The sequence below is a fragment of the Eschrichtius robustus genome, chromosome 5 (assembly GCF_028021215.1).
Source record: "Eschrichtius robustus isolate mEscRob2 chromosome 5, mEscRob2.pri, whole genome shotgun sequence".
Lineage (NCBI taxonomy): Eukaryota > Metazoa > Chordata > Mammalia > Artiodactyla > Eschrichtiidae > Eschrichtius > Eschrichtius robustus.
This window is the reverse complement of record NC_090828.1, coordinates 138867361-139011539: the sequence shown is the minus strand read 5'-3', so window position 1 is coordinate 139011539 and position 144179 is coordinate 138867361.

The window sequence follows — 144179 nt, the reverse complement described above, 5'->3', positions numbered from 1 at the left end:
AGCAGAAGGAAAGAAATCATAAAGATCAGATCAGAAATAAATGAAAAAGAAATGAAGGAAATGATAACAAAGATCAATAAAATCAAAAGCGGATTCTTTGAGCAGATAAACAAAATTGATAAATCATTAGCCAGATTTATCTAGAAAAAAAGGGAGAAGACTCAAATCAATAGAATTAGAAATGGAAAAGGAGAAGTAATGACTGACACTGCAGAAATACAAAGGATCATGAGAGATTACTACAAGCAACTATTTGTCAATAAAATGGACAACCTGGAAGAAATGGACAAATTCTTAGAAATGCACAAGCTTCCGAGACCAGGAAGATATAGAAAATATGAACGGACCAATCACAAGCACTGAAATTGAAACTGTGATTAAAAATCTTCCAACAAACAAAAGCCCAGGACCAGATGGCTTCACAGGCAAATTCTATCAATCATTTAGAGAACAGCTAACACCTATCCTTCTCAAACTCTTCCGAAATATAGCAGAGGGAGCAGCACTCCCAAACTCATTCTATGAGGCCACCATCACCCTGATACCAAAACCAGACAAAGATGTCACAAAGAAAGAAAACTACAGGCCAATATCACTGATGAACATAGATGCAAAAATCCTCAACAAAATACTAGCAAACAGAATCCAACAGCACATTAAAAGGATCATACACTATGAGCAAGTGCGGTTTATCCCAGGAATGCAAGGATTCTTCAATATATGCAAATCAATCTACGTGACACATCATATTAACAAATTGAAGGAGAAAAACCATATGATCAGCTCAATAGATGCAGAGAAAGCTTTCGACAAAATTCACACCATTTTATGATAAAAACCCTCCAGAAAGTAGGCATAGAGGGAACTTTCCTCAACATAATAAAGGCCATATATGACAAACCCACAGCCAACATCGTCCTCAATGGTGAAAAACTGAAACCATTTCCACTAAGATCAGGAACAAGACAAGGTTACCCACTCTCACCACTATTATTCAACATAGTTTTGGAAGTGTTAGCCACAGCAATCAGAGAAGAAAAAGAAATAAAAGGAATCCAAATTGGAAAAGAAGAAGTAAAGATGTCACTGTTTGCAGATGATGTGATACTATTAATAGAGAATCCTAAAGATGCTACCAGAAAACTACTAGAGCTAATCAATGAATTTGTTAAAGTAGCAGGATACAAAATTAATGCCCAGAAATCTCTTGATTCCTGTACACTAACAATGGAAAATCAGAAAGATAAATTAAGGAAACACTCCCATTTACCATTGCAACAAAAAGATTATAATATCTAGGAATATACCTACCTAAGGAGACAAAAGACCTGTATGCAGAAAAGTATAAGAGACTGATGAAAGAAATCAAAGGTGATGTAAAGAGATGGAGAGATATACCATGTTCTTGGATTGGAAGAATCAACATTGTGAAAATGACTATACTGCCCAAAGCAATCTATAGGTTAAATGCAATCTGTATCAAATTACCAATAACATTTCTCACAGAACTAGAACAAAAAAAGTTACAATTTGTATGGAAACGCAAGAGACCCTGAATAGCCAAAGCAATCTTGACAAAGAAAAACGGAGCTGGAGGAGTCAGGCTTCCTGACATTAGACTATACTACAAAGCTACAGTAACCAAGACAGTATGGTACTGGCACAGAAACAGAAACATAGATCAATGGAGCAGGATAGAAAGCCCAGAGATAAACCCACGCACATATGGTCACCTTATCTTTGACAAAGGAGGCAAGAATATACAATGGAGAAAAGACAATTTCTTCATTAAGTGGTTCTGGGAAAACTGGACAGCTATCTGTAAAAGAATGAAATTAGAACACTTCCTAATACCACACACAAAAGTAAACTCAAAATGGATTAAAGACCTGAATGTAAGGGCAGCCACTATAAAACTCTTAGAGGAAAATATAGGCTGAACACTCCTTGACATAAATCACAGCAAGATCTTTTTTGACCCACCTCCTACAGTAATAGAAATAAAAACAAAAATAAACAAATGGGACCTAATGAAACTTAAAAGCTTTCACACAACAAAGGAAATCATAAAAAAAGATGAAAAAACAACCCTCAGAATGGGAGAAAATATTTGCAAATAAAGCAGCTGACAAAGGATTAATCTCCAAAATATAGAAGCAGCTCATGCAGCTCAATAACAAAAAAACAAACAACCCATTCCAAAAATGGGCAGCAGACCTAAATAGACATTTCTCCAAAGAAGACATACAGATGGCTAACAAACACATGAAAAGATGCTCAACTATACTAATCATTAGTGAAATGCAAATCAATACCACAATGTGGTATCACCTCACACCGGTCAGAATGGCTATTATCAAAAAATCTACAAACAATAAATGCTGGAGAGGGTGTGGAAAAAGGGAACCCTCTTGCACTGTTGGTGGGAAGGTAAATTGATATAGCCACTATGGAGAACAGTATGGAGGTTCCTTAAAAAACTAAAAATAGAACTACCATATGACCCAGCAATCCCGCTACTGGGAATATACCCTGAGAAAACCATAATTCAAAAAGAGACATGTACTGCAATGTTCATTGTATCACTATTTACAATAGCCAGGTCATGGAATCAACCTAAGTGTCCATCAACAGATGCATGTATAAAGAAGATGTGGCACATATATACAATGGAATATTACTCAGCCATAATAAGGAACAAAACTGAGTTATTTGTAATGAGGTGGATGGATCTAGAGTCTGTCATACAGAGTAAAGTAAGTCAGAAAGAGAAAAACAAATACCGTATGCTAATGCACGTATATGGAATCTAAAGAAACAGTACAGATAAACCTAGTGGCAGGGCTGGAATAAAGATGCAGTTGTAGAGATTGGACTTGAGGACACGGTGGGAGAAGGAGAAGATGGGACAAAGTGAGAGAGTGGCATGGACATATATACACTACCAGATGTAAAATGTATGGCTAGTGGGAAGTTGCTGCATAGCACAGGGAGTTCAGCTTAATGCTTTGTGATGACTTAGAGGGGTGGGACAGGGAGGGTGGGAGGGAGGCTCAAGAGGGAGGGGATATGGGGATATATGTATACACACACATATTCACTTTGTTGTACAGCAGAAACTATCACAACATTGCAACGCAATTATACTCCAATAAAGGTATATATTTATATAAAAAAAGAAATGTTGAATATGAAGACAGTTTCTTATTATTTCAACTTATTGAAAAGAGAATCAACGTTTATAACAAATATAATAACAATGCATTTTGGGGTTTATGACATATATAGTGACAGTAAATGTGTGACAACAATAACACAAAAGCTAAGAGGGAAAATGGATGTATATTGTTATAATGTTCATTTATTATAGCTGCAATGATATAATATCACTTCAATGCAGACCATGGGAATTTAAAGTATATATAAGTCCTCAAATAACCACTAAAATAGTACAACAAAAGTTGTAGCTGATCAGCCAATAAAGGAGATAAAATAAAAATATAAAAACCCCTCAATTACAAAAAAAAAAACCCTCCTCCTCAGAAAAAAGGAAACAGAAAATAAGTAACAGACTGGGCAAGGAGAAAACAAATGAGTTTTAAACCCAACCCAATCAATAATCACATTAAATGAAACTGGTCTAAAGTACATCTGAATTAAATGTTAAATATTGTCCCAGTTGGATTAAAAAGCAAGAGCCAACTATCCAAGCATGCATGTGTGCACACATGCACACACACGCAAATTAGAAGTACAAGAATGGAAAAAAATATATTGTGCTGACACTAATCAGGAGTCATTATCTTCATATCAGGTAAAATGGATTGCAGAGCAAAATATTTTTACCATGGATAAGAAAGTCATTTCACAGTGATGAAGGGATTGATTAATCACCACATAACAATCCTAAGTGTTCATTCATCTAAAAATAGCTTCAAAGTACATGAAGCAAAAATGGATAGACCTTCAAAGAGAAATAGATACTTCTACAAATATAGTTGGATGTTTCCACACTTGTCTGTAAAGAATTGGTGGACAGAAAATCAGTAAGAATATGGCACAAAACGACAAGCCAAATGTGACCTAACTGACATTTACAGACCCCTCTTGTGTAGCAGAATACACATGCTTTTCAAGTGCACATCGAACATTTACCAAGATGAAGTATACTCTGACCACAAAATGAGTTTTGATAATTTTGAAAGGATTCATATCACATAGAGGATGTTCTCTGGCAACAACCGAATTAAATTAGGAATCAGCAATAGAAGGATATCTGGAAAATCCCCAAGTATTTGGAAACTAAGTAACACAGTCTAAATAACCTATGGATCAAAGAATAAATTAAAAGGAAAATTAGAAGAAATTTAAAACTGAATGAAAATAAAAACATATCAAAATTTGTTGGGTAGAGCTAAAGCAGTATTACTAATCATGGTATATTTATAGCAGTAAATGCCTATGTTAGAGAAGAAGGAACATCTCAAATTAATGTTCTAAACTTTCACCTTAAGAAACTAGAGAAATAATAGTAAATGTAATCCAAGATAAGGAAGGAGAGAGTTGACATCACAAGATTCTACAGATGTTGAAAGGATAATTAGGGGAGTGGTTCAAGGTGGAGACATAGGAAGATCCTGAACTCACCTCCTCCCATGGACACACTGAATTTACAGCTACATTTGGAAAAATTCCCTCTGAAATAGAACTGAAAACAGCTTCTTCATGACAATTGATAAAAGGGTCACACTGAAATGGGTAAGTGGGGCAGAGACACAGTCTCACCAACAACCTCCCTCTACCGCCAGCATGGAGACTCACAATTAGGAGGGATCTCACAAATCTGGAGCTTTTCCCTGAGAAGGGAAGTGTTCATACCCCACATCAGGCACTGCAACCCTAAGACCTGCTAGGTGATGTTTCCACAACATCTGAAAACTAATTGGGCTCATGTCCAGGAGACCCAAAGGGCCATAAGGAACTGAGATATTGCTTTTAATGGGCTCTCACACAGCCTTACCTTCCCCAGGGCCTTGTAAAAAAAGCAGAAGTTTAAAAAGTGCTTAGAGTATATGTGAAGGAGATTCATTTGCTAATCTCAAAATGTTTACTGGAGGGGCAGGAGCCTGTCGGGAATCTCTAGGGATGGAGGGGCTGGCGACTGCTGTTTTTGCACTCTCCCTCTACCTTGTTAGTGCCGGTGGGCACATGCAGTCTCTGCATTCTGCCACTGCTTTGCTAAATCTGGAGGGTGTGCACCACCCCTGCATTCTTACTCTGCCTCACTAAAGCCAGTGGGCTTGCCTTGGCCCTATGGTTTCCTGCTTAAAGTTGGCAGGCATGCCCAAGACCCGAACTTTCCCTCTGACTCACTGAGGCCATTGGGTATATGCAGTCCACACAAAGGATGCTCCTTGCTTACCATGCTCTGCTGGCCAGGGGGCTGTCATCCCTGGGTCCCAGGGGACTGTAACAGCCAGACAGTTCTTGGCAGGCAACATCCCCAAGGCACTGCAGAGACAGCATACTGAAACACACAGCCAGTCTTTCTCTGGTGTGTGTTTCTATTTACTTGCCCTGGAGCTTCAACCTGAGGGGCAGGCTTCAGGTTTGCCACACATCTAGAGGCTATAGAGGTGCTCCCAGGGAACAGAGGCCAGGGGAAGCCATCTTTACACTCTCTTTTGGCCTCACTACAGTTTACTCTTACCTCCCAGAAAAGAGCTTAAACACTCATTGGGAACCCTTAGTTTTGAAACTGTTGCCCAAGGAACACCTCCAGATTGCCTGGTCTGGAGGCCAGCAGGGCTTAAAATTGTGGTCCCACAGGGCTGAATATATTTGCATGCTTTAAAAGTTGCTGCCTGAGAATTTGGCTTCCAATCAGCCTGAAATTAAGTGCTCATTGAGATTCCTCCCTTTGGAATGCTGATAGGTGTTGGCACACCCTCAACAACTGGGACCTATCAAGAATTAATGAGGCTGCTTAGACAATCACAAAGGTTTGAGAGACATCCAAGAGCTAGGGCAAGGTTGAATGACAAGGTTCATCTCCTTGACAAGGTTACTCTTTCAAGATGGAGAGAGGTAGCTCTTTTGCTTAGTGCACAGAAACAAATACAGAGAATCAAGCAAAATGAAGAAAAGAGGAATATGTTTTAAATGAAAGAACAAGATAGAATCTCAGAAAAAGTCCTTAATGAAATGGAGATAAGTAATTTACCTGATAAAGAGTTCAAAGTAATGGTCATAAAAATGCTCATGGACCTTGGGAGAGAATGTATGAACATAGAACTTCAACAAAGAGATAGAAAATATAAGAAAATACCAAACAGAAGTCACAGAGCTGAAGAATACAATAATTGAACTGAAAAATACAGTAGAAGGGCTCAACAGCAGACTAGATGAAGCAAAGAAAGAATTTAGTAAGCTAGAAGACAGGGCAGTGGAACTCAACTAAACAAAGCTGCAGAAAGAACAAAGAATTTTAAAAAGTGATGATAGCTTAAGGGACTCATGGGACATTGGTCAGAATAATATTCACATCATAGGGGTCTCAGAAGAAGAGAGAGAGAAAATGTATTTGAAGAAATAATGGCTGAAAGCTTTTCTAACCTGAGGAAACAGATATCCATACCCAGCAAGCCCAGAGAGTACAAAATAATATGAACCCCAAAAAGATCTTTACCAAGACACATTATAATTAAAATGTTAGTGGTTAAAGATAAAGACATCTTAAAAGGAGCAAGAGAAAAGCAACTTGTTACATGCAAGGGGACACTCATAAGACTATTAGTAGATTTTTAAGAGAAACCTTGCAGGCCAGAAGGTAGTGGCACATTATGTACAAAGTGCTGAAAGAAAAAAACGTGGCAAAGTTATCATTCAGAATCGAAGTTTAAATAGTTTTCCAGACAAGCAAAAGGTAAAGTAGCTCATCACCACTAAACAGGACTTACAAAAAATATTAAAGGAATTTTTTTAAGCTGAAAAGAAAGGCTATTAATTAGTAAAAAGGAAACATATGAAAGTATAGATTTCACTGATAAAGGTAAATATATAATAAAGGTAGTGGATTAATCACTTATAAAGTTTAGTTCTAAGGTTAAAAGACAAAGGTAGTAAAAATATAACAACAATAATTAGTTAAGGGATAAACAAAATAAAATATATTAATTTGACATCAAAAACATAAAATGTGAGGGGGGAAGTAAAACTGTAGGGTTTTAGAATGCATTCACACTTAAATTGCTATCAACTTAAAATAGACTGTTATATATATAGGCTGTTATATGTGAGACTCATGGTAACAATAAAGCAAAAACCTATAATAGATACACAAAAGATAATGAGAAAGGAATCTAAGCATAACACTATCGAAAGTCATCAAAGCACAAGGGAAGAGGGGAAGAGAAGAAAGGAACAGAGAGGAACTACAAAACAGCCAGAAAATAATTAACAAAATGGCGATAAGTACATAGCTATCAATAATCCCTTTAAATGTAATTGGACTAAGTTCTCCAATCAAAAGACATAAAGTGGCTGATGTACGAAACAAAACAAAAACAAACAAGACCCATCTATATGCTACCTACAAGAGACTCACTTCAGATGTAAGGACACCTGAAGACTGAAAGTGAAAGATTGAAAAACGCTGTTCCATGCAAATACAAACCAAAAGAAATCTGGGATAGCTATACTTATATCAGACAAAATAGACTTTAAAACAAAGACTGTAGTAAGAAACAGGAAGGACATTACATAATGATAAAGGGGTCAATCCAACTAGAAGATATAGCACTTGTAAATATTTATGTACCCAACATAGGAGCATTTAAATATACAAAGCAAATATTAACAGAACTAAAGGGAAAAATTGACAGCAATAAAATGAGACTTTACTTTCCCTCTTACATCAATGGATAGATTATCCAGACAGAAAATCAATAAGGCAACATTGGCCTTAAAAAACACATTGGATCAGATGAACTTAATAGATATATACAGAACATACCATCCCAAAATAGCAGACTACTTATTTTTCTCAAGTGCCCATGGAATATTCTCCAGGATAGAGCACATGGTAGGCCACAGAACAAGTCTCAATAAATTTTAAAAAATGTAAATCACATCAAACATCATTTCCAACCACAAAAGTATGAACCTAGAAATTCATTACAAGGAGAAAACTGGAAAATCCACAAATCTGTGGAGATTAAACAACATGCTATTAAACAATCAAAGGGGCAATAAAGATATCAAAGGAGAAATCAAGAAATGCCTTGATACAAATGAAAATGGAGGTACAATATACCAAAATCTATGGGATGAAGCAAAAGCAGTTGTAAGAGGAAAGTTCATAATGATACAGTCCTACTCAAGAAACAAGAGAAATACGAAAGGAACAGTCTAACTTTACACCTAAAAGAACAAGAAAAAGAACAAATGAAGCCCAAAATTAGTAGAAGGAAGGTAATAAAGATTAGAGTGGAAATAAATGAAATAGAGACTAAAAAGACAACAGAAGAGATAAATGAAACTAAGAGCTGTTTATTTGAAAAGATAAACAAAATGGACAAACCTCTAGCTACACTCACCAAGACAAAAAGAGAGGTCTCAAATAAATAAAATAAAAAATGAAAAGGAGTCATTACAACTGATACCACAGAAAGACAAAGGATCATAAGAGACTACTATGAACAATAAATAGCCAAAAAATTGCACAACATAGGAGAAATGGACCAATTTCTAGAAACATACAATCTTCCAAGACTGAATCATGAAGAAATAAAAATTTGAATAGACTGATTATTAGTAAGGGTACTGAATCAGTAATCAAAACCTTCAACAAATAAAAGTTTAGGACCAGGTGGCTTCACTGATAATTTCTACCAAACATTCAAAGATTTAATACCTATCCTTCTCAAACTCTTCCAACAACTTGAAGAGAAAATAATACTTCCAAACTCATTTTATGAGGCGAACATTACCCTAATACCAAAACCAGAAAAGGACATTACAAGAAAAGAAAATTACAGACCAACATCACTGATGAACATAGATGCAAAAATCCTCAACAAAATATTAGCAAACTGAATTAAATAATACATTGAAAGGATCATGCATCATGATCAAATGGGATTGATTCCAGGAATGCAAGTATGGCTCAATATCCACAAATAAATCATTGTGATACACCACATTGACAAACTGAAGAATAAAAAACATATGGTCATTTCAATAGATGAAGAAAAGCTTTTGACAAAATTCAACATCCATTTATGATAAAAACTCTCAATAAAGCTGGTATATAGGGAATGTACTTTAATATAATAAAGGCCACATATGACAAGCCCACAGCTAACATCATGCTCAATGGTGAAAAGCTGAAAGCTTTTCTTCTAAGTTCAGGAACAAGATGAGGATGTCCACTCTTGTCACGTTTATTCAATATAATATTGGAACTTGTAGCCAGAGCAGCTAGGCAAGAAAAAGGAATACAAGGCATCCAAATAGGAAAGGAAGAAGTAACTGTCACTATTCATGGGTGACACGATTTTATATGTAGAAAACCCTTAAGGACTCCACCAAAAATCTGTTCAAACTAATAAATGAATTCAGTAAAATTTCAGGGTACAAAATCAACACACAAAAATTTGTTGCATTTCTATATACTAACAACAAACTATCAGAAAGAGAAATTAAGAAAACAATCCCATTTGCAATTTCACTGAAAAAAATAAAATCCCTAGGAGTAAACTTAACCAAGATGTTGAAAGACCTGTACACTGAAAACTACAAGATATTAATGAAAGAAATTGAAGAAGACACAAAGGAATGGAAAGATATTTTGTTCTCAGGGATTGAAAGAATTAATATTGTTAAAATATCTATATTACTCAAAGCAACCTACAGATTCAATGCAATCCCTGTTAAAATTCCAATGACATTTTCCACAGAAATAGAACAAGCAATCCTAAAATTTGAATGGAATCACAAAACACCTCTAATAGACAAAGCAATCTTGAGAAAGAGGATCAAGTTGGAGGCATAATGCTCCCTGATTTCAAACAATATTACAGAGCTATACTGATCAAAACAGTATGGTATTGGCATAAAAACAGACACACAGATCAGTGGAACAGAATACTCAATAAACAAACACACTATTTATGGTCAATTTATGACAAAGGAGGCAAGAATATACAGTGGAGAAAAGACAGCCTGTTCAATAAATGTAGTGAGAAAACTGGTAAATTACATGCAAAAGAATGAAATTAGACTACTATCTTATACCATACACAAAAATTAACTCAAAATGGATTAAAGACTTGAATGTAAGACCTAAAATCATAAAATTCCTAGAAGAAAACAAAAGCAGTAAGCTCCTTGACATTGGTTTATGTGATGACTTTTTGGTCTGATTCCAAAAGCAAAGGCAACAAGAGCAAGAAAAAACAAATGGGACTATATCAAGCTGAAAAGCTTCTGCACAGCAAAGGAAATTTTCAACAAAATGAAAAGGCAATCTACTAAATGGGATAAATATTTGCAAATCATATATCAAATAAGGAATTAATATTTAAAATATGGAGAGAATTCATACAACTCAATAGCAAAAAACACACAACTTGATTTTTAAAATGGGCAGAGGATCTGAGTAGATAGTTTTCCAAAGAAGACATACAGATGGCCAACAGGCACATAAAATGATGTTCTACATTGCTAATCATCAGGGAAATGCAAATCAAAACCACAGTGAGATATCACTTCGCACCTGTCAGAATGGCTTATCAAAAAGACAACAAATAACAAGGACTGGTAAGGATGCATAGAAAAAAGAATACTTGTACCCTGTTGATGGGAATGTAAATTAGTGCAGTCACTGTAGTAAACAGTATGGAGAGTCCTCAGAAAATAAAAAAATAGAACCACCATATGTTCCAGCTATTCCACTGCTGGATATTTACCCAAAGGAAATGAGAACACTAATTCAAAATGATATATGTACCCCTGTGTTCATTGCAGCATTGTTTACAATAACCAAGATATGGAAACAACCTAAGTGTCCACTGATGAATGGATGGATAATACATATATATATATGTATTATATATAATTATATATATAAAGCATTTGATAACATTCAATATCCATTTTTGACAAAAATAAAAGTGCAACTTCCTCATCTGATAAAGGGCATTTACTCAAAAGTGACAGCACAGTTAATGTTGAAATTCTGAATGCTTTCCTTCAAAGATGAGGTAAAAGCCAAGGATGTCTGATCTCATATCTTCTTTTCTAGTTGTACTAAAAATTCTAGCTCATACAGTAAGTCATGAGAAGAATAAAAGGCATCCAGATTGGAAAAAAATAAGTAAAACTGTTTTTACAAAAGGCATGCACCTGAATAGGCAGAAAATCCAATGGAATATAAAAAAAAGTTAGTAGAACTAATAAATGAGTTTAACGAGTTTGCAAGATAAAAGATCAACATACGAAAATCAATGGTACTTTTATATACTAGAAATAACCAATCAGAAATTGAAATTTAAAAAATATTATTGACAATAATATAAAACTTATGAAATACTTAGACATAAATCAAATAAAAGATAATGCAAGACCTATGTGCATTCATAACTACCAGACATTGCTGAAAGAAATAAAAGGACTTAAATAAATGTAGGGATATACCATGTATATACTTAAACACTCAAATATTACACCAAAAATATGATATATAAAAGAAGAAATTGATTGACTGGATTTCATAAAGAATAAGAATTTCTGCTCCTTGAAAGACATTGTCAAGAGAATGAAAAGTTAAGCCACAGGCTGGGAGAAAATGTTTGCATATCATACAGGACTTTTACCTGTTAAATGCAAAGAACTCAAAATTCAATAATAAACAAAGAAACCAATAAAAAATGGCCCCAAAGTTTCTGCAGACACTTCATCAAAAGAATATATGGATACCAAGAAACACGTGAAAATATGCTCAATGTCATTAGTCATCAGAGAAACGCAAATTAAAACCACAATGACAAACCCATTAGAATACTCAAAATTAGAAGGAACCAGGAGTGGGCAGGGGAGAAGCCCAGTGCCAGGGAGGCTGCTGACAGCCTCTGCTGACTCACAGGCAGTACTGGGGCTTGAGTGGCCTTCAGAGGCGTCCCAAGTTCGACTGAGGTAGCTGGGCCTTCACATTCTCTGATTATTACTGATATCACTTACTGCATTCAAACATATTCACCCAGTGTTTCTTGTTCTGCATCAGATCATAGAGTGCTTTCATAAGGGTAGGGACCATGACTTAGAAGTGATCAGGTGAATATCATGTTTCCTAGAAAATGGAACACCCCACAAGAAAGCCACAGTAAATGATAACAACCAACATATGTCAGCCTTATTTTTGGAATAATGTACCGTATTATACAACATGATTAGTGTATTTTTTTAATCTTTTGACATTTTTAGTAGAAAAAATCTCCATTTAGAATCTTTAAAGGACTGAAATGATCGAGGCAATAAAGTTCTAAACCTGTCAGTCCAAATAATAACAGATGTACACAGATGTTTTGAAAGAGGATTTAAAGATGAGTTTGGGTGAGGAGGACCCAAGGAGCCCAAGGAAAATCCCTTGAAAGCTATTAATTTCCCTTTCTGGGGAGTTGAAGAGTTTTTGGAACGCAGCATAATAGAGTAGAAAGAACCTGAGGTTTGGAATCAGCTCTGAATTCCAGATCCACCACTTACAAGCTGGGGACTTTGGGCAGATCACTTCACCTCTCTGTATGATCCTCACCCGTTGAATGGTATCCTCATGGGTGTGTTATCAAGGTGTGCAAGAAGGCATGTCAGTGATGATTGTGCTGATGCTATTTCTGTGAATGGGCTAAACTTCAACAAAGACAGGGGCTGAGGTGTTCTCTTTGGGGGCTGACTCAAGAGCTGGCACATTGCTAGACACATGGGGGCTGTTCAGCGGTTCAAAGACTATGCTGTGTCTGCTGGTTATTTCTGTGGCAGGGTCCTTATGGGTGTCTGCTCCTACCCCTTCACTCACTCACTCACTCACTCACTGACAAACAGTAACGGAGTGCTTCCTATGTTCCAGGCCCTCTGCCAGGAGCTCTAAATCTGGTTGCCCCACAGCCAGTTTTGTGGAATGGTAGGGCACAGAGAGATGTTGGAGCTCACAGAGGGACATCTGACGCAGTCTGACAGGTCAGGGGAGGCTTCTCAGAGTGCTTCTGTAGTTCTTCCAAGGCCAAGAGGGAGATGCAATGGAGGGAGTGGGCATATTCAGAAGACAAAGCCCAGAGGTGGAGCTGAAGGAGGTTTAGGGCTGGGAATGGAAGAAAAGATGTGCTGGGGAGAAGTTGAAGACAGAGTAGAATCAAGATCATGAAAGGACTTTGATGCCATTTTGTAAAAGTGATTTCACTACGAAGGCCACAAGGAACACTGAATGATTTTATTTATTTAATTTCATTACTCTTTTGAATATGCACATGATACAAATTTGAAAGATGCAAAAGGTGTACTGAAAAGTGAGTATCTCTCCTCATTCCAGTCTGCATGCCATCAAGCTCCCCTTCCAGACATGTGTGCTGCCAGTGTCTTTCTTGTACATCCATGTGGAGATACTCTATACAAACAAATGCAAGCACATCCTCATATTTGAACACAACGGTAACGTGCTGTAGACTTGGCCACACCTCAGTTTATGATTTAACAGTTGTGGCAGAAACTGTCAGAGCTCAACCCTAACAGGTTCTGCTCTATGTGTATACTCATGGAAATATCTCAAGGCTTTCTTCATGAGAGCTTTATTGAGGTATAATTCACATATCATAAATTTCACCCATTTACTGTACAATTCAATGGTTTTTAGTACGTTCATAGATGTACAAACCATCACCCCGGTCAATTTTAGAACATTTTTATCACCTCAGAAAGAAACCCTGTACCATGCTCCTATCTTCCCATCCCCCTCTCCCAGCCCTAAACAACTACTATTCTACTTTCTGTCTCTTCAGATTTCCCTATTCTGGGCCATTCATATAAATGAAATCATGTAATATGTGGTCTTTTGTGACTTTCTTTCACTTAGCATGTTTTCAAGGTTCATCCATGATGTAGCATGTATTGATACTACATTCCTATTTATGGCCAAAAAATATTCCACTGTGTGGATAGACCACATTAAAATTCTTGTAAAAAATTCTTTTTTTATTCCAGTTTTACTGAGATATAATTGACATACAGCACTTTATAAGTTTAAGGAGTATAGCATAATGATTTGACTTACATATATCATGAAATGATTACCACAGTAAGTTTAGTGAACATCCATCACTCATTTAGATACAAAATAAAAGAAAAAGAAAGAATGTTTTTTCCTTGTGAGGAGAACTCTTAGGGTTTACTCTCTTAACAGCTTTCATATATAGTGCACAGCTGTGTTAATTATATTTATCATGTTGCATATCACATCCATCTTATGTATTTATCTTACAACTGTTTGTACCTTTTGACTGCCTTCATCAATGTCTCTTCCCTCTGCTTCTGAAAACCACAAATCTGATCTCTTTTTCTATGAGTTAGTTTGTTTGTTTTTGAAGTATAATTGGTCTACAACACAATGTTAGTTTCTGGTGCATGACATAGTGATTCAATATTTTTATATATTACAAAATGATCACCATAAATTTAGTTACCATCTGTCATCATACAAAGATATTATATTATTATTGACTATTCCTCATGCTGTATATTTCATCTCCATGACTCATTTAATTTGTAACTGGAAGTTTATACCTCTTAATCCCCCACACCTATCTCTCATCCCTCCCCTCCCCTCCCCTTCCCTCCCCTCCCCTCCCTTCTGGCAATCACCTGTTTGTTCTCTGTGTTTATGAGTCTTTCTATTTTGTTATATTTATTCATTTGTTTTGTTTTTTAGATTCTATATACAAGTGAAATCATATGGTATTTTTCTTTCTTTGTCTGACTTGTTTCACTTAGCATAATATCCTCTAGGTCCATCCATGTTGTCACAAATGACAAGATTTCATTCTTTATGTCTTAGTAATATTCCATTCTTCTTTATCTATTCATCCTTGTCTTGACTATTGTAAATAATGCTGTAAGGAGCATAAGGATGCATATTCTTTTCAAATTAGTGTTTTCATTTCCTTTGGGTAAATATCCAGAAGTGGAATGGCTGGCTCCTATGGCAGTTCTATTTTTAATTTTTCAAGGAATGTCCATACTGTTTACCATAGTGACTGCTTCAATTTGTATTCCCACCAATAGTGTACGAGTGCTCCCTTTTTCTCCCCATCCTTGTTGACACTTGTTATTTGTTGTCTTTTTGAAAATAGCCATTCTGACAGATGTGAGGTGATATCTTACTGTGGTTTTGATTTAATAATTAGTGACGTTGAACATCTTTTCATGTGCTTGTTGGCCATCTGTATGTCTTCTTTGGAAAAATGTCTATTCAGATTCTCTGCTCATTTTTAAAATCAAGTTGTATGTTTTTTTGATATTGAGTTGTATGTGTTTTTAAAAATACATTTTGGATACTCACCCTTATTGGATATATCATTTGCAAATATGTTCTCATATTCACTAAGCTGCCTTTTCATTTTGTTGATAGTTTCCTTTGCTGTGCAAAAGCTCTCTAGTTGATATAGTCCCATTTGTTTATTTTTGCTTTTGTTTCCCTTGCTTAAGGAGACATATCCAAAAAAATATTGCTAAGACTGATATCAAAGAGCCTACTTTCCATGTTTTCTTCTAAAATTTTATGGTTTCAGATTAGACCACATTTTGTTATCCATCATCAGGTAATGTATATTTGGATTATTTACACTTTTTTGCTATTATGAGTAATGCTGCTATAAACATTTGTGTACAAATTTTTTTGTGGACATATATTTTCTTTTCTTTTGAGTATATGCCTAGTAGTGGAATTTCTGGGTCATATGGTAGCTCCAGGTTTAATTGTTTGAGGAACTTTCACACTGTTTTCCACGGGAGCTGGATCATTTTATACTCCCACCACCAGTGTATGAGTATTCAAATTTCTTCACATCTTTACCAACACTTATTATCTGACTAGCCACTCTAGGGGGTGTGAAGTGGTATCTTATTGTGATCTTTATTTGCATTTTCCTGATGATTAATGATGCTAAGCATCTTTTCATCTGTTTATTGGTCATTTGTATATCTTCATTTCAACAATGTCCTGGGACATAAATTATTCTTCAAACTAATCCAATCAAATTGTGACTCCTTTTAAGAAATAGTTTCTGTTGATTTCTGTTCTGCACCAGGAGGACTTCTCTCAGCTGACTGATTCCTTGGTTCTCTCCTGCAAACTAGCCAGCCTATAGTCTAGGCTGTATCTTCATTAAATTCATGCATTTCTTCCCAAATTGCCTTTCACCATAACTTCCATCATTCTTGTGAGCACCTTTAAGCCTGAACTTCTCCATGCTCTATTGCAAATAAAGTCAGTTCCTTTGAGAAGAAATTAAGAGTTGTATGTTTATGTTTAGTGTCTGCTAATTTCCTCCCAGGAAAAATCTCTTAATTAGGGTTCTGGAGCTGGAGGTAGGGACAATGTCAAGCTTCTCTCTGAGTGACACACATGCTCTAGGATCTGAATACTTGATGGAGGGGAGGCAGTGATCTGGGTTCCTCTTGGTTTGCCTCTCCTGATGTGGAAACACCACTGTATGAGCCAGGGGAAGAACCATGAACCTGGTATTCTCAGTGCACTGTCCTGGCAATAGAGCCTCAGTTCCATGAGTGGGGGCTGGTTGGAAAAATGGAGTCCCCACCCCTCAGCTGCAGTCACTCAACAACAGGTAGCTGGGGGCAGGGTAAGAAACACTGATGTTCAGCTCCTCCAAGGAATAACGCCTTCCAGCTGGGAGCTGGGGAGAGGGAGCCCTGTGTTCTTGGCTGCAGTGGTCTGGAGAGGAGTCTTTGTTTTGCTAAGCTTGGAGGAGAGAGGAAGGGATCTGCCCAGGTTGAAACACCACAGTCTCCCTGACTGAATTTTTGTAGACTTTCTTCAATAGATATTTCTTCATTTGCTCTTTACCCTTAGGAACATTTTTAGAGGATTTAAATGACCATATTCTTTTTTTGATTGTCCTGTTCATTTATTTTCTTTTAATATAACAGATTAAAATCACATGGGATTTAAATATTTCTAAAGAATATGATACCAATAAAATAGAAACTGGGAAATTGACATGATACACAATCAAATGTATAAGAAATATCTAGATATATAGAGTATCAGTAAGGATAAGATGAAAAGTCATGAAATTTTACACATAATTGGTGCTTAATGATTATAGATGCAGCAGTGACAAAGTTCTTCAAAAGCAAAGTGTCCTATTGAGCAAAGCAAAAAATACGTCTTTTTTTTTTTAGTAGAGCTAAAAATTTTCCCAGAAATTTCCCTAGCTCTAAGAATCTTTTCCAATTATTCCCATCACACTTAAGAGTTCCCCAGTAATTCCAAAAGAATTTTGAAAACCAAAAGAGCCTATTCCACTTAAATTTGCTACTTTAAAATTGAACGTCATGGGGAGTTGATTTCTTCTAATTTTAACCTTTAACTGTTTTTTTTTTTTTTACAAGAAAAGAAATGTTTGTGTGTCTAAATTGATAGCTTTTCCAGTGGTCATTACCTGCATTTTTATTTGTGTATTCTCTATTTAAAGAATACTCTCTGGTATTTTTTTTTCTCATTACTAAGATTTAAAACTTTCATTTCTTTACTTAAGATGATGGGATCATTTTACTCCAGGTATATACTTTTAGAGCTAACTTCAAGCTCACCGTGTTGGAAGATTTCTTTACCTATATGTTATATACTAAATTCCCACATCAGCAATATCTCAAAATATTTCTTTCCACTGGCATTTCAGAGCACACCTTATAATCCTAAACTTTTGCATCCTAAGCACTTAAGTGTTCCGGTTAAAATACTAACAGTTGAGTTGATGCTGTAAATGATTGTATTTAAAAAAAATAATTTTCACCATTTTTACTGTGGAGCAGTTCAGTGGAGTGCCTCACACTGTCATACTGGAATTGACCTTGAGAATCATTTGATCTTCACTGGCCTGACCCGTCTGCCACATCTATGCCCCTTTTTGACTTCAGGCAGTTTCTAACTAATAGGGAAAAGATTGGGGAGGCGGGAGGGTCCTGCCTGGTTAGGGGAACTTGTGTATGGGGTTATACTCCTTGAAACAGATAAGGAGACAATTCTTTTTCCTTCTATAAAACTTTAGACATGTGGCAATCCAACTGTAATGCATGAGACCTCACAGGTGACTCCCAAAGAATTTACTGAAGGCAAAGCTGTACCCATGGAATGTTATCATTGAATTAGGGGAGCTAATCACAGATTCTAAAGGGATTCCAACAAGAGATTCTCACTGCATTGCATTGGAATCACTGGGACATGGCACATTATCCCGGATTTCCACATTACCCAGGCATAACTGTAACATTTCTATTTCAAGACCAAGCCAAATCAAAACAAATGAACTAACAAAAAAAAAAAAACTAAAATGAAAGCAAACAAAACCGTGTCACGACAATGCTGTTCCCAAGTTAGAAATCTGCATCTACTCCTCACAGAGGCTTCCTGCACTAAAGAAAAACATTCAAACCTCTTAAGAAAACCAGGAAATCCTTCCTATTTCCTGAGGTTCACTGGTATTTTAGCTTCTAAAATTTGGTTTTGATTTTGTATATCTGTCTGAAGAAGATGGCTTCATTATATTTCTTTAGAGCCTTTCCTTGGGAAACACTTCATTTGTTAAAAATAATAGCTTTCAGGGGCTTCCCTGGTGGTGCAGTGGTTAAGAATCTGCATGTTAATGCAGGGGACAAGGGTTCAAGCCGTGGTCCGGGAAGATCCCACATGCCAGGGAGCAACTAAGCCCGTGTGCCACAACTACTGACTCTGCGCTCTAGAGCCTGCGAGCCACAACTACTGAGCCCGCGTGCCACAACTACTGAAGCCTGTGAGCCTAGAACCCGTGCTCTGCAACAAGAGAAGCCACTGCAGTGAGAAGCCCGTGCACCGCAATGAAGAGTAGCCCCCGCTCGCCGCAACTAGAGAAAGCCCGTGTGCAGCAACAAAGACCCAACACAGCCAAAAAAAAAAAAAAATAATAATAATAGTTTTCATTTATCAAGTACTTACAATGTGCCAGGTGCTGGCCTCATTCATTCCCCAAATATTTATTCATGAACTAGTGTAACAAGTACTGTTGTAGACATTGGGGGCACAAGACTGCCTTGGCTCCTACACTTGGAGTCGGCTGGAGGCCCGCAGGGGTGAAGCAAATAGCTGCTTGAACAAAGTTGCCAAATAATAACCATAAAGCAAATGAATGTTTTTATTACCTCTAAATTAGGGATTTCTGTTCAGTGAGGGCTATATTAGTGAAAGACAGTAGGAATAGGTAAACCCAATAGGAGTTCCTTCAAAATACAAGGGAAAGAAGGGACACTCCAATAGAAAAATGTATGAATGAAATGAGTAGGCAATTCATAGACATGGAAGCACCAATGACTAACAAACGCATGAAGAGATGTTCACAGTGCAAGTTAGAGTCAATACCAGAAACTGCTTCATACCCAGCAGCGTAGCTAAAATTAGACAAGGGACAAAATCAAGTATTGATCAGGATGTGGGCAGACAGGAACTCTGAAGTGTGGACTGTGTGGGCATTTCAGAGAACTTAGTGAAATTTAGAGCATGTGCCCTATGACTAGCAACCCACCTCCAGCTAAGTGCCTCAGAGAAATCCTTGATGGCCCTATCGGGAGACATGCACAAGGAGGTCATCTGTCTTTTTATTTATGATGGAATGAAATGAGGGCAACTTGGTGTCCACTATATGGTGTTGGAAATAAAATAAGGAGGAAGGTAGCTGTGGAATAACAGTAAATAGCATTGAGAAGCAATAACCTAGATGTATATAGAGCAAAATGATGCAAAAAAAAAAAACCTATGGTCAAGAGAAAATATAAGAAGAAACAGAATGAGGTTTAAAGGCTAATATAACTCATGTAATATACATGGATATACATATATAAAAACAGTACTATATCGTTTACAAAGAGATGGGCATATTTAAGGAAATATATCAATACATTTAGTGCATATGGGGAATGAGAATGGTAATACGAGATAAATGGGAGCTATCTGTATATCATCTCGAGACATAGATATAAATAAATACTAATATAGATATAGACAGGGCATATTCTGTGGCCTGTGGAATGCTAACTCAGCTCTGTCCCTGCTGTGCACCCACCACCAAAATAGAATCTTTGAAAACTTACAAAAATCCAACACCAAGAATTATTTAACTACAGTTGTGATAAGGGGCCAGAAGGCTGTAAATTAATGTTCCCATCTTAATGGGCTCCTTTGGGGAAACATATTTCCATGTCAATATATCTGTTCTCCAGCTCCAAACGTAAGGTGTCCCACTGGTGGGCTATGCACTGGGACAGGGGCTTTCCCTTTTCATGTCTTCACAGCAAACTTGTTGATTGATCCCTGCAATCCTCTGGAACCAGCAGAGTTTACTAGGTAGAGAGGGAGTGAGATAAGGGCAGGGGATGAAATGGACAAATGATTTTACAGGGTACTATCATGGGAGAATCTGAAACTCTTTTTAAATTAAAAAAAAAAAAGAAGATGCTAAAATGCTAAAAGCCATGAAGAAGGGGCAGAACAAATGTCTTTGAGGGCCAGCAGGGTGAGAGGTCCCTTCCAACTGGATGATCAGGGAAGACTTTGCACAGAAGCAGCTCCATTTGAGCTTGGTCTTGAGGGGAAGGTGGGGCTTTTGATTTGCAGTGATGGAAGATGCCAGTTCAAGGAGATGGGCTAACACAGACAGGAAGGTGGGCAGGGAAGATTGAAGTGAGGATAGGACAGGAAGACATCACAGGGAAAACTACTGTTCCATCCTAGAGATGTGGAGCAGAGGTTCCAGGCTGAGTCTTCTGCTGCCCCAATAGCACTGGAGCTGGGGTTCATCCCAGGTCTGCTCCATTTTGAAGTTCATGTGTTGTTCCCCAGCAGAAGGGACCCTTCCACACCTCGAGGCTGCTGGCTGTGAGACCAAGTCTGGACCAAGGTGGTGCTCAAACTGCTGTCCCTCCCAAACATCTACTGACCCATCCCAGGTCTTCCCAGGTGTTGGCTCACTGGGGCATCCTGCAGGGTCTCTGTGCAGAGAGAAGGCATGGGGAGTGGGGTTTCCTGAAGCTCATGTGGAGAATATCAGTCATCTTACCTCTCCACTGCCACAGAGAGCCTTTGTGGCACCGGCTGGAAGCTGGCCCCTCCTCCCCTCACTTCATGGCAGGCAGCACGTGCTGGTCACCTCTCTGTTTGGCCGGCAGTCCTCTCTCAACAAGACCGTAGTGTTTCTTCATGTGCTCTTATCTCCATTTCACTGTTTTACTCTCATTTTCCCATTGTCTTTTCCCCCATCTACATTTAGTTTCTTTTCTTGCACTGAGCACAGAAAGACTTCCCTGAACAAACAAAGCAATAATTAAACCGATGACTTCTCTGAGGCTCCCATTCTTACTACCTGGGTTATTGTGGAGCTTGGGAGATGGACCACTGGCATATTTTCTGCTGTTCAGAAAGTGGTGGTTCTCACAGTTTAGAGGAATCCCAAAGGACTCCATAGGCCAGTGAGGGAACATCTGGGTGCAGGGCCTTTGGCCTGGAGCCCCTGTCTGTCCTGCCCCACCCCCTGAAGAGCCTGACAATTCGTGGGTCTGCCCCAGCGCACAAGGAAGGAAATCCACTGCCCATTTGTTCATCTTTCCATCTGTGATAATGCCATTGGTAATTTGATAGGGATTGCATTGAATCTGTAGATTGCTTTGGGTAGTATAGTCATTTTCACAATATTGATTCTTCCAATCCAAGAACATGGTATAACTCTCCATCTGTTTGTATCATCTTTGATTTCTTTCATCAGTGTTTTATAGTTTTCTGAGTACAGGTCTTTTGCCTCCTTAGGTAGGTTCATTCCTAGGTATTTTATTCTTTTTGTTGTAATGGTAAATGGGAGTGTTTCCTTAATTTCTCTTTCTGCCTTTTCATTGTTGCAAGAATCTCTTGCATAGGAATGCAAGAGATTTCTGTGTATTAATTTTGTATCCTGCAACTTTAACAAATTCATTGATTAGCTCTAGTAGTTTTCTGTTGGCATCTTTAGGATTTACTATGTATAGTATGTCATCTGCAAACAGTGACAGTTTTACTTCTTCTTTTCCAATTTGGATTCCTTTTATTTCTTTCTCTTCTCTGATTGCTGTGGCTAGGACTTCCAAATCTATGTCGAATAATAGTAGTGAGAGTGGACACTCTTGCCTTGTTCCTGATCTTAGAGGAAATGCTTTCAGTTTTTCACCATTGAGAATTATGTTTGCTGTGGGTTTGTCATATATGGCCTTTGTTATGTTGAGGTAAGTTCCCTCTATGCCCATTTTCTGGAGAGTGTTTTTTTATCATAAATGGGTGTTGAATTTTATTGAAAGATTTTTCTGCATCTATTAAGATGATCATATGGTTTTTATTCTTTAATTTACTAATATGGTGTGTCACATTGATTGATTTGCATATATTGAAGAATCCTTGCATCCCTGGAATAAATCCCACTTGATCATGGTATATGATCCTTTTAACACTTTGCTGGATTCTGTTTGCTAGTGTTTTGTTGAGGATTTTTGTGTCTATGTTCATCAGTGATATTGGCCTGTAGTTTTCTTTTTTTGTAAGGTCTTTGTCTGGTTTTGGTGTCAGGCTGATAGTAGTCTCGTAGAATGAGTTTGGGAATGTTCTACCCTCTGCAAATATTTTGAAGAGTTTGAGAAGGATAGGTGTTAGCTCGTCTCTAAATGTTTGATAGAATTCACCTGTGAAGCCATCTGGTCCTGGACTTTTGTTGGTTGGAATATTTTTTATCACAGTTTCAATTTCATTACTTGTGATTGGTCTGTTCATATTTTCTATTTCTTTTTGGTTCAGTCTTGGAAGGTTGTACTTTTCTAAGAGTTTGTCCATTTCATCCAGGTTGTCCATTTTATTGGCATATAGTTGCTTCTAGTACTCTCTTATGATCCTTTGTATTTCTATGGTGTCATTTGTAACTTCTTTTTCATTTCTAATTTTATTGATTTGAGTCCTCTCCCTTTTTTTCTTGATGAATCTGGCTAAAGGTTTATCAATTTTGTTTATCTTCTCAAAGAACTAGCTTTTAGTTTTATTGATCTTTGCTACTGTTTTCTTCATTTCTACTTTATTTATTTCTGCTCTAATTTTTATGATTTCTTTCCTTCTGGTAACTTTGGGTTTTGTTTGTTCTTCTTTCTCTAGTTCCTTTAGGTGTAACGTTTGATTGTTTATTTGAGATTTTTCTTGTTTCTTGAGGTAGGATTGTATTGCTATAAACTTCCCTCTTGGAACTGCTTTTGCTGCATCCCATAGGTTTGGGTTCATTGTGTTTTCATTATCATTTGTTTCTAAGTATTTTTTGATTTCCTCTTTAATTTCTTCAGTGATCTCTTGGTTGTTTAGTAGCACATTGTTTAGCTTCCATGTGTTTGTATTTTTTACAGTTTTTTTCCTGTAATTGGTTTCTAATCTCATAGTGTTGTTGTTGGATAAGATGCTTGATACAATTTCAATTTTCTTAAATTTACCAAAGCTTGATTTGTGACCCAAGACGTGATCTATCCTGGAGAACGTTCCATGAGCACTTGAGAAGAAAGTGTATTCTGCCACTTTCAGGTGGAATGTCCTATAAGTATCAATTAAGTCTATTTGGCCTCTTATGTCACTTAAAGCTTGTGTTTCCTTATTTATTTTCTGTTTGGATTATCTGTCCATTGGTTTAATTGGGGTGTTAAAGTCTGCCACTATTATTTTGTCACTGTTGATTTCTTCTTTTATGGCTATTAACATTTGCCTTATTTGCTGAGGTGCTCCTGTGTTGCGTGCATAGGTATTTATAATTGTTATATCTTCTTCTTGGATTGATCCTTTGATCATTATGTAGTGCCCTTCCTTGTCTCTTGTAATAGTGTTTATTTTAAAATCTATCTTGTCTGATATGAGTATTGCTACTCCAGCTTTCTTTTGATTTCCATTTGCATCTTTTTCCATCCTTTCACTTTCAGTTTGTATGTGTCTCTGGATCTGAAGTGGGTCTCTTGTAGACAGCATATATATGAGTCTTGTTTTGGTATCCATTCAGCCTGTGTCTTCTGGTTGGAGCATTTAATCCATTTACATTTAAGGTAATTATCAATATGTATGTTCCTATTACCATTTTCTTAATTGTTTTGGGTTCATTCTTGTAGGTCTTTTTCTTTTCTTATGTTTCCCACCTAGAAAAATTCCTTTAGCATTTGTTGTAATGCTGGTTTAGTGGTGTTGCATTCTCTTAGCTTTTGCTTGTCTGTAAATCTTTTGATTTCTCTGTCGATTCTGAATGAGATCCTCGCTGGGTAGAGTAATCTTGGTTGTAGGTTTTTCCCTTTCATCAGTTTAAATATGTCCTGCCATTCACTGCTGGCCTGCAAAGTTTCTGCTGAAAAATCAGCTGATAACCTCATGGGGATTCCCTTGTAGGTTATTTTTTGCGTTTCCCTTGCTGCTTTTAATATTTTTGCTTTGAATTTAATATTTGTTAGTTTGATTAATATGTGTCTCAGAGTGTTTCTCCTTGAGTTTATCCTGTATGGGACTCTCTGCTCTTCCTGGACTTGTTTGACTATTTCTTTTCCCATGATGGGGAAGTTTTCAACTATAATCTCTTCAAATATTTTCTCAGGCCCTTTCCCTTTCTCTTCTTCTTCTCGGATTCCTATAATTCGAATGTTGGTGCATTTGATGTTGTCCCAGAGGTCTCTGAGACTGTCCTCAATTTTTTTCATTCTTTTTTCTTTATTCTGTTCCTTGGCAAGTATTTCCATCATTCTATCTTCCAGCTCACTTATTCGTTTTTCTGTTCCCTTTATTCTGCTGTTGATTCCTTCTTGTGTATGTTTTATTTCAGTTATTGTGTTGTTCATCTCTGATTGTTTGTTCTTTAGTTCTTCTAGGTCCTTGTTAAACGTTTCTTGTATTTTCTCCATTCTATTTCCTAGATCTTGGATCATCTTTATTATCATTATTCTGAATTCCTTTTCAGGTAGCTTGCCTATTTCCTCTTCATTTATTTGGTCTTGTGGGATTTTACCTTGTTCCTTTGTCTGTGGTGTATTTCTCTGTCATTTCATTTTGTCTAAACAACTGTGTTTATGGTCTTCTTTCCACAGGCTGCAGAGTCGTAGTTCCTCTTGTTTCTGTCGGCTTCCCCCTGGTGGGTGATGTTGGCCCAGGGGCTTGTGCATGCTTCCTGGTGGGAGGGCCTGGTGCCCATGCTCTGTTGGGTGGAGTTGAGTCTTTTCCCTCTGATGACCAGGGTGCATCAGGTGGTATGTTTTAGGGTGTCTGTGAACTTAGTATGACTTTAGGCAGCCTGTCTATTGATGGGTGGGGCTGTGTTCCTGTCTTGCTGGCTGTTCGGTGTGAGGTGTTTAGCACTGGACCCTCCAGGCAGTTGTGTGGGGCTGGTTCTTGGTGTTGATATGGATACCTTCAAGAGGGTTTGTTTTATTTATTGTTTATTCTTAGTCTCCTCTCACTCAGCATAAGGTCCATGTGGGAATAATGTTTGTCTGTTGATTGAATAGTCCCAAGTATACAGCAAGTGCTTGATAAATATCAGTTAAGTAGATTAAATCCACAGACAAATGACAGGAAGGAAGCTCTCTGTCTCAGGCCATCTCCCCAGACTGGGCGTGAAGGCTGGGTGGCACTTCTGGTACCTCCCTGTGCTGGTGCAGTGCTGGCAACCCGGATGGTTTTGGTAATCAATGAGCTGAATGTAATCCAAAAGACTGAAAGACAGGGTGCTGGCTGAGGATCCTGTTCTGCAGGAGGTTGAGACCTGATTTCTGAGCTTTGGTTCCTTTTGATGTAGCTGACAGGTCTGCCCTGGGGCAGGTTAATAATTGCCCTGTTTTCTTTTTTCTCAAGAGTGTGTGTGACTCATTGCATTTCTTTGCTTCTTTTCCCAGCCAGTTTCAAGTGGATTCACCTCCACTTCACTCTCTGGGGAGGACCTGGTGTTGCTGTGCCTTGTAGGTAAGTCAGTTCTGTCTCATGCCTCTTGGTGAGTTCCCAGGCCCTGCTGACACCATCTATCTTCCTCCCATGGAGAGTTTTCATCACAGAAGCAACAGAGGCTGAAGTCACTCCATGGAAGCTGACAGCGGACTTCAGAGGCCAGAGAAAACGTACCTCACCACGAGGTGACAAGCATCCTCTACATACATGCCTCCTGGTGGCCTGGAAGACTTCCAATAAATAATTCATGAAACCAGGCCGGAAAATGGCAAAAATGTATTCTTAAGTGGGAATCTTCAAAGCACAAAGCAAGGCAGAAGAAAACAGTGACTGCAGGTTGGATTTTAGGGTGAGGGCCTTGTCTTTCTCTGTGTCTGGGTAGCATGAGACTTCCTCCAGCACAGGGCAGCCACGTTGTCCTACTGTGGACTTCTAGATCAGAAATCCAGAGTGTACTTCTCCCCCACAAAGTAGAGGGTGTCTGTTCTTGGCTGACGTGCTGAATGTGACTCCAAAGAGCCTGAAGGTACACAGCGTCCTCACGCCTCACTCCACTTGGGCTGAACCATCTCAGGGTCATAGTCGGTGTCAGCTGCAATGGCTGACCCAGAATGCAGGCTCCTGGACTGTTGTCTGTTAGAGGGTGAGGAACTAGAAAGCGAAGCTGTAGAGCCTCCTCTCTACTCTGACCTCTTCTCCGCTATTTGCGTCTTTCCCATTTCAGCACCACGACTGCTGGCCAGCACCTGGCTGACCCTCCTCTCCAGGCAGGGCTTTTTGAGAGAGCTGAGGTCCCCATTTGGTGCAGTGGCGTTGTCAAGGAATCGATGGCCAGAGGTGGAACAGAAATGAGCATGGAGCTCCTTTCCTGACTAGCACTGCCCCCGGGCCTCAGTTTCCTCCTCTGTAACGTGAGAGTGAAAATGTGTAGATGGCTTGAGGCTTAATGGAAATTGTGTAAATTTTTTCAGAGAAGTGCTTAGCAATGCTCTCAGGTGGAATGTAACCCCTTGAGCTCTGACTCTCCAGGGACCCAGTGAGTACAACCTGGCCCCAGTTCCATCTTGAAATGTGAGCAAGGGGCAGAGAAACCAGCCAGGAGCAGGAAGGAGTGAGACCCTGTAAACATATACACAGAAACACAGACACATGCACACACAGACAGTCTCACACGTACATTCACAGAGACTCACAGACACGCACACACTGACACATAGTGAAAGACACACACACTCTCACATACTCACACTCACACACACAGCATGCCCTTCTGCGTGGGTCTCACCCGGCCTGCTGCCCCAGGCTCACTGTGTGCTCCAACCACCGTTATCTGGGAAGTTTCTGAACAATTGCTCTCTCAGTATTCTGTGGCTTTACACAAGGTGCCTCTCCTACCAGAAAGCTCTTCCTGCTCTTCTTTACCAGAATCTCTCTTTCTCGTGTCTTTTTCCCAGGTTTTTTGAGGTATAATTGACACATAACATCTGTCTCCCCATGGTGGCCTCTCTGTGAAGAATTGTTTGCTTTGGAACTCTGTATTAAATTTGGGAGGCTGTCTGTTGATGCCGAGTCATCCTTTCACTGAAACTCCTAACAAGCACCTGATTAATATTTTTAAAATATCCTAAGCTGAATTCATAGCTTATTCTTCTGATAATCAGGTAGCAGGGAGGAAGATCTGCGACATGCCTTTCCTTCTGTGCCTGTTCTCACTCTGGGCACTCAAGGAAACAATCCTATTTGTCACAGTACAATGATCTGGGGCTCTGGGAGCCGTAATGTATGATTTCATAGCTGTGGTGGATAAATAGCTATAATTTTCATTAGTTCTCCTTGAGTAAGCTTCCTGCTGATACAGAAGAGACAAGGCCTTGAGCAAGATGCTCATCCCTGGGGGAAGGATTATAATTGCCAGCCAGAAAGCAGGATGGATAAGAAGACAAGAGCAAAGCAGGCCTGGGGAGCCAGGCGAGACTGAGCTCTGTGGGCTCAGGTGGCCTTCCATGCAGCAATGGGTGAGATTTGGGGTGTTTTTCTAATACAGCAACTCCATTCCTAAGTACTTACCGAAGAAAAATGAAAATATACGATCACACAAAAAGTTATATAAGACCACTCATAGCAGCTTCATGTATAGTAGCTCAAAATGGGAAACAACCCAAATGTCCATCAACAGATGATTGGGTGAACAAAACTGCGGTATCTTTGTACATTGGAATACTGCTCAGCAATAAAAAAGAATGGATTGTTGACACACAGCAAAAAGGATGACTCTCTAAGCATTATACTGAGTGAAAGACACCAGACTCAGATGGCAATATACTCTATCATTCCATGTATATGAAGCTCAAGAACAGGCAAATACGGTCTCTGCTGATAGAAATCAGAGCAGTGTCTGTCTTGTGGAGCCAGAGGGAGACTGGGCAGGGTCATGAAGGGGCTTTCAGGGTACAAGGCATGCTCTATATCTTGATTCAGATCACAGCTACATGAATGTGTACATCTGTCAAAGTAAAATGTACACTTAAGATCTATGCATTTGCTGTATGTAAAATGAAAAATTATGCCCCAAAATGCATGTTTAAATGAACTCAGAAAGCTGGCTGTCAGAAGGAAATTTATAAAGCAAACACCCTCCCTGTGTCATCAGACACATAAGGCTGGAGCATGCATACTTATTAAAGTTGGGTTCATCTGCAGAGGATGGGGCATTTACATAATCTCCTCCAGATCTTTCCTTCCTTGGTGAATTTTCAAAAGGGCACATGTTGGCAGAGTGAGCTATAGCACCTGGGATGGAGGAAACTTAATCTTCATTTCTACTTAGTGTAGAAAGAGGTGAGGGTCTGGCTCCCAGATTCTTAGGCCAACCCTCCCTGGTGCTGAGACTGCCCGAGGCTTGGCCCACTTGGGCCTCTAGGACCAATCCTAGCTGAGAACCCGGGGCAGGCAGTCCCACTCAACATCCAGCCCTTCCTGCGACTTGCTGGGCCCCACAGCTGATAATGGGAGTCTCATCTCATTTCCTGTGTGCGTCCTTGGGATAATAATAGTAATAGTAATAATAATAGGAATAGTAGTAACAATAGTAACAAAAACAACATTAGTTTTAGTCAAAGTTCACCTGATCGTGAGTGATACAATTTCATCGCAGCTTCAGCTTCAGCCGTAAAGAGATACTTATTGTTCAGCACCCAAGGGCAATTTTTGCTACCCAGGGCAGGGCCCCGGGCTTCCTGGACTGAAACCCTCTCTGAGCTGGGCCCCCCTCTTTTTCTTTCCTTTCTTCTTTTTTCTTTCCTTCATTCCTTCTTTCTTCCTTCGTTCCTTCCTTCCTTCCCTCCCTCCTTCCTTTCTTTTCTTTCTTCCTTCCTTCCCTCCCTCCCTCTTTTCTTTTCTTTCTTTTCTTTCTTTCTTTCTTTCTTTCTTTCTTTCTTTCTTTCTTTCTTTCTTTCTTTCTTTCTTTCTTTCTTTCTTTCTTTCTTTCTTTCTTTCTCTTTCTTTCTTTCTTTCTTTCTTTCTTTCTTTCTTTCTTTCTTTCTTTCTTTCTTTCTTTCTTTCTTTCTTCCTTCCTTCCTTCCTTCCTCTCTCTCTCTTCCTTCCTTCCTTTCTTTCTTCTAATTTGCCTCAGTATTTGCTGCTTTCATTTCTCTGCATTTAATCTCTTTAAAAAACAACTTCTTTTACTTCTTCAGGCATGTGGCTGAAGGCGACTACCCCACAGAAGTAGCCTCGGCTCCAACGTGACATATCTTTAGTTCAAATAATGAACAAAGGCAGACAAAACTTTGAATCCCTATTCTAAATTCCAGAGAGAGAAAGAGAGAGAGAATTTTATTGGCCCTGGTGTCTCCACCTTTGGTCTAGTCAATTATAGGCAAGGGCAAGGTGACCCTATGGGCAGATATTCCAAGAGTCATCTGTAATATAATCAATATTTACAATAGTAATAGATGCCATTTGTTGGATTCCACAATATGTTAAATGTCTGCATGTATTATTTCATTTAATTTTCATAACAAATTAACAAGGTAAATATTATCCTCATTTTGCAGGTGTGGAAGCTGGAGATTTAAGAGTGAAGTAACTTCTGTCCCATCACATGGGTAGAAAGGCTGCAATTTGAGCCCACATTTGCCTGGCCACAAAGCCCTTGTTTGCTACAGGGAGATACCTTATTTTTTTCACATTTAGCCTGCTAAGGTATAATTTTCCTAAGGTTAAAAATTGTGACTCTGGGCTTCCCTCGTGGTGTAGTGGTTGAGAATCTGCCTGCCAATGCAGGAGACACGGGTTCGAGCCCTGGTCTGGGAAGATCCCACATGCCGCGGAGCAACTAGGCCTGTGAGCCACAGGGGCTGAGCCTGTGTGTCTGGAGCCTGTGCTCTGCAATAGGAGAGGCCGCGATAGTGAGAGGCCTGTGCACCGCGATGAAGAGTGGACCCCACATGCCACAACTGGAGAAAGCCCTTGCACAGAAACAAAGACCCAACACAGCCAAAAATAAATAAATAAATTAATTAATTAAAAAAAATCAGTTATACTTCAATTTAAAAAAAAAAAGAAACGAAGACCCAACACAGCCAAAAATAATAAATAAATAAAAATTATTAAAAATTTGTGACTCTGATGCAAATATAAAACAAACATACATCAAAGAGCTTATTCAGCTCATCACTTAATGAGGGAACAAGTAAAACATTAAAACCAGGCTGAAAAACACTTGAGGAGGTAGGTATTTATAGGTAGTTTAATAAAGAAACTAGTTTCTGGGTCAGATACAAAACTTGTTAAAGTCCTACAGGGAAATAAACTGTAACCTTTGGGTAATTGACTGTCTTTAGTCAGATAATCTCATCTTGTTGAGGGAAACATCTGCATCTGTAGGGTGGCATTTTGTTTCTCCGTGTTAGTCTATACTGTACATTATACAATTGATCTCTAGGAGGGGTCCTTGATCCCCTGGTGTCAGGGTTTGGGGGAACCATAACATTCTGGTCCCTCCATGTTGATAACTAGAACAGTCTTCCAGGAATGTTGAGGGCATGGTGGTGAGAAACAAGATTTGTAAAAACTCCAGCACATGGTGGGTACCCACCCCCTGATATCCTTCCTGGAAAAAAACGCATGTAAATAAATGAGTGAATGGAAGATCACACACACTCCTTCAATAAATAGTGCTTGCTCTTATCAGGATGATGCCTGACTCACTGGCCGGGAAGGTCAGCTGCTCTGTGTCCAAAGTGGGAATTCTGTTTCACTTTTCCTCAAAAATAAATCTATAAATACATTAAATTATACAATGAAAACCACTGCTTTCTGATATGTTGACCTGTTCTCCATACACAGGGACACTTGCTTTGGGAAGTCAAAGTAAGATGGTTAGGAAATAAAATGAAAATGCATACATTTTGTTACCAGAGCACAATAAAAATAACCCTACCTATTCCTGCCCAAATGCTGCCTGTCCTCACAGGGGCTGCTCCCCCTCCCCCTGCCTCCCTTCCCTCTGACCCTCTAGGCCACTGACCACCCCCCCTCTTAGAAACTCTCCTGCTCTTATGATCTGACAGACACACCTGTAACTGAATGCAATGACTCTTCTTGCGTGTCTCACATATGGAGGGTTGCACTCTCTAAGAACAAGGACTTAATTTTGTTTTCATTTGCACAATGTTTAGGGTGCTGGGCACAGGGGAAGTAGGGACAGTGGGGTAGAAAGAGCATGTGCTTTGGACACAGGTTATCCTGGGGTTAGACCCAGCTCCGACACCTACTGGCTTGTGACCTTAGGAAGATTGCTTAATCATTCTGAATCTAGGGATCTTCACTGGCAAAATGGGGATAATAAAAGAGATGTTGCCAGGCACAGTAGACACTCCATAGAATCTGGCTGTTATTATTTCTAGCGGTAGAAGACAGGGACTCAAATTCCTGTTTACAGAAAGATGTGAAGTCAGCTTAGAGGAAAATGGCTCTGGTGTTACCTGGACTAATGGCGTCCACCTCCCAATCCAGGTGTGAGGAAATGTCTATTGAGAACATTTGCTTCAAACTGGACGAAACATGTCTGGGCAGAGCTGTTGAGCTAGCAGAGTTTACTTTTTATTCTACCTTTGGAGCTGTGAGGGTGTTCCATCTAGATTTAATCAAAATGGAACTAGTCAAGTCTAGGGGTAAAGTATTTCTTTACTTGGAACAGACATCGTAAACTCACAGGTCAGCTTCCCTGCTCAACCATGATAATGTGCTAATGCCTCAATCAAGTCGCTGGAGAAGTTGTCATCTCAGTGATCAGAACTAGCAGATCTGGAAAATTTCTGCAGAAATCATGTTTGTCCTCTGATGTCTCAGTGATTAAAATTCAAAGCTGTGTATTTAAATAACATAAGACAAGAGCCTGCCTCTAAGAAGGGAAGGGCAGCATGAGAACAGCACTGAGCTTTGTGGCTGAGGACATGATACGGACTCATACTCCAGCTTACCTGTTGGCAGAGGGTCAAATATTTATTCAAAGGGTGGGTCACGACCCATTTATTCAGGTGGGTCATGACCACATGTGGGTTCCGTTTGCTAAAAAGTGACGGACTTCCCCCAGACTACCAGATCCCACCATGCCCAGGCCACAGTTTTCTATTATCTTGTTACAAGAATCTGCAAAGATTTAGTGATGAATCTACAGTTAACCTAGAAATTCAATTGCTTGAGTCTTTAGAAAATAGTTTCTTTCCTTTGTGAGCTGTCCCTGAAAAAGTTGTCACTTAAAAAGAACCTTTTACTTTGAAATAATTGTGGATTCAAAGGAAGTTACAAAAAGGTTTACAGAGAGGTCCCCTGCATCTTCACCCAGACTCCCCCAGTGTTAACATCTTAGAGAACTAGAGTAATGTCAAACCAGGAAATTGGCTGGTACAATCCACAGAGCTTGTTTATATTTCACCAGTTTTACAAGCATTTGTGTGTGTGTGTGTGTGTGTGTGTGTGTGTATGTCTGTGTATGTGTATTTCTATGTAGTTTTATCACATGTGTAACTTCATGTAACAGTGACCACATAACAAGGATTTTTCATCCTATCTGTCTAGAGTCACACCCACCTCTTCTCCATCAATCCCCAACTCCTGGCAACCATTAATCTGTTCTGCATTTCTATAATTTTGTTATTTCAAGAAATTTATGCAAACAGAATCATGCAGTATGGAAACTTCTGAGATTATCCTTTTCACTCAGCATATTTTCCTAATATTAATCCAAGTTACTGCAGGTATCATTAGTTTGTTCCATTTTATTGGTGAGTCCTATTCTGCACTGTGGATGGACCATTCTTGCCATTCACTCATTGAAGGAAATATGCATTGTTCCCAGTTTTTGGCTATAATGACTAGAGCTGCTAAGAATAGTCCTTGAATGTAAGTTATCATTTCTCTGGGATAGATGTCCAAAAGTGCAATTGGTAAGTACGTGTTTAGTTTTAAAAGAAACTGCTAAACTATTTTCTAGTGTGGCTGTACTATTTTACATCCCTAATAGCAATGTATGAGTGGTCCAGTTTCTCAGCATACTCACCAGATTTTATTACTTTTTAAAATTTTAGCCATTCTGATCAGCATGTGGTGATATCTTATTGTGATTTTAATTTGAATTTCCTAATGGTTAATGATGTTCAACATCTTATCATGTGTATTTTGTTGACATCTGGGTATCCTCTTCAATGAAACATCTGTTTATGACTTTTGTCATTTTCTAATTGGATTGTTTGTTTTTTTTACCATTGACTTTTGAGAGTTCTCTATATATTCTAAATATAAACCCTTTGTTGGATATGTGGCTTGCAAATATTTTCTCCCAGTTTGTAGGTTGTGTTTTCATCCTTTTAACAGGATCTTTTACAGAGTAAAATTTTTTTATTATTTGTTTCAAAACAAAGAACTTTTTAAAAATTGAAGTATAGTTGATTTACAACTATACTATAATTGAACTATAATTGAAGTATAGTTGATATACTATAATTGAACTATAATTGAAGTATAGTTGATATACTATAATTGAACTATAATTGAAGTATAGTTGATTTATGTTGTGTTAGTTTCAGGTGTACAGCAAAGTGATTCAGTTATACATATAAAGTTTTTATTTTTGATGAGCTCTGATTTCTGGTTTTTCCTTTTGTGGATTATGTTTTTGGTTTCAAGTCTAAGAACGCTTTGCCTAGGCCTAGGTCTTGCAGATTTTCTCCTACATCTTTTCCCTAAAATTTTTAAAGTTTCTCATTTTACATTTAAGTCCTTTTTGAGTTAATTTTTTATACAACGTGAGACTTAGGTTGAGATTCATTTTTTGGCCTAGCATGTCCACATGCTCCAGCATTTGGAAAGACTCTTCTTCCTCCTTTGAATTGCTTTTGTACCTTTGTAAAAAATCCATGCGGGTCTCTTTCTGGATTCTCTGTTCTTTTGTGTTGCCCAATGTGTTGCCCTCTGCTGATACCACACTGTCTAGATTTCTGTGACTATATAGTGAGAATTAGTGCCACGAAGAGAGAGTCCTCCTACCTTCTTTTCTTTTCTTTTTTTAAAAATTGAAGTTTAGTTGATTTACAATATTGTGTTAGTTTCCAGTGTACAGTAAAGTGAAAAGTGATACAGAAATATATATGTATATATATATATATACACATACACACACACACACATTCTATTATGGTTTATTACAGGATATTGAATATAGTTCCCTGTGCTATACAGTAGGTCCTTGTTTTTTATATATTTTATATATAGTAGTGTATATCTGCTAATCTCAAACTCCTAATTTATGCCTCCTCCACCCCCTCTCCCCTTTGGTTAACCATAAGCTTGTATTCTATGTCTGTGAATCTATTTCTGTTTTGTAAATAAGTTCATTTGCATCATATTTTAGATTCTACACATAAGTGACATCATATGGTATTTTGCCTTTCTCTTTCTGACTTACTTCACTTAGTATGTAATCTCTAGGTCCATCCATGTTGGGGCAAATGGCATTATTTCATTCTTTTTTATGGCTGAGTAGTATTCCATTGTATTTGTGTACCACATCTTCTTTATCCATTCATCTGTCAATGGACATTTAGGTTGTTTCCATCTCTTGGCTATAGTAAATAACTCTGCTATGAACATTGGGGTGTATATATATTTCAAGTTAGAGTTTTCTCTGGATATATGTCCAGAAGTGGGATTTCTGGATCATATGGCAACTTTATTTTTAGTTTTTAAAGGAACTTTCATACTGTTTTCCATAGTGGCTGCACCAATTTACATTCCCACCAATGGTGCACGAGTGTTCTTTTTCACAACATCCTAGCCAACATTTGTTATTTGTTGTCTTTTGGACAATAACCATTCTGACAGGTGTTAGGTGAAACCTCATTGTGGTTTTGACTTGCATTTCCCTGATGATGAGTGATACTGAGCATATTTTCACGTGCCTGTTGACCATCTGTTTGTTGTCTTTGGAGAAATGTCTATTCAGTTCCTCTGTCCATTTTTTAATATATTTTTTTTAATGTTGAGTTGTATGAGTTCTTTGTATATTTTGGATATTAAACCCTTATCAGCTATATTGTTTGCAAGTATCTTTTCCCATTCAGTAGACTGGCTTTTCACTTTGTTGATAGTTTCCTTCACTGTACAAAAGCTTTTTAGTTTGATTTAGTTCCATTTGTTTATTTTTGCTTTTGTTTTGCTTGCTTGAGGGCCAACAAAATATTGCTAAGAATGTCAAAGAGCATACTACCTACGTTTTCTTCTAGAAAACGTTCTTCTAGAAGTTTTAAGGTTTCAGGTCTTACATTAAAGTCTTTAAGCCATCTCAAGATCATTTTTGTATATGGTGTGAGAAAATAGTCCAGTCTGATTCTTTTGCATGTAGATGCCAGTTTCCCCAACACCATTTATTGAAGAGGCTGTCTTTTCCCCTTTGTATATTCTTGCCTCTTTTGTGATACATTAACAGACCATATAAACTGTGGGTTTATTTATGGGCTCTCTGTTCTGTTCCATTTGTCTATTTTTGTGCCAGAGCATAGTGTGTGTGTGTGTGTGTGTGTGTGTGTATATACATACATACAGTTTAGGGGAATTTTCAGCTATTATTTTCTTCAAAAAATTTCTCTGCCCCTTTCTCTCTCTATCCTTCTTGGACTCTTATAATGGAAATGTTAGTGTGCTTGATGTTTTCTCAGAGTTCTCAAAGTATTCTCCTTAGAAAAAAATTTTTTTTCGTTCAGCTTGGGTGATTTCCACTCTTCTGTCTTCTAGTCTGCTGATCCATTCCTCTGTGTCATCTAATCTACTGTTGATTCTTTCTAATGTGTATTTTATTTTAGTTATTGCGATCTTCAGTTCTGTTTTGTTCTTCTTTCTATTTCCTACCTTTTTGTTAAACTTCTCACTCTTCTGAGTTCACTGAGCATCTTTTTTAAAAAATTTATTTATTTTTGGCTGCATTGGGTCTTTGTTGCTGTGCGTGGGCTTTCTCTAGTTGCAGTGAGCAGGGGCTACTCTTCGTTTGGGGTGCACAGGCTTCTCATTGTAGTGGCTTCTCTTGTTGTGGGGCACAGGCTCTAGGTGCATGAGCTTCAGTAGTTGCAGCATGCGGGCTCGTAGTTGCAGCACATGGGCACTGGGGTGCACGGACTTCAGTAGTTGTGGCACGTGGGCTCAGTGGTTGTGGCTCATGGGCTCTAAGCACAGGCTCAGGTGTTGTGGCGTACGGGCTTAGTTACTCCTCAGCATGTGGGATCTTCCTGGACCAGGGCACGAACCCGTGTCCCCTGCATTGGCAGGCGTATTCTTAACCACTGTGCCACCAGGGAAGTCCCAAATGATCATCTTTGTGATTATTACCTTGAACTCTTTATTGGGAAGATTGTTTATCTCCACTTTGCTTAGTTCCTCTTCTGGGTTTTTGTCTTATTCCTTTGCTTAGAACAAAGGAATTTATTATTCCTTATTCCTTTGTCTCCTCATTTTGCCTAATTCTCTTTGTATTTCTATGTATTAGGTAGATCAGTTACATTTTCCAGTCTTGGAGAAGTGCCTTGTGTAGGAGACCTCTATGCCTCCCAGCAGCACACTCACCTCTGATCAGCAGAGCTATATGCTCTAGGGGTGACCCCTGTGTGGGCTGCATGGGTCCTTCTGATATGGTGGGGACAATCACTGTGGGTGTGCTGGTGGACAGAGCTGGCTCCCGGCCCAACTGGCTGTCAGGTCTTTCCTCATGTGAAGGCTGCTAGTTACTGGTGGGCAAGGTCAGGTCCCAGGGGGTCTGGCTGGGGGGCTGGGGAGTCCTGGGACTGGTGTCAGCCCACTTGTGGTTGGGGCTGGTTCCCCTCACAGCTGGCTGCTTGACCCAGAGGGTCTCAGGACTGGTTCTGACTGGCTGGTGGGCAGATGAGCCCCTGGTAAGAACAGGCTAGAGGGAGGACTCCAGTCTGATGTTTGTCAGCACCAGTGTTTTTGTGGTAGAACAAGATCTCCAAAACAGCTCCACCGGAGTCTATGTCCCCAGGGTGAGCTCCAGTTTCCTCCAGGAGACTCTCTAAGATCAGCAGGTGGGTCTGACCCAGGCTCCTTCCAAATTACTGCCTCTGCACTGGGTCTCAGAGTGTGTGAGATTTTGCCCTTTAAGAGTGGAGTCTCTGTTTCCCACAGCCCTCTGACTTTCCCAAAGTAAGCTCCTGGCCTTCAAAGCCAGAACTTCTGGGGACTTTTCTTCTCAGTGCAGGGTCTTTGGGCTGGGGAGCTTCGACCCCTCACTCCTTGGGGTGAACCTCTGCAATTGTGATTATCCTCCCTTACGTGAGTCTCCCACCTGGGAGTTTGGGTCTTGACTGTACCTCAAATCCACCCCTCCTACCTGCCTCGCTGCAATTTCTTCTTTATGTCTTTAGTTGCAGGAGATTTTTTCTGCTAGTCTTCAGGTTGTTCTCATAAACAGTTGCTCTCTAAATGTTGTAATTTTCTTGTGCCCATAGGAAGAGGTGAGCTCAGGGTCTTCCTACACTGCCATCTTGGCCACTCCCCACCCAGAATCTTCCAAAATTTTATTTTTAAAGTAAGAAAAAACTGTGTGAGTAAGCTAATTTTAATTTCATAACACCCTTGATTTACTGTGAAAAGTTCTTTAGGTGAACTGAGTGTTTTCTACCTGATTTTTCACCTGGACTTTGAGTGTGAATGTGTGTGTGTGTGGGGGGGGGTCTGAAAATAATGCAGTTGTGACCCTATGGTTTGATTTTCCTTTTAGTGACAAAGTATAATGAACTCCAGTATATTAAGACCTGTGTTTTTTCTGTTCATTGATGGAGGAAAGTAAAGGCAGATCAGAGCCCGCACAGTAGCTTTTCTATCTTGTGTGTGTGACATAAGTTGAGCCCAGTTCTCCAAGTGAGGTCCTCCTTGTTATAAACTCCTTTCTCATTCATAAGTCATGGGGCGAGCTCCTCCAGGACTTGATGTGCACACACCCAACCCCTGCATCCAGGTTTAGGAAGGATGAAATGTCTGGACTCTGCAGTGGTGACCAGGCTGGTGATCCACAGGTCCTCTCGTGAAGGGAGTGGGAGGAGGCTTCTCCCTTCACAAGGGAGCTAAATGCCCTCCCAGCACCTGGCTGCAGCAGAAGGCTGAGGGGAGAGATCCCAGGGTGACATCAATGAGGCCAGAAGGAGGAGAGTGAGGGTCCAGTGCCACCAGGGCTCCGGTCGAGTGCTAAGAGCTTAGCCCCTTTCATTTCATTGGTCTTAGGAGGTAGTCCTTCTTATAACCCCTGTCTTGCAGGTGAGAAAATGGAAATATAGTGGGTGGTTTACCTTGCCCCAAATCTTGCAAGAAGAAAGTGGGGAGCCACTTTGTGTGGGTAACCACAGAGAGGAACTCTGCAGACCTTCATTACAGGTGAGGCTGGGGGCTGGGGCACAGCCCTCTTCTAGCCACTTTTCTGTCAGCTTCCTTAAGGCTCTCACGGAGCAGGATGAAGGGACTTGTCTCCAGATGGAATCAGGCCAGGTGGAAACCACACCCCACCGTACTACCGCTGTGGTCTGCCCGTGGTTTCCAGTGAGTGCAGAGGTTGAAAACAGGACAGCCCTGTTCCAGGATGGAGGTTTGTATGTTATCTGCCCAGTCTCTCTCCAGGCAGGTATGAGTGTGTGAATGAGATCGCTAAGGACAGAGAGCATATAAAGTGCACAAGATGGTACATGGGGCCAACCTCAGTCTTCTGAAAAAATGAGCCAGAACAAAGAGTACCGAGTTATACATGACTGGGGCTCGGGCAGGTCAGGATGGGAACTGAACTGGGCCGCAGATGGATGTCTACGGAGAGCTCTGGTAAGACTTAGCAGTCAGGACACAAACCCCTCATGAAAGAGGGTGGGCAGAGCTGAGTGTCCTGGTGCCTAGAAAGTACCTGGAGCTTAGCGGTGCTTTCAAAGATGATAAGTGGACCAATGAATGAGCGAAAGAAAAAATGGCTCGTATGATCGAGGCCAAGAGGGCCTTCCTACAGATTTCGTTTTTGAGTTTGGATGACTGGGAGCTTTAAAAATCAAGAAGTGATGATGTCCTTGGGGTCAGATATTCTTTGCATAACCTTGGTAAGTGCAAACTGAGAGCGTGTATCAGTGCCCCAGGATGCTGAGATGAGAGAGATTCAGGAAGCAGTGACTGCCGGACAGTGGGCAGGGTGCGAGGTCGCTCATGTCATTGGTTGAAGGTGCATTTCCCCGGCTGGGTGGCAGGGCAAGTCTTAGGTGAGCAGGCAGAGCATTTTGGTATTTGAAGTTGCTGTGAAGGGCCGCTCCTCCACATCACTCCCCAGACTCCTGTCCTGGCACCTGAATCCCTCTGCCGTTCTGGTGAGCCTCCTGGGAGTTCTTCCCCTCAAGTGCTGAGAGCAGTATGGGGGGCCTCTGAGAGATGGGGGTTGGCGACAGGTGGGAGAAGCAGTTCCCCATCTCAGAGGCCAGAGGGGCACTGACCTGGGCAACCTGGTGCAGTGGAAAGACCAGAGGATTTGGAGTTAGATGTGGGTCATATCCTAGCCTCATTGCTAATTATGTGTCTAATCATGTGATGATTATGGGTCAATCACTTCATCTCACTGAGCCTAAGTTTCCAGGTCTGTAAGGTGGGTTGGTACTAATACAGCTGCTGGTTCCTGAGTCCCCAGCAGCCCTGCAGGTATGTGTTTCTATTTCCAGGCTAAAGACTCCCTAAGGGCTTGAGTTGAGGCCAAGGGGACCTCAGGGGCTCTTCCAATTGGGCATGGCTGGGTGTGCTGAGGGCTTCCTGTTCACAGGTTCAGGGCTAGGCCCACAACCAGGGGGTCATTCATTTGGGTCACAAAATCTTCAATACTCACACTAGAATCAAATTTCCTGGAGAAGAGGGCACCCTGGGGTGAGACGGGGGACAGGTAGGGGCGGAGGGCAGCAGTGGGGTGGGCAGGAGAACTGGAGGGTGAGGTAGTGTCTCCTCAGTGCCCACTGTGCTCCAAAGGAGCCTGGGTGAACCTGCGGGCCCCTCCACAAGCCCCACTGGTGGGCCTCGCAGACCTGGGGAGCCTGGCTGGGGAAGGGCACGATTCCAGAGGCACCTCATCTGAACAGGAAGGTCCTAGAGTGGTGGTGGCAGAACTGAACCTTTGTCCAAATGCAACCCAAGGTCGACTCCCACCTGGGAACCAGACAGGAGGGCGGCAGCGTGTGGGAAGTGGCGAAGCCGGGCCGGGGGGCTGAGCCTTGCTGGTCTCAGCGTTTCTGTGAGGCCCCAGGGCCCCATGAACGTGGCGTGCAGAGCGCTCATTCGGGCCAGGCTCCGTTTCAGACATGGAGATGTCCCAGGACACGGAGGGGGCTGGATGCAGACGGGCAGAGCCAGGGCCCCGTCCCTCTGCATTCTGTCCCCGCCGCCTCAAGGCTGAGTCCCCATCTGTCTGTTGTGTGCCAGGCAGTGACACGGACCTGCCTTTGAGTTTTGGCTGCACGACTTGCTAACTCGTGTCTCTACCGAGCTCAGGGTTTTCACACTGTGACAGGGACAGGAACCACCGCCCCACTGCAGCTGTCTGGTAAGCATAATGCTGCTCTGTGTTCTCCTGGGGCAGCTGCTCTCTGCCTGCCCTTCAGCTCAGGGACGCCTCCTCTGGAGGCTGCCTGGTTGAGCTTGGGCCCCTTCCACAGACGCAAGGCCCTGGCTTTCCGCAGCCCTTGATCCTGTTTCCTTCTGTGTGTCTCTGTTTCTGCAGGCGACAGTTCCAGGGCTGGCTGGATCTCCACCCTCCCTCAGGGGCGGAGGGAAGGGTAGAATGAGCCCAGGCTCTGGAGTCAGACAGGATGCACCCATCCACCCCCCCACCTGATGCTGGAAACCCACCAGCTTTGTGACCCAAGGTTCAATTTCCTGCTCTCTCAATGTGGGCACTGACCCGGGCACGCTGGTGTAGTGGGAAGACCAGAGGATTTGGAGTTAGATGTGGGCCATATCCTAGCCTCATTGCTAATTATGTGCCTAATCATGTGATGATTATGGGTCAATCAATCACTTCATCTCACTGAGCCTCAGTTTCCAGGTCTGTAAGGTGGGTTGGTGCTAATACAGCTGTGGAGAGATTACTAAGGTAAGGTTACTAGGGTTGGTGCTGGGTGGGTCTTCTCTCTGACTCCCAAACCTGATGGAAAGTGATCTGTCCCTTCCCTCCAACCCCCTTCTGAGCCTGAATTTCCTCATCCATAAAATGCTGATGATGTCAACCATAGGTATCCATTCATTTATTCCCTCCCACCTTCCCTGCTGTCATCTGGCTGACATTTGTTGGGTGCTCCATCTAGGCACTGTGCCTCACCCATGGGATTGCTATGAGGCCACAGGAAGCAGCCCACATCGCCCAGCTGGCACACACAATTGCACACTCTCCCTGAGTGTGATGGAACAAGACAAACATAAGACCCTGCTCCCCAGCCCTGCATGAACAGACATTAAAAACAAGGGCACTAGGCAGCCACAGAATGACCCGGCTAACCCCACTGGCTGCTGATTCTCCTCCCATGACAACTCCAGCCTTGATCTGTTCTCCTTGCCTCCTAGATAAGAGTTACTAAGACACCTGCTCCTTGAATTGTCTCCATGTCCTGACAGCACCCGACCTACAATACACTCTTGCTGCCTTGAACGTTCTCCAAGGTCACCTGACATAAGCTCCAATCCTATAATCAGCCCCTCTGGATTCCCTTGCATGTAGCTGCTCCATGCTCTCTCTGCATGCAGCCTCCCTTGCTCCAGCAAGTAAAACACCTAATTCTGTTCGAGTGTGTTCCCGGTGGTCTTTGGCTGGTGGGCATCAACAGTGAAGACTGGGACCAAATAAAAGATTGGAAATCAAAGTGCTTTGCAATTTTCAAAGCCCTCCACGAGTTGGTGGGGAGGTGGGCTTATTCCTCTTCCAATGTAAAGGACCGAGTCCCACAGAGGAAAGCTCCAGCTGCGCGCTGTGGGGGATGGGACGTTCCACTTGTGTATCAGGCTAACCTGACGAAGCCCAGTGTATTCCAAGTTAGTGGAGTTCTAAATCAAAGCGACTGTGGTTTGATGCTTTCTTGGACTAGTTTAGCAAACTTGTAATGACCTCCACCTGGTCCAGAAGGTGATTGGCAAACAAGTAAATCCAAAGTAGCAATTTTAATCATGTTTTATCAATAATTCAGTTCCCACTTAGCAGCAGTAAAAAGTTCAAACTGGGAACTCACCGTACCTTGTGGACACATTCCCACCAGCCAGCATCTGGTCTTTAATCACCCTTTAGTGTTTATTTCATCCAGAAAACATTTTGACTCCTTGGCCAGACCATCCCAGAGCAGGAGACAATATTTAGCAAATAAACAGAGAAGCACACACATTTGTCAAAAGATGAATTACAAGGAACACTATTCTAGGCAAAATGCTTTTGCTTTTAAAAAGCATCAATACAGGATGAATCTAGAGACTGTCATACAGAGTGAAGTAAGTCAGAAAGAGAAAACCAAATATCGTATATTAATGCATATATGTGGAACCTAGTAAAATGGTACAGATGAACCGGTTTGCAGGGCAGAAATTGAGACACAGATGCACAGAACAAACGTATGGACACCAAGGGGGGAAAGCGGCAGGGGGATGGGGGTGGTGGTGTGATGAATTGGGCGATTGGGATTGACATGTATACACTGATGTGTATAAAACTGATGACTAATATAACCTGCTGTATAAAAAATAAATAAAATAAAATTCAAAAAAATAAGCATCAATACATAAATTTGCCTGTCAGAAAACGTATGCAGCTAGTTGCACAGAAAAATATGTGGTCCTATAGTAACATCCTCTACGTATAGTCACTTCTTGCAAAGCAAGAGTGATTAGACATACTAATAATGGAATGGAAGTCAAACTGTATTCAGTAAATTGCTTTTTTGAGCAAAGAATCTTGTTAGAATTCATTTTATAACATATTTAATCCTTTTTACAACTTAATGAGTATTTAACTCTTGTTTGCAGACCAACTAAAGAAGTGATTTTGCCACTTTTGGAGTAATATTAAAACAAACAATAAATTGTAATAAGCGTAGATTTTCAGACCAGGCAGTGGGGAGACATCCTGGGACTCAGTGTTTCTGTGTCTGGCTGGGGACGCTGAGCTGGCAGGGGCAGCTGCCCGGTGGCCACAGGGAATTACAGGCTGCCAGGCCCCCATGTGACCACGGAGAAGGGAAATGACTCAGTTAGAATGATCAGGTTTGATGTGTGCAGATCAGTGAGTCAAGCTCCTCACCCGATCTGTGGGTGGGCACCTGAACCGTGTGTGGATAAGCACCACCAATTCCACCGCGTCACCATCGCTTGCTGCAAATCTGACTGGTCTTTACGATGAGGACTCCTTGATGCCTGGGCTGAATCTTTTCATTGCTGGACCTGGCACGTAGCAGGACTATTTAATGTGTGTTCAATGCATGTTTGCTGACAGAAGCAGTCCTCTGCAGTGTCCTTCGGGTTGCATTTATAGGGGGCAGTGTGGTGCAGTGGTTAGGCACTCATACACTGGAGCTCCATCCTTGCTCTGTGCTTCTCAGTTGCACGAACTTCCCGGGCAGATCATTTTAACTCTCTGCATGTCAGTTTCTTTCCTGTAAACTGGGGAAACTATAGCCCTCTTTTGTAGGATTGTTGTGAGAATTAAAAGAGCCCATAAGAGCAGGGTCTGGTGTGAGGTGCTGGGCATGTGCTTTGTGTGAGCCTGTGGTCTGGGGCTGCCGGATGTCTGTTAGGGGCATGGGCACCTGGGATGGTTTTGTGAAAAGCAAAACTGTGGCCGATAAGGAATACACTTGTTTAGTGCTTATATTTTCTAAGAACTTTACATCTTTGCACTTTGACGTTCTGGGAACAAAAGTAACTATTTTCTTGAGGACATTTCCCTCAAAGAGAGTCTGGTGTTCAGTCGCTCACAAGCCCTCCCCGACCTTGGGAGTGATGGAGGAAAGTCTGGTCTGCTGGCCTGGGTGCTGCTCGGTGGTGGGAGGAGGGCACCTTCCGTTCATCTCTGTATCCCCAGGGCCCAAGTCGGGGCAACTGAGGGTGGAGACAGCATGCCAGGGAGAAAGTGTCACCTGAACACTGGTGGGAACAGCAGAGTCAGAAACAAGCAGGCCCAGGGTCTGGAGTATAGGTTTTGGGGGCTGAGGATGGGACGACTGGCAAGAAAGAAGCTTAGAGGGGTCCCAACCTGGAGCATTTTAAGGATCAGTGAGCTAAACATGCTGGACTCATGCTGCTGTCCAGGTAGACAGACCACAGAGGGCCCATGACAGTGGACAAGGCATGCAGAGGCTGCAGGATCTGGCTGGCCGCACGGGAGGCCGAGCCTCCGAGGCTGGGAGCGGTTTGAGGGGTCCATCTAGGCAGAGGCAAGCCTGCTGGGCCAGGCCTGGGCTAGATCCTGTGTCTGCAGGGGCCAGCAACTTATTCACCAAGGCTTTGCCCTGGGCAAGGCCTTCCTTTGTGAACTGGGAAGTGTGTCGACAAATTCTCTCTCAGCAGTGGCGGAACGTTTATAAAAATTAGTTTATAAAATGAATCAAATGACTTGTCAGGTTTTAGGCCAGGGTGTTACTGTTCACCAAGAATGGCAACCACCCTTTGTATTTTTATTATATCTTAGCAGTAAAGCACACCCTGGAAAGTCTTCGAGGAGACTTGCTGAGCTGGCAAAGCAGCCTCTCCTTGGATCAGCTATTATTAAAATGAACCTATTAAACAAGATACTTTATAAACTCCAGATGATCTCTTTTCTATTATCCTCTAAGAAGATTAACATTTCTAGTGTTTCTTTTATGAAGTTTTGGGGAAAGACAAATAACCCAAGGTTAAATGAAGCATCATTTCCTGTCTTGCCAATTTTTTTTCTTAAGAGCCTGGAGTCAGAAATCTGGGTCATATTTTCCTGTGTCTTTACCTGTCTGGTAATTTTTGATTGGATGTCAGACATCATATATTCACCTTGTTGGGTACTGGACAGTTTGAACTCCCACCAGTGTTCTTGAACTTTGTTGTGTGATTCAGTTAAATTATTTAGGAAGAGTTTGATCTTTTGGATTTTAAGATTTTTTAGTCAGGACTAGATTTTGTACTCAGTCTAAGTTTAATTATTCCACATTCTTGAGGCAAGGCCCTTCTGTATACTCCACCCAACAACCTTGAACCATGAGATTTTCCAGTCTGACTGGTGGGGACAGGCAATATTTCTGGCCCCGTGTGAGTTCTAGGAACTGCTACCTTCCATTCTTTTAGGTAGTTCTTTCCTGGCTGAGCACAGTTTCCTTGTACAGTAAATCCTTTACATACAGATCTCCAAGTTGTAAACTTTCAAAGATGCGGATGTGTGTTTGCATGTCCAATCACATAAGACCTGAGTGAAATTGCAGCTTGCCCTTTGTCTCCTATTGTTGATGATCCTTCAGCTCTACCATCTCCCACCTCTCTCCCTCCTCCAGTCAGTAACTCTTCTTGCCTGTTCACTCGATGCCAGCCCCTGGATGCCAGCGGTTGTACTGTACTGCTGTACTTTTCAAGGTACTGTACTGTAAGATTAAAAATGTTTTCTTTATTTTTTGTGTTTGTTTGTTTTTCATGTATTATTTGTGTGAAAAATATTATAAACCTATTGCAGTACAGTACTATATAGCCGATTGTGTTTGTTGGGTACCTAAGCTAACTTTGTTGGACTTATAAACAAATTAGACTTATGAATGTGCTCTCAGAACAGAGCTCTTTCCTATGTAGGGGACTAACTGTACGCACATGCTGATCAGGACCCTGAATACTCAAGAAGGGCTCTCTGCAAGTCTGCGTATTCTCTCTCTCCCCTGATGCTCTGTTCTGCAAACTAGCCAGTCTCCCTAGACCCTCAACTCAAGGAGACTGTGAGCTCTAGGGAACCCTCTCCTTTGGCTGTGGCCTGAAACCTCTTTCTGGGGAATAAGCTGGGACCAACATAAGGCTCTTCTCACCTGTTGACCACCTCTCAGGGGCTCCTGTCCTTTGTTGCTTGATGTACAGTGTCTCAATAAACTGTTGTTTCATATATTTTGCCTGTTTTTTCAACTGTTTCAGACAGGAGGGTACTTGTCAATCCATCTTGGCTGGAGGCAGGAATCTCTTGTTATCTCATTTTACAGGTTGGGGAGTTGAGACTCAAAGATTTTAAGTAGTTTGCCCAAGCTGGTAGATGTTGGAACCAAGATTCAAGCCTAATGCTTTTTCCAGGACACCATGCCATGCAGTCTTGGACGAACTAGGTAAATTCTTTAAACATCAGTTGTTTTTTTTTCCCTTGGAAAAATGGGGCAATGATGAGATTTGCATGTACAACACCCAGCTTGACTCACAGGCACTGCTCACTTTATGTTATTCCCTTCCTGCCTTTTAGCTAAATGCTCAATTCACAAGTGAGGTTCTCATAGCCAGGATGGTGCACAATTCTGTGTGGCACCTGGGTGAACAGTGCTTGAGGGAACTCTGCTTCCTCTCTAACTGGGTACCCAGAACCTTGGGAGTGAGTTGTCTGAAAGGGTCACTTTTTACAGCTTCTCTGGGTCCTACTCTCAACACATGCTCATCACTAGTGAAAATCAATCTTGACACCAAACTAGGGTGAGTACTGACCTGCTGGTCTTCATAAGACCAAGTAGAGAAGTGACTCCTGAATCTGTGGTGTCATGAAAACTTTGTTCATAGGATGCACCTCTTTCCCTCCCGTTCATGCTTTCATGGACTAGTCATACTTATTAGGATGAAGGGAATCCTCAGTGCTCAGTAGAAGGAGGGCCTGGAAATATTCCCAGATGTTGGCCCCAGGAGGCTCCATGATTTAGGGTTAGAAACCCATGGTGAACTCAGTTCCAGCAGTGATCCTGGGCAGGTCATCTCCCTTCTCTGAGTGTCATTTTCTTCATCTGTAAAATGGGGATATTAATCCCTAGTTTTGTAAGGTTGTTATGAGGTTTGGAGATAAGGCATGTAAAATGAGTATCACATAGTAGATGCTCAATAAATGATAATTAAACTAGAAAACTTAAATTGCACCTAACCAAGCATGTTTCCAAAGGAAGTTTTGGGGTCAGGAATAAGGATGGATTCCAGAGCAATTGCAACATCATATGAAGTCATTAGGCTCTCAGGATCTCACATAAAATCAGTCTTAATTAGGTAGGACCTGCTATCAATTTGTAATATCAGAGCTCCATTTTCCTTTATGGTGGCCGGAGTAGACTAGGATGTTTAGAATACCTGTGCAATGAGGAAGCCTGCAAAGACAAGCACAGAAGGGCTGAGTTTATTTCAGGAAGGACAGAAAAAACCCCACTAAATTTGGCTTTAGATTCAGCACCATAGAAGGAAGACATGAGCTCTCCCACAGCAAAGCGTGTTTTCCTGCCATCTCCCACCTGTCTTCGTTGGGACACTTACTGTGTGTCAGCCACTCACCTCGCCAGGTACTCTCAGCATTATATTGTACTTAATCCTCATATCAGCCCTGAAATGTCAGGGTTGTGTGTGTGGACACGGAAGCTCAGGGGGGGACACGGCTTAAGCAGGCTGTGTCGCTGATGGCTGACCCTGGGACAAGAACCCGGGTTGGCCTAACTACAGGCTGCCTGCTTCAGAGGAAGGTGGGCATGCCCAGTAGGGTGGGGCAGGTGTCTGCAGTCAGGAGAGCATCCTCAGAGCATGACAGGGAAGCAGATGATGTGAGGAGCCAATCCAGAATTGCACAGGACACTGCCCTGAAGACGATGCCAGGCAAGTCTGCTAACTGGAGGTGACACTTGAGGACTCATAAACTGGCCTTGACTGGGGACACAAGTGGTTCCAAAGCCTCCGGTCAGGCTGAGGCTCTGCAGGGAGGCAGGTGGAGCTCCCAGGCTTGGAGCCGGCAGCCCTGGTGGGCCTGTGCCCAGCTCAGGGCCAGGAATGACCAGGGTGGGGCAGGGTAGCAGACTGGGAGCTTGATTGGATGGCTCTGAGCTTGTCGATTAATCTGGGGAGAACTGACATGTGTACACTATAGAGACTTCCAGTCTGTGAACTTATGTCTCTTTAAGTTTTCCCTCTATAATGTTTCATGTTCCTGTGTAGAGGACTTGGCCCCCCCTTTGTTAGATTTAATCTTAGGTATTTAATGTTTATTGGCTGTTATTATAAGTGGGTACCTTTCTCAAATTTCATTTTCTATTTTTTTTGTTGCTGGAATATAGAAATATAAATTATAGTTTTATTTCTTCTTTACCAAATCTTAAATCTTTTATTACTTTTTGCCTGCCTTAGACATTGGCCAGTATCTCCAATAAAATGTTAAGTGAAAGTGGTAATCAGTGGGCATCCCTTCTTGGTCCTGAATCCAGAGGGTAGGATTTCAGTATTTTACTGTTTAGGGGAGATACTTGTTGCAGGGATTGTTTTTAGTAGATACTATTTATTAGATTAAGGAAGTTACCTTCTGTTCCTCATTTGCTAAAATCTTTTTTTCCTGAATGGATGTTGAATTTTATCAAATGCTTTTTCTACATCTATTAAGACGCTCAAAAGATCTTACTCCCTTATTCTGATACTGTGTTGAATTACATTGGTTGAATTTTAGTTGTAAACCAATTTTGCTTTCCTAAAATAAATTTAACTTGTTTCTTTGTTGTATATCACTGGATTCAATTTGCTCATATTTTGTTTATGACTTTTGTAACTACATTCATGACCGATATTGGTGTGTGATTTTCCTTTCTTGTAATGCCCTTAATTTTTGGTAGCAATATTAAAATAAGCTGGGAAATGTTCCTTTCTTTTCCACTATCTGGAAGAGTTTGTGTCATTTCTTTTTAATATTCAATAGAATTTATTGGTAAAGCCAGTTAGACCTGGAGTTGTCTTTATTGGAAGAATTTTAGTTAATGATTCAATTTTTAAAAAAGATATCTACCTATTTAGATTTTCTTTTTACATCAGTTTTGGTAAGTTGTGTTTTTCAAGGAATTTATCCATTTTATTTAAATGTTCATATGTATTACCATAAAGTTTTTATAAAATTCTTTTTCTATCTTTTTAATCTCTGTATAATCTATACCAATGATCCCCTTTTTGTTTCTGATATTAGTTGATTGTGCCTTTTCTCCTTATTTCTTGACTAGATAGCTTAGAATTTAAAAAAAAATTGGTGATGTTGATTTTTTGTATTATATGTTTTCCGTTTCTTTAATTTCTGTTCTTAATATTATTGTTCCTATGACTGTTTTTACTTTCTTTACTTTTTCTTATTTTTAAGAAGGTACTTTATTTTTTAGCCTCTCTTCTAATATTTACATTTATGGCTATATAATTCTCACTAATTTTGAATCTAGCTGTATCCCACAAACTTTGATATGTCATATTTTCATTATCATTTAAAAGTATTTTAAAATTTCAACTGTGACTTTTTTCTTTGACTCATGGATTTATTATTTTGCTTAATTTCTAAACACGTAGGGATTTTATATTTAACTTTTGTTATTGACTTCTGATTTAGAATGCTCAAGGAACATACTCTGAGTGATTCTAAGACTTGAAGCTTGCTTAAGGCCCAATATATGGCCAATTTGATAAATATTTCATGTGCCCTTGGAAGGAGCACACATTCTGCAGTGGGGCACAGTCTTCTGTACCTGTTGGTTAGGTGGATTTGTTGGTTTCCATGCTTTTGCTCAAAGAACTTACTGTAGTATTTTTTTAGAGTGGGTTTCCTGATGATGAATTCTGTACTTTTGTTTGCTTGAAATGTTTTGTTTTGCCTTTGTTTTCAAGGATACATTTTTCTGGGTATAGAATAGTAGGTTGGCAATTGTTTTGTTTCTTCTGCACTTTAAAGATGCTGTTCCATTTTCTTCTGACTTCCATTGCTTCTGAGAGGGATTTTCTGTCAGTCTTATTGTTGTTGCTCTGTTGGAGGTGATCTTTTTCTTCTGGCTGTATAAACAATCTCTCTCTTTCTCTCTCTTTTAGCACTTTTACTCTGATGTACTTAGGGGTTGTTTTCTTACAGGTGGTAACACCTTTGAATATGTGGTTTGATATCTGTCATCATTTTGGGGAAAATTCTCTGCATTATCTTTTGGTTGTTTCTCCATCCCCCTTCTTCTCCTTTGGGACCACAGTCACCATATGAAAGACCTTTCCACCATGTCTCTGTGTCTCTTGCTTCTTTCTGTATTTCTCATCTTCTGTGCCTCAGTCTAGATGTGTTCTTCTGAATCATCTTTTATTTCATGAATTATCTCTTCATTATCTTTAAACTGCTGCTTACTGAGTTCTTATTTCTGTTATTCTATTTTTAATATAGAAGTTTCATTTGGTTTTTTTCTTTTTTGGCTAAAACCGCCTATCATTTAATTTATGGAACATATTAATCACAGCTATTTAATACACATTTCTGATAACTCAGATCTCCAGCAGTCTGTTTCTCATGTCTCTTTTTCCTTTTCATTTCAGTCAGTTCTTGACTTTTTGCACAGCTTGTTTTTTTCATATTGAAGGCCAGAATTGTTTGTAATAAAATCATAGATACAATTCGAGGCTCTAGACGAGGTTATGCTCCTCCAGAGAGGATTTGTGTGCAGGCTCTTAGCATGGAGAAATCTCCTTAACCTGCACTGAGTTGAAGCTGGGTCTTAGTGTTTGTGAGGTGAGCCTTTTCTGGCCCAGTCTACCCCTATGGGAGGCATGACTGTGTGCTCACCAGACCACTTCCTCCTCAGTGGGCAAGACTCCACTCCCCCTGCACAGTCCTGAGAGACTGCTCAAAGCTTTGTTTACCTCTCAGCTCTCAGCAGCTGCCTGGCTGCTTGACTTGGGAGTGAGAAGGTGCCCTCAGTCCTTGAAGACAGAGGGAAATGGAGAAAGTGTGCCCAGTCCATTGCCAGAACAGACAGGGCTGCAGGAATCCAGGCACTGATCAGTATGGTGGTGGTTCTGCATCTGCCCTGTAGCTTCTCTCAGACTGTGCCTTCCTGTAGAAAAGAGGACCAGAGCCATAAGACACTGCTTCTCATTGTTCTTTTAACTAGCTGCTGCCATGCAAATCAATCCTGTTTGCAGCATTCTGTGACTGTCAGAGGCAGGAGTGATGGCCCAGTATGGGGAGGGTGATGGACGGATGGGCACAGATAGGGCTCTGGCAAGTCCCCTGGAGTGTCCCACGGGGGACCTGGCTTTGCACTGAGAAGGGCTACAGTGCCCACCCCACCCATATCCCTGAGTAAAGGAGACTTTCTTTAGTAGTGTTTTTTATTGTTTTTACTTATTTTTTCCTTAGGTTGAAATTAAGTTGAGATTTAAATCACTTAGGGAAGCTAAAAGCTGCACTGTTGTTTTTCTTCTGTAAAGAGCATAAATTATTCTGTTTTCAGAGTGAAGTTTAATATTTTACTCCAGAAGCTAATTTTATGGCTCCAGAAAAACAGTTTCAGGAACACAGGCTGCTTGGTCAGATCCCCTGGCATGTGCTGAGCCTCCAACGCTGTGCACAGGCAGAAAGGTGGCAAGGAGGGGACCCTGTGCAGGCAGGCAGGCTGTGTGCTCCCTCACCCTCCCACTGAAGATGTCATTTAGGACTACTGCATTCACAGTGTGGACCACCTGTGCATAAGGAGATAAAGGCAGAATAGATTCACATGGCTAGAAAATGCTGTAGCAATTCTTCAGAGTAATTTTATGTCTGTTAGATCTAATCACAAGGATGTGGGGCCTTGTATTCCTTGTGTCATTGTTTTTTCATTTCATTTTTTTAGTATTTTATTTTTATTGTATTTTGCAAAATAATCAGTCTGCCACATATTGGAGTTTAATGAAATGGGTCCTTCCCCACAGAGAGTTCGAGAAGCCGTGATCTAGACTTGCTGTGGGAAGTGAGTGAGGCCGGGCTCACTCGGCTGTTGAGTGTGTGTTATTGAGCCTCAGGCTGTGGTGGGCTGGGCTCCAGGGAGACCAGTGACACATGAGCCCCTCCTGAGGAGGAGATAATTTGGGTTGTGTGTGAGGCAGCCATGCCCATAGGAAACTTGCCCCAGGACAGAGAGCAGAGGGATGGTGAGGTCTGAGGGTGTGGACAATGTATCACTGTGGATACTGGGCTGGAGCTAATACTGCCACAGACACATGAGGCCTGGAGAAATTGGGGGGGATTTATCTGTTGGCTAAGTTTTGGGGGTTCGAGGGAGCCCAATGTATCTCCCTTTTCCTCATCTCAAGCTCTGAGTCAGTTAAGGGAAAGGCAAGCAGTGAGCTATTTTCCTGATAGAAACTGAGTTTTCTAATACCAGACTCCAGCTTTAGACCCACTCATAGTGCATGTGAGGCTCCTTGGCGGGTCAGACCCTTCCCACCCACTGTGGGTGAGCCCAGCAAGAGGAGAGCCCCAGGAGGGAGGGAGGGAGAGGCAGCCAGGAGCCCCCCCTACTCCTAACCACTTGGTAGGATAAGCCCCTCTCTGCCTTGGGACAAGTGCCTAGTGGGGCTCCCTCCACAGGGAGTGGGGAGTAGGCTTTCCCTGTAACACAAACTAACTGAGGTGTTCCAGCCTCATAAAAATAATATTTTCCCACAAGCATTTTTCTCAGCATCCCATTTTGTGCACGTCCCTGCTGCCATTTTAGCTGCCTCTTTTCTGAGATGTCCATTCACAATGCAGGTGCTCTGAGATGTGCGGTTAATTAAATGTAAAACCTAGCAGAAGCTAAAGAAGCGTTTAAGTTTCCTTCCCACCCCCCCCACCCCAAAGACATCAACTAAAGGAAATCAGCTGTGCAGAAGTGATTGTGAAGCAAGAAATTCCAGAGCTCAAGATTTCATGGCATTGTTAAATTCCCAGTTACATCCTGCAGGCTGCTAAATAAACCTTTCCTACAGCACTGCCATCCACATACTGGTGGCTGCAGCCACAGCACATCGTTAGACCATCAGCTTCACAGGTCAGGAGCACCACTGTGTTCCCAGCCCAGGGCTGGCCCTCGCAACGAGAGCTTGATGAATGGGTGAGTGAATGAATGGATGTGTGGGGCTGGCCTCTTTGTCAGTGGACCTTTTTCCTGAGGTCCACCCTTTGGCTCAGTCCAACCCTGTGCAGGCAGGCCCTCCTGGCCCCGGCTGTAGGTGACCAGCACTCACAACAGCCTCTTTACTAATGCCAGTCCACTTGTCTACTTTCCTTAGGTTTCTGAGCGTGGGGCCCTGGGAGGACAGCTAGTCTTTCTGGGGGACGGGATGGCTGTGACGTAGAGCTCAGGAGGGGGCCTTGCTTGTTTCCCTATGCAAGGAGAAAACTGGGCCGTGTTAAGAGAGCACCCCTGGCCCAGCACCACCTGTCTTCTCTCTTTCTGCTACATCAGGCCTTCAATTCTTCTTATATTTATCTTGACTTCTTAGAGATTTCCTTAACTTTATTTTCTAATTTTTAAACAAAATTTCACCTATCGTTTTTTGTCTTTTCTTAAAAATTGAAGTATAGTTGATTCACAATATTGTGTTAGTTTCAGGTGTACAGCATAATGATTCAGTACTTTTGCAGATTATACTCCATTATAGGTTATTACAATCTAACAGTTATAATTCCCCATGTTATATGGTAAATCCTTGTTGCTTATCTATTTTATGTATAATAGTTTGTGTCTGTTAATTCCATAGTCCTAATTTATCCCTCCCCCTTCCCTTTCCCTTTAAAAAAAAATTTTTTTATACATCTTTTTTTTAGAGTATAACTGCTTTACAATGTTGTGTCAGTTTCTGCTGTACAACAGAGTGAATCAGCTATACGTATACATATATCCCCATATCTCCTCCTTCTTCAGACTCCCTCCCACCCTCTCTATCCCACCTCTGTAGGTCATCACAAAGCACCAAGCTTATCTTCCTGTGCCATGCAGCAGCTTCTCACTAGCTAACTATTCTACATTCGGTAGTGTATATATGTTGATGCTACTCTCTCACTACATCCCAGCCTCCCCTTCCCCCTCTGTGTCCTCAAGTCCCTTTCCCTTTCATTAACTACAAGTTTGTTTTCTATGTTTGTGGGTCTATTTCTTTTTTGTATATAGATTCATTTGTATTATTTTTTAGATTCCACATACAAGTGATATCATATAGCATTTGTCTTTCTCTGTCTCAGTTAATTCACTAAGCATAATATTCTCTAGGTCCATCCATGTTGCAGCAAATGGCAGTATTTCATTCATTTTATGGCTGAGTAATATTCCATTTACACATGTTCCACATCTTCTTAATCCAATTGTTTGTTGATGGGCACTTGGGTTGCTTCCATGTCTTGACTATTGTAAATAATGCTGTTATGAAGATTGGTGATGCATGTATCTTTACAATTAGTGTTTTGATTTTTTTCAGGTATACACCCAGGAGTGGAATTGCTGGATCAGATGGTATTTCTATTTTTAGTTTTTTAAGGAACCACCATAATCTTTTCCACAGTGATTGTAGCAATTTATATTCAGTGTAGGAGAGTTCCTTTTTCTCCACACCCTCTTCAGCATTTATGTTTGTAGACTTTTTAATGATGGCCATTTGACTGGTGTGAGGTGCTGCTTCATTGTATTTTAGATTTGCACTTCTCTAATAATTAGTGATGTTGAGCATCTTTTCATGTGCCTTTGGCCATCTGGATGTCTTCTTTGGAAAAATATCTATTAAAGTCTTCTGCCCATCCATAACTGCTGGGTGGGTGTCTCACAGACTGGCGAACACTTATACCACGGAAGTCCACCCACTGGAGTGAAGGTTCTGAGCCCCACGTCAGGCTTCCCAACCTGGGGGTCGGGCTACGGGAGGAGGAATTCCTAGAGAATCAGACTTTGAAGCCTAGTGGGAATTGATTGCAGGACTTTGACAGGACTGGGGGAAACAGAGACCCCACTCTTGGAGGGCTCACACAAAGTAATGTGTGCATCGGGACCCAGGGGAAGGAGCAGTGATCCTGGGGGAGACTGAACCAGACCTACCTGCTGGTGTTGGGGGGTCTCCTGCAGAGGCGAGTGGTGGCTCTGTTTCACCGTGGGGATAAGGACACTGGCAGCAGAGGTTCTGGGAAGTTCTCCTTGGCGTGAGCCCTCCCAGAGTCTGCCAATAACCCCACCAAAGAGCACGGGTAGGCTCCAGTGTTGGGTTGCCTCAGGCAAAACAAACAACAGGGAGGGAACCCAGCCCCACCCATCAACAGTCAAGTGGATTAAGGTTTTACTGAGCTCTGACTGCCACAGCAACAGTCAGCTCTACCCACCACCAGAGCCTCCCATCAAACCTCTTAGATAGCCTCAACCACCAGAGGGCAGACGACAGAAGCAAGAAAAACTACAATCCTGCAGCCTGTGGACCAAAACCCACAGTTACAGAAAGATAGAGAAGATGAAAAGGCAGAGGGCTATGTACCAGATGAAGGAACAAGAAAAAACCCCAGAAAAACAACTAAATGAAGTGGAGATAGGCAACCTTCCAGAAAAAGAATTCAGAATAATGATAGTGAAGATGATCCAGGACCTCGGAATAAGAATGGAGGCAAAGATTGAGAAGATGCAAGAAATGATTAACAAAGACCTACAAGAATTAAAGAACAAACAAACAGAGATGACCAATACAATAACTGAAATGAAAACTACACTAGAAGGAATCAATAGCAGAATAACTGAGGCAGAAGAACGGATAAGTGACCTGGAAGACAGAATGGTGGAATTCACTGCTGTGGAACAGACTAAAGAAAAAAGAATGAAAAGAAATGAAGACAGCCTAAGAGACCTCTGGGACAACATTAAACGCAACAACATTCGCATTATAGGGGTCCCAGAAGGAGAAGAGAGAGAGAAAGGACCAGAGAAAATATTTGAAGAGATTATTGTCGAAAACTTCCCTAACATGGGAAAGGAAACAGCCACCCAAGTCCAGGAAGCGCAGAGAGTCCCATACAGAATAAACCCAAGGAGAAACACGCCGAGACACATAGTAATCAAAGTGGCAAAAATAAAAGACGAAGAAAAATTATTGAAAGCAGCAAGGGAAAAACGACAAATAACATATAAGGGAACTCCCATAAGGTTGACAGCTGATTTCTCAGCAGAAACTCTGCAAGCCAGAAGGGAGTGGCATGATATACTTAAAGTGATGAAAGGGAAGAACCTACAACCAAGATTACTCTACCCGGCAAGGATCTCATTTAGATTTGATGGAGAAATCAAAAGCTTTACAGACAAGCAAAAGCTAAGAGAATTCAGCACCACCAAACCAGCTCTACAACAAATGCTAAAGGAACTTCTCTAAGTGGGAAACACAAGAGAAGAAAAGGACCTACAAAAACAAACCCACAACAATTAAGAAAATGGTCATAGGAACATACATATCGATAATTACCTTAAACGTGAATGGATTAAATGCCCCAACCAAAAGACATAGACTGGCTGAATGGATACAAAAACAAGACCCATATATATGCTGTCTACAAGAGACCCACTTTAGACCTAGGGACACATACAGACTGAAAGTCAGGGGATGGAAAAAGATATTCCATGCAAATGGAAGTCAAAAGAAAGCTGGAGTAGCTATACTCATATCAGATAAAATAGACTTTAAAATAAAGAATGTTACAAGAGACAAGGAAGGACACTACATAATGATCCAGGGATCAATCCAAGAAGAAGATATAACAATTATAAATATATATGCACCCAACATAGGAGCACCTCAATACATAAGGCAACTGCTAACAGCTATAGAAGAGGAAATCAACAGTAACACAATCATAGTGGGGGACTTTAACACTTCACTTACACCAATGGACAGATCATCCAAAATGAAAATAAATAAGGAAACGGAAGCTTTAAATGACACAATAGACCAGATAGATTTAATTGATATATATAGGACATTCCATCCAAAAACAGCAGATTACACGTTCTTCTCAAGTGCGCACGGAACATTCTCCAGGATAGATCACATCTTGGGTCACAAATCAAGTCTCAGTAAATTTAAGAAAATTGAAATCATATCAAGCATCTTCTCTGACCACAACGCTATGAGATTAGAAATGAATTACAGGGAAAAAAACGTAAAAAAGACAAACACATGGAGGCTAAACAATACGTTACTAAATAACCAAGAGATCACTGAAGAAATCAAAGAGGAAATAAAAAAATACCTAGAGACAAATGACAATGAAAACACGACGACCCAAAACCTATGGGATGCAGCAAAAGCGGTTCTAAGAGGGAAGTTTAAAGCTATACAAGCCTACCTAAAGAAACAAGAAAAATCTCAAGTAAACAATCTAACCTTACACCTAAAGAAACTAGAGAAAGAAGAACAAACAAAACCCAAAGTTAGCAGAAGGAAAGAAATCATAAAGATCAGAGCAGAAATAAATGCAATAGAAACAAAGAAAACAATAGCAAAGATCAATAAAACTAAAAGCTGGTCTTTGAGAAGATAAACAAAATTGATAAGCCATTAGCCAGACTCATCAAGAAAAAGAGGGAGAGGACTCAAATCAATAAAATCAGAAATGAAAAGGGAGAAGTTACAACAGACACCGCAGAAATACAAAGCATCCTAAGAGACTACTAGAAGCAACTTTATGCCAATAAAATGGACAAGCTGGAAGAAATGGACAAATTCTTAGAAAGGTATAACCTTCCAAGACTGAATCAGGAAGAAATAGAAAATATGAACAGACCAATCACAAGTAATGAAATTGAAACTGTGATTAAAAATCTTCCAACAAACAAAAGTCCAGGACCATATGGCTTCACAGGTGAATTCTATCAAACATTTAGAGAAGAGCTAACACCCATCCTTCTCAAACTCTTCCAAAAAATTGCAGAGGAAGGAACACTCCCAAACTCATTCTATGAGGCCACCATCACCCTGATACCAAAACCAGACAAAGACACTACAAAAAAAGAAAATTACAGACCAATATCACTGATGAATATAGATGCAAAAATCCTCAACAAAATACTAGCAAACAGAATCCAACAACACATTAAAAGGATCATACACCACGATCAAGTGGGATTTATCCCAGGGATGCAAGGATTCTTCAATATACGCAAATCAATCAATGTGATACACCATATTAACAAATTGAAGAATAAAAACCATATGATCATCTCAATAGATGCAGAAAAAGCTTTTGACAAAATTCAACACCCATTTCTGATAAAAACTCTCCAGAAAGTGGTCATAGAGGGAACCTACCTCAACATAATAAAGGCCATATATGACAAACCCACAGCAAACATCATTCTCAAGGGTGAAAAACTGAAAGCATTTCCTCTAAGATCAGGAACGAGACAAGGATGTCCACTCTCACCACTATTATTCAACATAGTTCTGGAAGTCCTAGCCACGGCAATCAGAGAAGAAAAAGAAATAAAAGGAATACAAATTGGAAAAGAAGAAGTAAAACTGTCACTGTTTGCAGATGACATGATACTATACATAGAGAATCCTAAAACTGCCACCAGAAAACCGCTAGAGCTAATTAATGAATACGGTATAGTTTCAGGATACAAAATTAATGCACAGAAATCTCTTGCATTCCTATACACTAATGATGAAAAATCTGAAAGAGAAATTATGGAAACACTCCCATTTACCATTGCAACAAAAAGAATAAAATACTTAGGAATAAACCTACCTAGGGAGACAAAAGACCTGTATGCAGAAAACTATAAGACACTGATGAAAGAAATTAAAGAGGATACCAACAGATGGAGAGATATACCATGTTCTTGGATTGGAAGAATCAACATTGTGAAAATGAGTATACTACCCAAAGCAATCTACAGGTTCAATGCAATCCCTATCAAATTACCAATGGCATTTTTTACGGAGCTAGAACAAATCATCTTAAAATTTGTATGGAGACACAAAAGACCCCGAATAGCCAAAGCAGTCTTAAGGCAAAAAAATGGAGCTGGAGGAATCAGACTCCCTGACTTCAGACTCTACTACAAAGCTACAGTAATCAAGACAATATGGTACTGGCACAAAAACAGAAACATAGATCAATGGAACAAGATAGAAAGCCCAGAGATTAACCCACGCACCTATGGTCAACTAATCTATGACAAAGGAGGCAAAGATATACAATGGAGAAAAGACAGTCTCTTCAATAAGTGGTGCTGGGAAAACTGGACAGCTACATGTAAAAGAATGAAATTAGAATACTCCCTAACACCATACACAAAAATAAACTCAAAATGGATTAGAGACCTAAATATAAGACTGGACACTATAAAACTCTTAGAGGAAAACATAGGAAGAACACTCTTTGACATCAATCACAGCAAGATCTTTTTTGATCCACCTCCTAGAGTAATGGAAATAAAAACAAAAATAAACAAGTGGGACCTAATGAAACTTCAAAGCTTTTGCACAGCAAAGGAAACCATAAACAAGAAGAAAAGACAACCCTCAGAATGGGAGAAAATATTTGCAAATGAATCAATGGACAAAGGATTAATCTCCAAAATATATAAACAGCTCATTCAGCTCAATATCAAAGAAACAAACACCACAATCCAAAAATGGGCAGAAGACCTAAATAGACATTTCTCCAAAGAAGACATACAGACGGCCACGAAGCACATGAAAAGATGCTCAACATCACTAATTATTAGAGGAATGCAAATCAAAACTACAATGAGGTATCACCTCACTCCTGTTAGAATGGGCATCATCAGAAAATCTACAAACAACAAATGCTGGAGAGGGTGTGGAGAAAAGGGAACCCTCTTGCACTGTTGGTGGGAATGTAAATTGATACAGCCACTATGGAGAACAATATGGAGGTTCCTTAAAAAACTAAAAATAGAATTACCATATGACCCAGCAATCCCACTACTGGGCATATACCCAGAGAAAACCGTAATTCAAAAAGACACATGCACCCGAATGTTCATTGCAGCACTATTTACAATAGCCAGGTCATGGAAGCAACCTAAATGCCCATCAACAGACGAATGGATAAAGAAGCTGTGGTACATATATACAATGGAATATTACTCAGCCATAAAAAGGAACGAAACTGAGTCATTTGTTGCAACGTGGATGGATCTAGAGACAGTCATACAGAGTGAAGTAAGTCAGAAAGAGAAAAACAAATATCGTATATTAATGCATGTATGTGGAACCTAGAAAAATGGTACAGATGAGCCAGTTTGCAGGGCAGAAGTTGAGACACAGATGTAGAGAATGGACATATGGACACCAAGGGGGGAAAACTGCGGTGAGGTGGGGATGGTGGTGTGCTGAATTGGGCGATTGGAATTGACATGTATACACTGATGTGTATAAAATTGATGCCTAATAAGAACCTGCAGTATAAAAAAACAAACAAAACAACTATTACTAAACTTTTATTGGGTTATTTGTATGGAAATATGTTAATATAAATGTTTCAGACATTACATGAAATTTCTAAAAATCTTATATTTGTATTTGTATGGAAATATGTATGGAAATATGTTAATATAAATGTTTCAGACATTACATGAAATTTCTAAAAATCTTATATGTTCTGGTATAATGTTATATGTAATAATCCTAGTTATTACTTTAAAATGTATATCTCAGAAATAACTAATTTTCTTGTCAACTGCATTATTATGAACTTTCATCAAATCTTTAACCGTGGTCATTTTTAAGTCTTTTGTCATTTACAGACAGTTCTGGGTGTACTCTGATGATTTTGCAAATATGTTCCTATAAAAGGGTTTCATCTTCAAAAAATTCATGGAAAAGACTCTGACAAGTACAGGTTTCTGGTAACTGACTGTACTGCTGAACTGAATGAATAAGCATTTTCAGAACTCTAATGAAAAACTGATGAACTCATAAAAGTGTTAACAAAAGATCAAGATGAAAAAAAAAATTAATTACATGGGACTGAGTGAACTGATGAGGATGAGTATAATTTTCGTGACTTTCTGTCTGAATTTAAAAAAAAAAAATCCCACAAGGACTCAGAGGCAAAGAATATACAAATCAATTTTCACTGCAAAGTAAAGGAGCTGTTACAGTGGAGGATTACTGGACTGAATGTCAATATTATGACACAGTATGAGTGTGTTTCATGTTTGGTAATTGCAATCATTGTTGCTTTTGTTGTGGTCATCCATGTACAATGCTTGGTGTCAGTCTATCTCTTGTAAAAATAAAATACGGTGTGTGTGTGTGAAAAAAAAAAGTCTTCTGCCCATTTTATGATTGGATTCTTTGTTTTTTGTATTGAGTTGTATGTGCTGTTCGTATATTTTGAATATTAACCCTTGTTGGTAGCATCATTTGCAAATATTTTCTCCCAGAGGACCTTCAAGATGGCAGAGGAATAAGACATGAGATCACCTTCCTCCCCACAAATACATCAAAAATACATCTACATGTGGAACAACTCCTACAGAACACCTACTGAACGCTGGCAGAAGACCTCAGACTTCCCAAAAGGCAAGAAACTCCCCACATACCTGGGTAGGGCAAAAGAAAAAGGAAAAAAAAGAGACAAAAGAATAGGGATGGGACCTTCCACACACTAGGAAGCCCCTTCACTGGTGGAGACAGGGGGTGGGGTGGGGGAAGCTTCAGAGCCACAGAGGAGAACACAGCAACAGAGGTGCAGAGGGCAAAACAGAGAGGTTCCCACACAGAGGATCAGTGCCAACCAGCACTCACCAGCCTGAAAGACTTGTCTGCTCACCCACTGGGTCGGGTGGGGGCTGGGATTTGAGGCTTGGGCTTCGGAGGTCAGACCCCAGGGAGAGGACTGGGGTTGGCTGCGTGAACACAGCCTGAAGGGGGCTAGTGCACCACAGCTAGCCGGGAGGGAGTCCAGGAAAAACTCTGGACCTGCCTAAGAGGCAAGAGACTATTGTTTCACGGTGCACGAGGAGAAGAGATTCAGAGAACAGCATAAACGAGCTTCAGAGATGGGTGTGAGCCACGGCTATCAGTGCAGATACCAGAGACGGGCATGAAATGGTAAAGTTGCTGCAGCCACCAAGAATCTTTTGTGCAAACACAGGTCACTATCCACACCTCCACTTCTGGGAGGCTGTGCAGCCTGCCACTGCCAGGGTCCTGTGATCCAGGGACAACTTCCCCGGGAGAACACACGGCACACCTCAGGCTGTTGCAACATCATGCTGGCCTCTGCCACCGCAGGCTCACCCCCCATTCCGTACCCCTCCCTCCCCTGGGCCTGAGTGAGCCAGAGCCCCTTAATCAGCCGCTCCTTTAACCGTCTTCTCTCTGGGTGAAGAACAGACACCAGAGGGTGACCTACATGCAGAGGCAGGGCCAAATCCAAAGCTGAACCCTAGGAGCTGTGTGAAAAAAGAAAAGGGAAATTTCCCTATGCAACCTCAGGAGCAGTAGATTAAATCTCCACAATCAACTTGATGTACCCTGTACCTGTGGAATACCTGAAGAGACAAGGAATTATCCCAACATTGAGGCTGTGGACTTAGGGAGCAACTGTAGACTTGGGGTTTGCTGTATGCGACTGACTAGTTTCTGATTTACAGGTTTATCTTAGTTTAGTTTTTAGCGCTTGTTAAAATTAGTGGATTTGTTTATTGGTTTGGTTGCTCTCTTCTTTTTTTATTACTTTTTTATTTTAATAATATATTTTTAAAATATTTAATTTTAATAACTTCATTTATTTTATTTTTTTTCTTTCTTTTTTTTTTTCTCTCCCTTTTCTTCTGAGCTGTGTGGTTGACAAGGTCTTGGTGCTCCAGCCTGGTTTCAGGCCTGAGCCTTGGAGGTGGGAGAGCCAAGTTCAGGACATTGGACCACCAGAGACCTCCCAGCCCCATGTAATATCATTCGGCAAGAGCTCTCCCAGAGATCTCTGTCTTAATGCTAACACCCAGCTCCACTCAACAACCAGCAAGATCCAGTGCTGGACAACCCATACCAAACAACTAGCAAGACAGGAAAACAACCCCACCCATTATCAGAGAGGATGTCTAAAATAATAAGAAGGTCACAGACACCCCAAAACACACCACTAAACGTGGTCCTGCCCACCAGAAAGACAGGATCCAGCCTCATCCACCAGAACACATGCACTAGTCCCCTCCACCAGGAAGCCTACACAACCCACTGAACGAACTTTAGCCACTGGAGGCAGACACCAAAAACAATGGGAACTCTGAACCTGCAGCCTGCGAAAAGTAAACCCCAAACACAGTAAGTTAAGCAAAATGAGAAGACAGAGAAACACAAAGCAGATGAGGGAGCAAGGTAAAAGCCCACCAGACCAAACAAATGAAGAGGAAATAGGCAGTCTACCTGAAAAAGAATTCAGAGTAATGATAGTAAAGATGATCCAAAATCTTGGAAATAGAATGGAGAAAATAAAAGAAACATTTAACAAGGACCTAGAAGAACTAAAGAGCAAACAAACAATGATGAACAACACAAAAAATGAAATTAAAAATTCTCTAGAAGGAATCAATAACAGAATAACTGAGGCAGAAAAACGAATAAGTGACCTGGAAGATAAAATAGTGGAAATAACTAACGCAGAGCAGAATAAAGAAAAAAGAATGAAAAGAATTGAAGACAGTCTCAGAGACCTCTGGGACAACATTAAATGCACTAACATTCGAATTATAGGGGGTCCCCAAAGAAGAAGAGTAAAAGAAAGGGACTGAGAAAATATTTGAAGAGATTAAACTTGATAACTTCCCTAATATGGGAAAGGAAAAAGTCAAGTCCAGAAAGTGCACACAGTCCCATACAGGATAAATCCAAGGAGAAACGCGCCAAGACACATATTAAGCAAACTATCAAAAATTAAATACAAAGAACAAATATTAAAAGCAGCAAGGGAAAAACAACAAATAACATACAAGGGAATCCCCATAAGGTTAACAGCTGATCTTTCAGCAGAAACTCTGCAAGCCAGAAGGGAGTGGCAAGACATATTGAAAGTGTTGAAAGGGAAAAACCTACAACCAATATTACTCTACCCAGCAAGGATCTCATTCAGATTTGATGGAGAAATTACAACCTTTACAGACAAGCAAAAGCTAAGAGAATTCTGCACCACCAAACCAGCTTTACAACAAATGCTAAAGGAACTTATCTAGGCAGGAAACACAAGAGAAGGAAGAGACCTACAATAACAAACCTAAAACAATTAAGAATATGGTAATAGGAACATACATATCAATAATTACCTTAAATGTAAATGGATTAAATGCTCCCACCCAAAGACATAGACTGGCTGAATGGATACAAAAACAAGACCCATATATATGCTGTCTACAAGAGACCCACTTCAGACCTAGGAAACATACAGACTGAAAGTGAGGGGATGGAAAAAGATATTCCATGCAAATGGAAATCAAAAGAAAGCTGGAGTAGCTATTCTCATACCAGATAAAATAGACTTTAAAATAAAGACTATTACAACAGACAAAGAAGGACACTGCATAATGATCAAGGGATCAATCCAAGAAGAAGATATAACAATTGTAAATATTTATGCACCCAACATATGAACACCTGAATAAAGAAGGCAAATGCTAACAGCCAAAAAAGGGGAAATCGACAGTAACACAATCATAGTAGGGGGCTTTAACACCCCACTTTCACCAATGGACAGGTTATCCAAAATGAAAGTAAATAAGGAAACACAAGCTTTAAATGATACATTAAACAAGATGGACTTAACTGATAATTATAGGATATTCTATCCATAAACAACAGAATACACTTTCTTCTCAAGTGCTCATGGAACATTCTCCAGGATAGATCATATCTTGGGTCACAAATCAAGCCTTGGTAAATTTAAGACATTTGAAATCATATCAAGTATCTTTTGCAACGACAATGCTATGAGACTAGATATCAATTACAGGAAAAATATATCTAAAAATACAAACATATGGAGGCTAAACAATACACTACTAGTAACAAAGAGATCACTGAAGAAATCAAAGAGGAAATAAAAAAATACCTAGAAACAAATGACAATGAAAACACGATGACCCAAAACCTATGGGATGCAGCAAAGGCAGTTCTAAGACGGAAGTTTATAGCAATACAATCCTACCTCAAGAAACAAGAAACATCTCAAATAAGCAATGTAAACTTACACTTAAGCAATTAGAGAAAGAAGAACAAAAAAACCCCAAAGTTAGCTGAAGGAAAGAAATCGTAAGGATCAGATCAGAAATAAATGAGAAAGAAATGAAGGAAACAATAGCAAAGATCAATAAAACTAAAAGCTGTTTTTCTTGAGAAGATAAACGAAATTGATAAACCATTATCCAGACTCATCAAGAAAAAAAGGGAGAAGACTCAAATCAATAGAATTAGAAATGGAAAAGAAGTTACAACTGACACTACCAAAATACAAAGGATCATGAGAGATTACTACAAAAAAATATATGCCAATAAAAGGGACAACCTGGAAGAAATGGACAAATTCTTAGAAAAGCACAACCTTCTGAGACTGAACCAGGAATAAATAGAAAATATAAACAGACAAATCACAAGCACTGAAATTGAGACTGTGATTAAAAATCTTCCAGCAAACGAAAGCCCCAGACCAGATGGCTTCACAGGCAAATTCTATCAAACATTTAGAGAAGAGCTAACTGCTATCCTTCTCAAACTCTTCCAAAATATAGCAGAGGGAGGAACACTCCCAAACTCATTCTACGAGGCTACCATCACCCTGATACCAAAACCAGACAAAGATGTCACAAAGAAAGAAAACTACAGGCCAATATCACTGATGAACACAGATGCAAAAATTCTCAACAAAACACTAGCAAGCAGAATCCAACAGCACATTAAAAGGATCATACACCATGATCAAGTGGGGTTTATCCCAAGAATGCAAGAATTCTTCAATACATGCAAATCAGTCAATGTTATAAACCATATTAACAAACTGAAGGAGAAAAACCATATGATGATCTCAATAGGTTCAGAAAAATCTTTCAACAAAATTCAACACCAATTTATGATAAAAACCCTCCAGAAAATAGGCATAGAAGGAACTTGCCTCAACATAATAAAGGCCATATATGACAAACCCACAGTCAACATCATTCTCAATGGTGAAAAATTGAAACCATTTCCTCTAAGATCAGGAACAAGACAAGTTTGTCCACTCTCACCACTTTTATTCAACATAGTTTGGAAGTTTTAGCCACAGCAATCAGAGAAGAAAAAGAAATAAAAAGAATCCAAATCAGAAAAGAAGAAGTAAAGCTGTCACTGTTTGCAGATGACATGATACTATACATAGAGAATCCTACAGATGCTACCAGAAAACTACTAGAGCTAATCAATGAATCTGGTAAAGTAGCAGGATACAAAATTAATGCACTGAAATATCTTGCATTCCTATACAATAATGATGAAAAATCTGAAAGAGAAATTAAGGAAACCCTCCCATTTACCATTGCAACAAAAGAATAAAATACCTGGGAATAAACCTACCTAAGGAGACAAAAGACCTGTATGCAGAAAACTGTAAGACACTGATGAAAGAAATTAAAGATGATACAAATAGATGGAGAGATATACCATGTTCTTGGATTGGAAGAATCAACATTGTGAAAATGACTATACTACCCCAAACAATCTACATATTCAATGCAATCCCTATAAAACACCAATGGCATTTTTCACAGAACTAGAACAAAAAAATTCACAATGTGTATGGAAACACAAAAGACCCTGAATAGCCAAAGCATTCTTGAGAAAGAAAAACGGAGCTGGAGGAATCAGGCTCTCGGACTTCAGACTATACTAGAAAGCTACAGTAATCAAGACAATATGGTACCGGCACAAAAACAGAAATATAGATCAATGGAACAGTGTAGAAAGCCCAGAGATGAACCTACGCACATATCGTCACCTTATGTTTGTTAAAGGAGGCAGAATATACAATGGAGAAAAGATAGCCTCTTCAGTAAGTGGTGCTGGGAAAACTGGACAGCTTCATGTAAAAGAATGAAATTAGAACACTCCTGAATACCATACACAAAAATAAACTCAAAATGGATTAAAGACCTAAATGTAAGGCCAGACACTGTAAAACTCTTAGAGGAAAACACAGGCAGAACACTCTATGACATAAATCACAGCAAGATCCTTTTTGACCCACCTCCTAGAGAAATGGAAATAAAAACAAAAGTAAACAAATTGGACATAATGAAACTTAAAAGCTTTTGCACAACAAAGAAAACCATAAACAAGGCGAAAGGACAACCTTCAGAATGGGAGAATATATTTGCAAATGAAGCAACTGACAAAGGATTGATCTCCAAAATATACAAGCAGCCCATGCAGCTTAATATCAAATAAACAAACAACCCAATCCAAAAATGGGCAGAAAACCTAAATAGACATTTCTCCAAAGAAGATATACAGATTGCCAACAAACACATGAAAGGATGTTCAAGATCAGTACTCATTAGAGAAATGCAAATCAAAACTACAATGAGGTATCACTTCACACCAGTCAGAATGGTCATCATCAAAAAATCTACAAAAAATAAATGCTGGAGAGGGTGTGGAGGAAAGGCAACCCTCTTGCACTGCTGGTGGGAATGTAAATTGATACAGCCACTATGGAGAACAGCATGGAGTTTCCTTCAATCTAAAAATAGAACTACCATACAACCCAGCAATCCCACTACTGGGCATATACCCTTAGAAAACCAAAATTCAAAGAGTCTTGTACCACAATGTTCATTGAAGCTCTATTTACAATAGCCAGGACATGGAAGCAACCTAAGTGTCCATCAACAGATGAATGGATAAAGATGTGCAACATATATACAATGGAATATTACTCAGCCATAAAAAGAAACAAAATGGGGCTTCCCTGGTGGCGCAGTGGTTGGGAATCCGCCTGCCAATGCAGGGGACATGGGTTCGAACCCTGGTCTGGGAAGGTCTCACGTGCCATGGAGCAGCTGGGCCCGTGAGCTACAGCTACTGAGCCTGCACGTCCGGAGCCTGTGCTCCGCAACAAGAGAGGCTGCGATAGTGAGAGGCTTGCGCACTGCGATGAAGAGTGGCTCCCGCCTGCCACAACTAGAGAAAGCCCTCACACAGAAACGAAGACCCAGCACACCCATTAAAAAAAAAAAAAAAAAAAGAAACGAAATGGAGTTATTTGTAGTGAGGTGGATGAATCTAGACTGTCATACAGAGTGAAGTAAGTCAGAAAGAGAAAAACAAATACTGTATGCTAACACATATATATGGAATAAAAAAAAATGGTTCTGAAGAACCCAGGGACAGGACAGGAATAAAGGTGCAGAAGTAGAGAATGGACTTGAGGACATGGGGAGGGGGAAGGGTAAGCTGGGACGAAGTGAGAGAGTGGCTTTGACATATAAACACTACAAAATGTAAAATAGCTAGTGGGAAGCAGCCGCATAGCACAGGGAGATCAGTTCGGTGCTTTGTGACCACCTAGTGGGGTGGGATAGGGAGTGTGGAGGGAGACGTAAGAGGGAGGGGTATGGGGTTATATGTATATGTATAGCTGTTTCACTTTGTTATACACCAGAAAATAACACAACAATGTAAAGCAATTATACTTCAATAAAGATGTTAAAAAAAGAATATTTTCCCCCAGTGTGTAGGTTTTTTGTTTTGTTGATGGTTTTGTTTGCTGTGCAAAAGCTTTTAAATTAAATTTGGTCCCATTCATTTATGTTTGTTATTTCTTTTGCCTTGGGAGACTTACCTAAGAAAATATTGCTACAATTTATGTCATAGAATGTTTTGCCTATGTTGTCTTCTAGGAATTTTGTGGTGTCATGTCTTATATTTAGGTCTTTAAACCATTTTGAGTTTATTTTTGTGTCTGGTGTGAGGGAGTTTTCTAACTTCATTGGTTTACATATAGCTGTCTCATTTTCCCAGCACCACTTATTGAAGAGACTATTTTTTCTCCATTGTATATTCTTGCCTCCTTTGTTGATTAATTGACCGTAGTTGTGTGGGTTTATTTCTGGGCTCTCTATCCTGTTCTGTTTATCCATATGTCTGTTTTGTGCCAACATCACACTGTTTTGATTACTGTAGCTTTGCAGTATGTCTGAAGTCTGGGAGGGTTGTACCTCAAGCTTTGCTCTTTTTTTTTTTCTCAGGATTGCTTTGGCAGTTCTGAGTCTTTTGTGATTCCATATAAATTTTAGGATTATTTGTTCTAGTACTGTGGAAAATGTTCTGGGTATTTTGATAGGGATTCTATTACATCTGTAGATTGCTTTTCACCTATCATGTTTTTAATTTCCAAGACTGTTTTGTATTCTCAAGCCTCTCCTCATCACTACTCCCTTTTTCCCTCAAAGGTAACGATTATCCCTATTGTATTAATAGTATATCCTCTTCTGTGTCTGGTTTCTTTTATTCAGCACTTTGTGAGATTCATCTGTGTTGTTTTGTGTCATTGTAGTTTACTCATTTTTGTTGCTTTGCACTATTCCATGGTCTACCATCATTTATGTATCCATTCCAGTATTTGTGGACTTTGAGTTGTTTGCACTTCTTAGTTATTACAAGTGAACCTGTGATGAAACTTCTGTGTGAATCTTTAAGGACACCAGTTTGGATGGGGTGACAGTTCCAAGTATGAGGAGTGCTGACCCTGGCATCCTGTCTGTGTGGGCACACCTTGCAGCTGCCCTCCAGGGATGGGCATCACTCCACTGTGACCATGCGTGGTGACCCTCCTGTGTTGAATGCATTTTTACGGCGTCCCATTTCTGTTCAGATGTCGTTGGTGTACGACCCCTAGTGGGCTTGCCTCTGCCCTGCTCTCAACCTCTCGTCCAGCTGCACTGAATGACTTGCTGTTGCTTAAAGTCACAGGATTCTGTGAAGCTCACATGAGTCAGACGTGTGTTGGGGGCTGGCAGTGAGGCTGTTGAGGCGGTGCCTCCGAAGTTAGGTAGATGTGGCTTGAGTCCAGCACCGCCCCGTTCCTCTCCTTGTCTCTATGACCTCACCTGGGTGGCTCCCAGGTTCAGTGCAGCACTTGGCACTGTCCAAAGGCAAGAGCTGGGCTCGGGCTACATCCTCAGGACACCACGCAGGACAAGGGATGGGTGTTCCAGCCGATGCTGGGCAAGTGACTCCAGAGTGAAGAGAAGGACTGGGCTGCCCCAGAATGTAGGATGGGACTTCCGAGGACTGCGGTGGTGGACGTGTCATCACCGTCCTTGGCACCGGCTTTTGTCAGCTCACAGTGTCTCCCCTTCAGCGCCCTCACTTTCCCCACCTCCTGCTTGGAGAGCCTGCACTCGGGTATGGGTGGGGAGTCCTGAGCAGACCCCAGCGCTGGGCCCTGGACTCAGCTGTGGCTGGACTTCCCCGAGGTATGAGCTGGGGACAGAATGGGTGGGCTGCCCTGTTGTCCCGCTCTTGAGTCAGAGTCTCACTCCTGTAGGGTCCTTAGGTGTGGTGAGGAGGGGCTGGGCTCATCTTTGCTAGGACTGGAAAAGTGATTGAAGGCAGAACAACTACTCAGCAGCCTGGGACCCGGGATGCAGTTGTTGAAGAGAACATACAAGGAAGAAGGTTCCCTTTCCCCTCCCAGCCTGCGTCACAAAGAACTCCCACCCAGCTCCTGGTCTCCACGGCCCTCCCGGTCCTCCTACAAGTGTCCTGAGCCCACAGCCTAGTGGGTTGTGCTTGTGGCTTTGGGGAGAGGAGTGTGGCAGGCCCGCAGGCACTCAGCGGCCTGCAGCGTGGCCAAGCTGTTTGCAACGCCAGCCCTGTACGGAAAAGGAAAGGGGGTGCGCCTCGGGGAGGCTTCCCAGAGGGGACATTCTAGGGGTTGGGGTGGGTGGGAAGGGAGCACGCCAAGCGGTGCCCCTTGAGGCTTTGTTCAATGCTGGGCACCCCACCCATCCCCCACGAGGAAGTATCCCGAGCACCCCCCGCCTCCTTTGAGAGTCACCACTGTGTTAGTTTCCCAGGGCCGCTGTAATGAACTGCCACAAACCAGGTGGCTTAAGACAACAGAAATTTATTCTCTCACAGCTCTGGGTGTCAGAAGTCTGAAATCAGGGTGTCAGCGGGGCCCTGCTCCCTCCAGAGGCTCCAGGGGAGAGTCTATCTCTTGCTGCTTCCAGATTCCAGTGGCTGCAGGCCTTCCTTGGCCTGTGACTGCATCCCTCCCCTCTCTGCCTTCCTTTATAAAATTACTTGTGATCGCGCCGGGCCCACCTGGAAAAATCCAGAATGATCCCCTCCATCTTAACATCCTTAACTTAATCACATCTGCAAAATCCTTTTTTGCCAGGTAGTGTGTGTTGTCAGGGTTCTCCAGACAAACAGAACGTATATGTGCAGACGTATGCGTAGACGTGCTGATCTCCATGGCTCACCCAGTCCTCCTGCAATATTATCTCTCTTTTCTGTTTGTCTATCTATCTGCTTGGATTCATTTTAAGGAATTAACCCATGAGATTGTGAAGGTTCAAGTCTGAAATCTGCAGGGTGGGCCCAGGGAGAAGTTGGTGTTACAGCCCAAGTCTGAAAACCGTCTGCTGGTAGAATTCCCTCTTCCCTGGACGACCTCAGTCTTTGCTCTCGAGGCCGTCAAATGATTGGCTAACGCCCACTCACATCACGGAGGGTCATCTGTTTTACTATAAGTCTACTGATTTGAGTCTTCATCTCTTCTAAAAACACCTTCACAGAAACATCTAAAATAGTGTTTGACCAAATAGCTAGGTACTGTGACCCAGCCAAGTTGACACATTGAAGTTAACAGTCACACAGGGTAGCACTCACGGTTCCAGGGATCGGGACATGGGTATTTTGGGGGGGGGGATCATTGTCCAGCGGCTCCTGTCCTGAGTTGGGTGTCCCTGTTTGGGTCTGGTGCTTGGCACGTTCCACCCACATCCCCTCACTTAGATGATCAGGGCCCTGCAAGGACAGAGCACAAGGGCGGCTGAAGATTACTGTGGGACAGCATAGACATTGAGCCAGATGGCTGGTCCAGTCCCAGCCCTGCCACCTCCTGGCACTGTAGCCTTGGACAAGTTGCTTGGTCTCCCTGAGCTCATCTGGAAAGCAGGGTTAATCATCATTGTAGTCATATGAGGAATAAATGTGGTAAGGCAGGGACCCCTTGTCCCTCTCCTCTGCCCCTCCCAGCAAGTACAGCAGTGCATTCAGCAGACCCTGACAGATACCTGCTAACTGATTGTCTCCCACCTGGCCTGCCGGCTATTTCATTCTGGTGCGGCTGAGCTGACCTGAGGGTTTTTATTATTTCCATTTTACTTAAGCCAGAGAAGCAGTAAATTCATTTTAAGACTATGATCTTGTTCATTTCCTCTCATTCCCATAAATTATGACCCAACAGGTTGTGCACAAATAGTTTGGTTTGATATCTCTCATTAATCTTTGCTATATTTTATAAGCGAACTTCAGTGCAGTGAACTGTGTTTTAATTAAATCTTGAAATTTCCCGTATTTCACAACTTGCTCTTGCATTGGACTGTAAAAGGAGGAGTCCATATAATTTCATAGGGAGAAATTACCTTTACTACAAATATGCAAAGTAGGACTTTCTTCCTTTGAATTCTTGTTCTAGAGTGTTTTATTTTCCTTGCAGTGCCTGCTGGAAATTTTCCTGTGCTTTCTGAAATGAGCAGGGCACATCTCTAGGACTCTGTGAATAGGAGACAAATCCCAACCCTTCGCCAAGGAGGCTGGTGTGTGCACGGGGCTCCCCACCCCACGCCGTGGGCTGACCACACTTTGTGCCCCTGCAGAGGCTCGAGCATGGGGGAAGCCTGAGAGTGCCGTGTACGCATCACCACCTGCCCACCTACCCATCTCTCCATCATCCCTCCACCCAGATGGTGCCTGGGGCCAGGCCTTGTGGTGCCAGGCCTTGCGGTGCACACTGAAGGCACTGAGGTCAAACCCATAGGGTCATCTTCAGTGTCCCGAGGGGCACACTGGGCAGTCATAGGGAGAAACCCCTGACCCCCTGAGTTCCCTGGGTAACAGTTGGCATCAGGAAGGTGGCTCTGTCAGTCAGAGTGAAGGGCCATCAGGACATGGCACAGCATGTGAATGGCTCATACAAGTCACGATTCTACTGTTGGGTGGCAGTGCCGATGTCATAGACTGTCCGCCTCCTGGGAGGCCCTACCCCCTGAGCCATGTGGCTCTGGTGAGCACAGCCCGTCCTGCCACGGCTGCTACTGGGCTGGCGGAGCTGCACCTCGTGACCTCTGAGTTGTGAGGGGCTCAGGGAGCCTCCAGGAGGAGCCCCTGGGGACGCTCAGCCACCTGCAAAGCGCACGTTCCAAGGTGTGGTGCCTCTCCTCTCCTGGATGTGTCCCTCTTCCTCAACCTCCACCAGCCACCCCAGCCCCAGGCCTGGCCTGACCATGCCCTAGCCCCAAGCTCCCACTGCTGGCCCTGCCAGGTCCCTAGTAAGTGTCTCCTCCTCTCTCCTCATCCCTCTTCTCCCTATGGGAGGCCCTTAGGTGGCGTCAGGAAAATAGCAACTTAGGGCCAAAATCATTCTCATCAACGTGTGGACAGTGAAAGAGGAAGCGTAGTGTACTGGTTACAAGCAGGGACTTTGGGGCCTGACGGCCCGATTCTGACAATTACTTTCTGTGTGCTCTCGGACCCGGCACTTGACTTCTTTGGCCTCCTGTCTTTTCTCTGTGGCACATGGCAGAGGCGGCGCTGCTCCCCCGCACGTCCCAGACCCCTTGCAGTCAGTCTGGGACAGATGGCTGTCTAACGGCGGCTAACGGGCAGTGGAATGAGTGCTATGTGTCACTTCTGAGCAAAAACATCAGAATCAGTGCACACGCTCCGGCTGAGACAATCAAGGACAGACTGTGTGTTCCAGATGGTACAGCTACTAAAAGGTGCAGCCGCCCTCACCCTAGGTCCCTGAGGGAGTGCCTGGAGCAGAGCCCCTGCTGCACCAAACAGATCCTGGCAGACATGCACTGTGGATGGAAAGTGAACTTGCTGGTGTTAGCCTTGCCTGTCCTGACCATGTTGTCATACTGTAGAGCTCGTAATAAGTGCTCTTTGAGGGTTTGTTAAATGAATACATGAACCCTTACCCTATAGAGCTATTGGCAGACCGTGAGGATCTCCAGGTGCCCCTTATCATCCCTCCAACATATTCTAGAACATTCTACATGTTACAAGCCATAGATCCAGGGGAGTTAACATTCCCAGGGTCACACAACTGGGAGAAGTGCTTTGTGTGTTGCAATGTCATTTCTCTCTCATCATTTAGTTATTTAACAAAACATACTAAGAACCTGCTATGCACCACAAGTGGTGCTGGGACATGGCTCCTGTCTGAGGGAGCTGGCGGGAGACCTGGAAGCGGGCATGGAGTTGCACTAAGTGCTGGGTGATGTGTACCCAGTGCCTGCGGCCAAGTCTGGGCCCTGATGCCCAGCTCCAAGCTGCCTGAGACGGCTTTCCTGATACAGGGGTGTTTTCCACCATGTATTTATTGAGCACCTACTGTGTGTTAACACTGCATTAAGTACCAGGGACCCAAAGACGCATGAACTTAGTCCTGCCTTGTAGAAGTGTGCAGTCAGGAAATAGGACTGGATAAAACTGAGAGTTTCTGACTGCTCACTGGGCAGCTTCAGCAGGCCTCTGAGACCTCCCTTTCCCGAGCTGCACTCAGCCTTATTCCTGCCTCTACCATCCCTGTGCCTGGACCCTCACACAGTGATGGAAGCCAGAGCTGTCACTTCCAACCACCCTTCTCTTGCATGCGTCAGTTGTGGGCATGGAGTCGACCACTGACCCCTTCAAGGAAGGAGTGTGGGCAGTGGGCAGTGTTGAGCTGTCAACCCCTTCGGGTTCTCATCTGTAGCCTGGGCAAGGTGGGCATGCAAAGACCCTGCCACCACAGCCTGGTGAAGGACCATCTTGACGGGCAACACGGGCCCCAGAGGGGCCTGCTGTCTGGCCAAGCCCTCCCTGGCCTGCACTGTGTTGTCTGCTCCCACCTCCTCCCCATCTGTTCACGGGTTCTTGATGCCTGTCTTATACCCAGAACAAACATCTTACACCCAGACGTCATGGCATCTTCTTCCCCTTAATCCAGGCTGCAGCAGCCTCCTACTGATGATCAAGGCCCTGGTCCTGGTCTTTAAGCTCTCTCTCCCTCACACCCCTCCTCTCCTTTGCCACCCTCTGTCTTCCTGGACCCAGGCTTCTGCTGTGGCCTCCCCACTAACGGGTCTCCCTGCCCACTGGGTCTCCTGCATCCAACATCTATACTGGAGCAAGATTCAAGCAGACCAGTCACTCCCCAGATTAAAGCTGCCTTGATGAAGATTAGGCTCCTCACCCCAGGATGCGGGGCCCACTCAGTCTTGGTTCCTGCCCATCTCACCAGCCCTGTCTTCCTCTAAGCCACATGGGCGCTGGGCTCCGGCCTTTGGGAGTACAGGGGCTTGTGTCACCGTGGGCTTGCTGGTGCTGGGAGGTTCTCTTGACCTTTGACTGCCCTGCTCCTGACTGGACTGTGAGATTCTTGGTTTGCTCACCTTGTAGCCCAGTGGAAGCTCCAGAATATCTGCAGTGGAGGGACTCAGGGTGGGTTAGGGCGTTAGATGACTCTTCAAAAGCTGCATTTGGAAAGCAACTGCTTTTGCTTAGATTGAACGGTAATTTAGGGTGGCTTAGGGGATGGTGGAAATCTGGGGTTCTAAACGTGCTGTTTCCTGCTGTTGCCTGACACCGAGAAGTACACAGAACCCACAGTGCGTGTCTGTGTGGCTGGATACACAGTGTGGTTCATGGGTGAGAAAACGAAATAATGGATATGACAGAGGAGACACTCATTCTCACATGGCTGGAGTGAGGACAGAACTTCACTCAGGGACATTTTAAAGGACAGGCATGGGTCCTGGGAGCAGCAGTTGTAGGTGTGCATGGAGTGCTGAAGGCACGTTGGTGCCCAGGGCTCACAGGCACGCAGCCAGGTCCATCCTGGAGCTCTGAGGTGTAGCCCACGCCCTGAGGACTTGCCCACTGCCACCACGGAGCCTCAGTGGACGTCCTGGGCTTGTAGCACCCGGGGTGCCTTTCCTGTGTTCGTAGGGTATAGAGGTGTGTGTTCTAAGTAGGTAACAAAGTCTTCAAGAGCGGAAACCCACACTCTGCTATTTCACGTTTCCCGGGATGTTTGGATGAAGGGAGGGGGGAACTGGCCCTTGCACACTGACTTAATGCTGGGTGTGTTTTCACAGCTCTCCAGGAAGGTGAGATGCTCCCTATCTTGCCGAGGGGAACGCTAGGCCATGTTCTCAGGGCCACATGGCCACGATTAAGAAAGCCAGAACCTGGTCCGCACTGTGCTGCTGTGGGATCTGTGTGGCCACCCCAGAGGGTGGCTGGGGAGCCGGGGAAGGTTCTGTCGGCCTGGGCACCTGGGCACTGGCCTGGGGCATCACACTGACCTTCACAGCATCCTACCCGGAAGGTGTTCTCAGCCCGCTGAGCGAGCAGGTTCAGATACGTTACATGATGCCTGACTGTCACCCAGCTTGTTAGGGGAGCGTAGGGATTCGAACCCAGGCTGTCAGCTTCGAAGGCAGAGATGGAAATCACGTTGCCTCTAGGTAGCTAAGTGACCACATTTCCACCAGGACTGTTTTAGCGGAATATAATACACAGGGATGAGGGATGTTAGCTTTTCCACTATCTTACAAACAGCAGAAGCTTTATCAGCAGCATGGTTTATTATTCAGAGCAGGTTTCTCTTTTCATTTTTGGCCAGAATCACATGTTTTCCTTTCTGCTTGATTATCTTCAGTGTCTCCAGGACCCCTGTCAGCAGCGCTGGGAGCTCCACTTTTAACAAAATTACACTTAATCATACTATCTGTGGCCTTGAAGGAGAACCTGAGAGGCATGTGGATGCTGTCTCCGAGTTTCAGGTAATTAGAAATCCAATATTCTCCAAGACGGAGAAGAGACCCAGAATCATGACGGTCTAAAAGTAAACATGATTAAAAAGTCTTCTGTCATAAAGAATTAATATTTAGTCCTCAGTCTCCTAACCCGAGCTTCGGTGTGGAAACTATTTCTTTTCTAGTCTTGGACTGAATGTCAAGATTTACATTTAAATGGGCCTGTTTTGCACAGAACCTGTAGCTCCAGGGCCCTAATGAGAGAGTTAATTTATATAGTTTTAGATGTGCAGGTTTCATTAGAGTTCAGCCTTGAACTAAGTTGTGGAAGCCAGACTTCAAAGCTCTCTATTGGGGATACTCTTCCTAAGAGATCAGCCTCACATTTTGAACGCCACTTCCTTTGGAATTTAACCATTACTGGCATCTTTCTTCCTTTGGTTGTCTGCAAGCAGGATGATGCCCCTTTCTTTCCTCCAGCAAACCCAGGGACAACGACAGTGGGGAGGGAGAAGGGGCCCCTGCAGCACCTGCATAAACATCGGCAGGTGCCTCAGGAAGGGGCTGCTTTGTCCACACTGGGCATCACTGGGCACCCGGGCAGGACAGATGCATTTAAGCTTCTTTAGGGAAGACCAGCTTAGCTGACTCCAGAGCCTTAGAAAATCCAGAGATTTCTTTTTAAAGGGAATGGCTAGGACTTCCCTGGTGGCGCAGTGGTTAAGAATGTGCCTGCCAATGCAGGGGACATGGGTTCGAGCCCTGCTCCGGGAAGATCCCACATGCTGTGGAGCAACTAAGCCCGTGCACCACAACTACTGAGTCTGCTCTCTAGACCCCGCGAGCCACAACTACTGAAGCCAGCGCACCTAGAGCCCAGGCTCCGCAACAAGAGAAGCACTTTCCACCGCAATGAGAAGCCCGCGCACCACAACAAGGGGTAGCCCCCGCTCGCTGCAACTAAAGAAAGCCCGCGCAGCAACAAAGACCCAATGCAGCCAAAAATAAATAAATAAATAAATAAAAGTTCCTTTTAAAAAAATATAAATAAATGGAATGGCTACTTAAGGCCCAGGGTGACCAGCATTGTTGCTGTTCACAGTTAAGGTACTTTGGATTAGGGTAAGAAAAAGTGATTAAGCTGAGGTCCTCTCCTAGTGTGTGGTTCTCTGAACACAACTGTGGGCGGTTGTGTGATTGCATGGGGGTCTGACTCAGGCAGCCCATGAGACAGCTTTATCTCTTGCCACCACTGACTGTACCACGGTTGTGGACAGGAGAGGCACTGCGTGCCGGGCGCACCGGGGACGATTCCAGTGGCCTCAGTGTAAGCCATGTGATTATCCCTCTTCTGCAAGGAAGAAGATGAGGCTTTGTGAGGCCACCTAGGCTGCTCCAGAGGTCACCACTAAATCCTGGTTGGAGCCAAGGTTTGAACCAAGGCTGTCTGATGCCTGGACCCACACAGGGCAGAGTGATTTTCGTAAAAGTTTTGCCCACCTTCCAATCTTTCCCCACAGCTTGGAGACCCGTGTCTATTCTGGTTCTGTCAGGCAGAGGAATCAGAGGGCTGGCTGTCACGGAGGATGTGCACCTGTGTTGCCCGACCTCCGCAGCCCTCCCTGTGCCCAGCAGTGTTGGTAGATCTGCCCGGCTAGCTTGAGCATCCAGTACCTGCAACAACATTCAGGACATCTGGACTGTCCTCCCACATCCAGTTCCTCCCTCTCCTTTAGCAAGGCGTCCCTACCTACTTGCAGGGACGACGGAAGCCATCCAGGGATGTCCCCAGCTTCCGTCGCCGAGCCCGTCGGTCATCTTGCATGTGTAGCCATTCCTTCTCTCTCTCTCTTTATAGCAGAGGAGCTGTGAGCTTCTCTTTCTGAGGCCAACAGCCCCCCCATGCTTTGGATTCCACCCCTTCTTTCTGCCTAGGGACCTTGCCCCATCCATGAGCCCCACGTCCTACATCTGCAACCCCACCCCTCCTATTCTTACATCTCTCCCACTGTACGGAGACAAAACCAACAGAGCACACAGGACAACCAGCTGAGAAGTCATGTCCTCTGAGATGAACTTTTTTATTGTGGTCAAAAGGATTTATTTATTTTTTTAAAATTTTTATTGGATTATAGTTGATTTAAAATGTTGTGTTAGTTTCTGCTGTACAGCAAAGTGATTCAGCTATACATATGTATATATATATAGATAGATATCTCCATTCTTTTTCAGGTTCTTTACCCAAATAAGTTATTATTACGGAATATTGAGGAGAGTTTCCTGTGCTCTACAGTAGGTCCTTGTTGGTTACCTATTTTATATACAGTCGTGTGTGTATGTTAATCCCAATCTCCTAAGTGGAGACGAACTTCTCACCTTTGCCAGTACCATCCTCTCCCTCACCCCTCCACCCCTCCCCAGTGGGTGTGTTGCCTGCATCCCCTTCTCAGGTGGTCTCAGGAGCCACAGATCCCAAGGATGAAGACTGTCATCTGCTCATCTTTAGTCTGGCTCTCACCAGAGAGCCATATATCCACTTGCTATCTCGACATCTCTATTTAGACCTCCAAGATGCTTGCGACCAAAAGGACCCGGGATATGCCGAGTTGCAGCCTGCACATTCGGATGCGCCTCCCTCCCTCCCACTCCCGCCCATCCTCCCTGGTCAGCACTGCTCTCATTCCCACAGCTGGCTGTTTGGACCCTGCAGACTAGTCAACTCCACCTGCCATGTCACCACCCGCTCTGCCCTGGGTGCCTCCATAGCACTTAGCCCAGCCTTTGTCTGTGAGTGTTTCTCTGGAGATCTGGCTCCCTTTTCAGCTGCAGCATCCACGAGGCTGGACGTGTGGTGACACGTTCACCATTGTGTCCTGGGGCAGCTGCCCAGCACTTCCAGGCCATGAGAGTGCTTGCTGACTGCATCGGCAGATTTTAAACCCTTCTTTTGCATTTCTGTCTCCTCTCACTTAGACTGTGAACTCTTGAATATGGGGTTGTAACCTGTGTTCCTATCCCAGTGCCATGCACAGAGCCAGCAATCGGTTAGTGTTTGACAAATTAATGAGAGAATAAAAGAATACACGAATGAGTCACCTTGTACAAATCATTTGCATTTGGCTTTGAGTTTCTTCACCTTCAATAAAGAATTACTGTCTCAATCCTAACTTCTTCCTGGGGTCTCCAGAACGGTGACTTTCAAACTTTAGTGAGCATTAGAATCACCTAGAAGGCTCATAAAACACAAATTGGTGGGGCCCCAACCCCCAGGTGTCAGAGTCAGCAGATCTGGACTGAATCCTGTAAATGTGGAGTTCTAACAGATTCCCAGGTAATGCCAATGGTGCTGGCCGGGTACCACACTTTGAGAACCACTGTTGCAGAGATGCAGATCAAAGACTTGTAGAAAGAACTTCTCAGCTCAGACTCAAGCCTCCTGAAGACCCTAAGCAGCTCTGGTCACAAAGTGCCCAACCTCAGCAAGCCTGGGCCTACAATTAGGCATCTGTCAGCTTAACAGGAAGGGTGAGAAAATGCTGGAATAGATCATCAAATGATCAATTTACAACTGCCAGGGAGAGTAGAAGCTAGCATGTAGCAATCTATAGGCTGCCACGGACAGTGAATGGGGGCAAATGACTGACTTTCTGTCCCGAGCGGGGGCCCAGCTGCCCAGCAGCACAGAGTTCAACCACAAGCCCTGCCTCGCATCCTGCACCTGCTGGCTGAGGCCCTCCGTGAGCATGGCTGTGCTGGTTGCCGGGATCCGACGTGGGGCAGCCTGGTCCATCCACCGCGCCTGAGGAGAGACCAGTAAACACAACCCATGCGGCGGGTGCTGGAAGGATCGAGGCTTCTAGTGAGTGCCTGCTGTGTGCAAGGTGAGGAACTGAGTCCCAGCAGGTGGGGGGCTGCCCACCTTCTGGTTTTCAAAGTAGCTGTCTCTCCATGAGACCCTGTGCCGGCTCTGCCCACCTGAGCCCTCATTTCACAAATGGCCTCACTCAGGCACGAGCACATTTCTTCCTCCCAAGAGCACCCCCGCTTCTTGTCAGCACAGGGATGAAAGAAGGAACCACTGCCTACAAAGAACTTGGGGTTTATTTTATTTATTTTTTAAATTGAAGTATAGTTGATTTACAATGTCGTGTTAGTTTCAGATGTATAGCACAGTGATTCAGTTACATCTATATATCTGTATCTATCTATCTAAATTGTGGCTTATTTAAAGGTACAAAACCATGACACAAGAGTCAAATAATTGTTACCCTTAAATTCAGCTGGACTGGACAGGCCAGCCTCTGCGTTCTCCCCGACCTGCATGGGCGAGGAGAGTTGTAATGAGGTGAGAAGTCGGGGCAGACGCCAGTACATCACATCTGGAAGGTAAGTTCTCACTCAAAGCTGCTGGATCAATTGATGCACCTGTGAAGAGACGTGTACAGCTGGCATCTAAATTGAAATTCAGCTAGGATATAGGCAGAAACAGCTGTACCAGATCCATTTCTCATGAGAAAATGAACAGTGTTTCCCACCAGAGACCGTGAATGCATCAGACACCCAATCCTGTGCACTGACAAGTCACTGGGGGATGGTCATGAGCTCAGACACAGGCACGGCACCGGTGAGTGTCAGACACTGTCCCCAAACTTCACACCTGTTAGCTCACTCATTCTTACAACAACCCTGTGAACTGGGAGTTTTCCACTTTACAGATAAGGAAACAAGGCACGGCGTGGCTCCAGAACTTCTCTGAGGTCATAGGGCTACTGAGTGCGCCTGGAGGCTTGGGAGGAACATTTGGAGGGTGGGTTTCAGAGTGTGGTTTCTGCACCTGCATCACCATCATCGCCACCTGAGGGTCCCAGCACCCTGTGCTTTAGTGACCCTCCCAGTGTTTCTGATGCTGGCTGAAGTGTGAGAGCTGCTGGCTTGGAGTGTGCAGGGGCTGGTAAAGAAGATTTGTGGGAAAATAGACTGCAGGAGAGGGTGCTTTATCATCTTCAACACATGCTGATGGACTGTTCCGTGTTTGGTTTGAAAAATGACCTTTTCCTATCAAATCTGGAAGCAGAGGGGCTGAAGGTAGTCCCACGGTAGGCTCGCACGTTGATGGAGCAGCTCACAAACCATCTTCAAGGGCAGAGAATGGCCTCCTTCATTGTTTGGTCTCAGGAGGGCAGTGGCTGAGGTGCTAATGGGTGGGAAGGGGAAAGGGAAACCTGCAGAGAAACAGCATATGTTCCCCTCACACAGGTGCCTCCTACCTCTGCCATTCTCCTGAGCTCTCTGAACCCCGCCTTTGCTGCCCAGGTCCTGCAAACCCGAGCCTTGCTCCCTGACTGGCTTGCCTTGGTGTCCCACTTGCCTTCCTTTGTGGCTATGGTTTGCATGACCCCTTGGTGACAGCTTTCCTTGAGAATTGTTGAATTACACCATTTCCACTTGACTCTCTCTGCTCCTCCCTCTCCTCTATACTCTCAGGACAGTGCCTGCCTGGACTGTCCCAGCCTTCTGAGACTGACCAAACTGGTCATGATGGATGCAAGGGCACTCCTGAGACAACCAGATCATCCTCATTGCAAGCTGTTTTTTTGCTAACATGCATCTAAAAGGAGAGCAGATGCTGCAAAGAGATTGACATCTTTATCTGCCCTAAACATAATTGTGCCACGTGTCCTTGAGGTATATGCGTGTAAGGGTTCCTGTGTGTGTGATTATCAGATAGTCATGGGGAAATGAAAGATTTGGACTGATAGCTTTCAGACCAATTAAGTTATAAAGTGCATTTCAAAATGGAAAATACTGTGCAAAAGTTATTTCTGTTATCTCAGGAGTGTTTCAGTTAATTAGATCATAATCTGGGGTCATAATCCTTCATGAATTGCTCCATGGATTTTCTGCAATGAAGGTGTGATTCCTGCTCCATGGTCATGGTTATGTCTTCCCAGGCAAGGCTAGTATGGAATGTGTAAATTATCTGAAACACCTCACACACGGACAATTTTGCTTCATCAGGTGAAAGAAAATTTACATTCCATACATTTCACCAATTAAAATTGTGCAATTCAATGTTTTGTTTTTTTTGGTATAATCACAGAGTTATGCAATCACCATAATCTAATTTTAGAATATTTCATCACGCCCAAAAGACACTCCATACTCACTAGCAATCTTTCCCCAGTACCCTTTCCCCCAGCCTCTGGCAACCACTAATCTATTTTCTGCCTCTATAGATTTGCCTATTCTGGACATTTTATATAAATGGAATCATACAATACGTGGCCTTTTGCATCTGGCTTCTTTCATTTTGTAAAATGTTTTTGAGGTTCATCCACATAGCATTTATCAGTACTTCATTCTTTTATGACTGGTTATTATTCCATTTTATTTATATACCACATTTAAAAAAATCTACTGATCTACTGATGGACATTTGGGCTGTTTCTAACTTTTGAAAATTGTGAATAGTGCTGCTATGAGCATGGATGGATGTGTACTTATATGAGCACCTGTTTTCACTTCTCTTGGGTATATATCTAAGAGTGGAATTGCTGGGTCATATGGTAAATCTATGTTTAACTTTTTGAAGAGCCACCAAAATGTTTTCCACAGTGGTTGAACCATTTTACATTCCCACCACTAATGTATGAGGGGTCTAGCTTCTCTACATTCTCAGCAATTCTTGATATTTTACCTCGCTGATTACAGCCATCTTAAGGGTGTGAAATGGAGTCTTACTGTGGTTTTGATTTGCATTTCCCTAATGATGTTGAGCATCTTTTAATGTGATTATTGGCCATCTGTGTATCTTCTTTGGAGAAATGTCCATTTTGATCCTTTGTCCATTTGTTAATTAGGTCATTTAAATTTTTCTTATTGATTTTTATGAATTCTTTATATATCTGGATACAAGTTCCTTATGGAATACATGATTTGTAAATAGTCTCTACATTCTATTTTTTAAGGTTATATTCCATTTATAGTTATTATAAAATACTGTCTATATTCTCTGTGTTGTATAATATACCCTTGTAACTTGTTTTATACATAATAATTTGTACTTTTTAATTCCTCACCCCTATATTGCCCCTCCCCTTTCCCTCTCGACATTGGTAACCACTAGTTTGTTCTCTATATTTGTGAGTCTGCTTCTTTTTTGTTATATACACTAGCTTGCTGTATCTCTTAGATTCCAAATATGTACTTGTCTCCCTCTGTCTGACTTATTTTACTTAGCATAATACCCTCCAAGTCCATCCATGTTGTTGCAAATGGCAAAATTTCATGCTTTCTTATGGCTGAGTTGTATTCCATTGTAATATATGTACCACATCTTCTTTATCCATTCATCTGTTGATGGACACTTAGGTTGCTTCCATGTCTTGGCTATTGCAAATAGTGCTACTATGAACATTAGGGTGCATGTACCTTTTTGAATTAGAGTTTTCATCTTTTCCGGATATATATACAGGAGTGGGATTGCTGGGTCATATGGTAGTTCTATTTTTAGTTCTTTTGAGAAACCTCCACATTGTTTTCCACAGTGGCTGCACCAATTTATATTCCCACCAAGTGCAATAGAGTTCCCCTTTCTCACATTCTATTCTATTTTTGAGAATAGAAATAAAAGGTTAAAAATGTTGTCTTTTTACTTTCTGGATGGTAGCATCTGTTTTTTATTGTCACCTGTGTTTTTGATGTGGTATCTAAGAGCTTATTTGTGCCTTCCTTTTGCTGGTGCATGTGCTCTGGTAGCTTCCTGAGAAGCAGGTAGGGAGGAAACAAGAAGCTAGCTGAGGTTAATCCTTTGTCTGTTGCTTCATTTGCAAATACTTTCTCCCATTCTGTGGGTTGTCTTTTCATCTTGTTTATGGTTGGTTTCCTTTGCTGTGCAAAAGCTTTTACATTCAATTAGGTCCCATTTGCTAAATTTTGTTTTTATTTTCATTACTCTAGGAGGTGGGTCATAAAAGATCTTGCTGTGATTTATTTCAAAGAGTGTTTCTCCTATGTTTTCCTTGAAGAGTTTTATAGTGTCTGGCCTTACATTTAGTCTTGAATCCATTTTGAGTTTATTTTTGTGTATGGTGTTAGGGAGTGTTCTAATTTCATTCTTTTACATGTAGTTGTCCAGTTTTCCCAGCACCACTTATTGAAGAGGCTGTCTTTTCTCCATTGTATATTCTTGCCTCCTTTGTCATAGATTAGGTGACCATAGGTGCATGGGTATATCTCTGCGCTTTCTATCCTGGACCATTGACTTATATTTCTGTTTTTGCACCAGTACCATACTATCTTGATTACTGTAGCTTTGTAGTATAGTCTGAAGTCAGAGAGCCTGATTCCTCGAGCTCCATTTTTCTTTCTTAAGATTGTTTTGGCTATTTGGGGTCTTTGGTGTTTCCATACAAATTGTAAAATTTTTTGTTCTAATTCTGTGAAAAATGCCATTGGTAATTCGATAGGGATTGCATTGAACCTATAGATTGCTTTGGTTAGTATAGTCATTTTTGCAGGGCAGGAATAGAAACGCAGATGTAGAGAATGGACCTGTGGACACGGGGGGAAGGGCAGGGTGGGATGAATTGGGAGATTTGACATAAATACACTACCATGTGTAAAATAGATAGCCAGTGGGAACGTGCTGTGTAGCACAGGGAACTCAGCTAGGTGCTCTGTGATGACCTAGATGGGTGGGATGGAGGTGTGGGAGGGAGGTCCAAGAGAGAGGGCATATATGTATACATATACCTGATTCACTTCACCGTAGAGCAGAAATTAACTCAACATGATAAAGCAATTATACTCCAATAAAAAAAAAAAAAGGAGCTAGCTGATTTGCACTGCAGACTGTTGCTGAATGCCCCCTACTCCCTGTGTTCCAGACAACCCCTCCCTCAGCAGTCTGCTCTCCAGGCCCTCTCTGGCTCACTCTTTCAATAGTGATCTTCTTCGTTCAGCAACCACGGGGAGGAGCAGCTTCTGCTGTGTGGCTGGAGGAAGGGATCTGCTTTTCTTTGTACATAGATCTCAGGTTTTTACACCTCTTTGCCCTTTTTAACCTCACCCTGCGAGCTCACCGCAGAGTGTCTGTAGTCCCTGTTCCTCTGCTCTTCTAGAGTTCTGCAATTGAAGCTGCTTTGCTTCCTGATGCCTCCAAGCAACTGCAGGTACCGAGGTTTCTGCTTTCTCTGGTCCACCAAGTCAGTTACCGCCTTCTCAGCTGCTCTCCCTTCTGCAAAATGCGGTTGATACCTCTCATCTGTGGTTATCTTTTCATGTGTTTTCTTTGTGCTTGAAAGTTTAGACCTTTTGATTTTTCTTTTTACTGTTATTTTAGTGGTATTTTGTGAAGGAATAGACATAGATTTGTGCTTTCAATTTACCTGTATCAGATGAAGTACAGTGAGGATGAAAGAAACCATGCTAGGCATTTCAATTAGAGGAGATTTAACACAAGGTATTGGTTACACAGAGCTGAAAGAGCAGAGTGAAAGGAACTCTGCAGTAACTCAGGTATGAGGAACTGCAGGAAGCAGCTATTATACTTAAGGTTGTAGAAACAAATGGAAATGATGTTCCCAGATCTTAGGAACTCAGAGGCAGGACCACTGAGGTCTTCAAAGGGGCACAGTTGGCTGGTGGCTGGACCTCCGAGGACACAGCATCTATGTTGAGCTGCTGGGGGGTACATCAAGAGCAGCTGTCATAATCCTAGGGGTGTGCTGCAGAGTCAGGGCTGGAGTTCCGAAAGACATTGGAGCTAATATGTTTTACTCCTCTACTGGGAGGCAAAATTGGGTGCCAACAGGAGCCCATTCTCCCTTTCTCTTGCCATTGTCTTCCACTGATGTATCTTAAGCAGAGCCAGCTGGCTTCTAAGTCTGAGAATGGCTGTCTGCAGATTTCCAGCCTTAAATCACAGAATAGAGTAGGGAAGGATAGGCTTGGGGATGAAAGACATGATTTTAAGCAGCAAGGTGACATGGCCACCTTGGTGGTCCAAGTGGAGGATGGAATGAAAAAGATGGAGTCAGGGGGAGCTTTTAAAAGGATGTTGCAATAGTTTTGGAGATAAGCTATGAGAGCTGGCCTGCAGATACGACGTGAGTTGGAGAGTTATTTGGGAGGTAAAGTCAATGATATTCGGGCTGTAGTTAGGGCAGTGGATGAAGAGGGAGAAGGAGAAGTCAAGGATGATCTTCCAGCATTTGATTTGGGAAACTGGTTGACTATTAGTCTGATTCATTGGATCTAGGCACACAGAACAATGTTGAGCTCAGTTCTGAGTTCAAGTACCTGCGGGATATCCATGTGACAGGCTGTGGAATGTTAGGTTGAGACTCAGGCGAGAAGTCTGTGCTGCAGTCCCAGGTTTGGGAGCCGTTGGCATGTGAGTGGTGATTTTAGCTCTGGAAATGGATGTATAGGGTCCTGGAGCAAGCTTCAGGGGACATTAACATTTACCTACAGACAAGTTGTCCTTCTAAGCTGTAACTTCCTCAGGGACAAGCACCAGGTCATCCTGTGCAGTTCGTGGTTGGCTGCTCTGTAGAGTGAACCTTGTTCCCAGCCGGCCTTACCTGGGGAGACCCCGAGCACTGGGGCCTTCACAGGTTATCTATCATCCAATCAACGCTGACAGCTGAGTCCTGTGTAGCAGCGTTGGAACCCTCGAGGTTCTGTTCTCCTTTCAGGAAAGCTGCCCCTGCGGGGGTGGGGGGCAGGGTGCTTTGGCCCTCTCCCCCTGCAGACAGCTACCTTCCAGCCCAGGAGCACATCTAACTGCTATCCTGGGAGAATCCTTCTCCTCATCTCTCCACTGAGCTGTGCCGGCTACATGGGAGAGTTTATCTACTCACTGGAGCACAACGAAACATGCTGCTTAGAACAGAAAGTCTGCCATCAGCCTTGCTGGGCTTATCACGGGGTCACTCACTCTGCTGGCTCAGGCTGTGCCTTAGCCCCAGTCTGGAGAGAGAGCATGGCAGAAGGAGCCCTGGGCCTGGCCAGGACTGGCTTCTGACACTGGTCACACTCAGCCCCCCTTCTGCTCTAAGGGGACACTGTTTTGTCATTGTGTTCACAGGCCTTCTCATCACAGCCCAGGCAAGATCTGGTCAGAGATATGGGCCGGCTCTGTCAAGTGCTCCCCCACTCACTCAATTATTCATCTATTCCACAGAATATTTCTGAGTGCCTCCTGCAGGTCAGACACAGCTGATGAGATGCTTTGGAGTCCTTGGAACGTGGGTTCCGGGAAGTGCACCTGAGCTGGTCCCAGCAAGTCAAGAAGTAGGCAGGGGAGTGGGCAGAGCCTGGAACACAGAGTCTGCTGGAGCCAGCATGGGGGCTCCAGAGGCAGGAGAGGGCTGATGGGGTCACTAGGCTCAGGTTGTGCAAACCTCATGAGCCACAGCAAGGAGTTTGGATTTCATCTTGGGGCCATCAAGGCAAGGAGAGGTTTGAAGCTGCCCTTCAGGAAGGGCTGCATGGTGAAGGGTGAATTGAAGATGGGAAGATGGTGCCAGGAAAGGCCTTTGGGACCGTCCTCTGTACACATAAACAATGATCTTATCTACATCTGTTCCTCCTGTAAAGATGGTCGTTGGAAAAAAATCCTTTCCCACTTGTTTGTTTGAAGGAAGGTTGCCTTATCTTTGTGCTGAAGACTGCTGCCCCAGTCTGCTGTGATAATTAGCTTCTTTTATATCACTTGCTAATACTCTTTGGCTGCCCAGGTTATTAATTAAGAAAAAGATGCTGTGTCTATATTTCACAGGACCCATAATTGCATATGCCTAGTGTTTGTCTCAAATCCCTTTAAAATGTACCAGGCAATGGGCAGTGTATTATCTGTAGAGGACATATTGATACTTTCCTAAATTAACATTTTGCATTTCTTCAGCAGATTTGAGCTATGAAAAATATTCCGATAAATTCTTATTGTTCTGTTAATTAAAGTGTTTCTCTCCTGAATATAGAATTAATGGTTAGTGGGCCCATGGATAATCTTTTGAGACATAATGAAGACCCACATAATGGGCATTGGCAAGAAAGTTCTAGAGGAGAATTTTGGCCATCCCAATACTGGGAAAGGGAGTGGGGAGCAGGGGTAACTGCTGTATCATGCTGGGTGTCTTTCCAGTAGAATAGTTGCATCTTGACACCATAATCAGAATCAATGCATCTTCCTGAGAAACTTCTCTGGTTTAGTTGCTTATAGGATACACTGTACATAGAGACTATGCTGGCTGATCTGCCGAACACTGTTGGGTTAAATCTCTTTTTTCTTTTTGTTAAACTCAAATTTTTTGGGGGGTCATAAGTCATTCATTTTCTGTAATCAATTTCATTGACCAAGAATCTGCTAATTGCTTTTGATAATTGATTCCATTTACTCACCAGGTAGGTTCATGCTTTTCATGGTCTAATTTGAACCTCATGACACTTGTGTACAGTTTGAACGACAGGAGTGAAAGCTCCCACTTGATTGACAGGTAAACTGGGGCTCAGGGGTTGCATGTTTTTTCAGGTTCACACAGATAGTAATGTGAGCTGGGCAGTGAATGAGCCTGAGTTCCTGCATTCCGTACCGGGTTTGCACCATCATATCCAGGGACAAATGTGCTTTGGGTGAAGATTAATGACATGTTTTATCCCAAGGTTCCTGGACTTGCCCCTCTGTGAGAATTCTGACACGAGGCCCACCTTCTGGAAGACGGAAGTACCATCAGGGGTTCACCTGCATTCCTTACAGTTGGATCTATCTCCCTCACACAGTAAAACCGCAGAGAAGATGTCAGGGCTAACGTGCTGGACACACTCTTCTGGGACAGGCCCCTGGAGGAGCCCTTAGCTCACATGTCCGTGTGTTATTAATATTGACATGTATAACTGTGTCATTTTAATGACTGTGTCCGGAAGTAATTTCTCCTAATCTTTTCGCAGAGGTGGAACTAGTGCATCTCCTCATTCACAGGTAGAAACCTAAGGAGCACAAACATCTGTGACTGGTGAGGACGCTGCGGGTATGAGGAGCTGCGGAGAGCCAGGTCCTGTGGCTCGCGCGTGGGCGTCTCCTTGACTCCTGTTGACTAATCCACGGGGGCAGCAGGTGTGCCCATCTTCCCCACCTAACAGCAGCTCTGAGTCAGGCTGATGGCAGGGAACGATTCCCTGGAGAGCATGGGGCGGGCTCTGAGCTGGACCCCGGAGGGCCCAGCCTCTCTGCCTGTCACTGCGCTGGTGCCCTTCACCTGGCCTTGCCTAGCAGACGCCCCCCTGACTGCTGCAGCCCACAGCTCTCCTTTCCAGGCACATGTGTCTGTCATCCCGTCTGTGCCCACAGCTCCTCTTAATGATTGTCACGCCAGGGTCACCAAGCCTGTCCCTCCAGCTCACTGCCCCTGTGGCTCTGGACTGCACATCCAGCTGCCCCTTTGATGTCCCAAAGGCATGTCCAGCAGACCTGCTGGGGACCAGGTCCCGATCTTCCCCACCCAGCGGGCCCTTTCCCGTGACCACCCATCTCAGCAGTGGCCCCCTCACGACCTGGTGGGCAGAGAACTCGGGGTCCTCCTGGTCACCTTCTCTTTTGCTCCCTCAGCCTCTCTTCCTGAGCCCACTTTCTAATTATGTTTTGAATGCAGACAGCTCTCCAGGGCCACTGCCAAGCACCCTGCATCTCTCCCATTTGGATGAATGCAGCCTGATTTCTGCCTGATTTCTAAGCGAGAGGTCTTTACAAACCAAAAAAGTCACTGCCTGGCTTAAAATTCTCCTTCAGTTAAAACAAAAATCATAGCTGTGGTTCACTAGAGCTGGCGCACTTGTCACCTCCCTCTTCCTCAGACACACTGGGCGCCACTTCTCCCTCCCCCTCCCCGTGCACAGCCTCACAGCCCTTCCTGGTTTCTGGCTGAGTGTGTGCCCTGCACCCAGGGCCCTTGCAGGCTGCTCCCCCGTCTGAAGCCCCCCAGGTAAGGCTGTGTGCCCCTGGCCTGGAGCCCATGACTGTGTAGGATCGGGTGCTCCCCTTGGCATCTGCTGGAGGCCGCTCAGGACCCGACCTGCTCTCACCCATCCTCCCCCAGCCCCGCTGTGCCCCTCTGTCTCGGCCTCTCCTGGACTGTGCCGGCTCTGAGGTTCTGAGGGAACACGATCTGAGACCTGCTGGTGCCAGGTGGGGCTTGGGTCTTCTTAAAGGGCAGGAACTTGACTGTGACTTCCTCCTCTGAGTCTCAGCTGCTCCTTGACATAACAAGGACCACTTCTAGCCCTTTCTCTTCCCTCCCTACAGTCAGCTCACCTGTCTGCGTTTCCTCTCGCTGGACCATGTGCTGTTTCAGGAGAACACCGTTCTCCCCCGACCATGCTGGCCAGGCAAGCTCGGCTCTGCGGCTGCATGAAGATGAGGAGGGGTGGCTGGGGGGGGGATAGACAGATGATGGATGTGCAGCAGAGGGGAAACACGCTTTGTTCACCGGATCCCTCACTGGGCAGAGCGCTGGTTCCTGAGGGAAGACCTTACGGGACTCAAAGAACACGTGCACCTCGGCTGCCTTCTAAGGAGCCCTTTGTCCTGGTGGCCACTGGGGGCTGTTATGCAGATTTGGGGACAGACACTGGGAAAGCCCCGAGTCCCCTGCAACATGGAGGAAAGAGGGGCCCCAGAGTTTAGGGGACAGTGGTGATGTGTTATGGGTGGGGTTGGTTTTAGGAAGACTAAAAGTCTAACAAGAATTTAAAAGTTTCTGGCTAAGATGTGCGTGATTTAATTCCCTCCCTGTCTGTCCATTCTGTGTCTAGTCTAGATGCTTGCTGACTTTTCTGTGAGAGTTGATTTTTTCTGGGACCTTGAAGAGGTGCTGTGTTTTGAAGGAAAACAGAGACTGTGTGTGGAATGTAGGCGTCAGAGAACTGGGCACACAGATTAATTGCAAACAAGCCAAACCATTTTACGTCCCCAAAACTTATACCCTTAAGTCCAGAGATTCAGAATCATCATCCTATCCCACATGAGGTCACACCACACTCCCTCTTCTTTTCTGAGGCTGTTCAGGGGCAGAAGCACCCTTTCAGAGATGGGTCTCCGGGCACGCTCAGTCCCACTGTCCTGGCAAGGAGCAGAGTCTTCAAGGCCAGTTTTGGAGACCTGTCCTCACCTGCATTGCCCGGCTTCCTCCAGCCTCCTGGAGACAGGGAAATTTAATGAGGTCAAAGTAGACAGGCGTAAGCCTTGTTCTCCAGGTCCCAGGCAGGCTGGCACATGTCTTGGGCCAGCACTGGGGATCAGAGGAAGTGTTTGGAGGTACACGCCTCCTCCACATGGCACAGATCCTAAACTTCCGTGGGCTTCAGAGTTGACCAGCAGGAGCTGAGGTGGGCAGAGCCCACAGGCAGGGTTTTAAGGGAGCCTCCTGCTAGCCATCTCCACACTGATGCCTGTCCTTGAATTTTAAAGGGGCAGAGCAAGTTCTAGGAAGAGAGAAGAAAACAAGAGGTAGAAAAAGAAATCATGATTTTTAAAAGCATCTATTGTTACTCTTATGCCTCCCATAACATTTGTGTTAGTCAGGATTATTGATGCTAGCTAGTGTAACAAACCGCCCAACACCCGACATAATAGAGGTTTATTTTTTGCTGACATTAAATCCTGAGCAGGCATTCAGCAGGCAGCCTTCCACTTGGTGATTTGTGAATCCAGGCTCCTCTGTCTTTTGGTATTGCTATCTGCTAGGGCTTCCTCAGCGTCCTCCACTGGGTGCTCTGGATCCAGCGGTCAGGGGAGGAAGAGGAGAGCTGCTCAGCATGGGTGGGCCTAGCCTGCAGGTGCTGTGTGCCACCTGCCACTGGCCCCGCCAAACTCCAGAGAGGCTGGGAGTTGTGGCCTTCCTTGTGCCAGGAAGGGGAGAGGGGACTGGGGGGCACTGACCCCGCCTCCTCCAGTCCTTGTGACAGCTGTGAGGGCAGGTGTTCGCCACAGGGGAGGAAGGAAGGCCCCGGGAGGTCAGGGAGGCTAAGGCTCCCCAGTGGTGAGGTGCAGAGCCACGCCTTCACCTAATGGCACGTCTCTGATCTAAAGTCCCAGCTCTTTCCTAGAATCAGTGTGCGTGAAGTTTCACTGGCTGAGGCCAGGTGCCCAGGCTCCGTGCCAGTGTGTCCCACACTCACAGCAGGATCCATGACATCGGGGTGAGCTGAGGTAACTAAATCATGGGTATAGGTCATTTTCCGAGCCTTACTCTGTCTTTTAGTTGAGATGCTCCTTGAATCTGAGTTCTGTTCCCTCTTGGGCACCAGGTAATCCCCCAGATCTTCCAGTCTGAGACCAGACACTTAGAGGGTCACCTCTTTAACCTAGAACTTTGGTCCTAAGTCAGACTCAAAAGCACAAGCAAACTGCACCCTAGGGTGTTAAACTGCTAAGAGTCTACACCCATGTGTAAGTGGAGGGCCTTGAGCAGGTCTGCACTTTCACTTGGCAGTGTACTTGGCCTGCCAGGGGAGCTGGAGCCTCAGAAAGCAATCTTCCGGCATGTCAGCTGAGGCTGCATGGCTCTGGGTTTAGTGAATCCTGTCTTTCAACAATGGATCATGTCCCTGTCCACATTCCCACTCTGTCACTCTCAGCCTGCCAGTGACAGCATCTTCATGGTCCCAGTGTGGCTGCCACAGTGCCAGCTGTCATGTGCTGATTCACCACCCTCCAGTGCAAGAAGAGGGAGTGTTTCTTTTCCTAAGTCCCTTTTATCAATGTGGAAAACTTTCCCAAAAAGCTCCCTAGAAGATTCTTTGTGTCTCAGTGACCAAAATTGTGTCACAGGTCCGTGCCTAAACAAATTGCTGGCATGAGAAATGCTTGGTGGGCCCCCACCCACTCCCAGTTCTGAGGATGGGCCCTTTCCTCTGGAGCACACAGATACGTGGAGGAGGATGGCAAGCTGAACAGATTGGAGTCTGTCGGCAAGAATGAAGGGGAAGCATGGTTGAGTGGATGCCCAATGGTGGCTGCAATGTCAACTGTGGTTCTGAGTCCCCTTCTAAGTCTAACAACAGTTGAATATTGCACTTGATGTAACTCCACAAGTGTTTAAGCAGTTTCCTCCTTCAGGAGGAAAATTCATACGAAATAAGTCACTTGGAGGATTTTCAGGAGAAACCCAAACTTCTGCACCCATACCCCCTCAGGGCTTTCTGCCTGGAGGTTCTTCATGACTCTGGGTCTTTACACACACAGTTCTGTGTCTTTCTTTCCCCACCTTCCTCTGCCCAGCACACTCTACCTGAAGGAGCACCTCTAGGAAGTGCCCCCTGCTACCCCAGGCAATGTCTGGTGGTCCTCTTGATGTGCACGTGTTGTGCCTTGTTCCTGTGTCCAGTCCTGCACTGCCCTGTGACACGGTGCTGCTTATGTCCTTCTCCCCCAGGCTGGGGGCTCCTGAGGGCCTGGGGTAATCTGGCTCCCTGGCCCAGGTGCTATTGGGTGAATGGGATGAGTGATGGGTGGTGAGGCTGGTAGAGGTGGGGGGATCTTTGAAGTTGGAATGTGAGAAAGAGTTGAGGAGAATCCCCATGGTCTATAGACTAAACATGCCACCGTCTCTGGCCAACCAGAAGGCGAGCATCTTGGGGAGACCCCCTCTCTGACCTTAGCCAAACATGGCGGTGCTTGCAATGGAGCCTCCAACTGAGACGTACCTGCATAGAGGTCGTTCACCCAGAGCATGGCACCGGGGCGTCCCTGAGGAGGCCACCAGATGGCGCAGAGATGAGCCAGTGCTGCTTCAGGGCCTCCCCGAGACGCCAGCCTTTTCTTGGCTACCTGGAAACCCTCCAGGGGCTTCTCATTACACTTAAGAGAGATCATGGCCTCCTCACTGTGTCCTACCCACACTCTGGCCTCGTTACCATCCACACGGCCTTCTCATTCTCTCTCAGACATGCCAAGCTCATTCCTGCTCAGCCCAGGGCCTTTGCATCTGCTGCTCCTGCCTCTTGGAATGACTTTTCCTCAAAGCCACATATAATTGCCTAGTTCTCATTCCTCAGGTCTCATCTCAAATACTACCATCTCGGCGAGGTGGTCCTGGGCCGGCATAACTAAAGCAGCCCTTCACCTTTTATTCTTTCCATAGCACTTCTCCATACCTGAAGTTATCCTGTTTATCTACTTAAGTATTTACTGGCTGTCTTTACCGGTAGACCGTAAACTCTTTGAAGGCAACTACTCTGCCGTATTTACACTATTTCTAGTGCCCAGGACAAGGCGAGACTTGACGCTCATACATAAACTCGCCTGCCTTCTAGACTGTGGAGTGCTCTGGAATGAAGAAACACTGTCCCTTGTATTTCCACTTACTGTTTAAAAAAATAGCATGTCATGTATGAGCGCGTCCATAAAAGTAGCTCTATTTTCTAATGTGTGGTCTCGTTTTCCCCCTTGGGGAAAGATTTTGCACACTCTTGTTACTTCCTTCCCAATGTGGTATTCACAATACAACCAGAGTGGGTGTTTGGGGTGGGGAAGGGTTACCCAGAGGCCTGGTGCTCCTAGATTCAGCATCAGACCTCTCAGAATGCATGCCCTCTCCTGAAGGCTCCATCCACCCCAGGCAGGCCAATTAAGTGGAGAGGCTCCTGCCCTGAGAAAAAAATTAGCAAACTCTGTGTTGAAAACAAACTGGCAACTTGGTCACAGGATCTATAAAACAAAGCGAGGTCTTAATAAAGCAGAGGGGAAATAGATCAAATCCTAAGACAAATGGAGTGTTCTTGGCAGCGACCTCATTCTTTCTTCCTTTGCATTCCCTTAGCTCTGGAAAGCTCTGTAATTAAAAAAAGGCAATATATGTGGGACTTTAAATAATTGATTGATGTTTAAAGCCCTGTCAGAAAGCTCTGTGGGAAGGTGTCAAGTAATATTTAGTTTCCCCATCAAAGGCATAACACAAATAGCCCTGCCAACCATTGCTACACCCTCAGTCCCTTGATTAACAGTTATGGTTCCTTTTAATTAGTAAATAATTAGAGAGGCTATGAAACAGTGAGCCTTACCTACTTTCACAATTCATTTAACCTCCTCCATTCCACAGGGGCTGGCATGGCCTATGCCTGTGTAGGGAAGGGGTTGCCCAGCAAAGCAGCCAAGTGACCACAGCTGCTTCTTGGGGAGGTCAGGGTCCTGGGGACAGCAGGATTCTTCCCCAACAAAGGGAGCGAACCAGTGGGCTTCTGGCGGCAAATCTTGTCTGCCTGTGCAGAGTTCTTTCACAATTTGGAGCAAATTGAGTTTGAAGTAGGAACATTGGGAGGAACGCCCAGCCAAAGCTGGGAGGAGGTGGGGTCTGCAGACCTTGGAGATGTGCAGGGGGGGTGTGGGTACCTGGCCTACTTCTGTGGACCGTGGGGAGCATGCAGCTAGAGGAAAGGGCTGGTCTCAGCCTCATTTTAATGTAATTGCTCACTTGAGGATTTTTCTTTTGTGGCATGATTCTCAATAGGGTGATACCATCCCCAAAGGAGTAAGAAATTGATGTTGGGGGCGGGGGGACAAAAAACTTAGCTATTACGATGGTTTATTTTTCTCCAGAACTAAAGTTTACATCACAAACTCCTACTCCTTAGTATCTAATTTCCCTCTTACTAAATTAAATTAATGTACATTTGACATGGAATAATCAGACATTATTTCTCTTCCCTGTGAACTGCTCCCCCCACCCTTTTCCTATTAGTTCTCATTTATTTCTCTCATAAAGTTAAACTTAATTTTTCTCATTGGGGGGTGATCTGATGATGATGACGATGATATAAAAGGCCGAGAAGCTCTGCTCTAACCAGTGACTGAATCAGGTCTCCTGCGTACAATGCAATCCCAGAACACACCCTGGCTTGCAGCCCATGGGAGAAATGAGTGAGTGTCTTGAAGGACATTCAGTGGCAAGACACAAGCATCTCAGCCAGAGGGTCTGCTCTTAAGACAGGGTGTCAGCAGAGGGTTTGGGCCCATGGAGTGGCTACGATGGACTTTGAGCTGAGGATTTGGGGTGAGACTTTCTGGGGAGGTGGCATTGAGCTGGCCCTCCAGGCCTGTGGAAGGGGGAGCCCGTCTTATAGAGCCTGTGCCAGACTGTGACCCAGATGAGCCTGGAGCTTCCCGAGCTGCCCAGGAAGGGCCTAGGCTGGAAGGATGGAGCCTGGGTGGTGAATGAGATGGGGGATGGGGGAACAGATGTGCTCACAGGCAGAGGCTGCACCTTGGGCTCTCGGCACGGGGTCGTGGCTCTCCTCCAGGGCTCTGACTTGCTAAGGCCCTGCTACCAGCCTGAAGTCCTGGGGCCTGAAGTTCTGGGGCTGAAGCACGTGGGGGCACCTTCTTCACACCTTCCTCTAAGTGAGCACTGTCTCCCAGGAGGCCAGAGGGTTGACACCCCGGGACTAAGGAGTCAGTGGTTTTCAACGGGTTGCCTAGGCAGAGAGGAAGAGAATCACTGGCTGTCTACTACTCCAAGCTAAGCCAGGTCGAGTCATTGTTAGAATAGCAAATCTGCCCAGGGAAGTCATCTCCCAAGGGCTGCTCAGGCTTGTGGATGCTTGTCACAGCTGCATCCCTGGTTAATCCCTGGTTGGTCAGCCCCCAATACCGCACACAGATACCACATCCCTGCCTCCAGGCCACAGATAGCACAGACCTCTCTCTCCGCACCAGGCTGGCCTTGGGTGGCGGGGTGCCTATCCCGCAACTGCGTGTGGCAGCAAGGGGCAGCTGGCCTGTTCTTCTCTGCCTTCTGGATCCTGAACTCCTTGAGACATTGCTGTAACTTCAGTGCTTAGTATGGGTTGCTCCATAAATCTTGTGCAATTGAACTGAATTGAGTATTTAACTTCGTAGATTATTTTGTCTAATCCTCCCTCTGGAGAGACTGGAGAAAAAGAGATATTTCTGCCTCTTAATTCAAGCTGTTTGGGTGTGATCACATCTCTGATGCTTTGCGGTAACACTGATGGTATCACTGGTTACCTCCAGAATTTGGGCAAGCAACTCTGGGTGGAGGGGGTGAAAGCCCACCAGCCTTGGTGTTAGGAGAACTCGTTCTGGGATCAGATCTGTCACTCTCTGCTCTTATAAAATGGTAATAATATTAATAATAATCCCAATAGTCCCTGACCTGTGTAACCTAAGGACTTTTTGTGAGTCCCAAGTAAGCCAACGTAAGTAAAAACAGATGCGATTCTCACCTTGGGTTCAGGAGTGTCTGGGCTACTGGACTTTTCCACCAGGACCAACCCCTTAGGAACTTCCACCAATGACAGAAGAGGTGGCTCCTTGGAAAGCACAAAACCATCAAGTGAAAGCTCAAGAACTGATGAGGATGCTTCCTGGGGCTTAATGGGGTCAGGAGCTGTGCTTCTCACTTGGCTGCTACTCTCTGGGGCTCATTCCAGGGCTGTGCAGTTTATAGAAGTGATTCCTGAAGACAGGTTGCCCTTGTCTTTACGCAAACCCACTGGGGGAAAATTAGAACTTTTCTAAAAGAAATAGGGAGGCTTATTCATAAACATCCAGCTCCTTTAATGAATTTAAAATAAATTTAATTTTCAAAAATTGATTTGATTTTTAAGACTATATCATATTCATTTACATATTGTGTAAATTGAGGTACATTTTTAATCATCTTGGTCACACAGGAGCTGTGAATAGAATATATAAATATTTAAGGGCTCTTCTCCCTTCACTGTAGAGTAAGGATTTAAGGGGTGGGAGACCAAGGGTAATTTTTGATCATCTTATAGAACTTTCAGAATAATCCCATCATTTCCCGCTAAGTCTCTGAAGTCATCATTTCCCGCTAAGTCTCTAAGGTTTTACATATAAACCCATTTACAGAGAAGGTATGGAGGTAAAGATTTTATTCCCCCAGCAAAATGAAGGCACCATTTGCTGTGAGAATGTACTTTCAACAGCATCAACAATATGCAATGCAATCTTAACCACAGCCATGACCATCACCACCTCCACCACCACCACCACCACTCATAGAAAAGTCTGTGTAACAGGATCTCATTTACCCTTCAGAATAACTATATAGAGAAGAAATCATTATTTTTATTTAGTAAATGGAATGGAATCCAGAGGACTGAAGATAATTTGAAGGATACTTTAGACATTCCCACTCAGTCATTCATTCAACAACAAATAATTATTGATAGCTTCTATGTTCTAGATACTCTGTTAAATACAGGCTATATTAGTTGAAAAAAGAATCCCCTGACTTAAAAAAATTAAAAAACATTAAGCACAACGTCAAACACTTAACATACCTTTATAAAGTGCCAATTACGTTTTCTTCACGAAACAATTTTACTGAGGTATGATCTACATAGTGAAATGCACATAAGTGTAGAGTTTGACAAACGTACACGCTCATGTAACCTACATCTACATCATGATATAGAGCATTTATATCACCCCAGAAAGTGTGCTGAAGCTCATTTGCAGTCAGTCCCTCCACCCCAAGATAGCTACTGTTTTGATTTCTATCAACATGGAGTAGATTTACCTTCTCTAAGAGTTTCATGTAAATAGAATCCCACAGTATATATTCCTATGTATTTGGCTGTTTTTGCTTTAAATGGTGTTTTTGAGATTCATCCATGTTCTTGTATGTGTATGTCATTTCTTTTTATTTTTCTTTCCTAATTTCTCTTGCTAGTACTTCCAGCACAATGTTAAACAGCAGTGATGAAAGTGGGCATTCTTGCCTTGTCCCTGATTTTAGGGAGAAAGTTTTCAGCCTTTTACCATTGAATATGGTGTTAGCTGTGGGTTTTGATAGATGCCCTTTATTACTTTGACAAAGTTTTCTTCTAGTCCTAGTTTTCTGGCTGTTTTTATCATGGGAGCATGAATTTTGTCAGATTTTTTTTTCATTGAGATGATCATGTGTTCTTCCCCTCATTTTATTAATGTAGTATACTACATTGATTAATTTTCTTATTTTGAACCAAGTAAAATATTAATATTTAACCAACTTATTGGAAACATGAAATGAGGTAGTGTCCATAAAACACCTAATGTAAGCTTGGCAATGTTTTGTGCTACAATCCTCCCATTCATCCCCTTCTCATTTCAAAAGTCTTTGATCTTGGAATAGTTAACTCTTAGTTCCAGTAAAAGTTCTACCTTATAAAGGATTTTGGTAACATATGTATTAATTTAAAAATTTGTTTCTGTGTTGAGAAATGTCATTATCTGAGGTAGAACTTGCATTGAAATCTTCACAGTACACTTCTGCATTGGTGGAGGAAAATTAACAAAGCCAAATTTTCATCTTTACCATTAACTAACATTAAACATGTATGAAAACACAATATATGTATTTTAATAGGCATTGCAATCTTTGTCATTACTTAAAAGTGAGTGTTCCTACAGTTACTTAAGTTCTTCCACATCTATAAAAATCACAGAGGTGGGCTGGACTTTCTCACCAGCCTCTTCTTGTCTCACCTCTCTGCCCTACAATGCTCAAGAATAAAAAACACACACATGCACCCCTCCTCCCGTAGATTGCCTAAAACTACCTGCTAACAAATACAAAAGGCCTCCAGCATTTTTTAAAAGCCACCTGTTATAAGGGGACATCCATCAGCGTGCTGGTGTCTGTCTCCGTAGAACCCTGTGAGTGGCTGCCAAAGGTTCTTCACAGGAGAAAACAATTTTTTAAAACAGATATTTGTTCATACATGGGTTTTAGAATGGAGGCGCTGTAGCCTTCATGTCTGTCATTGGTAACTGGGACAGCACTGAGAAGCGTTCCTCTGGGGAGGGGTACCAGGGCAGGCCCGAGCAACACGGGTCCTTACGAGAACATGGAGCTGTGTGGACAGAGGGGTGAGAGGGTACAGAGGTTACTGTCCCTCGTTTCTCTTGTGCAGTTGCGCACCACCTCCCCACCCTCCACCCTGCCTCAGATTATCTCTGAGCTGTGCAGTGACTTCTCACCCTTGCCCACCTCCTCCCCACTACCTCCCCATGGCTCTTAGGAATATCTCCAAGCTAGGTCCTCAGTGATTAGGTTCTGTTGTTTGCATGCCCATTGTTGAATGATTTCAGTTTAACTCAGCAGCTCTTGACCTTAGCATTTTTGTTATCCAAACAAAGTATCCTATTTTTACTCTCATTGTATCTGCCCAGTTACCAAAGTCAATTTGACCTTGACTCTGGGCCAAACAGGAGCCAGCTGCTCTGTCATCGCCAGCCTCTGAGTTGACCTAGACAGAGGAGGTTAACTCTGTGCTCACCTGGTCCACTGTTGGGAATGACCTTTCAGCCACTCTGTCCATCACCTTTCCTGACAGGCATCTCCCTCCCTCTCTCCTGGGCCAGTTAACCTCAGCATCTGTGCTCTGACTGCTGTTGGTGGTACCCTTCTCCGTTGAATTCTCTCCACCTCTGGTGGGGTAATAATGACTTGACCCAAGAAATTACTTTAGCAGTTATTTGTCATCTGGGCCTCCTTCTCTCACAGCTGCAGTTTCTGATGTTGTTGAGGAAGCAAAATGTAGGATAATAATCCTGTAATAGCTGACAAAAATGCAGCGTCTACTCAGGGTTCCCACAGAACTGTTAGGATCTGTCCCGTTTCCTGTGCCCCATCCGAAGGCGCGAATCTCCCCCCACTCCCTGTCCTCTTCCCACTCCACCCCAAGGCCTCCAGAAGAGTCTCCAGTTCCCCTTTCTACCATTTCCACCTGCTTCCTCTTTGGCTCTTTAACCGGCTCACCCCCGCCCCCAGTGCATATGTGCTCCTCTCTTGACCTGAGAACGTTATCACTTTGACTATCTGTCTCAAATTACTGCCCCAATCCCTCCTTAGCAGTCACATTTCCTGAAAATTTTGCCTATTCTCCTATTTTCACTTCTTCACCGATTTCTTTTGTTCAATCCACTGAATTTGGATTCTCCCACGTTCCCAGGACACCAGAACTTCATGTTCTCCAGTCACCAGTTAGTTGCCAAATGCAGCGGATGCTTGCAGACTCCTCTGCAGGGTTGTGAGACAGGCTAGGACCTGGGACCTGGGACCCCAGCCTTTGCCTCAGTGCTTGCACCTGGACAAACGTCTCCTCAAGCAACAAAATACAAAGAAACTATAAGGGACTAAAAATAAGTGCATGCATGAACAGTTGGGGCAAATTATGGACAAGATACAAAAAGACCAAAAAGCCCAACTGCCACTTCTGGAGCCAGGAGCAAAAGCAGAGTGTTGGGAGCAAAAGCAGGGTACTGCGCATGCCCCCTGCACACAAATACCACCAAAGGGGTGGGCAAAGCACCTAAGCCACCCCTCTGGCCCGACCCCTGGACCCACCCCTACCCTCACCCCATACAGTGTAGGGAACCAGCTTGAGTGAGCAAGGGAACCTGCTACTTGTTCTTGCTCCCTCCTGCTGCAGCAGGGACCCCAGTAAAGCCTTGTCTGAACTTCTTGTCTGGACTCTGATCAATTTTTATTAATTAAGGAGGCCAAGAACCCTGGTCGGTAACACCGTCATTAAGCTCATGCCCCAGCACAGCTCCTGGAAGCTAGGCCTGTGTCCTAGAAGGAGAACGATGTGTGAATTTGGGCATCTCACTACAGTTTCTGAGAGTAGAAGGAAGGCAGACAGCTTCAATACCTCTGGGCCCAGCAGGCTGAGAGATGGTGGGGTCCTCAGGGAGGCACTCCTCCCTGACAGGGCACATAGCTCTGAGCCGCACCAGCAACAGCGGTTTTGGTGGGAACAATGGCAAAATCATCAGGACCCTCAGTATTGCCAAGGGCAGGAGACATTGCCACCCAAGTCATAGGAGCAGGAGGAAAATGGTAGCCCCAGAATGGCCGAGAGGTCCAGTTCATGACAACTGTGAATGTCCCAGAACTATCTGGGGCTGAATTCTCATGGTTTGGACTGGGCCTGAGCCAGGAAAATATGGAATCCTGATAGATATTGTACTTTATAATATGATATTTGTCTAGGTTTTTTTCTTAACAGTTAGCTCCATAAGCTCCAGAGCCCTGCATCTTCACAGTGGGAGCTCAGCCGAATCTTGAGCAATGGATGAATATTCAACACAGAGTGACCTGGTAAATGAGATTGTAATATTTCATATTTGTAGCATTCTTCATCAGATAAAGAGCCTGCATGCTTGCTCAATGGATGATAAGTAAGGATTGTTAACATTCTCTGAATCAGGAAATTGAGGCTTAAAGCAATCCAGGGCTTGCGTAGAGCTACTCAGCTAAGGAGTGTGGAGGCAACACAAACCCAAGTCTCCTGGCCAGTCTAGCCCTCGGCCCTCCTCTCTGTGTTTCCCGTGGAGCAAGGGTGCCCTTAGCTAGTTCTCCCCTTGAGAACGCTGCTTTGCAGTGAACATGTTTAGGAGGCTGTTTGGGAGAGTCACACTACACAGTAACATGTCAAAGGCTCGGAGAAGTTCTGCAAATGTTAGGAAACATAACATTTCCTAAAATTTTTAGAACACCAACCAATTTTCTTTTTTCTACAATCTCCACTAACATCGAGGAAAAACAATGTGGAAATTTGTTCTTTACTAAAAGTGAAACTAGCTTATATGGAGGTATTAATCGTTAATAGCTTAATTTATTTTCCCAGCCTGCAGATTCAACATTTCAACCACCCAATAAAATCAGAAATTCTGTATGGTGAAAAGAAGAATCAACCAACTGGCAGGATAAATTCTCCCTGCTTTTTGGATAAATGGTCCCTGAAACATCTGCCCACAGGAAAGTCTTGACAGCTAGTCCTGGGCAGCGGGAGGAGAACTGGGGTGATATGGACCCCAAGGGCCAAGAGCAGCAGAGGCCTGGGCAGAGACTCAGGGCAGATTTAGGGACGCTCAAGTCATCCCTGATGTCTGAACTTGGCCAAGTTTTAACATGTCCAGGCCTCAGATTCCCCATCTGTCAAGTGACCCATCCTTTGGGTGCCCACAAGTGTGGATAGAGCAGGGATTTATTAAGCTTCCTTCTGTAGAAGAAACAGTCTCCATTGTCAAAGAGCTTCAGCCTAGGAGAGAAGAGTCAGAGGCAGAGCATCCTATAGAACAATGCAAGACAGATGCTGTGGGAACCAGGTGGGACACCAGGTGTGGCCAGAGGCTGTGCTTTGGTACGGGTAGTGCCGCGGTCCACCTAGGTGCAGGTCTTGGTCGGGAGCTGATCAGAAGATCAGGGAGACTGAGGTCAGGAACAGAGCTTTGGGGAGTGAGGTCCCCAAGCCCAGAGTCCTTCTGGCCAAGACTGCAGCCTCTTGTCAGGAAGAGCTGGTCTTAGATGTGAATCATGATACTCATGAACAAAATGAAGGCACTCATCCCATATATGAAAAAGTAAAAGCAAACAGGGATAAAGAAAGGAAACTCATCCTGGCTGTGGGGATTCATGCTGTACATTACCTTTGTTTTCTAGAAGATTCCTCCTTTATCATGCAGTCAGCCACTTCACTGAGCTATGCACCTCATTGTATAGAGGATATATTTCTATTCCTTATTCCTCATCTTCTTTGGGCTAATAACTCCTTGATATGAAATAGTGTTGTCTGTTAGCACATTCGTCCTTGCTTCTCAACCATTCATCTCTAAATAAATAGAACCAGTGCACAAGGGAGCTGGAAAATTTAGTTCAGTTCCCAAAATACTAAAAGATGTATCCATCACCAATCCCTTTTTCGTAACAACAGGTCAAATGTTGAATAGTGGTAGAAAATGAGCATGTAGGATGAAAAGTATTCTGCACTTGAATGAGTCCCAACTTCTCCATGCCTCAGCTTCCTTCTCTACACAGTTGGATTCATATCACCTGCCCTTCCTACCCACAGAGTTCCCATAATGAAATAAGAGGATTATGTCATAGTGTATAAGCCATGAAATAAGGGGAAATGACTTTTATTATTATCTAAACAGATAATGGTAGTGTCTATGTTGATGGTACATTGTGTTATTTTCATCAAGTAGCATGGAATTAATCAGCTACTAATAGTTAAATACCTGCTACTGTGGAAGCCCTGGGAAAAAGAGCAGGTGTGAGGAAAAAGATTATGAGTTGGTTTTAGCACAGGACCCCAAGAAGGCATGGCACGCGCAGGTCTGGAGCATGGGAGATACAGATTAGGGAGCGGGTGAGACCACAGAGTGGTCTCCCAGCCTCCTACCCTTGGTCTCAACTGCGGAAGCTCCTCTTCCTCCTCCCAGTAAGCGGCCATGGTCCCCAACATGGCCGCAGACCCCAGTTCCTCTCCTTTCCCGGGAGGCTCGCCCTTTAAGGGTCCCCCACTCTGATCCCCCAGTCTCTCCCTCTCCACCGATCATTCCCATCAGCAAACAAGTATGATCTGGAATCTCCCGTGAAAAAACAAACCATTCCTTCCAGAAACTTCTACATTTATCTTATTTTCTTCTCAGAAGAAACCTTTTCAAAAGAATTGCCCACACTCACTGACTCTCCTTCCCCCTCCCACTTGCTCGTGGGTTCATGGATTCCAGCCCAGCTGCCCCTTTTGTCTGTACTGACCTCTCACAACATCGATGTGGGAACAGTCCCTCTTGGCTCCTATGACACCGTCCTGTCTACTTTCTCTCCAGTATCTCTGACCCTCCTCTCTCAGCCTCGTCCCTGTTCTCCCTGCCCTGTCCTCTCAGCTTTCCAAACACCCTGAGGCATTGCCCTTGGAGTTCCCTCCACAGCTCTCACACCCTCAGGATGCTGCACACTGAGACCTCTCTGGACTCCTTGTCCTGGAGTAGGTCCCCCTCATTTTCATGCTCCATCACATGACATTTCTCTCCATCATAACACAGTATGTAATTGTCCTGTTTATTATTCAATTGCTTACAGCCTGTCCTTTTACTAGGATGTGAACTCCATGAGGGCAAGGACTTTATTTGTCTTGCTGTCAGTTACACTTTGATCCAGCATAGGAACCTAATACAATTTGCTGAATAAATGCATACACATTTATTTATGAACGCACAAGGAAGAGCCACTCATTGATCCCCATAGGTTGGGTTGTGCTATAGTAATAACAACCCCCAAATCTCTGGGCTCAAGACAATGAAGGCGATTTTGTTGTTAAAATTCTAAAGCAGTTGTGGGTAAGCAGAGGAATCCTGCTCATTGCAGTCATGGGGAGCTAGGTGGGCAGGACAGCCGCCAGCTCAGAGGGAAGAAGAAACCCTGGGGGGTTGCATGGCAGCAGTTAAATGTCCCTGCCCAAGAGTGATGCATGTCACTCAGGACTCGCTGTCCAGATCTGACCAGAGGGCCATGGCAGGCGTGGGAAGATGAGGAAGTCCAGACTCCCATGTGCCTGGAGGGAAAGGCAAGTGGACATCAGTGCAGCACAGGACTGCCATGGCCACTGAGGGACACTGGTGGCGGTCAGCCCAAGAGGTGAGAGTCCTACCATAGTTATTCCTCTAAATAGTTTTAGGTTTCAGTTTTGATTTCTTTTTAGTCTGAGTTATTGAAAAATATTTTCTTTTTATTTTTAGAGTTAATCAATTTTGAGGGGGCTATCCTTTTGTGGTCCATATTAACTTTTACTGCATTGTGGGTAATGATTGTGGTTCCTATAATTTCTGCTTTAGGGAGTTACTTGACATTTTCATTTGGCCTTGTACATGACCAAATTTTGTGGTTACAAGTTTTCTTGAAAATGATGCGTGTTCACTACATATATGGAACAAAATTATTATATATATAGGTTTAGAAGCCAATATCTAGTGACTTGATGATGGACTGGCTGTGGGATGAGGAAGGAGCGGGACGATTTAATACTGGACCTCAGGTTCTGGCTCATGTGATCCAGCTGATGGAGGTTCCACTGAGATGAGGACATGGAGAAGGACCTAGCTGGTATGGGTTAAAAGGTGAACTCAGCTGAACATACTGAGTTTGCTATACTTTTGCAATACCCAAGAGGAGGGGTTGAGGTAGGGCAGGATGGCAGGTGAGCTGGTCTGGAGGCCACAGATGAGGTCAGGTCAGGGCACATAAAAGGATGAGTTGCTGGCATGCCGGTGGCACCTGTGGCTAGGGTTGTCCAGGGCAAGGCATCCAGGAGGGGAAATGGGGGGCTGAGTGGCACCTCGATCAGCTCAGACATTTGTAGTCAGGGCCTGGGGAGTGAGTACAAAGGAGGCTGAGAAGCAGCTTGGGAGATAGGAGATGTGGGAAGACAGCTTGTGGGAAATGTTGACACAGAAGCCAAGGAAGAGGATGTTTCAAGAAAAGTCAAACACTGCTGAGAGTCAACGGTGATTTTTGCACCTTTTTTAGGGTGTCATTTTTATTAAATTCCTAAGAACTGATATTGTTGAATTGCTGCTTCCTTTCTGTAGCTTAGATTTTTCTTGCTATAATTCAAACCATCTTTTCCATAAAATAGGCTTCCAATAAAAAGGGTTTTTGAGAGAACTCCCTGGGGACACTTTTCATTAAATTTATTAGCAGCTGAAGTGGGTACTAGAAATTTAAAGTTATGCTAACGCAAATTTGTGTGTTTCTGGGGGTAAGGGGTGGAAAAGGGGGAGGCAACATCTACACAAGACTCTGAATGATCCTACCACTCAGCTATTTCAGTGCTCATCGTGTACCTTGGAGCATGATTTGTCCCCATGCCTTTTGATCACTGTGGTGATGATATGTGTCTGAGATGGGGCAGGGAGCTCTGTGGTGAGGACTGTCACTCACTAGTGTTGACCAAGATAAAATGGTGGCAGACACTCCATTTAATGTGTCCTTTAGCATTTTTAATTAGCTTCATCTTGGGTGGCAAGTGAAGTTTGCATAATTCACAAGATGGGCTTGTGGTGGAAAGGCGGACAGTAGATGGAAAAACGCATAAACAAATTGATTTTCTTTTAGAAAGTGCAAAAACAGCTGTTGGAAGGAACTGCAAAACATAAAATCATCATGTTTATGCCAGAGCTTAGAAGGCCCTCAGAGAGTCATCATTTGGCTCACTCCCCTCATTACACGATGGGGAAACCAAAGGACCCAGGGGCATTGTGATGGGTCATGATCATGCGGTGTCCTTGAGGAAAGCCTGCCCTGGGACTCAGGACTGTCTGGCTTTGCCAGAAGGGGGTGACAGAGCCGGCACAGCCCCAAGGCCCCTTCCTGTTGGGCTAGTCTGGGGTGGCCTGTCTTACCCTGAGCTGTAGAGATCAGCGTGTTCCAGCGGGGTACCTGAGGGCAGTGACTTCCAGCTCTGGCGACCCCGCCAGGACCCTCCAAGGAGACTCTGGCCCTGTGGAGGGCTGGGTGACATTCTGATAACTCACAGTTTTCAAGGCAGTGACCCAAAGGCACTAGGCTAATGGTGGAACCCCCAGCCACATGAAAAAAATGGAAACAGACTTTCCACCGGGAGATGGGCTTTCCAGCGGTCACCCTCCTCCGTCACTGCATGAAAAGCCAGCCCTCTCCTCACTGGTCAAAGGCCCTCACTTCCAAGTGAGCATGGGTCCTTTTTGCTTTCCTTCCTCCCTTTGAAGTTGTTTGGGTGCCTTTAAGGAGAAACGGACCTGCCCCATTACCTCTGGCCTTGGGCAGCAGATGCCTGTGAAATAATCAAACAAGCACTGAATAAATAAAATGAAAATGGTTACAAAATAAACCATGTATGTTGAGACTCCCTGTGGCTAGTGTCCACCCAACTCTGCTGTCCTCTGCTACCAAAGGTGTGATGCTGGTCTCAGCTGGTGAGGCTTGCAATGAATGAATGCTTCTTGTATTGGATTCATTACCCTGATTTAGTTTAATAATAATAATAATAATAAAAATGATAATAAAACACAACCTTCCTTGGTGTGAAAAATGCTCTAAGATATCTACCCCCACAGGCCAAGAAAAAGTAATAAATGGTAACTGTCTGTACCGGTGGAAGTAAGACCTTGTTAGCATGGGGGCAAATGATTTAAAAAGAAGAATTTCTCCAAGAAATGCAAGGTCTGTTCTGGCTTTCCCAGTGGGCTTTACTCCCCTTGAACATACACTTTCCTCAAACCATTGTTTTTCCTCTGAGAAGATGTATTTCCTCTGTCTTTTATTTTATTGTTCTAAAATAACTGGCTTACCGGGATTTTGAAAACTGAGTACATGGGTATCTATTGTGTGGCAGCGTGAATTATTTTTGTAAGTGGAGTAAACCTCCTGGCTCATCCATTAGTTCGTTCACTCACTCATTCATTAATCTATCCCTTCCTTTATTTCCACTCATAATTACCGAGCACCTCCGTGGCCTCCCTGCACCCGTCAATCGTGCCTCCCTGCCCCAGCCTCCCTTGCTGAGCTTGTGGTCTTCTAAGGATCCTGTGTGAGGATTCACAAGATCTGCTCGAGAGAGTCGAAGGTTTATGCTGTGGCCATGAGGGGCAGGCCTGCTGCATCCATGAGCAAAGTACGGTGGCCCCACACCCTTGGAAAGGGAAGAGGACGGTGAGACATGGTGGTGGCATGGGCAAGAGGCCCTCGCGGTGTCTCCTGCTCTCACCCATGACTTATGCTCCTCTACACAACTCTAGTTCTCATGAGGCCAAGGGTAGGAGTAGGGCCCCGAGCAGAGGTTGTAGCCAGCTGAGGATGCATTGATTTCAATTTAGCTCTCAACCAGCAAGGAGCTCCCCAGGGCCTCTCATGGACCTGGCTGCAGAAGGGCTGCAGGGGTGTCCAAGGGAAGGGCAACGAACTTGGTTGGGCTCCTTCCACAGACCAGCGGTGGAATTCACTAAGGCAGAAATGAAGGCACTGGCTCAAAGTCTTGCAGAGAGCACATGGCAGGGTCAGGATTCAGATTGGGGCTTATATTAGTCCATGTGTTACGAGTCCAATCTCGTACTACTTGCCCTATGACAGGCCAATAAATCGAGAGACAAGTTGTTGGGGCAAAGGACTAACAACTTTTTTTGGAAAGCCAGCAGACCGATGAAGATGGTGGACAAGTGTCCCAAAGAACCATCCTGCCCGAGTTAGAATTCAGGCTTCTTGGTGCCCAAATCCGTTAGGGTTAGGGTCCCCGTAGGTCAGGTCATGATGCTCCTGTAAACCGCCAACAAGACCAATGCTATTCTGTGTTCTGAAACTTTTTGTCTCTATATGAATGGGAAAGTGTTATACCTTTAAAAGTCAGAGCCTTGAGAATGGGCTATCCTGTATACTTCAGGTTCTAGGCAATATTCTTAACTTTTAGCAAAAAAATAGACTACAAAGGTTAGAGTAAAAGAAACAGGTGTAATATGGAGTGAGATTTGTTCTTCCCTATTACACACAGACCATGCTCACTCTAGGTGACCATGCTATAAGAAATGTACAAGGCACGTGCCCTATCCTTCAGTGCCCTCTGGCAGAAGGAGGGGTGTCAGTCTGCAGCCAGAGCTCTCACTCCCAAGCCACATAGCTGTGACCATTACATGGCTCAGAGGAGAGTATCTGCTGAAGGTTTGCACATGGCAGGGGCCTGTGGGTGTGGAAGAGGCACAGTTGGGGCTCCTATTGCACAACAGCCCCCTTCTACGGAAATGGCCTCTGCCCTGTTTTACTCACAGAAAGGGTGAGCCCAGGCACCTGCACTTGTCCCAGATGAGAGAGGTACTTCAACCCAGAGCTTCAGGGAGAGGCAAAGAGGTTATATGAGAACAACTGAAGCCAGCCCACAATGGAGAACTATATACAGTTTACCACAGAATCAATTTTATATACACACACACACACACACGTAAATACTTACACATGTACATGTATGTATATGTAAGCTGATTCTGTAGTAAACTGTATACAGTATATATATATATAGATAGGTAGATATATGCAAGTTGATACATATGTAAATCATATACAACACAATGCATGCACATATGTGTATATTTACATACACACATGGAATATAGAACACGTGCATGCATGTGTATCTATATACACACATATCATAGATAACACATGCATGAACACACATCACATACAACCTACACATCCTCAGTATTGTTCTGATGTAACTCCCACCCCTTCCGCTGTAGAAGTGCTGCACCAGATGGTGGTTCATGCTATAAAACTAGAAGGGGTTGGAGAGCAATGGGGTGGAGACTGGCTTTTTTATAAGCTCATCCAAAAAGGCTGTATGATATGTGGCAGGAGGGCAGAGTCCTGAAGGGGGTAAGGGAGTGACCCCCAGCAGTGTCTGTGGAGGGTGCTCTCCACCATCTGCTGGTCTAAGGTGGGTTCAGCTAAGGGTTCTCCTCTTCCAGGATGGATGGCATCTTGTTCACCTGAGCCTGCATCCATTTCCCTTCAGAACAACTGCCATGTTTACTCTCTTTATTTTGTATTTTTACGCTGTGTTATAAATTTTCTCTCTGTTGTTTTATTTCTCTAACAAAGATAACTTACTTCAAGGCCAAGACTGTGCCCTTGTACTTCTGTGAATCACCTCACATGGAGTTGCATAGTGCCAGGGCCATGGAGGGTGCTATATCAATATTCATTGTTTTAATGGAGTATTGAGGTCACTCTTAAATCGATTTTGTGGGCTGAAGTTAAAAGATCTATGTGAATAGAAGGAAACTATCTCAACATAATAAAGGTCATATATTAAAAGCCCACAGCTAACATTACATTCAGTGGTGAAAAACTGAAAGCTTTCCCTCTAAGATGAGGAAAAAGACGAGGATGCCCAGTCTTACCACTACTATTCAACATAGTACTGGAAGTCTTAGCTAGAGTGATTAGACAAGAAAAAGAAATAAAAGGCATCGAAAGTGGAAAGGAACAGTAAAATTATCTCTATTTGCATGATCTTGTATGAAGAAAACCCAGAAGATTCAACAACAACAAAAAATGTTAGAACTAATAAACAAGTTCAGCAAAGTTGTAGGATGTAAAATCAACATACACAAATCAGTTGCATTTCTTCTTGCTAACAATGAACAATCCTAAATGAATATTAAAATACAACTCCATTTTCAATAGCATCCAAGGAGCAAAATATTTATGAATAAACTTAACCCATGAGGTGAAAGACTATTACACTGAAAAATATAAAATGTTGCTGAAAGAAATTAAAGACACAAATATATGGAAAGACATCTTGTGCTCATGGATTGGAAGAGTTAATATTGTTAAGATGTCAATACTATGCAAAGTGGCCTATAGACTCAATGCAATTCCTATCAAAATCATAATGATGTTTTTTGCAGAAGTAGAAAAATTTGTGTACTAAAATTAATATGGAATCTCAAGGAATCCTGAATATCCAAAATAAACTTGAAAGAGAAAAACCAAGTTGGACTCACTCTTCCTGATATCAAAACTTACTACAAAACTACAGTAATCAAAATGTGTGGTACCTGTCTAAAGAAAGACACGTAAACTGATGGAATAGAATACAGAGCCCAGAAGTGCACTTTTACATATATGGTCAAATGATTTTTGATAAGGGTTCTAAGACTATTCAATGAGTAAATGATAGTCTTTTCGACAAATAGTGCTGGAAAAAATGGATATCCACATGAAAAAGAGTGAAGTTGGACTCTTATTTCACACAGTATGCAAAAATTAACTCAAGTGGATCAAAGACTTAAGAATAAGGCCTAAAACTATAAAACTCTGAGAAGAAAACGTTGGAGAAAATCTTCATGACATTGAATTTGGCATTGATTTCTTGGATATGACACCAAAGCACAGATAACAAAAGTAAAAATGGATAAATTGGACTCTACCAAAATTAAAAACGTCTGTGCATTAAAGGACGTGAATAACATAGTGAAAAAGCAACCTACAGAATGAGAGAAAATATTTGCATATCATGATAAGGGATTAATATCCAGAATATAAAAAACCTCCTAAAACTCAATAACAATAGAACAACCCAATTAAAAATGGGCAAAAGACTCCTCCCTCCAGTTTTATTGCATTACAATTGACAAATAAAATTTGTATATATTTAAGATGTATAATGTGATGTGTTAATATATGTATACATTGTGAAATGATTACCACAATCAAGCTGATTAATATATTCATCACCTCACATAGTTACCATTTATGTGTGTGTGTGCACACATGTGTGGTAAGAACACTTGAGATCTACTCTCTTGGAAAATTTCAAGTGTACAATACACTATTATTAACTATAATCACCAGGCTATATGTTAGGTCTCCAGAATTTGCACATCTTATCACTGAAAGTTTGTATCCTTTGATCTCCCTATTTCCCCACCCCCAGCCTCTAGCAACTTCCATTCTACTCTCTGTTATTATGAGTTTGGCTTGGCTTTTTTTTTAAGATTCCACATAAAATTGAGATCATGGGATATTTGTTGTTCTGTGTCTGGCTTATTTCACTTAACATAATGTCCTCTAGGTTTATATGCTGTAGCAAATGGCAGGGTTTCCTTTTTTTTTTTTTTTTTTCTTTTTGGCTGAATAATATGCCATTATTTACATATACCACATCTTCTTTATCCATAAATCCATCAACTGACACTTAGGTGTTTCCATATCTTGGCTATTGTGAATAATGCTGCAATGAACATGGAGTGCAAATATTTCTTTGAGATCTTGATTTCATTTCCTTTGGATATATACCCAGAAATTGAATTGCTGGATCATGTAACAGTTTTATTTAAAATTTTTTGAGAAACCTCATACTGTTTTCCATAATGACTGTACCAGTTTACATTCCCATTAACAGGATTCCCTTGTCTCCACACCCTCACCAATACTTATCTTTTGGCGTTTTGATAACAGCCATTCTAAGACGTGTGAGGTGATATCTCATTATGGTTTTGATTTGCATATCCCTGATCATTAAACATAAGGCCTTAAACTATAAAACTCTGAGATGTTGAGCATCTTTTCAAGTGCTTGTTGGCCATCTGTATGGCCAAAGAAGACATCTGTATGTCTTCTTTGCAAAAATATTTATTCAGGTCCTTCACCCATTTTTAAATTGGGTTATTATTATTATTATTTGCTATTGAGTTGTATGAGTTCCTTATATAATTTGGATATTAATCCCTTATCACATATTTGGTTTGCAAATATTTTCTCCCATTGCATAGGTTGCCTTTTCATTTTTCTGAATTTTTCCTCTGCTGTGCAAAAACTTTTTAGTTTGATGTAGTCTCACTTACTTATTTTTGCTTTTGTTGCCTGTACTTTTGGTCTCAAATTAAAAAAATAATCATTGCCAAGACCAACGTCCATAAGTTTTTCCCGTATGTTTTCTTCTAGGATTTTTATGGTTTCAAGTCTTAAAACCGTTTTGAGCTGACTTTTGTATGTGGTGGTAGAGAACTTGAATAGACGTTTCTCTAAAGAAGATGTGCAAATGACCAACAAGCACATGAAAAGATGCTCAATATCATTAAACATACAAATCAAAACCAAAATAAAATGTCATCTCACACCCATTGGGATAGCTGCTATCAAAAAATCAGAAAATAACAAGTGTTGGCAAGGATGTATAGAAACTGGATGCCTTGAGCACTGTTGAAGGGAGCATAAAATGGTGCAGCCACTATGCTGTTTCCTCAAAAAAAAAAAAAAAAAAAGAATTAACATAAAATCCAGCAATTCCATTCTGGGTAAGTACTCAAAAGGATTGAAAGCAGAGTCTCAAAGAGGCATTTTACACCAATATTCATAGCAGCATTATTCACAACAGCCAAAATGTGGAAGCAACCCAAGAGTCCATTGATGGCTGAATGGATAAATAAAATGCAGCATATACATACAATGAAATGCTATTCAGTCTTAAAAAAGAAGGAAATTCTGACACATGCTACAATGAAGATGAACCTTGCATACATTATGCTAAGTGAATAAGCCAGTCACAAAAAGACAAATACTGTATTATTCCACTTATATGAGGTATCTAGAATAGTCAGAATCATAGAAACAGAAAGTATAGAGTGACCTTGCCAAAGTTATTTAATAACTTCTCTCAGCCTGAGTTTCCATACTTATAAGAAGAGGAAAATAATACATAACCAATGTGTAAAACGCTGAGCTTAGTACCTGCTCAGGGGCACAGTGCTAATTAAAGAGTAGAGAGAATGTTGATGAAGCCTGGGAGATCGCTGGTGGGGGCATGCATGAGTTTCCTCTTGCCCTCCACTTCGTTTAGCCTTTTGCAAATATAGTTTGTGTGATCTCTGGGAAATCAAAATTTAATAAAACATTACTTACCTAGTTTATGTATTTCTAAGAAACGTAATAATACCTCCTCATAAATGTTCATATTTGATATCTATCAATTTCTTTTCTTAGAATTCCCACAGAGGGTAAGAATTACAGATTAAAATGGCAGACTGTAACACATGTCTTAATTAAAGGAATCACTTTGGTCAAGTTAGGTTATTTTGCTCTTCACTCCTTACTCTTTGCTGGTGGAACCATGAATGCTTAAAGAATCCCAGAATGTTTCTAGTGGTTGCCAGGTGTCAACTGGAGATTCTCAGTTGCCAGAATGCAAGTTTCCAGCCTCTGAGTGAGGCTGACCACATGGGCAAATAACAAGCTCCGTTCATCAATGAAGACTTGAGAAATTAAGTTCATGGCTGTTTCTCTCCTCCTTTCTATCCCTTGATCATCATCACTGACACTTTGTGTTGGTGGTGGTCAGTGCAACAAAATTTCACTTAGCAATGGGTTGGCCAACGTTTATAATGTACAGTGGGCTCTGATCTCCCTTGTTCACAGCTGTACTGAAGAAGGTATAACCCCCACTCTCAAGGAGGACTATGTATGTATGATCAGAAAAGCAAAAACATTTTCCATTTTGGGAAAAATAATCTATGACCAAGGAGTTAAGATTAAAAAACACGAAAAAGAAATAAGAGAATGGTAGGAGACACTGTAAATTTTTTTTTTTTTTTAATTTATTTATTTATTTATGGCTGTGTTGGGTCTTCGTTTCTGTGCAAAGGCTTTCTCTAGTCGTGGCAAGCGGGGGCCACTCTTCATTGCGGTGCGCGGGCCTCTCGTTATCGCGGCCTCTCTTGTTGCGGAGCACGGGCTCCAGACACGCAGGCTCAGTAGTTGTGGCTCACGGGCCTAGCCGCTCCGCGGCATGTGGGATCCTCCCGGACCGGGGCACGAACCCGTGTCCCCTGCATTGGCAGGCGGATTCCCAACCGCTGCGCCACCAGGGAAGCCCGAGACACTGTAAATTTAAGTGGGTCTTAAAGGCTTTGTGTTGTCTGCCATTTTGGGGGACAGTACAATATCATGGGGACCTCACAGGTCCTGATAGATGGAGCCCATCTCCTGCTCATACGGTCCTGGCATAGCCTTCTGAGTCTCATTTACCTGGTTTCTAAACTGGGGACGATGATAACAGGGGTCTAGCATTCGTCAGGTTATTTATGTGGTTCCTGGCCCACAGTACACACTCAGTAGGTAGTAAGCAAATAAGAAGACGGGAATAAAGACACAGACCTACTAGAGAATGGACTTGAGGATATGGAGAGGGGGAAGGGTAAGCTGTGACAAAGTGAGAGAGTGGCATGGACATATATACACTACCAAACGTAAAATAGATAGCTAGTGGGAAGCAGCCGCATAGCACAGGGAGATCAGCTCTGTGCTTTGTGACCACCTAGAGGTGTGGGATAGGGAGGGTGGGAGGGAGGGAGATGCAAGAGGGAAGAGATATGGGGATATATGTATATGTATAACTGATTCACTTTGTTATAAAGCAGAAACTAACACACCATTGTAAAGCAATTATACTCCAATAAAGATGTTAAAAAATAAATAAATAAATAAAATAAAGAAGGAAAAGAGAAAAAAAAAGTAGTGTGGTGCTGTTCCTTCTAGGCACTGAGTCACCAACTAAGCCATTATGATTGGGGGAGCACTGCAGCCATTTAGAGACGGACAATAGGTTTACAGGGGTGTGGATAACGGATGCCTCAGATAACCTAACATTAAGTACAATTATGCTTATCCTACAAACAATGTCATAAAATAACAGTATGGAGTAGTTGTTGCACTTCATAATAGTTGTGTAGACATGGATATCTTATCTAAACATAATTTTCAAAATAAAGTAGCAAAATACATTCTTTAAAAATACTTTTTTGATGAAACATCTGTTGCCATTAATTATTGCTTGACTTTATCCTAAATTTGATAAATCAAATTTGACCATTGTTTGTCTGGTTTTTAGCCATTTCTTTTTCTAATACAAAGTTCCTGGTATTTTTCTGATGAACGTACTTTTTTCAGGGTTGTCATATTTTTTTTCCACAAAATTGCATGCAATTTTTTTTTCAAAATTGTATTTTATGGAAAAATATGTCAGCCCAAATATCTCAATAGGAATTATCTTATGGCTTCCCCACAGAGCACTTTCTTTAGAAAACTTTTTACATTACAAAACTTATTAATATGTTATCTCTATTATTCCTTTGAAGGTTTTGCTAAATTTAGATGCTGCAAAATCATGGGGTTTCTTAATTTTATTTTATTACAATTTAGAATATAAATTTATCCATTTAAAAATATAACTCTATCAAAACATTCTCCCAATCAGTTGAAATTTTACAAAGCACAATTATAATATTTTAGATAAACCTCATACATAGCTTGAGCTTTAATTGCTTACTTTGTTCAGCTCATTTGAGGGGAAAAATTTCAATGGTTTCCTGTTTGTTTTCAATAATTACATTTTGATAAAAGCCTCAAAACAGTTTTTTTTTTTTTTTTTTTTGGTGTGTGTATTTCTTTGAACACTTTTGATCTAAATGCAACTAGAATTTAATGGACTCATTTGCAAAAAGGTCTAGTATCACTGTCAGCCATTTAGGTTGGTTCACAAAGTAGTTCTTTGAGGTCTCAAATATTTCTAATACCAGCTTGATAACAGACCGCAAAGAGAGAAAGCACAGTGATGTTTTGTTTTCCACATCGGTTTTGTTATAAACATTTTGAAGTCTGTTTCCCTTTATATATATAGAAGTATTTTAAATGTGAAAACTGTGCTTTCTATTCAAATAAAATAGTGCAGCTTGCTGGAATGCAATTATCAATTATATGCACACTACAATTTATTCCAAATACATTCTGCTACAGATGTTTTTTAAATTTAGTTAAGAATTTTTTTTTACCACATGTTGTGTGCTACTAAAATTTTTATTCACGTAGTCATTGCAAAACAATAATTTTATCTTCAGCTTTGAACCTTTAAACTGATTTATAATAGCAGTCATAATAATGTCAAATGTTTCACCTTTGATGGAATGAACTTACACAAGTTTGATGTTGATTCCACTGATTGATGAGAAAATCAAACCGTTAATGGAATGAACTAATTTCTACTTGAAGCATCTGAGGACAGTGGTGTAAACCTGGCATCATTTCACTGTGTGTGATGTTCTTCTGCTGATGAAGTCAACTATCATTTTACATTTTGTAACTACATGACAAACACTGGAATCAAAACAAAGGAAATACATCCTAGAACACAACCTGTGGATGTAAATAAAAAGTCATGCTAATTAGGAGTTTGGGATTAACATGTACACACTACTATATATAAAATAGATAACCAACAAGGACCCACTGTATAGCACAGGGAACTATATGCAATATCTTGTAATAACCTATAAAGGAAGGGAATCTGAAGAAGAATATACATATTCTGAATTGCTGTGCCGTACACCTGAAACTAATACGATGCTGTAAATCAACTCTACTTCAATAAAAAATTAAATTAAATTAAAAAATAATAAACCAGCTATACAAAAATACAGTGATAATTATGTCAAAAAAATCATGCCTCACAGACAGAGGGGTACATTCTGCAGTTATGGGGATTTAATCATCACAGGGCACAGTCTTGAAACACACGCACAAACCTTTGAATTTTTGGATTAAAAGCTGATCTCTTTCTTTAAGTTTGGGGGTTTGGTTTCCCAGGGTTCTCATGGTAAATATTGACATTTTGTGCATATCCATCAAAGACTTCCTTGAGAAGTAGAAATTCAGTACTTAACTTTCATTTTTTTTTTGACATCTTTATTGGTGTATAATTGCTTTACAATGGTGTGTTAGTTTCCGCTTTATAACAAAGTGAATCAGTTATACATATACATATATCCCCATATCTCTTCCTTCTTGCATCTCCCTCCCTCCCACCCTCCCTATCCCACACCTCTAGGTGGTCACAAAGCACAGAGCTGATCTCCCTGTGCTATGCGGCTGCTTCCCACTAGCTATCTATTTTACGTTTGGTAGTGTATATATGTCCATGCCACTCTCTCACTTTGTCCCAGCTTACCCTTCCCTCTCCCCATGTCCTCAAGTCCATTCTCTGGTAGGTCTGCGTCTTTATTCCCATCCTGCCCCTAGGTTCTTCATGACCTTTTTTTTTTTTTTTTTAGACTCCATGTATATGTGTTAGCATACGATATTTGTTTTTCTCTTTCTGACTTGCTTCACTCTGTATGACAGATTCTAGGTCCATCCACCTCACTACAAATAAATCAATTTTGTTTCTTTTTATGGCTGAGTAATATTCCATTGTATATATGTGCCACATCTTCTTTATCCATTCATCTGTTGATGGACACTTAGGTTGCTTCCATGTCCTGGCTATTGTAAATAGAGCTGCAATGAACATTTTGGTACATGACTCTTTTTGAATTATGGTTTTCTCAGGGTATATGCCCAGTAGTGGGATTGCTGGGTCGTATGGTAGTTCTATTTGTAGTTTTTAAAGGAACCTCCATACTGTTCTCCATAGTGGCTGTATCAATTTACATTCCTACCAACAGTGCAAGAGTGTTCCCTTTCCTCCACACCCTCTCCAGCATTTATTGTTTCTAGATTTTTTGATGATGGCCATTCTGATCGGTGTGAGATGATATCTCATTGTAGTTTTGATTTGCATTTCTCTAATGATTAATGATGTTGAGCATCCTTTCATGTGTTTGTTGCCTATCTGTATATCTTCTTTGGAGAATTGTCTATTTAGGTCTTCTGCCCATTTTTGGATTGGGTTGTTTGTTTTTTTGATATTGAGCTGCATGAGCTGCTTGTATATTTTGGAGATTAATCCTTTGTCAGTTGCTTCATTTGCAAATATTTTCTCCTATTCTGAGGGTTGTCATTTTGTCTTGTTTATGGCTTCCTTTGCTGTGCAAAAGCTTTTAAGTTTCATTAGGTCCCATTTGTTTATTTTTCTTATTATTTCCATTTCTTTAGCACGTGGGTCAAAAAGGATCTTGCTGTGATTTATGTCATAGAGTGTTCTGCCTATGTTTTCCTCTAAGAGTTTTATAGTGTCTGGCCTTACATTTAGGTCTTTAATCCATTTTGAGTTTATTTTTGTGTATGGTGTTAGGAAGTGTTCTAATTTCATTCTTTTACATGTAGCTGTGCAGTTTCCCAGCACCACTTATTGAAGAGGCTGTCTTTTCCCCACTGTATATTCTTGCCTCCTTTATCAAAGATACGGTGACCATATGTTCGTGGGTTTATCTCTGGGCTTTCTATCCTGTTCCATTGACCTATATTTCTGTTTTTGTGCCAGTACCATACTGTCTGGATTACTGTAGCTGTGTAATATAGTCTGAAGTCAGGGAGCCTGATTCCTCCATCACCGTTTTTTCTTTCTCAAGATTGCTTTGGCTCTTCGGGGTCTTTTGTGTTTCCATACAAATTGTGAAATTTTTTGTTCTAGTTCTGTGAAAAATGCCAGTGGTAGTTTGATAGGGATTGCATTGAATCTGTAGATTGCTTTGGGTAGTAGAGTCATTTTCACAATGTTGATTCTTCCAATCCAAGAACATGGTATATCTCTCCATCAGTTGGTATCATCTTTAATTTCTTTCATCAGTGTCTTATAATTTTCTGCATACAGGTCTTTTGTCTCCTTAGGTAGGTTTATTCCTAGATATTTTATTCTTTTTGTTGCAATGGTAAATGGGAGTGTTTTCTTAATTTCACTTTCAGATTTTTCATCATTAGTGTATAGAAATGCAAGAGATTTCTGTGCATTAATTTTGTATCCTGCTACTTTACGAAATTCATTGATTAGCTCTAGTAGTTTTCTGGTAGCATCTTTAGGATTCTCTATGTATAGTATCATGTCACCTGCAGTGACAACTTTCCTTCTTCTTTTCCAATTTGGATTCCTTTTATTTCTTTTTCTTCTATGATTGCTGTGGCCAAAACTTCCAAAACTATGTTGAATAATAGTGGTGAGAGTGGGCAACCTTGTCTTGTTCCTGCTCTTAGTGGAAATGGTTTCAGTTTTTCACCACTGAGGACAATGTTGGCTGTGGGTTTGTCATATATGGCCTTTATTATGTTGAGGAAAGTTCCCTCTATGCCTACTTTCTGGAGGGTTTTTATCATAAATGGGTGTTGAATTTTGTTGAAAGCTTTCTCTGCATCTGTTGAGATGATCATATGTTTTTTCTGTTTCAATTTGTTAATATGGTGTATCACATTGATTGATTTGCATTTACTGAAGAATCCTTGCATTCCTGGGATAAACCCCACTTGATCATGGTGTATGATGCTTTTAATGTGCTGTTGGATTCTGTTTGCTAGTGTTTTGTTGAGGATTTTTGCAAGAAAACCCCAAAGTTAGCAGAAGGAAATAAATCATAAAGATCAGATCAGAAATAAATGAAAAAGAAATGAAGGAAATGATAGCAAAGATCATTAAAAGTAAAAGCTGGTTCTCTGAGAAGATAAACAAAATTGATAAACCATTAGCCAGACTCATCAAGAAAAAAAGGGAGAAGACTCAAACCAATAGAATTAGAATTGAAAAAGGAGAAGTAACAGCTGAAACTGCAGAAATACAAAGGATCATGAGAGATTACTACAAGCAACTATATGCCAATAAAAGAGACAACCTGGAAGAAATGGACAAAACTTAGAAATGCACAACCTCCGAGACTGAACCAGGAAGAAATAGAAAATATGAACACACCAATCACAAGCACTGCAATTGAAACTGTGATTAAAAATCTTCAAACAAACAAAAGCCCAGGACCAGATGGCTTCACAGGCAAATTCTATCAAACATTTAGGGAAGAGCTAACACCTATCCTTCTCAAACTCTTCCAAAATATAGCAGAGGGAGGAACACTCCCAAACTCATTCTACGAGGCCACCATCACCCTGATACCAAAACCAGACAAAGTTGTCACAAGGAAACAAAACTACAGGCTAATATCACTGATGAACATGGATGCAAAAATCCTCAACAAAATACTAGCAAACAGTACTTAACTTTCATTAAATATGAATGTGGGTTTCTTTGAGTTCATTGCTACTGAAAGCGCTTATTGAAAAAAAATTCTCTTAAGTGTTACGGAATAATAAAATAAGTAAACGGCCACATGACAAACAGTGTAGAGGATCCTTCGACCTCCTCTCCTCATGTGCCACAGCGGCAGTCTTCCGCTTCAGTCTCTCACGCATGTTCATGGCGCCACAGGGCTGCAGCCTGGTCATGGCTCATTTGCAAGCCTGCCGAGCAGGAGCGGTAGCCTTGAATATTCCTACCACCACAGAGGCCAGGAGCAGTTAGCTGTCCCTAATGGCTTGTGTTTGAGTGAGCTTTCTCATGACAGCAATGACCTGGCATTCTATCCTGGAAAAGAAGATGTTTACAGATGACTTATCACTGTCACCTTTCAGATGCCAATGGAAGACCTCTGGACCCATTCATCGTAAATGATACTTAACAGACCTCAGAAGAAGCTGGAAGTGTAAATTGGAAGTCTGCAAATTCATCCTGGGTTATCAATACAACTACTAGTAATGATTCTTCATTAATAAACCCAGGACAAATGCTAAATTGGACATGACTCCAGGACAGCGGTGGGCCGAGGCTGGTCACCCTGCTAGTAGAGAACCAGACTTTCTTCTTATTTCCCGCTGTAATCAGATCATAAAATGCAGGAACAACTCAGCTGTGTCTCCTTGCCCTTGCCTCTGCTCAGGTGCTCTTTCTATCCCTTGGTGTGGTTTTGAGATCTGGCCTGATGGCAGGGACTTCAGAAGTCTTGGTGTCATGGACTTGATGCCACCTCTGGGGCCTAAGAGCATTGGTGGGTTATTTCTTTGTCTGGGGTCTAGGTCTCCTCACTTATGAATTTACAGGATCAGTGTGGGTGGTTTCCAGGGTCCTCTGAACTCTCCAGCCACTACGGTGGCATGAATGAACCCCTTGAAACTCTTTTTCATTGGGATGCATTTTCCTGGGTGACCACCAGCAGGTACCAGGCTTCTTGGCCTTGGAAGTTCACTACGATTGTGGCATCTACTAAAAAGTCACACTTAATTAAACTCTTTTTTTTTTTTAAATTAAACTCTTAAACTTCTGGAATAAAATAGTGCAGCTTGCACCACTCTGATTTTTCTACTCTCTAAATATACCTGTGAAAAGCGTCTTGGTGAATGTGGTTTTTCCGTGTTCATGACACTGGTCACTATTCATAGAGTGGCCCTTGTGTTCCAGCACAGTCCACTGGGCTTATGACTATGAGTCACAGGCTAGGGAGCAGGAGGTGATGGGGCAGGTAACTTTCCCACGCCACCCAGTGAGGGAATGTAGAGTCAGGATGTGAATCCTGATTCGTGTGAAGTTCAAGCAGTCTTCTTTCCACTCTGCCATGGTTGCATTCCCAGAAGTGTAACGACTGGGTCTAATGATGTGAATATTTTAAAAGCTCTTGGAACATATTTTTACCACCTTGTGAGCTCTCACAGACCCTCAGAGTTCAGGACATACTAGTATATGTGCCCCTTATACCAGGAGGGAAGTGGTGACCATGCACAGAGCAGTGAGGCAGGCTCCCTGGGAGCGGGGCCACAGCTCCCCATCTTGAACAGCAGCCAACCAAAGCCGGGAGAGCCCAAGCACTGGGGATCAGTTCCCCTCTTCCTGCTCTTCTTAGTGCCTGGACCATAGGCTCTGCCACATGTCATGTGGGCACCAGAGAGACCCGGCCTACTGAGGCTACTCCCTCCATGTGGCCTTGGGTCAGCTTCTGAAGTCCACCTCCAGTTCCTCCCCTGTCAGAGGCAGGGGATCACAGCCCTGGTCTTGCAAAGCCAGCTGGCGAGGGCCAAACAAAAGAGCAGATATTATCAGGCTTTGACATATCACAAAGCATTGTACTGTCAGAAAGTGTCACTGTAATTGATAATAATAATATTTCAGCCCAGGACTTCCCCGCTGGGCCCCTTTCCATCTCATTTTAGAAGGCAGATGAGGGTATTCTTAGATCTTGCCACCTGTCATACTCCCCAGGCACACGCTAGACAAAAAGAAATGTGTCATGGGAGGTCTTTCACACCAGGCACGGGGGAGATGCGTGTATGATGAGAAGTGCGTGTGACAGGTGCTGCAAACTCTCCCAGGGGCCAATCACCAGGCTCTTCTTTGGGCTTTATCATTATTCATGTTCCTCCAAGGACTGCTCCGGGGGCACCTGCTGTCTGCCTGCTGGGAGACCACAGCCTGTCCTGCCTGCAGTGCCCTCACCTCCCCTGGCGCGTGTCCACTGCCTGGGAAGCTGGAGTTAAAGCTGGGTCCTCACGTGGGTTGGGTCTGATGGTCCCCCAGACTAGGCTTTGCATAGATAAAGGCTCAGGATTAACTCTTGAGGAAGGCGTGAATTATCCTCTCCCCTTCCTTTGCGGCTGGGCTGCGCAATTGGCAGAACAAGAAGCACCGGAGTCATGAATACGGACGTTTGTGGGACATACTCCTTCCTGCATTCAAGGCACCAGGTTTACAAACGCCCACAGCCCGACCACTGTTTCGTCTAGTTCAGGGCATATTTACAGTGACCAGAACTGCAGTAGTGATGCGGACAGTAACGGTGGCAGTGGGCGTGGGGTCTGACGCTGGGGCCGCAGTGTGGGCCTTTGGGTTGGATCCTGCCTTTTCCGCTGCGGCGTGAGCTGCGTGGTGCTGGGTGTGCAGAGGAAAGAAGCAGGGACCCTGCCTCAGCGGAGCTCACAGCCGTGGGAGAACTCATTACCTAAATAATTTAAAAATGTGACACAAATCTTATTTTCTTGTCAAAATACATCCCAGTGAGAATGCGTTGATTTCGGAAACCGCTTTTCTCTCGCTTGCGGAGCAAATCCGGCAACCAAGGAAATTCTGGGGGCATGTGGTCTTCCTCTCCACCCAAACCCCTTCCGAGACCCCACCATACAGCCTCAAGGACAGAATGGTTTGGAATAGGGCGGGACGCCCCTTTTGCAGGCTGCGCGGGCGCGCATGCGCGCTCATGCCCCAGAGGGCCGCTCTGGCTCCTTCTCGCGGGGTGAGGAGCGGAGGCCGCAGGGGGCCAGCGTGACCTGGGACCGCGGAGGGCAGTGCAGGAAAAAGAAGAGGCAAGATGCGAAGGCTGGGAGCGGGAGGAGCTTGTGGGAAAGAGTAGAAGTAAAGAAAGGGAGTTTATTCTGCTTCTGTCGTGTAGTGTGTGGTATGGCCTGGACGTTCGTTCAGTGTCCAGTGAAATCATTTCTCAGCGCGACATCAGTGGTGCATTTGCATTTACGTTTGCTACGTTTGGAAGTTTTGAGTGTGGCCTGCCACACTGGGATCCACCTGTAACGTGGCAAGAACAGAGTGCTATGGACACAGAAGAGTGGAAGTCACTCGAGGGAGAAACCAGAGAATTTCTGGGGCTCCTGGCACCTGAGCTGCGTCCTGGAGAAAGGGCACGTGTGGGTTGGATGAGGAAGCCGGGATCGGCGTGGGAAGAGCTCGGGGTCCCAGGATTTCCTACAGCCCAGGATGAGGAGGGTGGAAATGTGGGGGAGTTGTGCGTGTGTGTGTGTGTGCGTGTGCGTGTGTGTGTGTGTGAGAGAGAGAGAGGGATTTAACAAAGAGGGCTGTGCTGTTGTTTAGAAGGGAAGGAGCCGCTGGCTAGACTACTGGCTTCTTCAGGGAGGTATTTTGGCAGGTCAAGGTTCAGAAGGGTGGACTAAGATAGTGGGACTGCAGACCACCAGGGGGCAGTGTGAGGGTCCTGGAAACCTTGGGGACGGTGGTGAGACAGAAGACAGTGAGCAAGGAACCCCAAGAAAACAAAAACAAAACCAGGAAACAAACCTCTCCTTTCCAAGGTCTGGGCAGCTTGGAGAGCTGCCTTCTCCTCCCCCATGGCCCACGGAGACAGCATCCTTCCTCATACCTCCTGGGGTGCAGCTGATGAAGTGAGGAGAGGGGGCCCTCTGTGAGGACTAGAAGAAGACACCCCTCCCCAGGCGAGTTTTTCATTCCCTTCTTGCCCGGTGGCTTTGGGGCTTCATCTCTGATCAAACCTCAAGGTCAGGTTCTGGCCCAGGGGAGGCAGGCAGCTGGCCCAGAATGACAGACCCCCTCAGCAAATTGCTGGGAGTCTCCACTGTTCCCCACCTCCCTTCTCTGCCTCGTGGAAATATTCTCACTGCCAGCCCTAGGCTGCAGCTGCTTTGCTACTGTGTGTCCTCTTTTCAGAAGGGAGGGCATCAAGAACCGACCTCCCCCACGCCCCCTGCTGGCCACGTGTTTGCAGTTTGAAAGAATACAGAAAAAAGGGGTGGTATGTGTCCACCTCAGACTAGCCAGTGGGGGAAAGATTTTGGTCCCTACTGTTGGGGTCGGTCTCTCTCAGATGCAAGTCTGACCCCTCCATGGAACAACCCCCTCTGTTCTTTCCCTTCCCCAACACTGTCACCGTCTGCCATTATGGTCACATGTCCTGTCTATTTCACGGTCAGACTTGCTGCTCCTTGGGATTAAGGCCCTGGTGGTACTTACCTCCCAGAATCAGCTGTGTGCCTGGCCCATGGTGGTAGTGGTAGCTATAACGATGATGATGATGATGGTGATGATGACGATAGTGACCACATTAACTAGTACATACAAGTTACTGTACCCCAGGCAACTTTATAGCAATCCTGTGAGCTAGCAGTGATAATTATTCTTATTTTCCAGGTAAGGAAACTGAACACAAAAAAGTAAATTACTCATCTGCGGTCACACAGCAGTGAGTGGTGGAGGTGGCTCAGGAGCCTGTGGATCCCAGGGGAGCAACGAGTATTTGGTGAGTGAGTGAATGAATAAATAAATGAGCGAGTGAAGGAAGATTTTTAGTTGAAAGCACCAGAGACCAACTCTGGCTGATTGAAGCAGAAAAGCATTTCATTAAATGGTTCCTGGGCCTCCCAACTTACTAGAGGGCTGGGGAGCAGTGAGGACGGCAGGCTGCCTCCGGGCCCCCGGTCTACCTGCACCCCGCCTGGGCCCAGCACAGTACTGCTGCTGCCTGGCCCAGTGCCAGGCCGCCAGGGCAGAGCGTGGGATGGGGCGTCTGCAAGCCTTCCAGCTCTGAGCCTTCACTTCGACTGCCCAGGAGTCTGGGGAAGTCAGATCATGGCTATGAGCTTCTGAGGAGGGGCTGGGGTCTTCCTCCAGGGCTCACACAGTGGACATTTCCTCAAATAGGGGGAAGGGCTCTGGGGTTTGGCAGTAGAAGTGAGTGATGAGCTGGGCGGGTGGCTGATCCAGAGGCTATGGAAGGCTGAGAGCTGCTGCAGAAGAACTCGGCCCAGGTCACTGCAGGGTGGGGAGCTCCTGTCCTCAGCTGCCTGCCTGGCCCATGGTGGATACTGCTTGACCCTTGGGGCTGGGGCAGGGGGCACAGCTGCGAGGGTACCTGGGAGCGGCATGGGGATCCGGCTCCTGCTGGAGCATTTGTCTTCTTGAAGGAAGAGTCTGGTCCGGTGGACTTGTGTGGCCCACCTGGGTCCCCACAGGCTCCCACACAGGTTTTCTCTTTTTCTTTTCTTTTTGGCTGCGCCGCTGGGCTTGTGTGATCTTAGTTCCCCGACCAGGGATTGAACCCAGGCCCGGCAGTGAAAGCGCCGAATCCTAACCTCTGGACCACCAAGGAAGTCCATCACACAGGATTTCTTAGGGGTGAGGGCTGACCTGGCTCCTGGCTGTGGGTTTTTCATGGGCCTTCTTGAGGATCACTTCTATTATCTGTGATTCGCGAATAGCAGGCGAAGCTATACTAACACTCGGGGGGCACGGGGCACTGGGACAGGAAGGGTCTTTGGAGCTGTGCAGCCTGAGTTCAAGCCTTGCCTGCAGTCCGTGTGACCTTGGACATGCCACCTGCTTGCTGAGCCTCGGGGTCCTTGTGTGTAAAATGGAACGGGCAGTAGCTGCTAGGGCTTCTGTGAGCATCAAGTGTGAAATGTCTTTAATGTGCCCCCTTTGTCTGGCATTCTGTAACGGTAGCTATTATTAATTTTTAGAATTATTAGCACTTATCACCCATACATGTTCTAGCTAAAGAGCCCTACCTGAGAGGAAGGCAAGGTTGTGCTGCATAAAAGAATCTATTTGTTCACTCAAGCAGCTGACAGTGGCCTCTCTCTCTGATTCCTTCCAGGGTGAGGCCCACCCCAAGGGTCTTTGCCTCTCCTCAGGCCCACTGAGTGCAGGGAACATGATCTTTGCATGAGCCCAAACCTTGATGCCTTACTAGCTGCATGCATGACCTTGATTAATTACTTAACCTCGCTGAACCACTACTTTCTCATTTGTGAAATGGGTCCAAAATACCCAGTCTGGCCCTGGGGGTAGATCAAAGTCCCCTTCACTTCCTTTATCTGCTGCCAGGGCCTCAGCCCTCCCATCTTTGCCTTTGGGAGCTTCCTCCCATTCTCTTGGGCCCCAAGGGAGCTTCTGCAAGAGGGGTTCTTGGCTGGTGGAGGAGGCCCATGGTCAGGTCCCCAGGTGCAACTCTAGTACCTTTAGAGGCACACATTCAGGCCTGACACTGTAGGTTCCATTGAGAGTTCAATGTCCTTGACCTCACCTTCTCTGGGTGACCTCAGTGGTCACGTGATGACTCCCTTTGTGGACTGAAGACTCAATCCTGGGGGTCTGGGCACCCCATGTGTACTTATTTACCTTTACTGTCCTTCAAGGGGCCCAGGGAGACTTCTCTCTCTCCATCCCTCTCTCTCTCTCTCTCCTTCACTCCCACATCCATTCTCTCTCTCTCAATCCCTCACTCACACCCTCTCCCTCTCTCTCTCAATCTTCTCTGCAGCCTCTGGTGCTGGCTCTGGGGCAGCAGAAAGGGGGGCAGCGCTCTTATATCATCCTCAGAAGCTCACAATCTGCAGAAGAGGCAGACGTGCAAACATCCTATATGAGTCGACCATTAATACCATCAGGAAGCCAGATGCCTGCTCTGGTCAGGGGGTGGAGTTGGGGTAAGAGGAGGAGCACCCAATCCACTGAGGGAGTCAGAGGGGTAGGAAACATTACCTTCCAGAGGTGGTAACGTTTGAGCTTGTACTGCAGGCCAATATTTTGCATGTATTATTTCCACCATGTACGAGAAATCTGCAAGGTCAGCGTATCCCTCCTGCCCCACAGAGAGGAAAACCCAGTTTCAGTGGACTGGAGGGGCTTGACTTGGACTTGTTTGACGACTGCTTTTTAATCTACTGAAGCAGGGTTTTGACACAGATTCAAGTACAGCTGCTACCCTCTCTTCACCACACCAGGTTTATTACCAACACAAGAGATTTGCAGTTGTGGAAGTCTGGGGATGAGTGAAAGGCCATGGGAGGAAGTTTGGGGACACATTGCCCTTAAGGGCATTCCAGAGAGGCTGCAGCTCCATCCAGGATGGTGTGGCCATGGGAGAACCCAGTCTCCTGGGCCCAGGACTCATGTACCTCTCTAGAGATAGAGACTCAGAGAGACAGGGTTGGGGTGGGGCATGACTGCCAGCCCTGGGGCACATCTGCACATTCCCAACCTTGTCTGATTCTGTGTTCTTCCCAGAAAATAAATTTCAGCTTGCAGAGAAATCTCCAGTGAAGGAAAATCTACACTTTGAGTGGATTGTGGCTATCCCTGCTTCTGAGAGAAAATCATTTTGCTGCTAAACAAGCTCAGTTACTCAAGAAAAGGAGAATGAAACTTGCATCCTGTATAGTGGTCTTACAAGAAGAGCGAGGTGTGACAGTATCCCCTCCCCCCAACATAAGTACTTCTCATCCCTTGTCCTTCGTGGGGTCCTCCCATCTTTGTGTGTAAAATGGAATGGGCAGTACCTGCTAGGGCTTCTGTGAAACTGGGGTCCAGTTTCTTGGCTGAGATGATGAGACAAAGCTGGCTGGCTTCCTGTGGGCTCTGACACTAGATCTGGAGAGAACAGCTGATTTTCCCCACCAGAAACTAGGTATGGACAATTAAATTCCCAGACCCACTGACTGTTACTTACTTATTTTACTATCAAAAGGTTTTATTATGAAATATTTCACACATGCAGGCAAGTATAGGGAATTATATAAAAGAATATACATGTGTACACCACATAGCTTCATTCAGTCTCAGGGTTTCATCATATTTGTTTCATATCTTATTTTCTCAAAAGGAAGAAAATCCTACGGGTAGTGTTAAAGCCCTCCACGAACCCTCTCCTGTCCCATTCTACTATTTCTCTCTCCAGAAATATGGCTATCATGGTGCTTGCATTTCTCACCCTCATGCATCTTTCTCTAGTGTTTATGTATTCAATGTATTCAGTGAGTAGCAAGTCTTTAGAAGCTGCACCTAATCAATGAGTAGCATTGCTTTGCATGTTTTTAACTCTATATAGGCTGTACCATACTTTATATGTCTTTCTGCCACTTGCTTTTTCCTCTCACTACTGTGCTTAAGGTTTGCCTATGTTGATGTTTTAGGACCAGATCATTTATTTTGAGTATTGTATAATATTATTTTGCCAAAGCATGGCTTAATTCATTTGCCCATTTAGATGATTTCCAAATTTTCTCATCCTGTCCGTATCTCTCTGTGGACATAAATAAAAGTTTCATGAAGTCAAGTTGCTGGTCTAAGAGTATCTGCTTTAACCAGATAGTACAAAGTCGCTCTGCAAGGAGGTAAGTCCTTTCACATTCATACCTTCAGACCGCGAGCATCCTTGTTTTTCTACATCCTTCCAACACTTGGCATTTTCAGACTTTAAATTTTGCCAATATGATGGGTGTGGTTTTTATTTCTATTTTCCTGTTCACTAGTGAAGTTGAACATCTTTTCATGAGTTTATGGCCATTAGGGTTTTTTCTTCTTCTGTGAATTGCTTAACCATAGTCTTTGCTCATTTTGTTTTGTTTTGTTTTCCTTGTTTATTTTCTTGTTGTCTTTTTAATATTTTAGAATTTTTATTTATTTGCAAGGGTTCTGTGATTACTGTTTGATACTAATCCTTTTTGTTTATATGTAGAGTGATCATATAATACATCATGCCAGCTAGATATTTTTGAGAGTGAGAATAGGGTATAAATAACAGTTACACTGAGGCCATAGATGTGCACCAGGACTGTCCCAGGCAGACCAGGACAGATGGTTATGCTGGTCAAATGCATTGCCTTTATCTGTATACTTCATTATCTAATTCTAGCATGTGGCTCATACTTTCACCTTTTAGAAGGTAAGTTTTGTTCTTTTGTTTAGATTTTTTTCTCTTAATGAAGCCAAATTTCTTATTTTGCTTTTCTTTATGGTTAGTTAATTTTGTGTCTTAATATAAGAAGTTCTTTTCTATTTCTATCAGTTGATCATAAGTGTATCTCCTGTCTTTTCTTCAAAAAATTTAAAATTGTTGCTCTTCACATTTCAATTTTTAATCTGCTTGGAATTAATTTTGTTAATAGTGAAAGTGAAAAAAAATTTTGTTGTTGTTGTTGTTATTATTATTGCTATAATTTTGCCATTTGGAGAGCCCCAGCGTCCTTTATTGAATAGTTCATCTTTCCCCCTCTGATCTCTAAATTGTGTAATTTTTCAAGTTCTGTTTCTGGGTTCTCTTTTCTGTTTCATTGGTTAATTTGTCTATTCTTGTGCTAATATCCTACTCTATCTTAATTACCCTAGCTTTATAATAGCTTTGGTAACTGTTAGGGTGTGTATCTACATTTATTCTCCAAAATTATCCTGTCTCTTTATCATCCTATGCATTTTAAGATGAGCTTGTCATGGAACATATTGACACGTACCCCATACCCACACATTCACACATACACAAACACACACACACACACACACACACACAGACACCACCCACACACAAACATGATTTTTGCAATTTTATTGTATTTATAGATTTAAGTTTATAATATTTTGTCTTCTAGCCATGAAAATGATCAATCTTTCCACTTAATCAGATCTTTATTTATATAAAGGCATGAAGGGGAGAATTTCTTTATGGGAAAAAGGACACATCTAAGAGGAAATGCTGACAGGTACCAAATGCTAAAAGCCCAGTGGAATGGCCAGGTCCCTGCCTGATCATTCTGCAGAGGGAACCGTCAGCCCGAGTGGAAGAACTTGTTTAAGGAATAATAAAAGAAAAACATCCAGAACTGAAGGAACAAGTTGCTAGATTTAAAGAACTAGTATTTAAAATACTATTAGGTAAAGTATTAGGTAAGATAGCATTGCTAATAGCACCATTGAAGGTTAGAAGACCATGGAACAATGCCTTCACATTTTTGTAAGTAATGGATTTCTCATCTGGAATTCTGTGCTCAGCCAAAGTGTGTGTGTGTGTGAAACATTTCTCCAAGGGGAAATATTTACATGTCTCACATAGATTGTAATCTTAAATCCTAAAACAACTTACTCTACTTTCTTTATTTAAAAAGAGAAAACAAGGTTCAGAAGTGTCAAGTGACTTGCCCAAGGCCTCCCCACTGGCAGGTGCCAGAGTCAGGATTCAAACCCATGCATCTGGAGCTGAGCTGCTTGCCCTGCACCGCACTCTCCCCTTCCATCTCCGCCCTTTGTTCATGAGAGCTCTGACAAGAAGGCATCTTGATTTCATCTGAGAAGATGTGTGAGAGCTACTCAAATTTTTCTCCCATCTGCATATTGTCTGCAAATGACTGCAAAAACGGCAAGTATTGATTTTGACGGTTACCAGTAAATTTTAGCCAGCAGGCAAATTCACAAATACAAAATAATGAGATGACTATATATATATATATGTTTTATATACATATATATATATACATATCACAGTGATGTTATATATTTATAGATCATTATTGCACTATGTAGTCTTTTGCAGTTTGCTTTTTTCTTTCAATATGATTATTGTGAGTTACATCCATGTTCATACGTGTAAATCTCATCTATGTAACTGCTATATAGTACTCCATTATGTAAATATATCACAGTTTGTTTATCCATTTGCCTCTTGGATGGAGATTTAGATGCCTCTAAAATAAAGATAATTTAGGTCATTTACAATCTTAGAAAACTTACCTCCTTGTCATCCTTTTTCAAGAGCCTATCCGGAAGCTGTGCCCCAAGAAAATAAGGCAGTCGTTTGAGAAAATGGAACACATAGAATCCAGGAAACGAGGGATCCCATGCATGTGGAGAAGTGAAGGGATTGCCCAGAAATGGTGAGGGGAACTGTGCAGGAGCACAGAGGACTCCACGGAGATCACTCCAAGAGAAACAAATGAACTAATACATTTTTGGGTTCATTTGATATTGAAGAGCTTAAACTAGGGAAAGGCACATAGAAAACTAAACAAACAAACAGGGACTTATTAACCCCCACAAAAATAAAAAAGTTATACAAGAAATAAAATGTAATCATTGTATACTCTTGAACCTGACATGAAAAATGTTTATGTCCATTGTTATGATAATTCAAACCTCAGGTAATTATTTAAACAGAAAGTATGATGCAATCATAATGGCAGGCTGAGAGGGAGATGAGTCTGTGTAGGTGGGCAGGGAGACGGTACAAAAGGCAGGAATTCAATCGGTAAAGCCTGAACGTGAAGGAGCAGCAGCAGGGACACACCGTGGGACGCAGGTGGGTGCATCCCACATGGGAGCAGGTGCAGAGGCTGAAGCAGTGCCTTTGAGCAGCAGGCTCTCTGAGGTGAGAAGGAGTAAGGCAGGGCCCTGCTTACACATCTTTTTCATCCTGTGGTGCTATTTAACTTTCAACCTCTGTACGTGCACTGTCTTGTTAAAACACAAAAACAAAGACACCCCTACAATTTAATTTTTTTTTTTTTTTTTTAAATTTCTCTGGTCCGTTTCTGCATCTATAAAATGGGGATCACGGTTGGATGAGCACAATTGCCCAAGGCCACGCCGGGATCTCATTCTTTTTTTTTTTAATTAATTAATTAATTTATTTATTTTTGGCTGTGTTGGGTCTTCGTTTCTGTGCGAGGGCTCCCTCCAGTTGCGGCAAGCGGGGGCCACCCTTCATCGCGGTGCGCGGGCCTCCCACTGTTGCGGCCTCTCTTGTTGCGGAGCACAGGCTCCAGACGCACAGGCTCAGCAGTTGTGGCTCACGGGCCCAGTTGCTCCGCGGCATGTGGGATCCTCCCAGACAAGGGCTCGAACCCGTGTCCCCTGCATTGGCAGGCAGACTCTCAACCACTGCGCCACCAGGGAAGCCCCCCTACAATTTAATTTTAACAAATTCCTCTTAAAAATCCATCTCCTTTAGGGAGTAGCCATTTACTCCTATTGAGCTTGTTCTGGCTTCTCATTGCTTTAATATCCAAGTGTCCAGGGTCTAGTAGGAGGTGTGGAGATATCCCTTAGTGGGTGTGGACTCCCCAGTATCTTCTGCTGTCCTGGGTGCCAAGCAGAGGTTCCTGCCACCTTTTTAAATTAGAACCATCTTTGCCATGGCAACCACTGTTAGATGATGTGGCTGAAGACTGAGGTACAGGCATGCCTGAAGGTGATGTGATTTGTGTTCAGTTACGGTGAAATAGCCCTTGTCCAGATTAAAAGCCTTAGGTAATCTAATGTCTCTGCTCGTGATTCTTTGATTTTTGAAGCTCTAACGTGTTTTAAGTTCATGTTGTTCATTGTTAGCATATGGAAATACAATTAATTTTTGTACTTTGACCCTGGATTATCCAGCCTTTCTGAACTCATTTACTAGTTCTAATAGTTTTTTAGTGGATTCTGTAAGATTTTCTGTATATAAGATTATGTCATTTGTGACTAAAGATAATTTTACTTTTTGCTTTCCAGTATGGATGTCTTTTATCTCTTTTTCGTGCTTAACTGCCCTGACTTGAATCTCCATACACTACGGAATAGAAGTGATGAGAGCAGACATCTTTATCTTGCTGTTGATTTTAAGGGGGAAAGAATTCAGTTTTAAACCAATAAGTATGACGTTACCTGTAGGTTTTTGGAGATATCCATTATAAGGTTGAAGAAGTTTCCTTCTAGTACCAGTTTGCTGAATGTTTTTATCATGAAAAGGTGTAGGATTTTGTCATATGCCTTTTTTGGCTAGTCTGGAGATGATTGGGAGGATTTTGCCCTATAATTTATATATAAAGTATACTGTAATACATTGATGTTTGGATGTTAAACCAACCTTGTATTCCTGGAAAAAATCCCGCTTGGTCACCATAGATTGCTTTTTATATGTAGTTGCATTTGATTTGCTAATTGAAGAATTTCTTGAGGATATTTGGGTCTATAAGGATTTTGATCTGTAGTTTTATCTTATTGTGATATCTCTGTCTGGTTTTTGGTGTCAGCCTAACGCTAGCCTCACAGCATTAGTTCGTATGTATTCCCTTCTCTAATATTTTGTAGAAGAGTGTCTGAAGGCTTGGTTTTGATTATATTTTTGTTAGGATTCTTCAGTAAGGCCATATGGGCCTGTGACTTTCTTTCTGGGAAGTTTTAAAATATGTGAATTCAATTTCTTTACTTATTATAGGCTTATTTAGATTTATTTATTTATTTATTTATTTATTTTTGGCTGTGTTGGGTCTTCGTTTCTGTGCAAGGGCTTTCTACAGTTGCGGCGAGCGGGGGCCACTCTTCATTGTGGTGCGCAGGCCTCGCACTGTCGTGGCCTCTCCCGTTGCGGAGCACAGGCTCAGTAGTTGTGGCTCATGGGCCTAGCTGCTCTGTGGCATGTGGGATCTTCCCGAACTGGGGCACGAACCCGTGTCCCCTGCATTGGCAGGTGGATTCCTAACCACTGCGCCACCAGGGAAGCCCTATTTAGATTTTTAAACTTGTTCTTGAGTGAGATTTGATAGTTTATCGTCTTTCTAGGGATTTGTGAATTTGATCTAAGTTTTCTATGTTGATATATAATTGCTCATAGTCCTTTTTATTTTAAAAAATTTTTTATTTTATTATTTTTTTATATCAATCACAACCTTGATTTAACATTTTGATCGTTTTAGTATTACCACAAATGTTTTTTCTCAGATTATGAACATTTCTTCTTTTAATAAATGCATTAAGATGAATCTCTAAACTATTGTTTTTTTCTGTGAGTAAGATTTATTTTTCAGGTTTTTTTGTTCATATAAATAACCAAAAAATACAGCAAAGTGATTTAATTATATTATAACTAGATCAGAATTTAATTAATTAATTAATTAATTAATTAATTAATTAATTTCTTTGGGTTTGTTTTGTGCATGTGTGTGGCTTCCGTTTGGCTGGTGAGAATTCTGGTTTTGCTTTCAGTTTTGTGCACATAGCTGTTTAATTCGACTCAGTATGGGAAGCGCTTCCTCTTCCTCTCCATCTGACAGCCCCCTAGGGAAGATTTTGGCAGATTGGTCAGCCTATAGTTATGAATCTCTGTTTAGCCAATGTATATTCTTAAAATTGAGGAGAGGTGGACTTTGTATGGTGGCCTAAATTATTATACTATTCTTCAGCTAGAATTGTTTTGTCACAGGAATGGAAAGGCTGGGAATTTTCTCCACTCCATGTGGGCTAGCCACTCTGGCCTCACTCCCTTGCAGGAACTGAGCCACTCTGGGCCCCCTGAGAGCCAACTCTGGGTTTGTTCTCTTTCAAGAACTGAGCCAATCTGTTTGGAAGCCTTTGTCCGGGAGTGGAAGTAGAATTTTTAAACTATACCTCCTCTGAGTTTCTGTCTGTGTGGCCATAGCCTATCTGTCGTTTGTGTTTTTGTGTGTATTGTTTTGGGGTGAGCCACTCTCGCTTTTGTAGGGTGGGAAAATTCTACCGGATCATTGCGAGCCATTTTGAGTCCTCTGTCTGGGAGTGAAAGTGGGCTACATCTTGTCTGATCTTTTGTTTGTGGGACCATGTTTGTTGTCTGTATGTATGTGTCTCAGTACTTGCATTGACTGGTTGAGACGAATAACAGGGCTCACATGTGACAACACCAGGGTACCTTTTCGCGTCGGGCTTTGCCTGTGGCAGAATGTTGGTTGGGATTTTCCCTTTTGGACTACCCTTGTTGAAACTGTGCACCTCAGATTGGGACTTGAACCCACGTGCTGGGACTCAAACCCAGCCAAAACCCAGACTGGGACTTGGAACCACGCAGCTGAGACTCAAACACGGCCAAAACTCAGATTGGGACTCGAACCCACATGGCCGGGACTCGAACCTGGCCAAAACCCACGGTCTTGCAACTGAGATCACATACCTGGCTTCAGGACTTAATGAAGCTCAGGTTCTTTTTTTTTTAGAAGTAATGAATTTACTTTATTTTTTTAACATCTTTATTGGAGTATAATTGCTTTACAATGGTATGTTAGTTTCTGCTGTATAACAAAGTGAATCAGCTATACATATACATATATCCCCATATCTCCTCCCTCTTGTGTCTCCCTCCCACCCTCCCTATCCCACCCCTCTAGGTGATCACAAAGCACCAACCTGATCTCCCTGTGCTATGTGGCTGCTTCCCACTAGCTATCTATTTTACATTTGGTAGTGTATATATGTCCATGTCTCTCTCTCTCTTCGTCCCAGCTTACACTTTCCCCTCCCTGCGTCCTTAAATCCATTCTCTACATCTGCATCTTTATTCCTGTCCTGCCCATAGATTCTTCAGAACCTTTTTTTTTTTTTTGATTCTATATATATGTGTTAGCATACGGTATTTATTTTTCTATTTCTGACTTACTTCACTCTGTATGACAGTCTTTAGGCCCATCCACCTTACTAAAAATAACTCAATGTCGTTTCTTTTTATGGCTGAGTAATATTCACTGTATATATGTTCCACATCTTCTTTATCCATTCATCTGTCAATGGACGCATAGGTTGCTTCAATGTCCTGGCTATTGTAAATAGAGCTGCAATGAACATTGTGGTAAATGACTCTTTTTGAATTATGGTTTTCTCAGGGTATATGCCCAGTAGTGGGATTGCTGGGTCATATGGTAATTCAATTTTTAGTTTTTAAAGGAACTTCCATGCTGTTCTCCATAGTGGCTGTATCAATTTACATTCCCAGCAACAGTGCAAGAGGGTTCCCTTTTCTCCATCCTTTCCAGCATTTATTGTTTGTAGATATTTTGATGATGGCCATTCTGACTGGTGTGAGGTGATACCTCATTGTAGTTTTGATTTGCATTTCTCTAATGAGTAGTGATGTTGAGCATCCTTTCATGTGTCTGTTGGCAATCTTATATCTTCTTTGGAAAAATGTCTATTTAGGTCTGCTGCCCATTTTTGGATTGGGTTGTTTGTTTTTTTGATACTGAGCTGCATGAGCTGCTTGTATATTTTGGAGATTAATCCTTTGTCAGTTGCTTCATTTGCAAATATTTTCTCCCATTCTGAGTGTTGTCTTTTCATCTTGTGTATGGTTTCCTTTGCTGTGCAAAAGCTTTTAAGTATCATTAGGTCCCATTTGTTTATTTTTGTTTTTCTTTCCATTTCTCTAGGAGATGGGTCAAGAAGGATCTTGCTGTGATTTATGTCATAGAGTGTTCTGCCTATGTTTTCCTCTAAGAGTTTTATAGTGTCTGGCCTTACATTTAGGTCTTTAATCCATTTTGAGTTTATTTTTGTGTATGGTGTTAGGGAGTGTTCTAATTTCATTCTTTTACATGTAGCTGTCCAGTTTTCCCAGCCCCACTTACTGAAGAGGATATCTTTTCTCTATTTTATATTCTTGCCTCCTTTAACAAACATAAGCTGACCATATGTTTGTGGGTTTATCTCCGGGCTTTCTATCTTGTTCCATTGATCTACATTTTTTTTTGTGCCGGTATCATACTGTCTTGATTACTGTAGCTTTGCAGTATAGTCTGAAGTCAGGGAGCCTGATTCCTCCATCACCATTTTTCTTTCTCAAGATTGCTTTGGCTATTCGGGGTCTTTTGTGTTTCCATACAAATTGTGAAATATTTTGTTCTAGTTCTGTGAAAAATGCAATTGGTAGTTTGATAGGGATTGCATTGAATCTGTAGATTGCTTTGGGTAGGATAGGCATTTTCTCAATGTTGATTCTTCCAATCCAAGAACATGGTATATCTCTCCATCTGTTTGTATCGTCTTTAATTTCTTTCATCAGTGTCTTATAGTTTTCTGCATACAGGTCTTTTGTCTCCTTAGGTAGGTTTATCCCTAGGTATTTTATTCTTTTTGTTGCAGTGGTAAATGGTAGTGTTTCCTTAATTTCTCTTTCAGATTTTTCATCATTAGTGTATAGGAATGCAAGAGATTTCTATGCATTAATTTTGTATCCTGCTACTTTACCAAATTCATTGATTAGCTCTAGTAGTTTTCTGGTAGCATCTTTAGGATTCTCTATGTATAGTATCATGTCATCTGCAAATGGTGACAGTTTTAATTCTTCTTTTCCAATGTGGATTCCTTTTATTTCTTTGTCTTCTGTGATTGCTGTGGCTAAAATTTTCAAAACTATGTTGAATAATCGTGGTGAGAGTGGACAACTTTGTCTTGTTCCTGATCTTAGTGGATATGGTTTCAGTGTTTCACCTTTGAGAATGATGGTGGCTGTGGGTTTGTCATATATGGCCTTTATTCTGTTGAGGTAAGTTCCCTCTATGCCTACTTTCTGGGGGGGGGGTTATCATAAATGGGTGTTAAATTTTGTCAAAAGCTTTTTCTGCATCAATTGATTATGATATGGTTTTTCTCCTTCAATTTGTTAATATGGTGTATCACATTGATGGATTTGCATATATTGAAGAATCCTTGCATTCCTGGGATAAACCCCACTTGATCATGGTGTATGATCCTTTTAATGTACTGTTGCATTCTGTTTGCTAGTATTTTGTTGAGGATTTTTGCATCTATGTTCAGCAGTGATATTGGTCTGTAGTTTTCTTTTTTTGTGACATGTTTATCTGGCTTTGGTATCAGGGTGATGTTGGCCTTGTAGAATGAGTTTGGATGTGTTCCTCCCTCTGTTATATTGTGGAAGATTTTGAGAAGGATAGGTGCTAACACCTTCTCTAAATGTTTGATAGAATTCACCTGTGAAGCTGTCTGGTCTTGGGTTTTCATTTGTTGGAAGAGTTTTAATCACAATTCCAATTTCAGTGCTGGTGATTGGTCTGTTTATATGTTCTATTTCTTCCTGGTTCAGTCTCAGAAGGTTGTGCTTTACTAAGAATTTGTGCATTTCTTCCAGGTTGTCCATCTTATTGGCATATAGTTGCTTGTAGTAATTCTCATGATCCTTTGTATTTCTGCAGTGTCAGTTGTTACTTCTCCTTTTTCATTTCTAATTCTATTGATTTAAGTCTTCTCCCTTTTTTTCCTGAAGAGTCTGGCTAATGGTTTATCAATCTTGTTTATCTTCTCAAAGAACAAGCTTTCAGTTTTATTGATCTTTGCTATTGTTTCCTTCATTTCTTTTTCTTTATTTCTGATCTGACCTTTATGATTTCTTTCCTTCTGCTAACTTTGGGGTTTTTTTGTTCTCCTTTCTCTAATTGCTTTAGGTGTAAGTTTAGGTTGTTTATTTGAGATGTTTCTTGAGGTAGGATTGTATTGCTCTAAATTTCCCTCGTAGAACTGCTTTTGCTACATCCCATAGGTTTTGGGTCATCGTGTCTTCATTGTGATTTGTTTCTAGGTATTATTTGATTTCCTTTTTGATTTCTTCAGTGATCTCTTGGGTTTTTACTAGTGTATTGTGTAGCCCCATGTGTTTGTATTTTTTACAGTTTTTTTCTGTAATTGATATCTAGTCTCATAGCATTGTGGTTGGAAAAGATAATTGATATGATTACAATTTTCTTAAATTTACCAAGGCTTGATTGTGACCCAAGATATGTTCTATCCTGGAGAATGTTTCAAGAGCACTTGAGAAGAATGTGTATTCTGTTGTTTTTGGATGGAATGTCCTATAAATATCAATTAAGTGTATCTTGTTTAATGTGTCATTTAAAGTTGTGTTTCCTTATTTATTTTCATTTTGGATGATCTGTGCATTGGTGAAGGTGGGGTGTTAAAGTCTCCTACTATGATTGTGTTACTGTTCATTTCCCCTTTTATGGCTGTTAGCATTTGCCTTATGTATTGAGGTGCTCCTATATTGGGTGCATAAATATTTACAATTGTTATATCTTCTTGGATTGATCCCTTGATCATTATGTAGTGTCCTTCTTTGTCTCTTGTAATAGTCTCTATTTTAAAGTCTGTTTCGTCTGATATGAGAATTGCTAATCCAGCTTCCTTTTGATTTCCATTTGCATGGAATATCTTTTTCCATCCCCTCACTTTCAGTCTGTATGTGTCCGTAAGTCTGAAGTGGGTCTCTTGTAGACAGCATATATACGGCTCTGGTTTTTGTATCCATTCAGCCAGTCTATGTCTTTTAGTGGGAGCATTTAATCCATTTACATTTAAGGTAATTATCAATATGTATGTTCCTATTACCATTTTCTTAATTGTTTTGGGTTTGTTATTGTAGGTCTTTTCCTTCTCTTGTGTTTCCTGCCTAGAGAAGTTCCTGTAGCATTTGTTGTAAAGCTGGTTTGGTGGTGCTGAATTCTCTTATTTTTTGCTTGTATGTAAAGATTTTAATTTCTTCATCAAATCTGAATGAGATGTTTGGTGGGTAGAGTAATCTTGGTCGTAGGTTTTTATCTTTCATCATTTAAATATGTCCTGCCACTCCCTTCTGGCTAGCAGTTTCCTGCTGAAAGTTCAGCTGTTAACATTATAGGTATTCCTTTGTATGTTATTTGTTGCTTTTCCCTTGCTGCTCTTTTCTTTGTATTTAATTTTTTATAGTTTGATTAATATGTTCCTTGTCGTGTTTCTACTTGGATTTATCCTGTATTGGACTCTCTGTTTTTCCTAGACTTGATTGACTATTTCCTTTCCCATATACAGGAAGTTTTCAACTATAATCTCTTCAAATATATCCTCAGTCCCTTTCTTTTTCTCTTCTTCTTCTGGGACCCCTATAATTCTAATGTTGGTGCATTTAATGTTGTCCCAGAGGTCTCTGAGACTGTCCTCAATTCTTTTCATTCTTCTTTCTTTATTCTGCTCTGCAGTAGTTATTTCCACTATTTTATCTTCCAGGTCACTTACCCGTTTTTCTGCCTCAGTTGTTCTGCTATTGATTCCTTTTAGAGAATTTTTCATTTCATTTATTGTGTGGTTCATCATTCTTTGTTTGCTCTTTATTTCTTCTAGGTCCTTGTTAAACGTTTCTTGTATTTTCTCCATTCTTTTTCCAAGATTTTGTATCATGTTTACTATCACTACTCTGAGTTGTTTTTCAGGTAGACTGCCTATTTCCTCTTCATTTGCTTGGTCTGGTAGGTTTTTACTTTGCTCCTTCATCTGCTGTGTATTTCTGTCTTCTCATTTTGCTTAACTTACTGTGTTTGTGGTCTCCTTTTCTCAGGCTCATAGTTTCGTTGATTTTGGTGTCTGCCCCCAGTGGATAAGGTTGGTTCAGTGGGTTGTGTAGGCTTCCTTATGGAGGGGACTGGTGCCTGTTTTCTGGTTGGTGAGGCTGGATCTTGTCTTTCTGGTGGGGAGGATCGCCTCCGGTGGTTTGTTTTGGGGTGTCTGTGAACTTATCATGATTTTAGGCAGCTTCTCTGTTAATGGGTGGCTTTGTGTTTCTGTTGTTCTAGTTGTTTGGCATGGGGTGTCCAGCACTGGAGCTTGCTGGTCGTTGAGTGGAGCTGGGTCTTAGTGTTGAGATAAAGCTCTCTCAGAGAGCTCTCACTGATTGATATTATGTGGGGCCTGTAGGTCTCTGCTGGTCCAATTTCCTGAACTCAGCTCTCCCACCTCAGAGGCTCAGGGCTGACACCTGGCCAGAGCACCAAGACCCTGTCAGCCACACGGCTCAGAAGAAAAGGGAGAAAAAAAAAGAAAGAAAAATATAATAAAATAAAATAAATTTATTTTAGAAAATTTAAAAAATTATTAAAATAAAAAAATAAAAAGTA